At 37.7% G+C, this 123,694-nt stretch overlaps 2 protein-coding genes and 1 long non-coding RNA gene across 5 annotated transcripts in view; 1 reads left to right on the top strand and 2 right to left on the bottom strand.

The window, feature by feature from the left end:
• The first annotated feature begins 6,909 nt into the window (after positions 1 to 6,909).
• Positions 6,910 to 87,766, top strand: il16 (interleukin 16). 3 transcript variants are annotated; one of them, XM_030130207.1, is made up of 25 exons: positions 6,910 to 7,028; positions 23,662 to 23,938; positions 26,099 to 26,372; positions 32,049 to 32,188; positions 34,563 to 34,680; positions 39,956 to 40,078; positions 40,275 to 40,380; positions 44,234 to 44,382; positions 45,130 to 45,240; positions 45,480 to 45,594; positions 46,422 to 46,495; positions 51,376 to 51,631; positions 53,396 to 53,513; positions 60,434 to 60,566; positions 66,520 to 66,607; positions 68,028 to 68,251; positions 68,769 to 68,906; positions 71,605 to 71,701; positions 75,989 to 77,055; positions 78,190 to 78,320; positions 81,431 to 81,596; positions 83,872 to 83,973; positions 85,303 to 85,534; positions 87,186 to 87,314; positions 87,398 to 87,766. In XM_030130207.1, exons 1-25 carry the CDS (start codon positions 7,016 to 7,018, stop codon positions 87,550 to 87,552), a joined length of 4,536 nt encoding a protein of 1,511 aa, XP_029986067.1. In that variant the 5' UTR covers positions 6,910 to 7,015; the 3' UTR covers positions 87,553 to 87,766. The 3 variants fall into 3 exon arrangements, with proteins under 3 accessions (XP_029986067.1, XP_029986072.1, XP_029986061.1); XM_030130212.1 differs by having other exon boundaries at positions 44,231 to 44,382; positions 71,608 to 71,701; XM_030130201.1 differs by having other exon boundaries at positions 44,231 to 44,382.
• On the bottom strand, positions 52,431 to 64,826 carry LOC115416445 (uncharacterized). Its single transcript, XR_003934980.1, has 3 exons — positions 64,742 to 64,826; positions 57,169 to 57,172; positions 52,431 to 52,440 (listed from the first exon to the last, which is right to left on the bottom strand). It is a non-coding gene; the product is annotated as an uncharacterized LOC115416445 (long non-coding RNA).
• A 21,610-nt stretch (positions 87,767 to 109,376) lies between the features above and the next one.
• The window catches only part of stard5 (StAR related lipid transfer domain containing 5), a 14,640-nt gene continuing 322 nt past the window's right edge, over positions 109,377 to 123,694 (bottom strand). Inside the window, exons 1-6 of the mRNA XM_030160665.1 lie at positions 123,467 to 123,694; positions 119,081 to 119,130; positions 115,918 to 116,050; positions 114,473 to 114,590; positions 111,418 to 111,511; positions 109,377 to 110,033 (exon numbers count right to left, since the gene is read on the bottom strand). The exon at positions 123,467 to 123,694 is cut by the window's right edge and continues 322 nt beyond it. Coding sequence (XP_030016525.1) covers positions 109,883 to 110,033; positions 111,418 to 111,511; positions 114,473 to 114,590; positions 115,918 to 116,050; positions 119,081 to 119,130; positions 123,467 to 123,556 — 636 coding nt within the window. The 5' untranslated portion in view covers positions 123,557 to 123,694 and the 3' untranslated portion in view covers positions 109,377 to 109,882. The remainder of the gene's footprint in view (positions 110,034 to 111,417; positions 111,512 to 114,472; positions 114,591 to 115,917; positions 116,051 to 119,080; positions 119,131 to 123,466) is intronic.

Genomic DNA, 123,694 nt, shown 5'->3' with positions numbered 1-123,694 from the left:
TTTATTTTCAAATAACTCAAAGAGGGTTAGGGCAGGGCTCAGGCAAAACAACAAAAAATCTTCTTCTAAGTCAAAACTAAATTTCCCATTTAAAACAAATTCAAGAAATAAAATACATTAAACTAACCTAAACTCCCTAAACCAAAAACAGGAGAAAAGGTGGAAACAAAAGAGCCGCCCTCCCATCCCAGAAACTTGGACCGTGTCACAAACAAAATGCTTTAAAATAAATACATATAAACATAAATAAACATAAAATATAACCCAAAGTCATACATTTGTGTATTTGTAGATCCACCGTCATCTGTAAATGATAAACTGAGACATAATGTTGTTAAAATTTCACTTAGTTTTCTTAAGAAATTTCTGTTTTTTCATGTTATTCACATTATTTAAAGGATAGTTTGTAGATGTAAACATTTTCATCGCATAATTTTACTTTTTTCGCTCTAAAACATAGAGGAAAGTTTGAAGTTGACTTTATTTACATATTAAATTGTTATTATTTCACTGGTCCGGCCCACTTCAGATCAAATTTGGCTGAATGTGGCCCCTGAACTAACATGAGTTTGACAGCCCTGATTTAAACTCAGGTCAGTTAATCAGCTCTAGGGTTGGGGTTTTTTGTGGACTGGATCACTGGTTGGAACTGGATTTGATTCCTCATTCCTCATTAGTCCTAGTGTCTGCTGTGCCGAGGTAACCCCCCAACACCAGAAGGCATGGAAGTACTCACCCATCGAACATACATGTAAATAACTCAGGTAAAATACAGTTTTGTTGTCTGTTCATGGTCATCAGATACGACTCATTTGGGTGTTCAGAGGCTCTGTAGTTACCATGGAAACACAGTCATCTTCTACAACATTGATTCACCAGTAAAACCCATGGAGTTGGATCAATGACAGTGGTTGTAGATGCTTGTTTTTAGTTCAATTAATGATATATTTTTCTAAAAATGCACTTTTCCTTCTGTTTTCTCTGTGTTTACATAATAAGCTCTAAATTTACTCTGAACTTTTATGTGTACCTGCGTAACTACTGATTTAAATACAGGAAAATGTCTGATTTTCAGTGAGAAATACAAAATATAAAGAATAATTTTATAATAAACCATTGAGGAAAGCTTATATATAGAATAAAATTAATTTGGAAGGCGCCACAACATGATTTATGGTCTTTAAGGTTTTTCACAACATTTTAGCTTCTCATGATATGACCCATTTGGACGTTCAGAGACTCCATAGTTACCGTGGAAACACCATCATCTTCTTTATCATTGATTCACCAGTAAAACCCATGGAGTTGGATCAATGACAGTGGTTGTAGATGCTTGTTTTAAGTTCAATTAATGATATATTTTTCTAAAAATGCATTTTTCCTTCAGTTTTCTCTGTTTTTATAAAAGAGCCTTTAAATTTACTCAGAACTTTTATGTGTATCTGTGTGATTAGTGAATCAAATACAGGGAAATGTCTGATTTTCAATGAGAAATACAAAATACAGAAGATAATATTATAATAAACCATTTAGAAAAGCTTAAATGTTGAATAAAATAAAGTTGGAAAGTGCCACAACATGATTTATGGTCTTTCAGGTTTTTCACAACATTTGAGCTTCTCATGATGTGACTCGTTTGGACATTCAGAGGCTCCGTAGTTACCATGGAAACGCTGTCATCTTCTACAACATTGATTCACCAGTAAAACTCATGGAGTTGAATCAATGACAGTGGATGTAGATTGTTTTTATTTTCTGTTAATCATATATTTCACTGAAAAGTTCAGTTTTTTTCTCAAGTTTTGCAAGTTTTCAGTTTTGAATCACATTTGAATTTACCCTGTGCTTTTATGAACATAAATGATCAATAAATATAGGAAAATATCAGCTTTTCACTGAAACTGCAAATTACACAGGATAATATTAGAAAACATGGTGATAATTCACTCAATCACAAGGTTAAATGTGGAGAAAAACTGATTTGAACGTCACCACAAAAATAGTTCCAGGTCTTTAAGGGTTAAAGTTACTGTTATAATAACTGTGGAAAAAGTGTGGAAGAGTTAAATATTACTGTTACATGAATTATTAATAAATTCCATTTTTTTTCCATAAATGTTTTTAGACCATCTCTGCCTCTAATTAGCCCAAGTATATTTTTTAAAACCGTGATTCCACTGAGGCAGGAGAAATGTTACATGTTAGAAAGCATTTATCTGTACTTTATATTATACTATAGTTTATATGGGAAGTTTTCACAGAGGCAGAATATAAAAGTCTGAAATGATTTAGTAATTTCACTGTACAAAATAGACAGACCACTTGTTTTTACTTTAGTGTTCCTATTTTATGCTACTATATACATGACATTTCAGGGGCAAATCTTATAATTTTCACTCCCCTACATTTATCGAATGGCTGCATTCACTTGTTATTTATTACAATAGAGAAAATAAATGTTTATGAAGCATTATTCAGCGGTACCTCTAGAATACACAGTTATATTCCTACATAATAATCTAAGAAGAGCTGTCACATTAAAATGCACAGACAGTCCATAGAGTATTTTACAGTAAATATTCTGTAATAACAACAGGATGGGTACTTTTATTTTAGGTGATGATACTTTCACTTAAGGTACTTTTTCAGTCCAGTAGTAGAATTATTTGCCATTGTGGTTGTTTTTATTTATTTATTTATTTATTTATTTTTAACTTATGCAGCTCTGTAATAGTTCTCTTGGATTATAACAGACACTACAGACTGGGACCGCTGTGCATCGTCTACTGCAGTGACCCAGGAAAGCCACTAGAGGGAGGCAAAAAACAGACGATGGCACTGTTCAGACATTCATCCAAATGTGTCTTTTAAAAGAGAGAGAGAGAGAGAGAGAGAGAGAGAGAGAGAGAGAGAGAGAGAGAGAGAATGTAAAAGAATTGTGTATTTTAGTTTTTATTGTCTTTCTGAAAATATCCCAACTTTTCTTGAAATGCAATACTAATTATTGTCTGACTTATACCCTCCTGAGCCCAGCCATGCATTTTTGTCTTTTATAGGGGGCAAGAGTTTCACAGCTTTAATTAAAAAAGAAAAAAAAAACAAAACAGTTCACTGCAAACAACATTCCATAGAGAATAATAATAAAAAAAAAAATGTATCTGGTAAAAAAAACCCTGTTGCAATATGTCGTTTCAAATCAAGGCAATTATTTAATATAAAAAAAAAAAAAAAAAACTAGAAGCACTCGGAGAGCGCAGACCTCTACCAAGGCTGATCAGTGGCCCCCCCCGTGGGCCCCCCCACCCCCGATCACCACCAAAATTTAATCATTTCTTCCTTATCCCATTTCCAACAAACCCTGAAAATTTCATCCAAATCTGTCCTTAACTTTTTGAGTTATGTTGCACACTAACGGACAGACAAACAAACAGACAGACAAACAAACAAACAAACAAACCCTGGCAAAAACATAACCTCCTTGGCGGAGGTAAAGAGCCAAAACTTTTACTGTTCTGGGTTTCAGGGGGATATAACGCCACTAAATGTCATTAATTGTATATAGTCAGGTACAGACTAGGGATGTAACGATTACCGGTATAATGATAAACTGTGGTAAAATTGCAGACAGTTAGTATTACCGTTAAAATTCTAATTATCATGATAACCATGTTTGATTACCGCACTTTTAGGGGAAAAAACCCAATGTGAAGATTTGCTTTTATGTCAAATATTTGAATATAGTTTTAATTTATTACAATTTTGATTTTATATACCTAATATTTGGAACTAATATTCACTTTTAAAGTCTTTGAAAAGGTTCGTTAAGCATCTTTGTGTCATTTATGCAATAAATTATATATATTTTTAAACCAGATTTTATATATTTTTTGTGTGTTTTTTGTCCTTTTGTGTCGATATTGTAGGTTAAATTGAAAAAGTAATAGACAGATGAGATAGATGATGTTGTGCTGAACAAAAAAGATACCAAACATGGGTATAGTAAACCTTTCTATATATAGTTTATAAAGGCAAAATCAGAAGTACTGAAAAACAGCCAAAATAGGCTCTGACCACTAAGGGTTAATACTTGAATGTTTCTGCCAACAGAAAGTACATTGTGCCAATAATTTTATTTTATTTTATTTTATTTTATTTTATTTTATTTTATTTTATTTTATTTTATTTTATTTTATTTTATTCAAATAGAACTTGCTTAAACTATTTCAGTGTGTGTATAAGTACTTTTTGAACATTTGAGCATAATTTCAATAATACCGTGATAATAATGATAAGTGTGATAATTTTGGTCACAATAACCGTGAAATGAAATTTTCATATCGTTACATCCCTAATACAGACAATGTGGACTGGTGACATATGGAGTATTTGCAGACCTTTGACTTTCTCCTCCTCGTTGTAGTAGTTTTTACTGGAGTCTGGGACATGTCTGTATAATCCAACACCTGTGTGTGTGCAGATCTGCTGTTTAGTTAAAACGTGTGTCTTGAAAAGGACCAGAAACCAACAGTGACTTAAGTCTGTCAGCGCTAAATGTTGCGTAACTGTGGAAATTTCACAGAGAACAGAATACAAACTTCACATCTTAGTTGATGTCTATACTTGTACATGAACTGTCACTCAGCTGTAGGACTTACTTTGTCCAACTGGTGAACTACAGCCACTAATGGTGTTATTTTAGCAGTTTTTTTTTTTTTTGGCAGATGTGATGCAGGGTTTTCCTGAGGTTTCCAGAGGGATTAGGTGCTGTCTGACTTCAGGGTGGCGGTGCTTAAAGAGTTTGCACTTATTCATGGGAAGTTATTTTTAGTCTTTTTACCTGTTTTTTTTTAAAGCATTATCCAGCCATGTTTGTGGAAACTTCGACCACATACTGTACTTTTAGTCAAGGTCTTTTCATATTCATGCCAGTGTTTACCAGCAAGAACGCGAACGAGTGATGTACTGATGTTGGCTGTTTTATGTCTTGTTTCTGTCACCTGCCTAGGGACTGCAGACAAAAAGTAGTTATTTTTACTAATTCTGGCATATTTACATAGGTGTATTTTTTATACAGCAATGTTAATAAATGTGTACGGTCCCTATTAAATAAAGTAATAAAATAAAAAAAATAAATTAAAAAACAAAACCATATAGTTATTCATCAACTAGACCTTTATGATGATCTCCATTCTGATTTCACTTTTATGCCCAAACCTTCCAAAGGAAGAGAAAGTCTAATATGACATACCATAGTTTATCTAACAGTAGTGTCTTTCTTGTTTTGTCATTTAGGTTCTTCTGGGGCAAAAGCAAATCCAGGTTTCTCATACACCTGTATCAAAGGCTGGCAGCTGCTATCATCAGAATGTCTCTAAAACATGGTAATTTTTCTCATTATTTATTTATTTATTTATTTTATACAGGGTGGGGAAGCAAAATTTAAAATGAACATTTAGTTGTTTTTTTCTCAGCAGGCACTACGTCAATTGTTTTGAAACCAAACATATATTGATGTCATAATCATACCTAACACTATTATCCATACCTTTTCAGAAACTTTTGCCCATATGAGTAATCAGGAAAGCAAACGTCAAAGAGTGTGTGATTTGCTGAATTCACTCGTCACACCAAAGGAGATTTCAAAAATAGCTGGAGTGTCCATAAAGACTGTTTATAATGGAAAGAAGAGAATGACTATGAGCAAAACTATTACGAGAAAGTCTGGAAGATACTATTAAAGAAGAACGGGAGAAGTTGTCACCCGAATATTTGAGGAACACTTGCGCAAGTTCCAGGAAGCGTGTGAAGGCAGTTATTGAGAAAGAAGGAGGACACATAGAATAAAAACATTTTCTATTATGTCAATTTTCTTGTGGCAAATAAATTCTCATGACTTTCAATAAACTAATTGGTCATACACTGTCTTTCAATCCCTGCCTCAAAATATTGTAAATTTTTACTTCCCCACCCTGTATATTATCATTATTTCTCATGACATGAATACACATATAAGATAAGTTAGTTTTATGCATGTTAGTGTTATGTGTAATTGACTCTAACAGTGGGTAGTTTTGTACACTGTTGTTGTAGAAGAGGAAACTTTCCAGAACGCAGAAGGGAGTTGTAGTTTTTTGCTGGAAAACTCACTCTTACATAGCAATCAGTGAACCGACTGTTGATTTTAATACGTGTATGATCTCTAGTATGAATGAGTTACATCACAATGAAGTCATGTAATTCAATTTATTGCAAAAAAAAAAAGATTATCCCTGTAGGGAAATTCAGTATTTTGCATTTAGTCGACAGCTCCAACCACACAGTTAAAGCTTCACTGGGAAAAAGGTGGAGTCTGAGAATAGCCCACATTTAAAGTTCCACTATATCCTGAACCACATACCAAGCCCCATAAAGGCCTCACCTCTCACCAGAGTGGTTCAACCCCAACCCCCCCCCCCCCCCCCCCCCCCCCCCACCACCACCACCACCTAGATCTGTATATGTACCGAACCGCCCAGTTCAAACAGCTCTGACCCAGACTGAACAACAGATTCACACAGATGAGGAGTGTGTGTTTATGGGTAAACTGCAGCAGCCCACAGTGAATCTATTCATCCCACGGCAGCGCACATACCCACTCACACAGTGGGCACACACACTCTCAGAGGCCTGTAAAAGACTAAACCAGTGTGTGATATAAAGTAGGTGTGAGGTCAGGCCCAGGCAGTGCGCTGGGTTTTCCTCTGCTGGGCTGGATCTCAGGAAAGGGGCAGTGATTTTGGGGGAGCTGTGCCTTAACTGAGACGCAGTTGTGTTTTCCAGACAGTAAAGAGGAGGAGGAGGAAGAGGAGGAGGAAGAGGAGGAGGAGGAGGAGGAGGAGGAGGAGGAGAGGTACAGCCACATTACCCCAGATGAATCACAGTGAGTCCGTTCCCTGGACCATGTGTCAGGCTCTGAGCTGATGTTCTGTGTGGATTTGCGCCTCTGGATACCGTTTGCACCTAGTTGGAACGCAACATGATCGACTACGGTGAGTTATTATATTATTTCCACAAACTGCAAACACATGTGGCTGTGCGTATTCGTCCTCTCCATTCTTTTGTGACCGGTGCTTTAACCCATAAAAACCCAAACAACCACCGCCGACCAAAACCATCTGTTGATCCACGAAACCCTATAAATATATGTGAATATTTGGTGTAAAATACAGTTTGTCGTCTGTTCACGGTTATCACATATGACCCATGTGGACGTTCAGAGGCTCCATAGTTACCATGGAAACACCGTCATCTTCTACAACATCAATTCACCTGTAAAACGCATGGAGTTGGATCAATGACAGCGGATGGAGACACTGGGTTTATGTTCAATAGTAAATAAAATGTAGGAAAAATAATGTAAAATTTACAAACTAATAAATAAAAAGGAAAAAAATAAACCAAAAAATAACTGAAACTAAGAAAAAATAATAAAATAAGCAACAAAATGAAGAAAAAACAGACAAAACAATAAGTAACACAAACAAAATAACCCATAAAATGGATGAAATGGAAAAAAAAAAAAAAAAACATGGAGTTGGATCAATGACTGAATGGACACACTGGGTTTATGTTCAGTTAATGAGAGATTTTACTGAAAAAGTCACTTTTTCTTGAGTTTTCTCTGTTTCTGATATAACTGAATTTACTCTGAGCTTTTATGAACATCTACAGGATCAGTGAATTACATATAGGAAATTACCGTATTGTTTTGTTTTTTCTCATGCAAAATACAGAGGATAATATTGTAGTAAATGGTGATAAATCACTTAAGGACGGTTAAATAGAGAGAAAAATTCATTCAGGAACTGCCACAAAAGCACCACTGGGTCTTTATGGGTTAAATGACCAGAGGGATTATATGACAGCGGTGAAAGTGGACATAAAAATGCTGCTTTTGAAGCTCTGATTACCCTCTGAGTATTCTAATGATCGCAATTAGCTGCAGAATTATGCACTTGTTGACTGGAGGACTGTGTGTGTGTGTGTGTGTGTGTGTGCTGCACAAGAAAACACACATTACATAACATTGTCCATTCCAAGACGACCTTTAAAGTACAAAATAGAGCAGAGAGGCCAGTGATGAATGGGCATGGCTTCCTCTCTGGTCTCCCAACACTCGCTCATATCCCATAAACCCACAGGGCGACAGCAGCCAGATAGTGGGATACTGTTACTGTGTACTTTTACTCAAGTACAAATTTGGAAAACTTTATACTTCTACTTTAAACTTCACTGCACCTCAGAGGTAAATATTGTACTTTTTCCTGACGCTTCAGTTACTTTTCAGATGCAGTTTTCCGTCTGAGTACTGAGGGTTTATTAGGTTTTAAAATACTTCGTAACCCTGTAAAACCTGACCCATTAAAAACTAACCACAAAATTATGATGTTTTGGAATTTAAATGTTTAGTAGCCCTTTTAACATAATCCAGTCAAAAAGATTGGCCATATCATTTTGTTTATAATGTATTTTTTGTATCACATTCAATACATTGGGCGTTTTTGGCAACTTTTTGCTCACATTACCTTTAACCCCTAAAGACCCAGGGCTACTTTTATGTCAGTTCCCAAATGAATTTTTCTCTGCTTCTACCTTTTCTTAACTGATTTATCACCAATTTTTAAATAATATTCTCCTCTGATTTTGCCTTTTTTTAGTGTAAATCATGTATTTTCCTATATTTAATTCACATATCATGTAGATGTTCATGAAAACTCAGAGTAAATTCAAAGTTAATTCTGTCAAAATAGAGAAAACTGAAGAAAAAGTGACTTTTTCAGCAAAAATATGAATAACTTAACATAAACCCAGTGTGTCCATCCACTGTCATTGATCTAACTCCATGGGTTTTACTGGTGAATCAGTGTTATAGAAGATGACAGTGTTTCCATGGTAACTACAGAGCCTCTGAACATCCAAATGGGTCATATCGGATGACCATGAAAAGACGACAAACTGTATTTTATACCAATTATTGACATGGACTGAGAGGATTAATAGATCAGGTATTAAACAGTTTAGATCAGGTTTGTGTCACTGGTGGCTGTTTGGGTCTTTATGGGTTCAAATAAAAATAACTTTTACCAATAATATTTTCAAAATATAGAATGTTTGAGGTGTTTTTTTTTTTTTTTTTTACATAAAACTTTTAACAGTTTTTTTTTTTTTTTTTTTATTTTCCTTGAATGCTACCATAATTTCAATATTTTTCAGTGTTTCTCAATTTTCAACCAAATAACAATATAAATGTTCATCTTAACGCAACTTTTTGAAAATGACCAAAGACTTTCCTATGAAAACGTGTGTTGGATGATTTAATGTTAGCGGCCATATTGAAAAGGACAAAAAAAAAAGCCTTTCCTCTGACTGCAGTGGGATGATCATCCACCAGGGGGCAGAAAACATGTATCGGGTCAGAGGCTCCATAGTTACCGTGGAAACACTGCCATCTTCTACAACATTGATTCACCAGTAAAACCCGAGGAATTGGATCAATGACAGCGGATGGACACTCTGGGTTCATGTTCAGTTATTCATATTTTTGCTGAAAAAGAAACTTTTTCCTCAGTTTTCTCTGTTTTGATTACTTATAATGGGTGAAAATATATGCGAGGGGTGGGGTTTGTTGAGCGTGGCACTACTTATTGATATTTTTGCTGTACAAGTCACTTTTTCTGCATTTTTTGGCCTGTTTTGATATAATAACCTTTGAATTTACTCTGAGTTTTCATGAGCATCTAAATTAAATATAGGAAAATACATGATGTACAATGAAAAAATGCAAAATACAGAGGATAACATAATAATAAATGTATTTATTTATTTATTTATTTATTTTTCCCATAGTAAAAAAAAACATACACATAAGTACATGTTGGTTAAAAATTGTGATGGATGGTTACCAAAAACCCTCAAAGGCTTAACAGGTGGCAACCACCAGATTTGAAGAATTATTAACAACTGCAATTAAAAATATAGGAAAATATTTGCAAGTTGCACAAAAGTACATTTTCACCAAATAAAATTCCACGATATACCAAGCTTAGAAATGTGGACTGAAGAAAGGTTAAATGGAGAGAAAAATGAATTTGGGAACTGCTGTGGAAGTATTTCTGGGTCTTTAAGGGTTAAAGTCCCAGACCCGAATACTTTGTCCATCACTTACAAACACGTGGTTGTACTCAGCACGGTGCTGTCATTCCACACTGAAACGACAGAAGCTTCAGCTGAACTTGCCTCCAGAGTGTGAGATCATTTACAGATGAAGAATTCACCGTCACCTCCAGGTTCAATCTGAAAACGTCTTCGTGTGATTGAGTCGTCGCGTGACTGGAAGTTTTCCCTCCAGGTGGCTCTCTTAAGTCGCCTGCTGTCGGTCGTCCAGCTCTGTTTCTGGCCTGGAAAAACCCCCAGAGAAAAGTCCAAACAACACACACGTTGTTCAGCCGCTCGGCCGCCCCGCCCTCTGCTTTCCCTCAATCGGGTTCTGTCAGACCTCGCCAACGCTACAGGCTACAAGTATGGCTTCTGTGAGGACGCACTCACACACACATATGAATATGCAGATACACACACATGTGTTTATTCAGCCTCTATCATAAACATTAATTTCAACAGGACCCGGACCCCCACCGTCCCCCCATTTTTTCCCTCCTCATCCAAGTTTTGGTCCTAAACAGTGTTTCTGCTGTGAGTCATTACATCAATAGAGTGTGTGTCAGAGGAAACTTGGACGCACTCCCTTCTTTTTCTGACATCACAGGAGGCGGTCAGCATCTTCAGGGCTTCGAAACAAGTGCTTTTTATGAGGTTGGGCTTTGTACATACGACACACAGATGCATGAGGAAGGGGTTTAAAGAGGAACTATGCAACATTTTACCGGTTTGGTTCTTCTTTGCTGTTTTTGGAAGATTTTTCTCTATGGAGCTCCCCCTACAGTTTTAAAGTATATATTCACTGTCGTAAAACCCACATCTGACCCTCCCCCTCCCAACATGGGTTAGGGCATCATTCATAAAATGAGTCCATAAACAAGTAAACACTGTAACAAGAATGTGCTAAAACTGGACCCAGGCAGACTCTGGTCTTGGTCCTGGTTTGGTCACTCACTCTTTTCTTCTTCCTCCATCCTCTGACCACGCCCACCTCTTCCTTTTCTCTGCCATGGTAAACGCCTGTGAAATGAAGGCGTGGCTTGTGTTTATATCTTGGGGTCGGTACCTGGCTGTGTTTGTGTCGTAGTGCCGTAAACCCTGACGTTTTTTAAAATTTTATTTATTCAACCTTTATTTCACCAGGAAAGAGATTAAGAACCTCTTTTACAAGGGAGTCCTGGCCAAGATAGACAGCAGTAAATACAACACAGTTAGTGGATTACACAGTTAAAACACATAGAACAGACACATTCGACAATAAACAGTTAATAAAAATAACATTTACAAGCAGATTAAGCCACAGACGAGATCTAGGACCACCGGGACAGTGTCAGAGAACTGGCAAGTGGTGTATTCGACCCTAGAGATGCTAGTGGGAAGGAGGAGAGCCTCCATTCAACCCCCAACCAGATGTTTAACCATCACTATCACCGGGGGCGGATCTAGAAAAATATTAATGGGGTGGCAAGAGGGGGGCAGTCAAATTTTGAGTGGGGACAACATATGGCAGAAGTCTATGTACTGAATTAGTGTAAGAAATAGACAGACAGAAGAATATAACTTCCACTCAGGTGCTTTCCATTCACAAGACAGTATATATAACTTAAAACATGTTTCCCAGTGTGGACATGCAGTGTGTACATAATATATCAGGCCAATGGCTCCTATTTTTATTGAACAAATGCAGACAGAGTCCAAAGTGACCTCAGGAAAACCAACATCTTACATTTTCCTGATCAGTCAAACTCATATGCAAGACAGGTTGTATTGGGAATAAGTGACCACACATTGTGAACTCACTGAAGGAGATAAAAGCATTCCACAAAAATAACAATGCTATTTTGACCATGTTGGGACACAAACAGTTTTACAACTTAACCCATAAAGACCCAAACATCCATCATCGACCTAAACCATCTACTGATGTAACTGCTTAATACCTGGTGATCCACTAATCCTATCTATACATGTCAATAATTGGTGTAAAATACAGTTATTCATCTTTTCATGGTATTTCAAGGTATTGCTCTAATGTTATTTATCCACAAATGTTATGCATAATCAGCAGCTACTCTAACGTTAGCTAGTGTTCAGTCCAAATACCAAATACACAGGGTTAATACAGGGTTAGGGTTATGCAAATATACAAATAATGTAACATAAAAGGTAGAACAGCTTTTCTCACCTTATGCGCTGTTTTTCTTCCTCTGCTTAATATTAATAATGGATTCTATTTCTCTAGCACTTTTCAAGGTACCCAAAGCACTTTACATTATTGATCCTTTATTCATTCACTCTCACATTCATACAAACTACGTTTGTATCCACAGCTGCCCTGGGGCAGGCTGACAGAAGCGTGTCGCCAAACTGCCCCTCCCTCCCACCACCACTGAACATTCATAGGCATCAGGGGTGGTTTCTCATATGGGCGAAGTGGGAAATCATCCAAGGTGGTATTTCATGAGGGGCCCCGCACCAAAAGCTCTTAAAAAAACATTGAGTCCATCTATCACGGTGTGCCAAGGAATTGGCACAATAGCACATGGCCCCCTAGGCCCCGGCCTAGGGGTTCACCAGGGCGAACATAATGTGCTCAACTTTTGTCCCCTCCCAGCTCCCTAGCACACACGTCAGTCAAAAACTAAGATTCACAATATTTATTATTACTACTTTTGTTTTAACAACTAAGGAAGGGTTAGGGGAGGGAGCGGCTAAAACAACAAACAAAATATCTGTAGAGTTTAAACTAACTTACCTAACCAAAATAAATGCAAGAAATAAAATACAGAAAACTTACCTAACTATCTAACCAAAAACAGGAGAAAATGGGAAAACAAAAGAGCCGACCTCCCCTACCAGAAAAAGGTTCGATTTAACAAAAACTATTTACAAATACAAACAATCGGAGTTTTCCACGAGCACGAAGACTGACGGTCACACACACGAACACAGGGTTGGGAGCTGACAGGAGGCAAGAGCGAGCGAGGACAGAAGTTCCAGGGCCATTTTTAAAGGGCTGGGCAATCATGATCCACCAATCAGCAACCTGCAATAGACAGACACAAAAGGGCACAGCACACCTACAGGACGGGGGAGAGCACACACACTAAACAGAAAACACATACATATACATATAAATAGATAAATTATGACCCAGGGTCATAACACACAATAATATTATATTACAGAAATAGCCCATGTTTTGGTCATATTCCAATCAGATCTGTAAAAAATTCAAATTCCAACTTGATGTCATTGATACTGATTTATTATATTAATCCACTTCCTATCTCTTATAATGGGAAAATTTTCAAAGTGGCACCAAATCCAGAATTGGATCTGGATCCAAATAATTTCTCTAACGTTTGTTGACATCATCATAAAGAAGCTGTATGCCAAGTTTGAAGTCAATCGGAATTGTAGTTTTGGAGAAGAAGACAATTGAAGTTTTTGTAACGGACAACAGACGATGACAGACGCCGCCGCCAGAGGCCGCATGACAACAATAGCTTACAGCCTATCGGCCGGTAAGCTAAAAACAGCTTTTTTCATTATTTATAGGTTATTATGATAGTATTTTACTGGTCACTTAAGATTGAATTGGCCTAAAATGATTTTAACATCCTTGACTGTAAATATCTTCAGTATAATTTTTGCATTTCACAAATTTATCCCACAGGCCAAACTGGATCCTTTGGCGGGCCGGTTATGGCCCCTGGGCCGCATGTTTGTCACCTGTGCTCTAGACTCTATGTATTTTAGTGGATTTGTGTTCTGGATGATTCTGGTTGTATCGGTGTTTGCTTGTTTCTGAACAAATTTTATGAACGATGCCTGTATGCTTACTAGCTAGTGCAGATGTTAGCATGCTCGCTAGTAATCCTGGTTGTTTGTGTCACGCTGGTGTATGTTTGTTTCGTTTACTAGATCATCCTTTGTTTACCTCAGGAGTGTGTTTTTACTACTAGACAGAATTTAATCAGTTGAATCTATCCAATTCAATCCAATCCAACTTTATTTGTAAAGCACTTTAGAACAACCGCAGTGGACCAAAGTGCTGTGCTGTAGAATAAATAAAACCCAAATAAAAGTATAAAATACAAGAATAGCTTAATTATGGGAAAAACGGAAATTTTAGTGAACAATGCCTACTTGTATAGAATTTTAATAACTGCTGGCAAAAAGGCTGTGACCAGGCACTGGCTCCAACAGTGAACCACCTAATCTGGAAAAATGGGTAGATATTGTGAATGAAATTTACCAGATGGAAAGACTAACCTTCTCCCTTCGGACAAATGAACAAATTTTCAAATCTATGGTCAAAGTGGATATTTTTTGTTTACACTTACCAAACACAATCTGCTGGAACCTTAAATGTACAAGAAATGACAATATAATGACAATGTATCTGGAATTGTCTTGTTTTTTTTGTGTATTTAATTAATTCTACTTTTTATATTTTATTTATTTATTTTTTCTTTTTTTCTTTAGAGAGAGGAGGTCAAAGTCTCTTGGTCTTTTGTATGTTTTCTTTATGTAACAATGCATCCATTGTTCACTGTTCAATTGTTTTGTTTATTAACAAGAAAAAAAAAGAAAAACTGAAATGTTGAGAATGGAAAGATTGGTCATTGGTCACATACTTGTTAAGTGACCACAATGTAATTTAAATGTATGGTGAATTTTTCTCAATATTTCTAAATAAAAATCTGTCAAAAAAAAAAAATAAAAAAAAAATACAAGAATAGATTAAAAAACATGAAAAGGGGGTGGGGGTACTACTCATCTCCCTTTTTTAGTTTAAGCTTCTGTTTTCTGTTTTGTTTTGTTTTTTCTTTTCTTTTTTTTTTTTTTCTTTCGGAAAACTGGAAAATTGGACATATGCTTGTATCTGTGCTGAGAGGATGCGTGTACTGAAAATGTGTCCTCATAAAAAAATTTAAAAAAACAAAACACAAAAAGCCACACAATTTTTCTAGTTTTTGTCAGATGTATGTAGTTCATTATATGACCCATGTCTTGAAGGATTACCTTTTTGTCACCAGCTTCATTGAAAACAAATGCACATGGTCGGAGGGGGCGGAGTTAGGGGTGGGATTTACCACAGTGAATTTGTGCCTCCAAACTATAGGGGGAGCTCCACTGAGAAAAATGATACAAAAACAGCAAAGAAGAACCAAAACGGTCAAATCTAGCATTGTTCCTCTTTAAAACAGTCCTAGTGCTAAACATTCTGAAGACAGTGGCTCCTGTGGATGTCAGGCGTCCCCACTGTGCTGGCTGACGTCCATTTGGAAAGTGTGGGCCTGTGAAAAAGAAACAAGAGGGAGATGGAGTCTGTGGGCCTCGAAGGCCTCCAGCACAAAGATCCATGTCTGTTTCCTGTCTATCTGGCCAACACGACAAGCAGACTAATGCTCCATAATTGTTAACACACTTCCAGGATCAGAACGACTGATTCACTAGAAAAGAAAGTCTTTCTTTTGTACTCACCAACTGGAAAGAAGGGAATTAGCACTGATTTGTTTATTGCGTTGTTTAGCTCTTCATAGAGTACCAACAAATACAGCACTTTATTTAATAATAGTTTCACTGTGGTGTTTACTCATGACTTTGCAATTTCTTCTTTTGTTTCTTAAAGTGAACTGATGCCACACACTTCATCTCATACTAAAGCAGTCCTTTTTAACCCTTTATCGACTGACGTGTATTTACAAACTACCTTTTAACAAACAAATGTGAATAACACAAACACATATGAACAGCTTAGTGCAATTTTAACAATATTCTGCCTATTACTGAGTGTTTTGTGTATTTGTGGATCCACTGTGATCTGTACGTTGTGTTAATAATAAGCTGAGGGGTAATATTGTAGAAATTGTTATTTTACTTCCAAATTCCAAACTCCAAAATTTAGCAATATTATGAATGTTACCAAATGTTTGTGTAACACTGTGCATAATGCACATGTATAAATGATAAACTGAGGCATAATATTGTTAAAATTGCACTTACTTAATTCTTTTTTGTAATGGGTAGTTTATGTACATATTTTCATAATTTAACCCATAAAGACCCAGAGTTACTTTTGTGTCAATTCTCAAATACATTTTTTTTATCTCTATTTAATCTTTCTTAAGTAATTTATCACCATTTATTATTATATAATCCTTTGTATTTTGCAATTTTAAGTGTATATCAGGTATTTTCCTGTATTTAATTCACTGATCATACAGATGTTCATTAAAACTCAGATTAAAGTTGAGGGTTTTTATATCAGAAACAGAGAAAACTGAGGAAAAAATGACTTTTTCAGCAAAGATATCATAAACTGAATGTAAAAATAAGCATCTCCATCCACTGTCATTGATCCAACTCCATGGTTTTTACTGGTGAATCAAAGCTGTAGAAGATGACGGTGTTTCCACGGTAACTACGGAGCCTCTGAACGTCCAAATGGGTCATATCTGATGACCATGAAAAGATGAAGAACTGTATTTTACACCAATTATTTACATGTATTGATAGGATTGATGGCTGGATAGGTATTAAACGTTTTAGATCAGTAGATGGTTTCGTTCACCGGTGGCTGCTTGGGTCTTTATGGGTTAATAGGTTTTTTTTGTACTGAAACAAAGAGGAAATTTTTTGTCATTATTTATAGGTTATTCTATTATTATTTTACTGGTCCGACCCACTTGAGATCAAATTGAACTGAATGCGGAACCTGAACTAAAATGAGTTTGACACTCCTGCTGTAAGACATGTTTAAGTCTGTCCCACCAATGAAGTTTTTCAGAATAACTTCCATCACCGTAACCTTTACAGTGTCCGGGTTATGGAGGCCCTGGATGGATGTTGAAGGCCTTCTCCACCCGCTCTAGTGGAACACCCTCAGTAGTCATGCACACAGAACACAAGAATAGAACTCAAACCTAAAAATACACTTCCAGATGCATGTGAGATGTAGCAGGATTCATTCAGACACAAACGTATATGATGCACATGTGATCCACCTCCACATGATTACAGACGTGTCTTTGTTGGATTTGTCCTGACTCAACCCTCAGACATGGAAATGTGTGAATATCAAGCTTCTAATGGAGGAGAGCCTATATTTATGTTCTGAAAATGATGAAACTCAACTATAACTCTAGAAAACCTGATCTGAAGCTGGAAACGTTGTCATTGATGAGGTTACCAATGAGGAGCTGACACTGAGGACGCTGTGAGAGGAAACAGTCAGATATTGATGCCCATCTTCAGGCCTGATGGTCCAGGGTTAAAGAGCCTCCTCTGCTCTGCAATGTGTTTATGGTGAATGTGAGAGGCCATGCAGAGCAGCGTAATGCATCTGAGGGTCTTCCTATAGTGCTCTCTGGAGTGTGAAGCCTTAGAGTGTATAGACCATCATTCACTAATGGGCCATACACACTGGAGAATGTGTGTGTGTACGTAATCTGAGCTAAGGGCGAGTTATGGTTACTGGATCATGAGCAGAGAGCCTTCGTCCTCTAGGTTTGCTATGATGTTGAATATTTTCAACAGTTTTTAGCAAGCTATTGTCGTCGTGCAGCGTCCGTCGGCGTCTGTCGTCCGTTACAAAAATTTCAATCGTCTTCTTCTCCGAAACTACAATTCCCATTGACTTCAAACTTGGTATACAGCTTCTTTATGATGATGTCAACAAAAGTTATTGAAATTATTTGGATCCGGATCTGATTCTGGATTTGGTGCCACTTTGAAAAATGTCCCCATTATAAGAGATAGGAAGTGGATTGATGCAATAACTCAGTAAATATAAATGATATCCAGTGTAAATTTCTACAGTCCAGCCATGATGGGGAGATGACCATAACATAATGGCCACATGCTGATCAGGATCTTCTTCTGGATCCGGGAATTTATGGAAAATTTAACATGGGCTCTTATGGGGAAAACATTTCAATCGTCTTCTCCGAAACTACAGTTCTGATTGACTTCAAACTTGGTATACAGCTTCTGTATGATGATGTCAGCACAAGGTATTGAAATTATTTTGATCCGTACCTGATTCTGGATTTGGTGCGACTTTGAAAAATTTTCCCATTCTAAGAGATAGGAAGTGGATTGAATCATTAAGTATCAATGACATCAAGTTGGAATTTGAATATTTTACAAATCTGATCGGAATAAGATCTAAACATGGGATATTTCTGTAATATAATAAATACACAGAACTGGGTGATAATAAATGGCATCTGGATACATTTCCCAAAGCTTTTAATTTGGCCGGTAAGCTACAGGGCCATTGGTCCTATTTTTATTTTTAGTTTGTCTAGAGATGGAGTCAAATACAAGAACAGTGTTGGGAAAAAATGTGGGTCTTTCCCTCAAAAAAAAAAAAAAAAAGAAAAAGAAAAGATATTCCTCATAAGAAGGTCTTATACAGGGTGTATATATATATAAAAAAAAACTATACATTTTGAAAAATTACCACCAGTAATAACCCTAACCCTAACTTGGCCTGTCCTCAGTGACATTTTCAGGCCTAAACAAGTTGAATTCACTTTGAAAGGCAGGAACAGCTGCCATGGGTAAAGAAATGAAATGGACATGGTGGCCAAAGTGTTAATGCTGTAACCTGGCAATTTTGTGGAAAACAATATGGATGCCCATTGGCCCCTCCCATGATCTTTGATTGGATTTAAATCCCACCGCTACTTCGCACAAACCAGTTTTAACTTGGATTGCGCAATTTGCCCCTGCTCACTTATGCATGAAAACCTGGGTCCGTAAATTTAGACAAATATCCACCAATTCCCTACCTACCAACATCCAGAAAAGAAAATCCCAAAAATGATCAAATGCGGAACTGGGCATAATTTTTCAAAACGTATATATTTTTTTGATACACCCTGTGTTGTACTATTATATTACAAACTCCCACCAGCAGGGGGTGGTCACACACCAGAAACAACAACAGTGCTTTTAGCTTTTATCGCTTCGTAAATCTCTAAAGTTGTTTCTAAATAGTTCTCATCCCATCTCATCGGGTCACTTGCTGATATTTTGGTCAGAGGCCCTGTGGTGTTAGTTTTCCTCACCATTTGAGACCAGCAGATTGACACACTACTCCCCCTAGTGGACACACAAATCCCCTGGCCTGTAGCTGGAAATAAATTCAGTTCATATCTGTTCAATCCAAACTACAGAGTTATTATTCTAGAACACTCTAATGAGAATTTAGGTCATTTTTTATATTTGAAAGTCGAGATATTATATATTTCCCCTTGAAATGGTTTTGTGAGATCTTTCTTTCTTTCTTTCTTTCTTTCTTTCTTTCTTTCTTTCTTTCTTTCTTTCTTTCATGATGTTAGGCATGTCATTCAAAATGCTTTACAGGCACAAGTTATAAGTTATAAAATTGAATAAATAAAAGTAGACAGACAATTTAAAGCCATAATTTATAAGATACATTACTGTGGAATAAAAATAGATTCCTTTCAACACAATTGAGAAAAAACAAAAACAAAACAGCTACACATTGGGCAAATCTTTCTTTATTGAGGTACTGCTAACAGTGACTACATGTAGCTAAATATTAACTCCCAAAATTCCCTTTTATTGACCCATAAAGACCCAGCGCTACTTTTGTTGCAGTTCTCAAATTAATTTTTCTCTATATTTAATCTTTCTTCAGTGATTTATCATTGTTCAGTATAATATTATGCTCAGTATTTTGCATTTTAAAGTGAAAATTAGGTATTTTCCTGTATTTAATGTACTGTGATCATGTTGATGATCATAAAAGCTCAAATTGAAGTTGAGGGTTATTATATCAGAAACAGAGAAAACTGCAGAATATGTGACTTTTACGGTAAAATACATATTTAGCTGATCATAAACCAATCATCTCTAAACACTGTCATTAATCCAATTCCATGGATTTTACTAGTGAATCAGTCTTGCAGAAGATGACAGTGTTTCCATGGTAACTATGGAGCCTCTCAACGTCCAAATAGGTCATATCTGATGACCATGAGAAGATGAAGAACTGTATTTTATACCAATTATTGACATGTATTGATAGAATTAATGGATTAACAGGTATTAAACAGTTTACATCAGGAGGTGACTTTGGTCGCCAGTGGTTGTTTGGGTCTTTATGGGTTAACACAGACTGAAATCATAAAAAATGATTTTAGTCAAAACGTGTCTGATTTGACCCTAATTTACCACATACATATACAGTAAAGTATGAAGATGACAGATGCTGCAAAAGGCTTGACTTTATAAGGTCAGAAGTCATGCCACAGTAGATCATTTTAAAGGACTTTGACATGGATTTTTTGCATGTTTTATCTGACATATGTTTGGACCAGAACCATGGTCTGACAGAAGGCAAATAAAATCTGAAACTGATTTGCATTAATGCTGTTATTACCATGATGCTTTTTTTTTTGTTGGTGAGTGAGTATTATTTAGCACCTCTGCTAGTTTTAATTAGAGTTGATCTGTTACTACGAGGAAAGTCTTGATTTATAAAAGCTGAAAGAGGCAGGAAGAAAGAACACTGGGCTTCAAATAGGATTAACAAACCCATTGTTTATTAAAGGTCTTATATTATACAAAGACATTTTGTGACATTTCAGTTCATGAATCGTTGACATTTAAGGTTTTCCTGCTATTCAGTTTTCAACTTATACTTGCATTGAACATTGTAGTTTTAATTACCCTCGGCCACACTGGCCGCAGGGTATTGTCATCAGTTGGTCATCCCTCCGTCCGTCCATCCAAAAACTTTGCCATGCAGTAATAAGTCAGGCCACTAGGGGCAGACCCCCACACAGTTGGCTGCCGTCTGTCGTATACATTCCGCAGATATCTCCCCGTACTTGGACTGGACTCAATGCATTCCCAAATTGGACGTGACAGTGCACAGCATGGTTAAGAAAAAAAGAGTGACTGAATGAAAATGCCTCTGTAAAGCATCACTTGGAATCATTTGGAAAAACGAACACTGGAATCTCCACTTCCGGTCCAGCTTCACTGCGGCTGCGGGTGAGAAAAATGGAACTAAACAAGAATAACTGTCACCAATATTTATCTGAAGCCTGTGAAAATGAACCTAATGCTAATGCGAATGTTAATAATGCAATGTTAGAGTCCAGCCCGGCTTTGGGTATAGGCCACACAGGGAGCTGCCTAGGGCACCATCCACTGGAAGGGGCGACAAATTACAGACAAAAAAAAAAAAAAAAAAAAAAAAGATGAATGAGAATATCTGTATAATAAACTTGAAACACTTCCTTGACATGTTTTCTCTTAAATAAATAATAATCAAGCCTCAACATGACAAATATTTATTCCACATTTCCCACTTTGTGGTTTCTGTCGTTCACATTTATTTCTTATTCACTATTAAAGCCATGACACCAACTCACATGATCTGAAACATGATAAGTATCTAAACAGTTTAAATTATTTCTCATTGTATATTTATTTCTCTTAGACTTATTTCTCTTATACTTATGGTTCATTTTCATTAATTCTTTACCTCTGTATGTACTGTTATAGATAAATCTTGGATTCCTTTATAAATCTATTGTACAAACCAATTCCAATATTAATTCACAGTGTCAAACATTTTACATATTGCAAATTAACATATCAGTGACAATCAATATTTTGAAGATTTTCATAAGTCAGGCCGAGGGTTTTAAAGAGTGAGCACATTATGTTTATTTAGTTTTGTTGGCTTTTGATTTTACTGAAATTTATATTCTATTTTACTATCTTATTCTAGTTTTTGTAATTTTATATTCGCTCTATTCTTAATTCTGTAGTACTGGTGTTTTATTAATATTGTTGAACTGACTGCAGTAGTAGTAGTAATAATAATAATAATAATAATAATAATAATAATAATAATAGCTTTATTTGTATAGCACCTTTAAAAGCAAAGTTCACAAAGTGCTTTGACAGAGGGCAAAACAGCAGGATACAAGAAGCAAGTAAAAACACTAAAACAGAAGCAACACAATAAGAGAGATGTGTACAACAAATGCAAAAAATATGGAAGTTCGAATAAATTAAGTGAATCGGAGTAAAGAGGGCAGGGATAACGTAACATAATGCTGTTAAATCAATGCAAAAAATGAAGAAATGAGATAAAACAACATCATGTATGAGAATATAAATTAATTATCAAACAGGATAAAAATCAAATTTAAAAAATTAAAATTAAAAATTAAAAAGGGACAGACATAACATAAAAGCAAGTCTATAAAAATGTGTTTTAAGAAGTAATTTAAAAGATGTCATTGATTCAGCAAGCCTTATCTCCTCGAGCAGGCCGTTCCAAAGTCGAGGGGCCCTGATGGAAGTACAATGATAATAAATTCTATTCTATTCTATTCTATTCTATTCTATTCTATTCTATTCTATTCTATTCTATTATGATGGTATTTTACTGATCTGACCCACTTTACAGGGTGGGGAAGCAAAATTTACAAAATTTTGAGGCAGGGATTGAAAGACAGTGTATGACCAATTAGTTTATTGAAAGTCATGAGAATTTATTTGTCACAAGAAAATTGACATAATAGAAAATGTTTTTATTCTATGTGTCCTCCTTCTTTCTCAATAACTGCCTTCACACGCTTCCTGAAACTTGTGCAAGTGTTCCTCAAATATTCGGGTGACAACTTCTCCCATTCTTCTTTAATAGTATCTTCCAGACTTTCTCGTAATAGTTTTGCTCATAGTCATTCTCTTCTTTCCATTATAAACAGTCTTTATGGACACTCCAACTATTTTTGAAATCTCCTTTGGTGTGACGAGTGCATTCAGCAAATCACACACTCTTTGACGTTTGCTTTCCTGATTACTCATATGGGCAAAAGTTTCTGAAAAGGTATGGATAATAGTGTTAGGTATGATTATGACATCAATATATGTTTGGTTTCAAAACAATTGACGTAGTGCCTGCTGAGAAAAAACAACTAAATGTTCATTGTAAATTTTGCTTCCCCACCCTGTAGATCTCGTTGGTCTGAATGTGGAACCTGAACTAAAATGATTGTTAATATCTTCAGTGTAATTTTTGTATTTCATAAATTCAACCCTGGGGCCAGACTGGACCCTGTGGGGGGCCGGTTTTGGCTCACGGGCCCTATGTTGGACACCTGTGGTCTGTTTGCTCCTACCTGTACTTATAGTTTCCATTAACTGTAATAACCCTGGTCCTTGTCCTGTGTTTATATGCAGTATTCATGTGTTTCTGTCAACAGTCTGATTAAGTAGAAGTCATGAGAGCGGAGGAAAGCTTTGCTGTTTTTTTTTTTTTTTTTTTTTCTGGTCAGGAAAAGAAAAGCTCTTTTATCTCAGCTGGCCTCCACTATCGCCTCAGCAGTTTCTCAGAACACTCACACACATACAGCTGCAGTCAGACTGTCCTAACTGAATTTTCTAATTGCCCTCCAGAGCGTCCCTGTCCATTAGGCTTCGGGCCGGCTGGGAGGGGCCCGCTGGTGCCGGAGCTCCCGACGCACACACACACGCACACACACGCGCTGACCGCCATGCCTCAGAGATACTCCCACCAGAGGAGGAAGGCCAGCACGGCGGCCGCTCGGAGGATGGAGCGGAGACGCAGGGATCAGGGCAAGAGCAGCAGCAGCAACAACAACAACAACACAAGCGGACAAAACCACAACCACAACCACAACCAGCGCTCCAAGAAGCTGGCCATGCTCTCCAGGTACCGGCAGCACGCACACACATCAACACTTACAGTTATCTGTATCGGACAAAACAGCACTGAAGTATTTCACTGCACATTCTGCAGAAACGCCTGATCTAAACAAGGCTTGCATTTATATATTTATCCATAAGGTCTTTTAGAATCATAAAACATGCTATTTGTTCAGAATATTTGTAGAATATTTGTCTTTATCTCCTTATTAGTAAATCCTAGTTGCTTTACGTGCACTTCAAAGTCATTTTAATTTATTTAATATTAACGAGACACAGTTTGCAGCCACACACATGCAGGTTAATACAGTTTTATCTAAAAACGTCAACACAGTCCCATAATAACCTCTGATGGAGTTAAGTTAACTTTAGTTTTAAGATAATTTTACTCATATTATGTACTTTGTCTTAGCTTTGACTATATATGACTTGATGTTGTGCTCAGAATATGTGTCATACCATTTATTTCCAGAGGTTAATAACATTTTTAAAGATATTTTTTTCTTATTTCAAGAAAACTTAGTAAAGGTAATTATCTTAATGGACTGGCAGGTGAATTCTCTTATTTCTGATCTGTATTTTCTAAAATCAAGTCTTTATTGTATTCATTTTTAGATTATTGCTTAGGTTTATTCTGTTGTACTGTAGGTTTAGATCAATTATTGTGGAAGCAGTTTATAATCTATAACATGTTTGTCAGATGTATGTTTTAGTATTGCCTTTACATGCTCCTTTTTGAATGTTTGACCTTGTTTTATATAATTCTTTCGTCGTTTGATTTTACAGCAATATTCAAAATAAATAAATAAATAAACAAAGAAACATCTATATTCCTGCTATATTTCATGTCATACATAATGCTGTTTAGTGGTGTAATGTAGTTAAATACTTACACTCAAGTGTTGTAAGTAAAGATATCATTATGTTATGATGCATTTAAATCTAATGAGGTCTACGTTCTGTATTTTGTTGACTTGTAAACTAATATAATATTAAATGGTTTCAACAAAAATTATATTCACGGAAACATCTTGTCAATAACATCATATTCTCCTTAATTATGTTATTATTTAACATAATGACTGCTTCAGTTTCTGATTCATTAGAATTAAATGACAAAAACAATAATGTCCACCATTAGATATAATATAAATAAAACTTACTTTATACATTACTGCATCTGTAAATTTCTACCATATATGTCACATCAGATTACAGATTTTCATCAGTAATAGTGTTAAAAAAACAATTTATGATCAATACATGGCTGTAGATTAAACTACCAACAGTTTATAAAGTGGTTCAAATGGAATTAACCTTAAACAAGTATTATAATAAATACAAAATACACATGAATACAGCAACAAAATGTATAAAAAACAAAACAAAAATGATAGTAAAATGCTAACAATGAACACTTTGACTTGTTATACTTTTATACTGATCTTATGAACTTTTATACATTTAATAATGTTTTTATTGTATTTCATTTACTTATTTTATTTTATTTAATTTTATTGTCAATGCACTTGAGCTCTAAGAACTAGAGTTTGTACCTGAGCTAATGTGCTTATTGCTAATGCGCTAATTGCTAATGCTAATGCTAACTGCTTACGCTAATGCTAGGTGCTGTGTGTATTAGGATGGAAAAAATGTTCCATACTGACATTATAAAGTTAACTGACCTTTAACCTTTTATGTTATTTCTTTTATGTATCATTTTAGATACTGAACTTTTCCTTATTTTATTTTATCTTATTTTATTTTTTATTTTATTTTATTTCTTATGTCTGTTCACTTAACCAGGCTACTGATGAAGATCTAGAGTAGAGACCTGAGCTATTCTTTTCTTTTCTTTTCTTTTCTTTTATTTCTTGTATCCGTGCACTTGACCAGGCTACTGATGAAGATCTAGAGTTGGTACCTGAGCTAATGTGCTAATTGCTAATGCTAAATGCTAATGCTAAGTGCTGTGTGTATTAGGATGGGAAAAATGTTCCCTGTGGACATAATATTGACTTTTAACCGTTTAGATGTTTCTTTTATGTATCATTTTTGGATACTGAACTTTTCCTTTGCACTATTTGTACCTTTAATGAAGTTAATCAGGATACGTCTTCCACCACTAATATCCGCTCCTTCACTTTGGTATTCTGTCTCTGTCCAGGTCGCTGATCCTTTGTCATTCTAAGACAAACGATGACCTCCCCAGTCCAGAAGACAGACACACTAGGGACACCTCCGATGGATTCAGACAGTGGGATTCAGACTGGAGGACGGACCTGAGTGGCACTGGTCAAACTGGGAACAGGGATGTAGAGAACGGACACTGGAGGAACAATCAGCCATCGGCCCCGGACAAACAAAAAACTCAGACAGCCAATCCGAACACATCACTCAGGGAGAACAAGAGGAGCATTAGGAGGACTTTCAGCATTAAGGTACGACCGCAGAACTTTACACATCATCTCTGACCTCATTCAGTGTATTTGGATAGTCGACAGAACAGCCCAAAGAGGTCTGATACAATGAGGCTGTTATAGAAGGATTGGCCCATATTTAGATAGAGACACAGGAGTAGGAAAGTCAGTTATTTGAGCTTGTGGTGGTGCCAGATAAGGACTGTCCTATTCCCAAATGAAAAGGGTAAACTACTTACATAAGCAAAGCATAAAAGAAATAATAAGTGGTAAGAAAAAGAATAAGAAACATAAAAAAGTCATCTGGTAGGTCAGATGTTAGGCTGCAAAATGGCAGAACTTGCCCAAAATCAAACTCAACTCCAGTGAATACAGAACTGTATAAAAATCCCAGTCCAATGTTATATTTGTTGGTTTATTAAAGTTTAAATTTCCATGTAACTGGCGGTCAGCGCTCATTACATTAAGGGCGGAGTGTTCTGTCTGTCCCCTGCATACATTACGTGCATAATTCTGTCCGTTTTCCGGGAGTTTGCGGATGCGTACACGGACGGACAAAACAGAGCGGTACCATCAGGAACAGTGGAGGCAGTGTTGAGATTTGAACAGAATATTTTCCATAAATAGATAATAATTTCAAAGAGCAACTGTGTGAGTTAGTGAAAAACTACTGACATATTTATGACAACTACCCTTCTGAGTATTAGCAATAGTATCCACATTAGTAAAACCTCCTCTGTCGACGCCATGTTGGTTATTACTGTGTTTCTTCTGCTCAAAAAACTTTACTCTTCTTCTTGGTATGTGGCCAATATATTAATTAAGAGCAGCGCCCTCTGGTGGATTGACTGAGAAACACTCATTCCAACGTACAGGACACATGGAAGTATGAAGGCAGGGACGCATGATGACAACGTTAGAAATGGACGTAAAGCGAATATAAATGAGCCTTTAATGTAACTGGGAGCTGATGGAGAACCTTACTCGGAACCGGATCCAAGGTCTGTTTAAGTCAAACAGGCTCTGCTGTGTGGACAGCCGTGGCTGTGGCCGTGGGTTGGAGCATGGCTTGGTTCCAAGTTCTGTAAAGAAAACTGGTTCTGTTTACAGATCGTCGAATTGGGTTCTAGAACAGAACCAACTTGATTCTGCCAGATAATAATAAATGGTGTTGTTTAAGTTGAAATAGACACAGTACGGTGGTACTTCACAATGGCTCCATTGTAGTGAATGATGTGATGTCTGTCCATCACCACTAATATTGCTTCCTGTCTGGACCAGGTCTGGACACGCCTCTCATCTAGCCACGCCCCCACGTCAAAAAGAGGCCAGAATGTTTTGTAACCGCAGAAAAGTTTTTGTAAATGCAGACAAAGGTTTGTAAAAGCAAACAACAGGTTTGTAGGAGTGAAATAAGTTTTGTAGGTGCATTTTTAAAAAGAAATATATATTTTTGCTTTACAAAACTTCACTTGTGCTTACTATGCTTCACATATGTGTGCAGTTTTATCTAGCCTCATCTTGACACTATACATATCGTTAGCCTCATGGCATAATTGCCTAAGTCATATTTTCGGCCAAATTGTGATTTCTGCATAAAGTTAATCAGCAGTATCAGGAAAGTAGTTACATAGATTTCACAACGTGTCCAAAAATATGACCTAGGCAGTTATGCTCTGAGGCTAACGGTGTGTTTTAATGCACACGCTGCTGTGGACTCATATTTACCACCTCCCTGTCATCAGTGCACTCCTACACTTCTGTTCACTCTTACATAATTCTATGTAAAGCCTGATATTTGTTTTTTTATATCAAGTACATTGTGTGCAGTGTGGTGAGAGTTTTTTAAAAGTAATGATGATCACATGCGTTGGTAGAATGAGAGCAGTTGGTGGCCTGAATGCCAAACATTCAGACAAAGACACAGATGACTGTTGTGTTTCTAGAACTCACAGCACATTCCACTGATGTCGAACAGGGTTAGAGATGCGTCCACTGGGGTTCTGTCAGACTGACAGGTATAGTATGAGTAAAACTATGGATGTAGTTGTGCAGATTAATATAAAAATAGAATCATGGATTTGATATGTGTGTTTATAAATTTATACAATTCTTTTCTGATTTTAAATATTCCTCCTACCCAGTATATGCACTGGGAGCAGAGCTGTGCAGGATGATATAATCAGCAGAAATATTAACATTCTGAGTTGGTAAAGTACATATTTGGACATTAGTATTTGAGTGCAGAGCCTGGGATGATGATAAACCTCAACAAACAACTTAATAAACTAAAGTCAGCCATTTGAAGACTTTATTTAAAGTCATTTGCAGCATAAACTTTGACTCTCCTGTTGAACAGTGAGATGTTCCAGTGATTGATCATTTGCAGATACAGCCATAGGTAACAGGAAAGTAATAAACTGATAAACGGGTCAATTATTCAAACTTACCTCACGATTTAGTCTGAATTAAGAATTGTGTAATCAATGATGATGAGCAGGTGAGTCATCAGGTGGAACTGCCTCATAAATATGTGAATGAACTGAACTGTTGCTCATCTCTGAACTATTACTGAGCAGAACAAACCTTTCATTTTATTAATTAACTGATTTGTGAATGAATTTTTGATTATTTGAAAAAATATATATTAAACATTCGCCTTTCCTTCTTTCTTCTTCTGGTTTATAACATGTTACAGATATCAATATAGTTCCTATTGATCACTGGTAGAAGTCATATATATGGACTTTGACTGAATGAGTTGAGTTCTCCTCCAGTGAAAGTCCCGCCCACTTCTATTGTTAGATTGATGTGCATCCAGACCACAAGACTGGAACATAGAACAGAAAATTCAAGTTGTTATTGATTCAGATAGAACATGACGCTGATGTACAGGGACACTGGAACTATTTTAGCTCATAAAAGTGTTTTATTCCACTGTTTGACTGCTTTTTCTGTCTCTTTCCATTGAATCGGCTGCTCTGACTTCCTTGTTTATTGACCAGAGAGACTAAATTATTAATTTATTTAACCTTTATTCAACCAGGAAACACACATGTAACTTTAAGATCTCATTTTATGAGTGTCCTGGTCAAGACACGCTTGTAAAAGTCATTACTAATGATCAACTAATTACTGCAGTAATGAAAGAGTGTTTACTAGTGTCGATCCTGTCAGTGAGGAATGACTGATGATGAAGGCCTTCACTGTACATTTACAGGTATCTATGAAATATTCAACACATAATGGAAAGGATTTATTAATATCACAGTAGCTCCTGTTAGCTATTTTATTATTATTATTATTATTATTATTATTATTATTATTATTACTTAGTCTTATGGTGTTACTCTGATTTTAACTTTTTACCTCCACCAGGAGGTGTTGTGATCGCTTTGCTTTGTGTGTTTGCGTGTGTGTGTTTTTGTTTGTTTGTTAGCAAGATAACTCAAAAAGTTATTGACGGATTTTCATGAAATTTTCAGGAAATGTTGATACTGGCACAAGAAAGAAATGATTGAATTTTGGTGGTGATCGGGGGTGGGGGGTGGGGCACGGGCGTCCACTGATCTGCCTTGGTGGAGGTCTGCGCTCTCCGAGTGCTTTTCTTATTCTTAATTAGTTTTACTGGAATTGTATTTATTTAGAATTGTTTTTGTTTAATTTATCGAATTTGTTTTTGCTGTGCTGTTACTCTTTTTTCTTTTTTTTAAATTTAATTTTTATTTTTACTTACAAAATCACAACAACAACAAGAAACTACAAATCACCAGAAATTAAAAAACAGTAGGTAAAAACAAAAAAAAAAAAAACCTAACAAAAAAAACGATAGCCACAAAGGAAAAACGAAGAAAACAAAAAACTGATAGATGGGAATAGACAAGTACCAAGACAATCGACAAAAACTACGAGGAAAAAAAAAATGACAATAGACAAATATAGACAAATATACATATATGTGTATATATATTTACACACACACACACACACACACACACACACACACACACACACACACACACACACACATATATGTTAGAACACAATAGACAGAAAACAGAGACTAGACAGAAAAAAAAACTTACTCTTTTATTGTTGTTGTGTTGTAAAGCACTTTGATTGAAAGAGCTATATGAATATATTTACTATTATTATTATTATTATTATTATTATTATTATGCTTTCCATGCATATTATTTAAAATATTTGTTTGTCACTTGTTTCTGTTGTGTGATATATTGAACATACTTACTACTAACACATAGAAGTAAATCATACAGATCAGCTGATTAAAGAGTCATCTTGTTTTATTATTCTATAAATAGACGAACCAAACAATCAAGCCTGTGTTTCTATGGAAGTGGAGGTTTTACAACAGGCTTCTTTATGGCTTCATGGATTAAAGCTCAGGTTTCTAAACGGCACTGATGTCAGCAGTAACTTAATGGAGCAGTGGTTTTCCTCTGGGGCTAATTCATGTCAGGTCGGACGTCCATTCATCTAAATCAACCAGAGTTATTCATCTGCCGCATTCACACTGAATCTGAACACTGGATTATGAATAACTGACCACATCACAAAAAGACCATCTGAAGAACAGAAATCTAAATGTATTTATTTAATCACATAGTGAGTATTGGAGCAATTGTAGGTCTAATTCTAAGAGAATGATCAAAAGATTAACATGTAGACTTTATGAGGAAAAACTACAAAAAAACAGACAAATAAAAGCATACTCATTTTGTGATGTGGAAAAGCCATTTTATTCAAATCATAGGAGGGTGTTGGAGAGCAACTTTATTTTATTTTATTTTATTTTATTTTACTTCATTTTACTTTATTTTATTTTAAGGCAGGAAAATATTTTATAGATTAAAACCGTATATTTACAAGAAAAAAAAACTTTATAATATTCTGTGATATTATTAAATTGGAAATTTGTGAAAACATGAATTTTTCTGGGAAAAAAAAGGTTAAAGTCACAATATGTTCACATGATGATGAATATTGGAAAAGAAGGGTGTAATATTTCTAGACTGAAATGCGAAATTATGAGAAATAACTCAGATAATGTCTCAGATTAAAGATGTAGGTTTATGAGAAAAAAGATCACAGAATTTCAAATGAAAAATTGTGATATTTTATGATATAAAGTTAGAAATTTCCAACAAAAAAAAACACTGATTGTGTGAATCTTAATTCTCCACAGTGGGGATACTTTAGGATTTTTCTTTTTTTTTTTGTTAATCTATCGTGACTCTAATTCACATTTATAATTTAAAGTAAATACTTATCACTTACTGTTTATATATTGATTATTATAACACAGGACCTTAGATCAGATCAGACTTACTTCATCTTAAATTTACTCCAAACACTAAATACCAGAACATGCACCTATAAAACCTTAAATTCTTTTAGATAAGATGAGATGAGATGAGATAAGATACTTTATTGTTATTATACAAAATGTACAATGAAATTTAGGTGCACTGTCAGGATTCGGACTCATCAATAGTAATAGTATTAAATAGTAATAATAACTATAAAAATATATAATAAAACAAAATGTGCCTCACTCATATACCAACATCCATTCATTCTTTTCCCTTGTTTGCCCCCCCCCCACTGCCTGATAAGCTCATAAGTCCTTCTTTCTTCACAGAGGTTCACTTAAGTGTGTGTTTGTCGTCATAGGAGAGCAGTATCTGGAGGATGTGTGTAGCCACGCCGCCCTGTGAGGATTTGTGTGGACCACAAATGTCCGATAACGGCGTCCAGACAGAGGACAAAGAGGCCAAAGTGGAGTCGGGGAGGAAGGGAGCGGATGTGCTCAGGTAAAAAACAGTAATAAATACACTTAGAGGGTAATGGGAATGCTGGGTCACATGACCAGGAGCTCATATCCCTAAAGGCTGTGATATAGCACTAAACTGTCACTGATGCATGTAACAAAATCTGAAATATGGACATCTAATATATCAAAAAGGTAAATGGAAAGCACTTTTCAACTGTTTGCTAACAAAATTAATATGAACATGGTCAAAAGTAGTTGTATAGTATCTATAGATGCCACTAGACGTCGTTCAACCTCAATAAAGTTAGGTGGAACTTTATTATCCACAAAGTAGAACAGTGACTAATTAACATTGTCTCAGGTTCAACACAAAGAAACAGGTGATACTAATATTAACATTAATTATCTGACATTATTTATCACTTGTAGTGCAGTTTATTTCTACCTTCTCCTACTGATTTCTAATGTGAATTAAACAGCACATCTGTGACAAATGTACTATAGATATTATTGAAATTACATATATACATATGCATATACACATACACATACATACATATCTACATATACATCTACATGTGCATTTACACATACATATACACATACAGTATACATATACATATATACATTTGCATATACACATACATATACATATATACATCTACATATGCACACACACACACACACCTATATATATATATATATATATATATATATATATATATATATATATATATATATATATATATATATATATATATATATATATATACATACATACACACACACACACACACACACATACAGTATACATGTACATATACATATATACATATACAGTATACATATACAAATACACATACATATATACATATACACCTACAGTATACATATACATTTACACATACACATACATATATACATATACACGTACAGTATACATGTACATATACACATACATATATACATATACAGTACATATACACATATACACATACATCTATACATATACATCTACATATGCATATACATATACACATACATATACGACATGACTGAACTTGGGGTACGTTCAGATAGCAGGTCTTAATGCACAATTCCGGTTTTTCTGATTTGTGTTCTTGTTCATATTACACATTAAATGTGTCCTCTATCAGTTTTGAGTATGAACTGAATGTGACCCTGAAGGGACCTGCATGTGCAAAAGAGGTGCTGATGTAATATGTGACTACGAACACGCACTGTGTTTATGGAAGTAACACTCCTGGGACACAAAATTGTGACGTTTGTCGCATTTCAGTGATATAAAGGTCGGATAAATGCGACCTGGCCATTCAGATTGAAGTCGCATTGCAAAATATCAGATACTTATCGGATTTAGGACCACACATGAAAGTGGTCTGGGTCAAATTAGTGCTGTTCAAACTGTCTGTAACAGATCGAATACAGGTCACATATGGGCAAAACTAGAAGCACTCGGAGAGCGCAGACCTCCGCCAAGGCTGATCAGTGCCCCCGCCCCCCCCCACCCCCCCCCCACCCCCCCGTGGGCCCCCCCACCCCCGATCACCACCAAAATTTAATCATTTCTTCCTTATCTCATTTCCAACAAACCCTGAAAATTTCATCAAAATCTGTCCATAACTTTTTGAGTTATGTTGCACACTAACGGACAGACAAACAAACAGACAGACAAACAAACCCTGGCAAAAACATAACCTCCTTGGCGGAGGTAAAAATCAGATTTGGGCTATGTTTACCTGCAGTCTGAATGTAGCCTTAGACATCAGAGCATTTCACTTAGAGCTGCAGTTTCATTTGTTATACTCAGTCATGTATATTCATTTTATGTCATTCGTTTCAAGTAAAAATCTTAACTTTTCACCATCTATTATTGAATGGTTGTGTATTTACCTGTAAAGACCCTGCCCTCTGCCTGTATTTTCTATTTTCCTCTTGTTTTTCTGTGTTCAGGATGTCGAACTTAGAGCATTGAGTTTATATATTCAGTCATTTTCTGCATATGCAGCAGAACATAAAAACAAAACAACTGTAGTTGAATCTGCCCTGCTCTTTAACTCAGAGGGAAACATGTCAGTACAGACTGAGGAGCTTAGTCGTACCTTTCAGAGAATATTCTTCTGTATTCTATTGTACATCCAGGGCCGTGCAAAACACAACAGTCACAGGAGTTAATGTGATTCTTTCTGTGTTCCACAAAATTTGACGCCGGTCGATATGAAGCATCTCTGGATCAGGTAAAAGACCATCAGTAGAACGACGGTAATTACCCAAAAACACAGTCATTTCCCATGAGCCGGGACAGAATGAGGCTGACAGTGCACTGATCGTCGATGCCGTCAGATGTTTGGCTATGCTTACTTTTCGTCCGTCTTGCTGTGTTTTCTCTTCAGGGGCTGCAGCTTCCTGAACCCAGACAGACTGGCTCCCTTTAACGGACAGTGTCTGAACGGCGGGGCTTGGATGGAGGTGGAGGGGATGAGGAGTGTTCACATTAAAGCCTACTGTGAGGTAATGACACATGTAGCATTTGTCCTCAATTATTTAAGAAACCACCGGAGCTATTGTACTGTCATAAGGGTTCAGCAAAGAGAAAAAAAAGGGAAATTTCTGTTTTTGCGTATGATTGGAACTTATTCAGGACAGTTTCTACAGTAACTATTCATACAGGGCTTTAACCTGTCCTGGAATATTGTGTGTGAATCCTTTTCCTTGTCTACGCTAATATGAATATTTTCTGCTGACCTTGATCTACTGCAGATCATACACTGATAAATACACTTAGAAGGGAACAGGAACACTGCATCCAGGCCTGGGTCACATGACCAATATCTCATATCCCTTAAAGATGTGATATAGCACCTTTTTAATGACTAAATACCGTAGTTTATTTTACATTAGGCAATGGTTACTGCTACAGTCCTGTGGCACAAAATATGGGTTTGTCTACTGCCACAGACCAATCAAATGTTATCATTTGTACTAGAACCAATCACAGATACTGTTCCATGAACTTATTCTCCTCTTGTTGCCACAGTACTGTGGTCATATATGGTGTATACTTCAGTTCATTCTTTTGTGCATTTTTCTACCACAGTACTGTGGCAACTGATGGAAGAAATGACAAATTAGTAATAGTGTATATTATAGAATAGGAATTATTGTTCTAAATACTCTATATGTTGTTTTGTGGTGTTCTTTGCTCTGGAGGCTTTAGAAGGTGGGCGGAGCTACATGTTAGATGCAGCAGTGTGCCATGTGACTTCTCAGTTCATTATATCAATGTCGGATTTACCTACCGGCCCACAAAACATGTAGTATAACAGGAAGAATATGGGTAAAATGACACTTCTCATAAGACATTATAGGTTGTTAATATTTGTTTGGATTATTCACATTTTGTGTGAAAGGATAGTTTGTAAATGTCAATATTTTTTCATGGAATTTCACTTTTTACACTAAAACAGAGAAATTTGGAGTTGTCATTATTTATAGGTTATTCTGTTATTATTTTACTGGTCTGACCCGCTTTAGATCATATTGGTCTGTATATGGAACCTGAACTAAAATGATTTAAATACCACTGATTGTTAATATCTTCAGTGTAATTTTTGCATTTCACAAATTCATCCCAGGGGCCGGATTGGATCCTTTGGCAGGCCGGTTTTGGCCCATGGGCCGTATGCTTGACAACTGTGATCTACATGATCACTGAATTAAATATAGGAAAATGCCTATTTATACACCTAAAACTGCCAAATACAGAGCATAATTCAAGGATTCAAGGATTTTTATTGTCTTACCAGCACACATTTACATTAGATGGCACGAAATTCAGTACTCGATGTTAGAACCAGTGACACAAGTCTTGGACCCAAATGCACAACCAACAGACAGGAATAAAGTTAAGGAGTGTTTATTAAACACGGACAAAATTAACAGTTCACAAAAAGGTTTCGTTAAGGAGTCTTCGCAGGTCAGACTGTGTGAATTCGTCACGGCGCCCGAGACCAGCAAGGGAAACTCTCTGCCCAGGTCGGGAACACACGAGGGTAACCCGACTAGGAGGAAACAGGAGAGTCAAGGGACAGACCAGGTCATACACAGAGGATCCAGAAAACAGGCAACGGTACATGGGGATAAAGCAAAGCACTAACCGTGAGTCCAGGCAAAAGTCGAAAACCAGTGAGGCAGAATCAGGCAGAGGTACAGGATCAGGCAGGCTCAGAAGACGAGGAACAAACCGGGTCAGGAACGAACAGACAGGCAGACGAACAGGTTCAGAGAAACGCTGGTAAGTATACACAACACAAGGAAGGAATACGAACTGGCACAGGACAGGGGAAAACACAGGGCTTATATACACAGAAGGGAGGGAAGACAATGAGACACAGGTGGAACAAATCAGGGCGGAGACAGGTAATCAACACAGGTGAAACAATCAGGGAGAGGAAGCAAAGACACCAGACATGACACAAGAGGAGGATTAACAAAATAAAACAGGAAATGACACACAAGACAGACAAAACATACAAGAGTCCAAGTACTGATATGACACTCGAGGTCTCATATTTTAGCCCAATACGATCTGTATATAAACAATATGTTCATAAAAGACTTAATAATAATAATAATAATAATAATAATAATAATAATAATAATAATAATAATAATAATAATGATAGAGTAAGTAGTGATAATCTAAGAAAGATTAGAGATGTAGAGAAAAAATCATTTGGGAACTGCCAAAAAAGTAGCACTGGGTCTTTATGGGTTAAATGAAAAGAAATACAGATGAGTAAAGACCTGAATGATTCTCACATTCACAGCCAGTACAGATTCTATATAATATCCATTAATGCTTCAGCCAGTGAAACAGCAGAGAACGTCGACATCTCTTTTCTAACTCTGTTTGTGTGTGTGTGTGGGAATGACATTTTCTCAGGCTGCCATCACATTCCCAGTCGTCCTACACACACCAACACACAAGACTCAATGAAAACCAGAACAACATCCAACGTTTCTATGATTTATGGGTTTTTTTCTGGGACATCATCGAATCTGGGAAGGGTTTTTGAGAATATGATCCAGTCTGACATCAGTGAAGAAAGTCAGATCAAAGCGTGTGGACTCTCTTTTAGACAGTTATATAATTCTACATCAGGTTTTTGAGCTTTCCTTCTGGCCGGTGTTACACCTTACCTTCCTGCCAAGTCTATTTGAGTCACTTTCAAGAGGCTGTGGAAACCTGAGGAGCAGAGTGAAGGAGAAGAAGAAGTAGTAGTGCAGTAGGAAAGAATGTATGACATGTGACGACAGGGCTCAGCTGATCCTCTTCTCAACACTGTCTCCCTTTGATTTATTTTTTTCATTTATTTATTTTTTTATCATAATACTTTCCTGGAAGCAGTGAAGTGCCTCTGTTCACGTGGCTCCCAACAATGATTCATAAGAACACAGAGGACAAATACACCAGTTACCATGAGAAATCTGACATTATAGAAATATGACTCAGTTCTAATGTGCATCTGCCAACAATGACTTTACATGCACTGAGTTTATTTTACAACTTTCATTGTAGGTTCTGTTTTTATTTCAGTTAAAAAAAATGTTTGACTTTTTTTTTTCTCCACAATTTTTCACCTTAGTTGCTCTTTCAAAGGTGTTCTATGCAATACTGATTTTCCAAAACCACATACCAAAACACACTTAGGACCAATCAACACTATGCATCACCTCTGTTTTCTGTACAACGGCTGAACTACAAATCTGTTTGGAATAGGGATGTAAACAATTAATCGACTACCAATTAATTGTCGATAAGAATTTGCTCGATTCAATTATTAATTGTCAGTTAATTGCCCTTTTCCATGGCAGGATTTGTGGTATCAACAGTAGGGGGCGCCACTGCCCAAACTAGGCTTCATCGCTGAAGTTGAATAATATCGCAGCTGGTATAGTCGGTCGTCAAACTGGATCATGGCATTGAAAAATCTTATTTCAAGAAATCTTACTAAGATAATTTTCACTTGTTCCATTGGTAGATTTTTTTTTGCCAGAATTGAGCAAAAAAATCTACCAATGGAACAAGTGAAAATTATCTTAGTAAGATTTCTTGAAATAAGATTTTCCAGATCTATTGTCTAAAAATCAGTTCTTATATCTCACTAAAAAGTTACTCTTTATGTGATTATGTCATAATTTAAGTGTGATGAGATATTTGGACTAGAAATGAAAAGAATACACTTGGTAAGATTTAGATTTTTTCCAGTGTAGGAGCAGCTCTTTATGTTACAAAGTTTGGTAGATGTGCCAAGACTCTGTGATATATGAACACTGAAGGCTTCAGGTTTCCACTTAAACCCCTCACAATGTTAGATCTCATTTTCTACACTAAAAAGAAATACAAAACTGTGATGTAATAATAAATGAAGCACATTTATGGTTCAGCCTTAGGTCAATGCATACTTCTTTACAGGCTCCAAGCTGTCTGTTCAACCATTATCCTAAAAAACTATGTTTGTGTCGATAAATTCCATTCTTTCACGTAGTATTCAGCTGCTTATGCCACTGCTGGAACAAAACTACACATTAGTTTGATCTGATGGGTTATCACCATTGACCATATTGATCAGATTCCAGATGTTTTTAACAGGGTTTAGTTCTATTCTAGGGCTGTCAAAATTATCGTGTTAACGCAGATTAATCCAACATCATGATTAATCTGATTAAAAATTTTAATGCAATTAACCCATCTGTAGCAGAATGACTCTGAATGTTTCTGGAAATGCCTTTGGTTCAGTTTGTCCCAGTAGAGTTAGCGTTAACGCACATGAACAAATGGGCAGTTGATCCGGTAGTGACAGGCAGCAGAACCAACCCACAAAGATGGAAGACACGAAACAGCACGTTGGCGCTCTGGATGGTAATATGAGGACAAAAAAACCCAAGACAGAACATTTGTTTCAAGTTGTTTTGTTGAAACTGTTGAAGGTGTTTAACCCTTTATAGGTCACTCATTGAAATACTCTGAAATTCAAAATTTCAACCTTAGTGTGTTATTGGACATCATCATCTCCCTCCTCTTGCCATAAAACATCTGAGCAGCACTTGCTAAAAAGTAAACATGTGCAATAAAATGACAGTTATATTCTTATAAACTGAAAAAAAAATCACTCATATTCACTATTTACAGCTTCAGCATGTCTATAAAATCTCTCTGAATCACTGTATAATGTTATAAAACCAACATGGTTCTGGACCTCACGGAGGCACGGGATTGGCCCCACATTTAATGTCTGAGAAAATTACCAAAAATAGTCACTTGCCTGATAAAGGGTTAATAAACTCCTTAAGTGCACATATGTTCTCTTCTTTCTTGAGTCTCTTCGCTCATGCATAATGAAACAAGATTAATATAGATTAAAAATGAATTATATTTAATCATGAAATATGGCTCATTTAATCAAAATTAATCCACAGCAACCCTTTGATTAATCTGATGTAAAACTCTAATCATTTGACAGCACTATTCTATACATTTGGAGGGGCTCCCCTCTTTTTTCCAGAGCTTTATAAACTAGTCTGCACCCCTGCATTATCATATTGTATGAGTTCAGGACAGAGAAAACCATGTGGACTAATATACAGCACAGCAGGAGTTATTACATACATCTGACATTATATTAAAGGTCCATTGTACCATGGGGTTCCTGCTTTGTACTGATCCCACCATCAGCTACTGGGTCACATAAGGACCTCAGTGTGTCTCTGTTGTCTACTGTAGGACGTCTCCACATGTGAAGACTCATATTCTCATAGTCTGAACACCAGCCCGCACACTTCTGAGGCTCTGTCTCTGCCAGGATACACAGATGAAGAGCTACTGGCCAACAACAACCACCTCAAGGTAAACCAGGAGCGCTATAGTTTCACTCTTCAGTCTGTCTCAACAATATCCTCATGTGTCTGAAATTAGTTTGTGTATGTGTATATATATATATATATATATATATATATATATATATATATATATATATATATATATATATATATATATATATATATATGTATGTATATATGTGTGTGTGTGTGTGTGTGTGCAGTTGCCAATCCCAGAGGTGAATGAGGAAAGAAGCTGGGAGACTGAGAAAACAGAGCCAAGCCCACCAGGACAGACGGACAATAACAGGACACGTTCCAGTTCAACCAGTATGTATCACCCAGTCACCACTAACAGCCATCTAGAATTTACTAACAGCCACTAGTCCGTCCCTGCTCAATGTTACGAGGTTATGACACGACACAAATTTTTCAAGCAATGCCCATGAATTACGACTGATTCTGCGCATTTATCCAGCCCCTGCTGCTTTTCTCCAAATTTGACCATCATTGTAGTGGGCCTCAACAGTGTCTTATGTGCAAAAACGGCTGAGGTGAAGTCTTTGTGTCAGTGTAAAATATAACACACAGACACACATATAAATTATATATTATATATATGTGTGTGTGTGTATATATATATATATATATATATATATATATATATATATACATATCATGTCTGGAGTTTAAAATTATTTAGGAATATTGAATTGAAATAGTAGATATGTTTTTGTTGTTGATTTTTTTGTTTTTAATGGTGTGAATGCTCGATGTTGTACATATTTAATTTAATATAAGCAGTGTATCAGGTGAAAAGGATAGGCAAAAAAATAAGCTTTTGGTTCTACTCTATTCCTTTTTGGTTTTTATGTTTATTATAATTATTGTACTAAGTGTAAAGATTAATGTACAAACCAAACATAAATTCATTCATTCATTCATTCATTTATTCACATATAAAAATGCATCATTGTCTGTGTCTGAATTTGAGGTCCAAAAACATCTTACTCCTTTGATTCACTTCTTCATTTACCAGTAAAGTAAATATTAGATTGTCATCCTGAACCTTTCTGCTGTGGTTACATGGAGGCCAGTGCAGAACACCAGCATTTCCCTTCTAAAGAAACACCTCAAATCTTTGCGTCATTTTTCACATTTTTCTTTAGAAAAGCTACAATGAAATTAGGATTTTTTTGTTGTTGCAGCGAGCATAAAAAACAACTGGTGGATTCCTGGAGGGACTGCATAATGTGTGTTTCACAGTGTCAGGTTTGCGTTAAAAGGCAGATGTTGTGTTCTGTCAGTGCAAAGGCAGTTAAAGCTTTTAACATGTGCAATGAGATGATGGATAGAGAGAGGGGCTGAAGGGAAAATTAGTCCTAATATGTTTATTGCCCTCAAGGATGTGTGAAGATGGATTGTATTTCCTGTTTATCATGTTTGAGCTCATTTCCTAATTATGAGAAACGCTGACACCGGCACAGTTTTAGAGATTAAATTAAATGTGTTGCATATGGTCCTCTATGTTCATGACTATATGAAGGTAATAGTTCATTTATGATTGGCATATGCAGTTCAAGGAGTCCAGAAACCAGTAGGCATCCAGGTCTGAACAGGCTGGAAGTGGACCCAGGCCAGATCTGTGGAGGTGGTGGAGTTACGATTAAGGCCCAGGGTTCTTGGGGGGGCTGTTGCAGCAGAACAAGCAGTCATCAGCTTTGTCTTGGCCACCAGAGTTGAAGATGCTTGAGGTGGGAAAATGCACAGCAGTGAAAGATCACATGACCTAACATCTGGCAACCAGACTGCCATGGTATCAGGTTTGTGGTAGAAGCAGTATATGACACCTTACCCAGCCCAGCTGTTCTGACGGCTGCAGGAGGCGTCCCTAAAGGCCCTGGGAGATGGTCACAACCATTGGCAACATGAACAGGTCCTCCAGGTGATAGGTGGTAGCCATCAGTAACACTATGGACCACCAGGGACCACCACAGCCCGACAAAACTTGGAGAGAAGCCTGGTCCAGAAACCGGTCCAACAGTAGGTCTCCTCACTGGCAGTGACTGGTGTTTGTGGGAGTGGGTCTGTGAAAGCAGCCACAGTTCCCAGCTGAAATAACACCAGCACAGTTAAGGTTCCACAAGATCATTGTTTTTCAATCCACCAAGCCACCAATCATTCTGGAGTTAAGAACGCCACGAAAAGAGTAGACGAAGGAGCCAATGGAAAGGCTGGAGGACCCAGTGGAGCCGGTGGAGGTGGGGTGGATGGAGGGGCTGGGATTAGAGAGAGTTCACTTTACTGGACATTAAAGAGCAGGTGAAGAGAAGAGCCATCCAAACACCAACTGAAGCTGCAAATAGAAACACTCATGGCTTTGGTTTAAAGGGTGCCTGTACTGGTCATACGTACGACAGTAACTGTACTTTGAGTTTTATTTATAAACAAGAGGCGCAGCTTCAGGAAAAAATTGCCATAAATGCACCACACTGGACATTTTATTACAGAGGCAGAACCTATGGGGAGCAGCCACTGCTGGCCAGAAGTCATGTACCATCTTTGAGTCCAGGTGATCGAGTGCAAGTAAACAAGCAGCGGTCAGTGAGACAGATAGAGTGGAAAGCACGTGTTCAGGAAACAAACTATGGCAAGTAATTTAGAGGATATGGGTGTAAATGGTTACCTATTTGATCATCTTAGACTGGTGTCTGCTGCACGGGGTCAGTGACCAGTCCATGTCAGCCCAGGTAATGGGACAATACAATGTTACTGTATCAGTACTGGTACTGGAACAGCCCGTGAAGGAGGAAACATGTCTCCGATCACGTCTGACTGATGGAGCAGTGACATAGTACTGGCATGTGCTTGACAACAGGTTATAACCTAAGTTACCTGAAGAACCGCTAGTATTACATGTGATCTTTTGAAATAGCTAACAATGAAAATTCACTACAGGTACCCTTTAATAAGACACATCCATGGATGAATGTAGCTGTTATTCAGACTGGGGTCTGATCAACCCTCAGAGACAGTACCAGATATCGAAAAACCCTCACCCTGATTTTCACACGCATTATTTATATTCAGATTTTTTTCCCCCAAATCTATGTGCATCATTACTTATCATCGATCTGCAACTTTGAAGCACAAATATCATGTATGTAAATATATTTTATGCATCTGTCTGTTTGAACAATATTATTGAATGATTATATTAAAATATTATTTTAGAACAAACTGTTTTTAATATAATAAAACCATCTTAAACCTATATTCAGATGAACATAAAATACTATATGATAATTACTTTTAAAAGGCTCATGTTTATCTAAACCCACTTTTCTTCGTCTTTGGTTCATGTCTTTGTGTATTTGGACCCTAATAGTTCATACAGTTTGAATTTGAACCCTCCGGGTGCTGCAAAGTTATCTTCATACTAATTTTGGCAAAAATCCAGTGGATTTGTACAACCTGTTTGAATTCCTTCTTAATTTGTTACGTTTTATAACTAGTTGCGTCTCTACATTTGCACATATAAGGTCTAGGACGAACATTTCTCCAGCATTTCTCCAGAATTGTTTGTCAGCAGCAGCGGTTGTAGTCCAGACTGAAAATATGGTCAGACTTGGAGCCCATTACCTAAAATGTTCAGTTGTTGGTTGAACGGGACAGAGCAGCACAGCCAATAACCTGGAGGGGGCGGGGCCTGAAGTGGCTCATGCGCATTTAAAGGGCCAGTGCTCCAAACCACCTTTCTGGTGTCATTACTCAGAAATAGGGTTGAAGATGGACCTGTGGAGTTGAATGAATGAAGAATTCAGACCCAAACAGAGCATTTACAGTTTATGGAGACCACCGGGAAATGTTGGAAAATGAAGAATTCCATTTAAAAAAGCAATATATCACTCCTTTAAGACATTAATGTGTCCTCAGATTGTACATGATTTTTAAAGATTTTCCAGTTCTCAGTGTGTGTCAGTAAAGTAAATGGAAATGAATCATACTAAATACTTTTGGTAAAATCGTATATGTTTTGGGGTTGTTCTGCAGTCATGTGTCATGTATAATCTTCTGGGTCAGTATTTTACTGGTCCCGGAGGATTTTATTTGGCTTTTATTTCTGCTGAAACTCATTCTAACTCAGATTCTTTTGCTGTAATGTCACTGTGTTCATAAGCAGGCGTTCACCCCTATTGGATTGGGGATCTGGAGACCATCATCATGAAGACCCCAGAACTGTACGCTCCTCATCCTCATGGGAACAATGGCTTATATGGAAACAGGAAGTCTCTGTCCCAGCAGCTGGAGTTTCTTCACACCGCAACACAGGTATCTGAGGGCAGTCACTGAACCCATTTACATGACCCTAAGAATCTGAGAACTGTTAGTATCAGATATTTGGAATAATCAGATCTGAGGTGTGTACATACGCTTCAAAAATGTGATAATCGTAAACCCTGGTTTAAGATAAAAATAAGATAAGATAAGACAAGACAAGATAAGATAAGACAAGAAAGGTTAAATAGAGAGATAAATTAATTTGGGAACCGTCACTAAATTAGCACTGGGTCTTTATGGGTTAAAATGTCCAGTTAACATATGAAGGTACATGTTTTTGGACAGTAGATGTGGAGTACATGCAGACTACACACGGAAATGCCATCACACTGCCCCAGCCTTTACCTTTAAATCAGTTACCATTTAAGTAAATTATTTCTGGCATGCACTTAAATGTGAATATTCCACATTTTCCACATTTGATCCTTTAAATTATAAGTAAAGTGCTGAAACAATCGGTGACCTCACAGCTAGTTTCCATCCAAAAGTTGGACATTATGCAGTTTTCATTAGTGTAATGTGGAAACCTGTAGTAATCCTGCTCTGAAAATTGATTTAACAGCATTGGAGGTGCTTTCTTTACAGCAGTTCAACTTTAGAGAAATGACTGTTAATATTATGCGGAGTCACTGTACGTTCTTGCAGCAGCATTTGTGTGATTGTTCAGAACAGATCTATAGTAATTGTTAATTAATGGAACTAACCTGTGTTCTTTGGTGTGTTTTGTATCTTTTCCAGCCTGTGCACCGTCCCTCCCGTTCCCTCAGTTCTGCTCAGCTGGTTCACTCCTGCAGCAACGTGCAGGCTTTTATCATCTGTAATATTGTCCTGATGAAGGGACATGGCAAGGTGAGAGTTTGGGAATAACAGCAGATATTCACACATTCACACTCATGTAACAGATTATAAAACGCAAACACAAACATAGACGGGCTTTGTTCTGTTTATATATCAAATGGAGATTGATTTTCTGAGTAATACAGTATATGTACTCTCCAAAACATCTTTAATCATAATTAGATTGTGGTTATTCCAGTCATAATTTTTAAGTCTGGGTTCATGTTTCTTGTTTCCTCCGCCGTCTGCAGGGTCTGGGCTTCAGTATAGTGGGTGGACAGGACAGCATGTACGGACCAATGGGCATCTACGTGAAGACCATTTTCCCAGGAGGAGCTGCAGCTGCTGATGGACGACTGCAGGAAGGTAAGAGACACCAAAAAACTCTGTTTAACCAGTGTCAGTACAAATAAAACTGACTGAGCACTGAAATAAGTAATTGTACTATTAGTGATTTGCTTTGCTCTTATCAAACACAGGAGTAGAAACAGCTAAACTTTGTTCTAATTATAGTATGTATATTTACATCAGGATAATTACAACATCAGTGGGAAAAAAGCATTCATTTTACTTATACAGGGTGTATCAGAAAAAAATAGACCCTCAGAAAAAACAACATAAAACCAAAGTGTGAAGACATTTTGAAAATCTGCTCATATATGTTTATTGACCATGTAATTCTCCTTTGATTGACACCAGTGTCCTGGGTCAGTTTTCATGCTTCAGTTAACAACGCCAATTTAAATTGTGCAAAATAAAAATCTTTTGCACGTGGACGTGTAAGGGTTAACATGAGATCTGTTGCCATGGATGACAAGTTCCATTGGTCTTTTACTTGCATACATAAAACAAGACAAAATAATTACATGTTAACCCCCTGAATGCCTTATTTAGTCCAAACAAGTCAAACTTCAATTCCTCTCTTTGTCTTTTTCTGTTCTTCCGCCTGTTTTGACCCTAAAACACACAAAAAACAAAACCGCTGAAGAAAAGGAACACAAGCACATACTCACAGCAGCTTTAATGAACCTGAAACAGATGCAGATTCACAGCAGAACCTTTACCTGGAATCAGGGCTCAGGGGTTAAAGGGTTAATGCACAAACAGTCTTTAAATTGTGATCCTTTTCCACAGTGGGGGGATACTTTAGAATGTGAAGGTAAGCATACAGTTGTGTTTGTGTGTCTGTGCAGGTGATGAGATACTGGAGCTCAATGGAGAATCCTTACATGGTCTGACTCATGATGAAGCCCTGAACAAGTTCAAAGTAAGTCAAAGTAACTCCAGAACAGTTTATTTTTCTTTTACTTGTCTTGTCCAGCATCTCAACAGCAGAATTGTAGTCTGGCTCCTTTTGGTGCTGAACAAATTTGCTTTGCCAAGGATAACTTCATAAAGTATATGAAGCTCCCCTTTCCCCTATTCTACTGTGTTTATTATGAGTTTTGTTGAACCACATTTCGATGCTGGACCTGACATGGGGGGTTGGGGAGTGAAGGGGAGAGAGCAAGAGAGAAGAAGGTGGCGAAGACCCTCACAAGAAAGTATCAACAATACAAGCAGTAACAACCATGGTGATAATTATAATGGTAATAATAACTACAACCAGAACTGAGTAAAACTGGAAAGAAGAGAGGAAAAACAAAAACAAAACTACAAAAAAAAACATAAGACCTATTAAATGATGGATATAAGAAAAGAAAGCATGAACAAAATATCGTATACCACATTCACCCAAATAATACCTGTAACAAATAATACGTGTAACAAATAATACCAGTAACAGATAATACCAGTAACAGATAATACCAGTGTTAGGACTGTGAGTACGATGTCTGGACCCAAAAGCATGACCAGCAGACAAAAATACAATATAGTTGTGTTTATTAAACACAGCCAGGGAATACAGTTCACATAAAAAGGTTTCGGGTGAGTCCTCAGTGAATTGTCCTCGCCATGACGTCCGAATCCAAATGAGGAAACCCACGGCCCGGGTCGGGAGCACACGAGGGGAACCCGACTAGGAAAAAACAGAGGAGCGTCAGGGGACGGACCAGGTCATACACAGGGAGACTAGCAGACAGGCAACAGTACATAAGGGAATAGGCAGAATCACATACCATAAATCCAGGCAAAAAGGTTAAACACAGGAGTAGCTGGAGAGGCTGAAGTACAGACAGGGGGTCAGGTAAAACTCAGGAGTCGAGGAACAATCCGGGTCGAGATCAAACAGGCAGGCAAACAAACAGGATCCGAAGAAAACGCTGGTAAGTAGACACACCAAAAGGAGGAATACAAACTGGCACAGGACAGGGGAAAACACAGGGCATATATACACAGAAGGGAGGGAGGACAATGAGACCCAGGTGGAACAAATCAGGGCGGGGACAGGTAATCAACACAGGTGACACAATCAGGGAAGGGAAGCAAAGACACCAGACATGACACAAGAGGAGAACTTAACAAAATAAAACAGGAAATAACAGACAAGACAGACAAAACAAGCAAGAGTCCGGGGACTGATATGACAACCAGTAACAAATAATACCAGTGACAGATAATACCAGTAACAAATAATACCAGTACAGATAATACCTGTAACAAATAATACCATTAACAGATAATACCAGTAACAAATCCACACATCAGTTGTTCACATTAACCTGCTGTGACAGAGTGAACAGGGCAAAGAGAATGAGGTCTGCTGGTTGGTCGGACCTTGGGGCCCTCTTGGTCGGTCCCTGATCCTTGGAGGGAGTGTGGTTGCGGTTGCGGTTGCTTGCCTGTGTTCTTCACCTTATTCTCCAGAACAGTTTAAAGGGGTTTCAACTTTAGGATGTGTCCACGCTGACAGAAAACAGTGGTGGATCCACTGTTTTAACTTAATTGTCATTTCAAAATACCTCAGTGCAGCAAAATTTGGTTTTACATTCTGTGAGGTGCTCAGGTGAAATAGAAACATCAATTATACAGTCAAGAAGAAACATATAAGTATAAAACAGTCAAGTAAAAAGACACACACACACACACACACACACACACACACACACACACACACATACAACAAAAGAGTCCTTAGTCAAATGTGCAGAATATACAGGTGACAGTAATGTCTATGGAGTTACAGCAGTTACATTATAAAGTGATGTAAGTGATTATATGTTCTGGTTCAGAGCAACCACAGTATATGTATATACCAGAAGTGACATGTGTTTGTGCAATAAATACAAGTAAAATGGTTGGCATTTTGACTTCAGTCAGGGAGGGAGTTGTATGTTTAGTTTAGGAAAACCAAATGCAAACACCACTTTAGTATGTTTACATAAAAAACTATGAAAATCAATCAGCAGACTCATAAAACCTACATGAGTGTGTACATAAAGTCTGCATTAACGATATAAATGTTATACAGTAATGTAACTATAAGGTAAACTCTTCTTTCCCTGCATTAGGATACCGTTAAATGACACTTTTTACATAGACTTGAGTTCACTGTGAACTCCGTCAGACAGTTTTATATAGTTTGTGCCTTTGATGAGGGTTAACTCATACAGTTGTGGAAAAAATTATTAGACCACCCTTGTTTTCTTCAGTTTCTTGTTCATTTTAATGCCTGGTCCAACTAAATGTACATTTGTTTGGACAAATATAATGATACCAATAAAAATAACTCATAGTAATTTAATTTCAGAGCTGATATCTATCCATTTAACATGTTTTCTTGATAATAACCAAAATCACTTCAGTTCTTACATCAATATCTGTGTCATTGTACTGACAAAAACAGTGCTTTTAGACATTCTATGTTTTCTTTTCTGTCTGTTTTAGTCACATGACACTCACAGGAGTTGGTACTTGATTGTATAACCATTGTTTTTGATGACTTTTGATGGTCTAATAATTATTTCCGTGACTATTTGGTGAGGTTTTGGAGCAATGAAGGTATCACTGTTTGATGTGTTCTCCTGCAAAAAATTTAAAGTTTTGTTCAGTTTAAAACAAAGAAATTATTGTAGGCCTTTGCATTTAGACCATTTTTATCTCACTGGTCAATATGAGCTACGAGCTATTGTAAAGGAGCTGTGTCCATCGTTGTTGTTGCTATTGTCATTGTTGTTGTCATTGTTGTCTTTGTTGGCAATTTCTTCAAACATCTTCTCCAACAAAACTACTGATCAGATTCATTTCAAATTTTATCTGTATCTTCCTTGGGACAATGTCTACAAAGTGTGTTCACAGTTTTCAGAAATTTAGATGTTTCAATTTTTGGCGAATTTTAATTAAAAATGTTCCTTTCCTTCTAATGGTCCATATTTTGATGGTTTATAACATGTAAATGGTTATAGATATCAATATAGTTCCTGTTGATCACTGATAGAAGTCATATATGGACTGTCATTTGGGTCCATGACCTCTGACCTTCAGTGACCTTGAAGGGTCAAACACAAAGTCACCAATGTCTAGATTTCAACAATGTTCTTCTCTGAAACTACTGGTCGGATTCATTTCAAATTTCATCCACAAAGTTTGCTCACAGTTTACAGAAATTTAGATTTTTGAATTTTTGGCTAATTTTTAAAAAGATGTGTCTTTACTTAATAATAATAATGTGCCGTATTTTGATCACTTGAAATGGTTACAGATATCAGTCTAGTTCCTATTGATCACTGATAGAAGTCATATTTGGACTGTGATTGAATTAGTTGAGTTCTCCTCCAGTGAAAGTCCCGCCCACTTCTATTATTAGATTGATCTGCATCCAGACCACAGGACTGGAACATAAACTCAAGGTCACCAGTGACCAGAAATCTAGAGATTTCAACAATCTTCTTCTCTGAAACTACTGGTCCGATTCATTTTAAATTTTATTTGTATTGGACAATGTCTACAAAGTTTGCTCACAGTTTACAGAAATTTAGATATTTGAATTTTTTACGATTTTTTTAAATATTAAAAATGTGTCGGTACTTAATAATAATAATGGGTCATATTTTGATCACTTGAAATGGTTAGAGATATCAATATACACTGAACAAAAAATATGAACGCACCACTTTTGTTTTTGCTCCCATTTTTCATGAGCTGAACTCAAAGATCTAAAACTTTTTCTGTGTACACACAAGGTTTATTTCTCTCAAATATTGTTCACAAATCTGTCTAAATTTGTGTTAGTGAACACTTCTTCTTTGCTGAGATAATCCATCCACCTCACAGGTGTGGCATATCAAGATGCTGATTAGACAGCATGATTTTTGCACAGGTGTGCCTTAGGCTGGCCACAATAAAAGGCCACTCTAAAATGTGCAGTTTTATCACACAGTACAATACCACAGATGTCACAAGTTTTGAGGGAATATGCAATTGGCATGCTGACTTCAGGAATCTCCACCAGAGCTTTTGCCTGTGAATTGAATGTTCATTTCTCTACCATAAGCCATCTCCAAAGCTGTTTCAGAGAATTCATGAAGAAGACTGTGCGAGGAAAATGGTGGTCACACCAAATACTGACTGGTTTTCTGACCCCCCTGGACCACCCAATACAGTAAAAGTGCACATTTTAGAGTGGCCTTTTATTGTGGCCAGCCTAAGTCACACCTGTGCAATAATCCTGCTGTCTAATCAGCATCTTGATATGCCACACCTGTGAGGTGGATGGATTATCTCAGCAAAGGACAAAGGAGAAGTGCTCACTAACACAGATTTAGACAAATTTATGAACAATATTTGAGAGAAATAGGCCTTTTGTGTACATAGAAAAAGTTTTAGATCTTTGAGTTCAGCTCATGAAAAATGGGAGCAAAAACAAAAGTGGTGCGTTTATATGTTTGTTCAGTGTAGTTCCTATTGATCACTGATAGAAGTCTTATATGGACTACGATTGGATGAGTTGAGTTCTCCTCCAGTGAAAGTCCCGTCCATTTCTATAGTTAGTTTGATGTGCATCCAGACCACAGGACTGGAATATAGAACAGAACCTGAAAACCTCACACATTCAACTTGGGATTGATTCACAGAGAACATGACGCTGACACACAGGGACACTGGAACTATTTTTATCAGATATTAACTAAAACAGTGAATCAATATGGAATGAAATCGTTTTGCATATGTGTGGCCTTCTGTGTAAAGTGGAATATCCTTGTGCAGCAAATCAAGAAGGGCCTGCTGACCCTGGTGGTGCGGACCAGTCTCCGGGTAGGGGCCCTGTGTGGACAGGCTCAGGTGGCCCAGCTGTGCCGGTCCCGTTCGCTCAGCTCCACCACAGGCATGGCCCGGGTCAGCGCCGACATCAGCGACTACAACTACCTGAGCAACACCTGCAACAACACACTGAGCGTCCCAGACCAGTGTCCCACCGCCAAACCCAGGGACCGCATCATGATGGAGATCACCCTGCACAAAGGTCAGACTCATGAAAACACAAAGAATTACAGCACAGGTGTCAAACATGCGGCCCGGGGGCCAAATCCGGCCCGCCAAATGGTCCAATCTGGCCCGCAGGATGAATGTGTGAAATGCAACAATTACACTAAAGATATTAGCAATCAGTGGTGTCAAAATCATTTTATTTCAGGTTTCACATACAGACACATACAATCCAATTAGATTTTAAGTGGGTCAGACCAGTAAAATATTATCATAATAGCCTATAAATAATGACAACCCCAAATTTTCTCTTTATTTTTTGGTGTAAAAAGTAAAATTACATGAAAATGTTTACATTACCGAAATATACGTTTACAAAAAATGTGAATAACCTGAACAAAAATGAAGAAACAGAAATGTCTTAAGAAAAGTAAACGCAATTTTACCAATATTCTGTCTGTCACTAAATGTTTTGTGCAATTGTAATGCACATGTGTAAATGATAAACTGATAAACATAGGCAGAATATTGTTAAAATTGCACTTGTTTTTCTTAAGACAATTCAAGTTCATGTTATTCAGATTTTTAAGGAAACTTTGTAGATGTAAACCTAATCATTATATAATTTTAATTTTTTCACTTATTATTTTACTGGTCCGGCCCACTTGAGATCAAATTTACCTGAATATGGCCCCTGAACTAAAATGAGTTTGACACCCCTGAATTACAGCATCGTTTTTTTTTTTAACCCTTCGCACTGAGACACTATTAGGTTTTAATCTGTGGTCTTTTACCACTGTGTATTGTGTCTTATTGTTTTATGCATATTTACGGTATTTGACTAAACTGTTTCTATCTTATTATTTAATCATCCTTTTCGATGTAAAGCACCTTGGTCTTCTTCATGTTGTTGTAAAATGCTATATAAAAGCTTTGATTGATTGATTGATTCATAGTTAGTGACCGTCCTATAAGTCTGCACCTGATGGGTCCACCATCCACCCTCTGCTCCTGAATGCAAGGTTTTCACTATTTGCAGAATTAATTGCATATATTAGATTTAATACAAACAGTAATAAATGACAAAACACTAAATAAAAACAAATATGAACTGAAAAGCTCCAAACAGATGCTCCACCTTATCACACTGACCCTTTTTACTATTTAACCCATGAAGACCCGGTGCTACTTTTGTGCCAGTTCCCAAATGAATTTTTCTCTAGATTTAACGTTTCTTAAATGATGTATTACCATTTTTTTTTTTTTTTTTTTTTTTTACAATATTATCCTCTGTAGACTGCAAAAATCAAAATCTTACCAAGTATAGTTTGCTCATTTCTAGTCCAAATATCTCATCACACTTAAAGTAAGACATAATCACCTAAAGAGGAACTTTTCAGTGAGATGTAAGAACTGATTTTGGACTAGAAATGAGAAAAATACACTTAGTAAGATTTAGATTTTTGCTGTGTATTTTGCATTTTTTCCTGTGAAAATCATGTATTTTCCTGTATTTAATTCCTTGATTATGTAGATGTTCATGGAAGCTCTCATTAAAGTTGAGGGTTATTATGTTCAAAACAGTGCTTTTAGACATTCCATGTTTTCTTTTCCGTCTGTTTTAGTCACATGATACACACAGGAGTTAGTGCTGATTGCATAACCATTGTTTTTCATGACTTTGGATGGTCTAATAATTTTTTCTACAACCATAAATGTTATGTGTGTAGTGACTTTTGTCCATTTCCAAATGTTAAATGACTGGTCCGACAGTATGTTAAATATGTGTGTGCTGTTCCAGAGACTGGTGTTGGTCTGGGTATTGGACTGTGCTGTGTCCCCTCTGCTGACGGATGTCCTGGGATCTACATCCACACCCTGTCTCCTGGATCTGTGGCGCACATGGACGGTAGACTCCGGTAAGGATACGGGGTTGGATGATAGACATGGAACGTATGTTGTTCATGCTTGACAGAATAATCACAGGTCTCCGTCATGTAGGCCATTCCAGAGCTCCTTTCTTCGTCTTCTTAAACCAAATACAGCTGGAAAACAGGCATCTTAGTTTGAATTTTATGCTCATTCTCTTTTCATGCCATTCATAAATGCCAGTTTGTTTTGTTTGTTTTAATTTCGTAGTTAAATTATCCTTTTTTTTTTATTATTATTATTATTTTTTGTTTTTACACATCTTAAATTCTCTTGGCATTCAGTGTGGATGGCAAAGTAAATGATTTTCATTGTAAGGAAACCTGTTTTTTTTGTTTTACTGTAAACATGACAATAAAACACTTTGAATCTTTGACTCTTATAGAACATGATGCATTACTGTAAATAAAGCAGCGAACAGAGCTATAAAGTAGAACAATGTTAAACACATGGAAGCCTTTATTTACCTTTATTTATAAAACTCACCTGTGTAGAAGAAACGCTGCCATTTCAGCATCAAACTCCATTCATTTCATTTCGAACTGTGTCCAGTGGAGAAAACGTAGGGTTACTTGCGTAATCCCTGGTTCTTTGATAACAGAGTGAGGTGTTTCACTATGGGAAGCGCTTTAGGCGTGACCATCAACTACGGAAGCTCCAATGACATCACGTCTGTCAATGACAGACAGGTCGAGCCGTGCTTGGGGACCCGTCCCCTTCTATTACCACGGTCGACCCTTCCCTCCTAAATCATTTAAGCCGGTTTCTTCCGTGCCAGCAAGGAGGGAAATGTTGGTGAAACACCTCACTCTGTTATCAAAGAACCAGGGATTACGCAAGTAACCCTACGTTCTTTTTCTAACTTCGCTCGGTGTTTCACTATGGGAGATATAGCCCACTCCCGAATTGCAACCGCTCCCTGACGCCGTGACCCTACACGACTTCATGAGAGACCTTTACGCTAGACCGTCAGTACCTGCCTCCAGCACTGCATGAGACAGTGACGGATGAACGACATCAAGTCTATAAAAGCGCACAAACGTGTGAGGCGTAGCCCAACTTGCCGCTGTGCAAATGTCCTGAACTGACACTCCTCTAAATAAGGCCCACGATGAGGCCATGCTTCTGGTAGAGTGGGCTCTCACTCCCAGAGGTGGCTGAGAGCCCTTACACCTGTAAGCAATAGAAATGGCTTCCACAATCCAGTGTGACAGCCTTTGACGAGATAGTGGCCTGCCCTTATGAGGGGTGGCCCAGGAAACAAACAACTGATTGGTTCTCCTGAACCCCGCAGTTCTATCAACATACACCCCCAGAGCCCGCACAGGGCATAGGGTGTGAAGGCGTTCATCCTCCTCTGAGGAGAATGGTGGAGGGTGAAAAGCTAACAGCTCTAAAGTAGGACATCTATATGATGGCTCCATTACTTTTGGTACAAATGCTGGATTAGGCCGAAGGCATGCTTTAGCACGCCCAGGAGCCAACTGCAAACAGGAGGGGTGGACCGACAAAGCCTGTAGGTCACTCACCCGCTTCGCAGTGGTCAGAGCCAGAAGCAAAGCAGTTTTCACTGAAAGAAATCTTAACCCCACCACCTCAATGGGTTCAAATGGGTGGTGTGAAAGGGCGTCCAGAACCAACAACAGGTCCCACAAAGGCACCAGCGGCCTGGACACTGGGAGCTTACGGCGGGCCCCCTTCATGAAGCGACATACCAACGGATGTTGCCCCGCCGACTTCTCACCAAAACCTACATGACAAGCTGAAATTGCTGCCAAATAGACCTTAATTGTGGAAAAAGCTCTTCCTTTATCCAACAACTCCTGCAGAAAACAAAGCACCTCCGCCACAGAACACTGGAAAGGGATAGTGCCCCTATTATTGCACCACTCCTCAAAAACCCGCCACTTACCACTGTAAAGTGAGCGGGTGGAGGAGGCTCTGGCATTCTGAATAGTGTCAACTACTTCAGGGGGCAGGCCTGCAGCATTCAAGTTCCACCTCTCACGGGCCAGGCCCACAGAGAGAGGCGGTCTGGGTGAGGATGAAAAATCTCGCCCCGCGCCTGGGAAAGAAGACCCCTGCGTATGGGGAGCGGCCATGGCTCGTCCACCAGAAGCTGCATTATCTCTGCTATCCAGTGTTTGGATGGCCACCGAGGAGCAACCAAAATTAGTGACAGCCTCTGCTCCCGCACTCTGGCCAGAGTCGGAGAGATCAGGCTGAGTGGCGGAAAAGCATAAAGAAGGACATTCGGCCAGGGGTGGGCCAGAGCGTCCACGCCTAGCGGTGCGCTCACATCTGACAGGGAGAAGAACAGTGGGCAGTGAGTGTCTTCTTGAGAGGCGAAGAGATCTACGTCTGCCTGGCCGTATCTCTGCCAAATCTGTTGCACCACCTGTGGGTGAAGCCTCCACTCCCTGTACAGTGGGTTCCCCCTGGACAATATGTCCGCTCCCCTGTTCAGAATCCCTGCTACATGGGTCGCTCGGCGGGACAGGAACCGTGTACTGCCCCACACAATTATCCTCTGAGCCAGCTTCTGCAGCTTCAGAGAGCGAGTGCCCCCCTGACGGTTGATATAAGCTACCACAGTGGTGTTGTCTGTTTTCACCAACACATGACGCCCCTGTAGATGAGGCAAAAAATGCCTGAGTGCTAAAAACACTGCCTGCATTTCCAACACATTTATGTGGAGCCGAGCCATCCGTCGGGACCACACGCCATTGGCCGTTCTGCCCAACAGCGTCGCGCCCCATCCCGACAGGGAAGCGTCCGTTGTCATGGTTACCCTGGACGACACCGTTCCCAGAGGTACGCCTGACGTCAGCACTTCCGGGTCTCTCCACGCCTGGAGAGCCGCGACACAGTGCGCCGTTATTTTCACTCTGCGGTACAGATGACGCTGAGAGCAGAGGCGCAGAGACGCCGTCCATCTCTGAAAATCCCTCATCATAAGCAGCCCTAATTGCACCACAGATATAACCGACGCCATGAGTCCGAGAAGTCGGAGGCACAGTCTGAATGTCACCACTTTCCCTAGTTGAAAAAGTGTGAGACACTGTCTGAAAGCCGTCTCCCTCCCCTCTGACAGCCTGACGCGGTAAGTGAGGGAGTTTATCCTGAGCCCCAGGTACTCCGTACTCTGTGCCGGCTCCAGGCGACTCTTTACCTCGTTTATACTGAAACCGAGGTCCCTGAGGTGATTTAACACCGTAACAGAATCTTTGACCGCCTGCTCCCGTGAGTGGGAGCATATGAGATAATCGTCTATGTATGAAAATATTCTGATGCCGCTGTTCCTTAATGGAAACAGCGCTGCCTCCACACACTTGCTGAACACCCTCGGAGCTAAAGAAAGACCGAATGGGATTGTCTGGAACTCGTAGGCTGCTCCTCGATAGGCAAACCTGAGATATTTCCTGTGTGCTGGATAAATGGCAATGTGAAAATACGCGTCTGCTAAATCGATTGTCACGAACCAATCGTTTTGACGGATCGAACTGCAGAGCACTTTGTGTGTCAGCATTCTGAACTTGTATTTCCGTAAGTGTTTGTTTAACATACGGAGGTCTAAAATGGGCCTCAGGGATGAGCCGCCCTTCTTTGGAATGAGGAAGTAACGGGAATAAAAACCCTGATGACTTTCCTAGCTCGGGACTGGTCTGATTGCGTGTTTGTTTAATAACGACACAATCTCCTTGTCCAAGACCCGAGCTGAAGCTCCGTTTGCTACAGAAGTTAACACGCCGCCGAATTTGGGTGGCCTGGTAGCAAACTGCAGTCTGTAACCCCTGGCAACAGTTGACAACACCCATGGAGGAGCTGCGCATGCCCGCCACCGTTCCACTCGTGGAGCCAGCGGACCCAAAACGTCGCACGTGAGTGACGTCATCCATCCGCGACGAATAGGGTTGTTGCCCGTCGGAGGAGTTTTGGCTCCCCCTATCGGGAACGGCCGGCCACCGCACTGTTCTCTTTTCTCTTTTATGAACATTTTTTTGTTCATTAATTGAGGGGAGCATTCTGCCCTTGGCAACATGCCTGGATGCAGGGATGCATTCTTTAATTTTTCTTTTTCCCCTGAGAGAGAACAAAGAGACTGATGGTACTGTAAAGTGTTTGGCGGCACTAACAGAGACCCTGGAACCATGTGGTGACACTTCGTAAGTGCTTGGTGACACTGTGTAACCTGCCCCTGCGTCTCCACTCCCTGAATCTGTGGGGAGAGAGACTGAAGGAGGGCTCCTGAAGAACAGGGAACTATAGGAGCCTCCAAACTTAGTATTAAGGGGCTGAATCCCTCCCGCCGTCTTTTTAACGGTGGAGAGAAAGGCTGTGCTAGGTTGCACGCTTCTTCTTCCCCTCGCCGGGGTGAGAAGATGGCCTATTCCTCGCTGCCACGGCTGCAAAGGACTGTTTTCCCCATGGCTTTGGGTTCTCAGCCTTAGACTGGTAGCCTGTCTGCTGTGCTGGCCCCGGCTTATGCCCCCTGGGGCCGCTATGTTTTCCCCTCATAGCTGCTGCTGCAAAGCCAGCACTGGGGGGCTGAGATGGACGTGGTTGGGGTTTACGTGGCAAGCAGAGGTCAAAAGCTTCTCCCTCCTGTTTCCTGCGGGTGCTTGTTTCCCTCATCTTCTCCAATGCAGGGCCAAAGAGACCCTTGGTGGGGTCATATGCTGCATCCATGATCTCAGCTTTCTGAGAATCACCCAGACCAGACAGATTCAGCCACAGGGCTCTCTCACCTGTGACTGCTAGCCCCATAACACGGCCACAACCCTGAACTGCTCCCCTAGAGGAGCGTAGGAGAAGGTCATTCACCACACATATCTCATCCCAGAGGATGGGGTTCGGAGCCTGAGAATCCAGCTGACGACCCATCTCCTCCAGTATCTCAGCCTGGTATGCAGACAGCAGTGTGACAGCGTTGAGGGAGCACACTGACTGCGCTGCATATTTGTACATCCTCTGGTAAATCGATGCGGTGAGGCGATCTGATTTACTGGGCAGAGAAATACTAGAAGATGCTGAGAGTGATTTCCGATTGGGGTGGAGGTGGTGAGCCACTGAAGGCTCCACAGCTGGGGGTTCGGCCAGCCCCAGCTCACTCATCCCCTGGACCTCCAGCTTAGAACAGCCCTTGGTAGGCAGTTTGCTCTTGAAGGGGCTGGGCCAGTACCGACTCATTTCTTTCATACAAGCAGGTACTGCTGGAAGAAGCTGTTTGGGTGGAGGCTGGGCTGGCGGGAGCCTCTTACCATCATACAGGTCCCACTCCATCCCCTCAGCACCCTGGGCTGCTGGCCAGGGAATTCCCAGCTTGGCTGCAGCCCTTTTGCAGACCTCGTACAAGTTGCCGTCCATGGGTGAAACCACCTCAGTAGCACTTGAAGGTCTGGACTGCTGGGGTGGGAAAGGAGAGTCATCCTCCTCTTCTTCCTCCATATCCCCCATGTCGAGGAGGTCAGAGTTAGCATCACACTCTGCGTCCTCATCACCCAGTAGCCCTTGATCTAAACCTTCGAACAGCGGGGTCATAACTGGGGATTCTGCGTCCATCATGTCTGCCCAGCTCAGCGGAGCTCGCGCCTGATGGACGTCAGCCTGAGAAGTCGGGGCCGCCAGGCAGGGGTCCTGACTGTTGGCTACCGCTACTCTCAGCCTCCTTTCCAAAATTTTCTCCGGCATTGAAGCGCAGTGAGAACAGCATAGTGGGTCTGCTAGCGAAGCTTGGGCGTGCTTAGGGCCCATGCACGCTATGCACATTGGATGAGGGTCCCTGCCCGAGATGGTGGCACCGCATGACGCGGGACACGGGCGGGATACAGCCTCTTTAGCCTTCGGCTCCGACCCTTTGGCGGGGGTAGCGGCCGTAGACATACTTTGGAAAGGGGGGGTAAATATAAGACTCGGCTCATAACGACACGTAGCACCTGTCCAAGCTAGAGCTAATAGCGCAGCTATAGCCTAGCAATAGCAATGTTATGAGTTAGCTCGTCGTAACACGTTAGCTAAGCTCAGAGTAATAAGTTCGGATAACAACCTAATGTTACCCAAACCGGTAAAATTCAACTCGCCTTGACGCGTTAGTCTGGTACCTCGTGTGAAGTACTTACTCAGCACGATCCGGACTAAAATGGAAACTGCGTTCGGCAACGTACTCCTTGACGGAACGTTTGAGAACTGTTAAGCAGCTAGCCAAAAGCCTGGAACGTGTTGACGGAGCAATGTAGGTTCTCACGGAAGAAAGCGAGAATGATTTAGGAGGGAAGGGTCGACCATGGTAATAGAAGGGGGCGGGTCCCCAAGCACGGCTCGACCTGTCTGTCATTGACAGACGTGATGTCATTGGAGCTTCCGTAGTTGATGGTCACGCCTAAAGCGCTTCCCATAGTGAAACACCGAGCGAAGTTAGAAAAAGAACAACAGTGATTCTAACTTTAATCACTGACTCACTTTCACCAGCTGTAAAAGTTGTTTCTTAATGGTTCTCATCCCATCTGGTCTTTTTCTGATGCTTTGGACATGTTCATGTGCTTTGTATTCCCATAATGACTTTGAAAAGTGAGTAGCTTTAGCAAAAATAAAACGGTAAATGTATACAGATGTTATCATCAAGTCATGCATTTATAAGAAATGTGGGAAATAAGATAGAATGAAGAAATTAAGGTTTGACATAGAAACATATAAGCACATATTTACACATTAAAACACATTTAAACACAAAATAAAACCAAGGAAATGGGTGAAAACACGTCAGACCTTTTACAAGTATAATATTTGTGTTTCTCACTTTGACACTTTTCCTGTGTTCTCACACTCATGTTTCTTTTGCTGACTCTCCTTTTTTTTCCCCTTTCTTTCCACTTTTCCTGACCCCCCCACCCCCACCCCTCCCTACCTTTAGGTGTGGGGATGAGATCATGGAGATCAACGACACTGTGGTTTATAACATGGCGCTGAATGACGTCTACACCGTTCTGAGTCAGTGTACACCGGGTCCGGTCCAGATCATCATCAGTCGTCACCCTGATCCAAAGGTATGCCCCACACACACACACACCCACCAGCACTAACACTACATTTAATACCTTCACAGGCAGATTTATGGCCTTAAACAGCAAATCCTGTGTTGGCTCGGTGTTCATGTTACCTCATGGGTTCAAGTGTGGGTCTGTGGTGTTAGAACAGAGTAACTCTGACTCTGTGTTCAGAGCAGGTCGCTGACTCTTTGGCCATTTCTCAATATGCGTTCTTGTTTGTTCTTTTGTTCTTGCGATCTCGTGAAACATCATCAGTCCCTGTCCATGTACTCAATATCGGATGGAATCCCTGAATGTTGCTCTTGTCTGCTAGCTTGAACCAAGGATGCACTGGTTGGTGACTTGTGTAGACTTGGCTGGAAAATATCCCATGTAGGGCTGTAAGATTATGGCCAAAAATACAATCCCGATTTTTTCCTCTGAAACAAAATTTTCAATTTTCAATTTTTTTTTTTTTAGCCAATGTGTTTTTTGATTTTGTTTGTGTTTTGAAAACAGTACACAATAACATCTTATGAACATAGTGGTTCAAAGGCAAGAGTCTGAGTACACAAGAGTCCATTTGCAAGGTCGAAGAAAAAAAAGAAACATTCATGCATGTAAAATAAATACGTGGATATGCAGAGGGTGGAGCTATTTCTCTCCAGGTTCATTCATTAGGTGTGATAAATCATTATTCTCAAGATATTGTGTAAAGGGTACCCACACTTTATGAAACAAGTGCTGTTTACCTTTAAGTACAAAAAAAAGTAATTCTTTCCAGAGGTTGACAGAGAGCCAGTTCTCTGAAAAATTTTTGATTTCAATTTCTGGATAAAACTATAAAAGACAACAGAAGTTGGCATGTCGTTTTCATGTGCAGCCCACAATGAAACACACTGCTCCCACTCTGGTGTGTGATGATGTTTGAGGAGCTGAAATAAATCGATTGTGCCACTGTCTTTGACTGATACCACCTTCAGGTTGAGTTTGCAGTGAGGAATAGTTTGGTCTTCAGCAGAAACGCTGAAGCCGTTCCAAGTCTACACAACTGACTCGCTCCTGTTATTTTTAGCCACAAACTTCTCACTCTCCTTAACAAACACCATTTGTGAACTGGTGTGAGGAAACCAAAGACTGTGGAGACCGCTCTCACAGTTAGGAGGTGGAGCCTATGGTAGCCCAGAGGAGGAGCCTACGGTAGCAGGGAGGAGGAGCCTACGGTAGCAGGGAGGAGGAGCCTACGGTAGCCCAGAGGAGGAGCCTATGGTAGCAGGGAGGAGGAGTCTATGGTAGCCCAGAGGCGCGCGGCCCGGTGATACAAGACATACCCTTTTTTAAACGTCGTCCTAATTAGATAATCCGATTTAGATTTAAAATGGACTATTAATCATGCCGCCCTAATCCCATGATGCGTTTCGTGCAACTTGGCTTCTGTGACACTTAATTCAGAAATGTTTTATTGAGTCGATGACATCACCAGATGATGTCATACAATGTTAGAACACAAGCCAGAGGCAGAATAACGAGAAAATACATCTGTATTGTAATGATTTGGGATTCAATATGATTTGTTTATCCACTTTTGAAGAATTTACAAAATGTATATAAATATAAATGACATGTAAATTGTACAAATGTATTGAAATTAAATCAGTGATGTATTGCGGTGGATTGTGGGAATACAGCAGAACCAGGGAGGAAAGTTCACAAGTACGAGCCATTCAGTAACAAACTGGTGTTATTAGGAAGTCCATTATCTGGGTCCGTTCTTCCCAAGACAGTACTCATTTAGTTTGGATCTGTGAACAAACTTGATATTAAAAAACGGCCTTTGACATTATGTTTTCTACACAAAATGACGACAAGCATGATAACAAAGACAGAATTATGGCTTTTTCTGTTGTACTTCTGTGCAGAGATGTGCGTCAATGTGCCAGTGTTTCCAGGTTTTACATGAAAAGAGGTGCCTTTGTACAGAGAGTGTTGCTTCAAGGGTTGTTGGTGCTATTTTTGTTTGTTTTTGTAGAGTCTGTCAGCTCTAAATGTGTTACTGTTCATTCACTTTAACCAACTGCAGCAACCTGGCCGAGGGGAAACCCTGGCCAACGTGAAAAAATAGATCCCCCTCCTCTGCAGCGTCCAAGAAGCACAAGTAACAGGAGTTTAGAGGCTTATAGGAGTTTATTCAGGCTTCAAGGTGTGTTATAGGCGAAAATAACAAATAAAAACCTAAAATTCACAAACATAAAACAGATGACACAACAAAACAATGTGCATAATGTGATTTATGTGTAATAAGTCATAAAATAATCCTCTGTTGCTGCAATAATAATGCAACATGTATTCAATATTTATCAAACATGTCAAACTCATTTTAGTTCAAGGGCCACATCCAGCCCAGTTTGATTTTAACTGGGCCGGAACCAGGAAAATAATAACATAAATAAAGCTATAAATAATGACAACTGATTTTTTTTTGTCTTTGTTTTAATGCAATAAAGTGAAATTACATTACAGAAATGTTTATATTTACAAACCATCCTTTCTAAAAACAAAATGAGTCACCTGAACAACCACAAACAATCTGAAATAAGTTTATTTTTTATCAATATTCTGCCTCAGTTTATCATTTTCACATGTGTATTACAACTCACAGATCAGAGTGAAGCTACAAAAGCCAAAAACATTCACTAACAGGCAGAATATTTTTTGTAAATGTACACAATTTCATGCAATTTTGCTTTTTTTTTTTTTTTTTTTTTAAATATATACTGTATATGTATGCTATTATTTTACTGGTCAAGCCCACTTGAGATCCACTTGGGCTTTTTGTGGCACCTGAACTAAAATGAGTTTGATTGTTAATATCTTTAGTGTAATTTTTACACTTTTTAAATATTCATTTTTATTTTCACTTACAAAATCACAACAACAAGAAACTACAAGTCACTAGAAATAAAGAAAAAAAAAAAACAATAGGCAAAAACCAAAACAAAAAAAGACAATAGCCATAAAGGAAAAACAAAAAAACACAGATAGATAGATAGACAGACAGATAGATAGATAGATAGATAGATAGATAGATAGATAGATAGATAGATAGATAGATAGATAGATAGATAGATAGATAGATAGATAGATAGATAGATAGATAGATAGATAGATAGATAGATAGATAGATAGAATTTTTACACTTTGCAAATTCACCCCAGGGGCCAGATTAAACCCCTTTGGTGGTCCAGTTTTGGCCCCCAGGCCGTATGTTTGACCCCCCTGCTCTGAATGATTAAAATCTTATGAAAAATGTTATATTATTTAACTTTATGTTGGATTAATGAAGCCCCCATGGCCTAAAGACAAGTCCACATATAGACAAATCTAAACAAATAGACTGGAACTGGCTGCACGATGTTTCAGTATTTCTGTAAAGAGCCAGTTGTTCAGTTATTATACAATAGTTTAGATTTAGTATGAGACATTTGGGGGGGTTAAATTCCATTATAGCAGTGTGTGGTGCATTTTCTCCTTGGCAGAGGTAAAAGTGTTTAAATTACTGGTTAAATATACTTTGGCAGCTGTTCTCTGTGTGTGGGAAAACACTGTACAGCAAGGAGTGGTGGGAAACGGAGGTGAATGGATGCATTCAAACAGACCTGATCCAGAATCTACAGCCATCCTCCATGTTTGAGTTCAGTGACACTTGGCTGTGCAGAAATAAGACAGATACTCTGATGAGAACGTTCAGACTTTAGCCTTTTTTTAACCTGTTAACTCATAAAGTAAAACAATCAGACCTGTATCAGATTTAGGTCCAGGTATGGAAGTGGTCCAAGCAGAACAATGTGAGTCACATGTTGTTCACAGCCAAGTCAAACACAAATGAACAAAAGTATGTGGACATGTTGAATCCAGGTGTTTCTTTTCTAACAGGGGTCTGAGATACAAAACAATAATGACTAATGTCAGAATACAGTTTTAAATTGAGATAAATATCATTGCATTAGTTAGTTTGGGTTAAATTATCTTTGTTTCCAAAATGCCTTAGAGGTGGTTTTTACTTAACACTTTACTCAACATTGATTTAGTTTTTTTTTTTTTTTTTTTTTTTTTTTTTTAAATCCATGACTATGATTTTAATTGTTCTACCTCTAAATTTCTAATATATTTCTCATGATCTTACTGTAAATAACTAACCGTCTACTTTCTTAACATCTCACTGAGGAAGAAAAATCTACCATTAAATTTTAAAGGAAATATTGATGTTTTTATGTCAAATCCTTATAAACAGTGTAATGGTCAGAGAACGGAAACTGAACCCAATTGCAAGACCCGGAGAGACGTAAAAGTTCAGTGTTTATTCAATACAATATCAACTGACTAGTCACTGATAATATAAATAAGCAGATCCTTGAAGACACTGAGTCCCGGACTCTTCACTGGATCCGGAGACAGGACCGGAGATTGGACCTCACAGCCCGGACCAGTAACACGCATCGGTATCCCGGCTAGGGGAAAGCAAAGGACAGTCAGTATTTGAACCAGGTCATACACGGAGAGGCAAACGGAAAGGCAACAGGACATTAGGAACAGGCAGGCTCACATACCAGTTAATCAGGTGAAAGGTTGAACACACATGGAATAGTTGGAGGCAGAGGCACAGACAAGGGTCGGGCAAAAAGGAGGAGTCAGTAAAGGCAATCCAGGTCAAAAACCAGGCAAACAGACAGGATCCAAAAACACTGGTAAGTGTGACACAAGGAGATTACGAACTGGCACAGGACAAAGGGAAACACAGGGCTTAAATACACAAGAGGGAGGGAAGAAAACGAGACACAGGTGTAACAAATCAGGGCGGGGAAAGGTAATCACACAGGTGGGGAAAATTAGGAACAGGAAGCAAAAACACCAGACATGACACATGAGGAGGACTTCACAAAATAAAACAGGAAATGACAGACAAGACAGACAAAACCAGACTAACGTCTGGGAGCTGGTGTGACAAACAGGACATCTCACAGCTGTAGACATGATGTGTCCCAATATTTATGTCCATATAGTTTAGAAACATCAATATTTCCTATAAGTTTAATGGTAAATTTTTCTTCCTCAGTCAGATGTGATGAAAGTAGATGGTTAGTTGTGGTAGAAAAATATTTACAGTCAGAGCAGGAAAAATATTCTAGAAATTTAGGGGAAGAACATAAAGAAAAAAACGAAAAACAAAGTCAGTGTTGAGAGAAATTAAGTCAAAATCATTTCTGAGGCATTTTAGAAACAAAGATAACAATTCAAAGCAAACTAACCAATGCAATGATATTTATCCCATAATATAAAACTATATTCTGACATTAGTCATTATTGTTTTGGATCCCAGACCCCTGTTAGAAAAGAAACACCTGGATTCAAAGTGTCCACATAATTTGTGGATGAGTTAGGCAGTTATGATATGAAGATGACGATATGAGTAAAGTCTGTTTTCAGACTCTTCAGTGTGAATGTAGATAACGTCAGTGTCTCAGTACTTCTGCGAGATCCCCTCCTGAACTACAGTCTTGCCTTTAAGGAGTACAAACACTACTTTTTATTTAAAGTTTTTTTTTTCCAGTTCTTTTCTAAACGTTTCCCTCAGTATCAACACTATTGACTCTACTGGTCAACCTAGGCCCTATTCAGTACAGTACATTTAACATCAAACTAGTATGGTTATTTTTATTCTTATCTCAGATTTTATTATGTGCATTATTTATTTATGGATATTTATGTATTTTTATACTGACTATTTTATTCTGTCGGAAAGTGTTTTACCTGTGTGTGTGTGTTTTTTTTAATTGAGACAAATTCATTGTTATTTTGTGTTTGCGTACATCTAGGATATAAATGTTTAAATGGCAAATAAAGAATCTGAATCTGAATCTGAATCTGAATCTGAATCTGAACCCATCACCTTGTCCTTCTGTTTTTGTATCAGGTGTCAGAGCAGCAGCTGAACGATGCCATCGCTCAGGCCGTGGAAAACAGCAAACTGAGAAAGGACAAAAGCCAGTGGAGTATTGATGGTAAAATATTGACTTATTTATTGTGTTTCCATGCATTTGAATGCTTTTTGGTTCTTCTGTTCTTCCAGATGTTAATAATGATTCAAGATTCAATTCAAGATTTTTTTTTCTTAATTCAAGCAAAAAAATCTGCCAATGGAACAAGTGAAAATTATCTTGGTAAGATTTCTTGAAATAAGATTTTCCAGATCTATTGTCTAAAAATCAGTTTTTATGTCTCACTGAAAAGTTACTCTTTAGGTGATTCTGTTGTATTTTAAGTGTGACGAGATATTTGGACTAGAAATGAGAAAAATACACTTGGTAAGATTTAGATTTTTGCAGTGTGTCGTTTTCACCACTGGACACAGTTTCATATACAAATGTTTAGGGTTTAACTCATGAATCCTGAGTCGTACAACTCAAACCACTACTGAACAATAACTCCCTTCACTGCCGCTCATTATGTACAAATATAATAACACTACGACATAACTATGCATCTATTTACACAATATAAAGTGCAATTATTATAATAAAACTTGCAATAATCTGTTTACATTTCAGTTATTTCTCCTCTTCTATGTTTACTATTATTATTATCATCTGCACTTTGCTCTGTGGTTTTCTATTCTCTGTTTTTCTTTATTTTCTATTTTAAATGTGTGTGTATTTTTAAATGTTCATATCATTTCATCATCAGTCAAATTTTGTTCATCAAACCAGTGTTGAATAACAAACAATCTTGATTCTTCTTATTGTTGTTGGTATGTAATTATTATATTGTAAGTTGACAGTTAACTGTTACCCATGGTAACACCACCAGGAATGTACTTTATTTTTATTTTCCACACACCTTTTGGTTATTTAATGTAAATACTATCGAATGAGTTTATTCTAATTTGGTATCGGCCTATTTTGTTCAATGTTCTGGCTTTAAGTCTAAGGAGAGGAGTGAGTATTTAAAACGTTATTATGTTAAGTTGTTTGATGATGAGAATGCGGGTGGGATTAAATAAGTTTTTCTTCTTCCCGCTCCTTTTCGAGTGTAAATTAATGATTCTGGAATTTTGAACTTGCGTGTTTTCTGTAAATACTCGAAATTAACAAATAAATGAAATGAATTAATCTTCAGTTGAGAAAAATAAAGCTTTGAGTCTGAATCCCTATTAAAAAGTTGTGTTGAAACTTGTAAAATAGCACCATCTGTTGGTCAAATGTCACATGCTGCCTGATTGGCCCTTGAGCAAGGCATTCAACCCCCTCCCATTAGCTCCCTGGGCACCTGAGGGTCAAAAACAGGCTCAGTTCTGTTGTGTTCATGTCTGTATTTACAATATCTACCGTTGAATAATAAAAATTCTTCTTCTTAACTCCATCGAACTGTATTTGAGTAACATTAATATATAATTTGAACCTGTTTGTTGTGCTTTGTGTTCAGGTGTGCGTAAACCAGAGTCGTGCTCCTACAGGCGTCAGAGATGTGAGCGCTGTGTGGACCGGAGCTTCAGTCAGCTGACCGTCAGAAGAGCCCAGAAGACCATGACCCGGTCCTGCAGCGACAACACCAGCAGCCACGAACACAACCGCTGCCTCAACATCCACAACCTGCACAACACACACCACCACGCATCGGCCCGCGTCCACAGCCTGGACACGCCCAAGGTGGGGTTCTGCAGAAGGGGGCGGGGTCACAACGGAACACAGGGTCAACCAGCTGTTCCTGCTGAGGCTAATACTAAATACAGTGGCAGAAAAAATGATTAGACCATCAAAAGTCATCAGAAACAATGGTTATGCAATTCTGTCCTAACTCCTGTGTGTATCATGTGACTCAAACAGACAGAAAAGAAAACATGGAATGTCTAAAAGCACTGTTTTTGTCAGTACAATGCCATAGATATTGATGTAAGAACTGAAGGGATTTTGGTTCTTATCAAGAAAACATGTTAAATGGATAGATATCAGCTCTGAAATTAAACTATGAGCTATTTTTGTTGTTTTCATTTTATTTGTTCAAACAAATGGACCTTTAGTTGGAGCAGGCATTAAAATGAACAAGAAAATGAAGAAAACAAGGGGTGGTCTAATAATTTTTTCCGCGACTGTACATATATTAAATGATTAGTGTGTTCACAGGACTACTGTCATACGAAGTGAGTTCTGCTTCTTTGTTTTGTAGTCGATGACAGAGACGTGGTCCGACAACAGATTATCAGTTCCTGTGTATCCAGATGAAGACTATAACATCCCCTATAACTGTCCAGCCGCCACTAAGTCCAGTCAACAGGTCCAAGATCCAGGTTTTAGAGGAAACAAGGTACCACGTCCAGTCATTTATTCATTCATTAGGATAATAAAACATAATATAGAACACTGTACTCAAAGGTTAATCCGCTGCCTTAATTAATCCTCCTTATATACGAGGGCTGTTCAATAAGTTCATGGCCTCACCCAGAAATACTGGTTGTTATAATACAGGATGTTACATTCTTTCGTGATGGGATAGTGATGCTTGAACATCGATGGACCAAGTGCATTGCTGTAAATGGAGATTATGTTGAAAAATAAAATATAAATTATCAGTCTGTGTTGTTCTGTTCTGGGTGAGGCCATGAACTTATTGAACGGCCCTCGTACATGAGTCATAAATTATTATAACCTTCATTTAACCAGAATAAAGCTCATTGAGATTTAAAATCTCTTATTAAAGAGTGTTTTGGCCAAGACAGCAGCAGAAGTTACGCAAAATAGAAATCACAGCCATACGTCCACACTAAAAATATACAGTAAAAAATACACATAAAACACAATAAAAGTCAGTACTAAAATCATACATAAAACACTAAATAAGAACATACATACAAAACATCACCATTATTTTAAAAGGTACTAAAAGTATAACAATGTTCCTTAAAAGCATCTCAAACCCAATTCAATCAATTAGAAAAGCATCTACATCCACATTTATCCTTTTCCCATTTGTTTAAAATGACTTTGGATATATTCAAACAGACCAGCTCCTTTAGTTTAATGTCCTTCTGTAGGTTGTTCCAGGCAGTGGGAGCAGAAAATTTCAAAGCTTTCTTTCCCAGTTTTGTTCTGACTTTTGGAACTCGTAAAGATAACAGATCCTGGGACCGGAGACTGTAAATATTTAAGTAATTTCAACAGATGTCGACCAGCAAGTAGGATGGAAGCAGAGATAAAATACACTTATAGATAAAAGAATACCAGTAAATGCAGCAGACTAAAGGTTTAACATAAGTGACAGTAAGAGGGGAAGTCCCGCCTCTTCCAGTTCTGCCCCATTAGACTTAATCTGGAACTAAAGTGTCTTACAGTCAGTGGTGAGACCTGACCAAGACGGCAGCGATACACTCACATAAATGCAGGTTACATTAACCAACACACAGAAAAAACGTTTACAACTAGTCGAAACATAAATACAGGTAAGGGCCAAGAATTATATAACCGATATAACCCTGGATTGATTGTCTCTTGACAAAATCTTATTGATATATTGAACTATATATTTATATATTTCATGTAAAATCAAATTCTATTTGTACTGAAACCCTTTACACACAATATACAGGATCATTGATATTCACCTGTACTAATATACAGTCTGGTAAGGCAACCTAACAGTCCAACTGAAGAACAGGCTGGCCAACATGCACAAAACAGCAATGAAGATTATAGGTATGACAGAATATTAATCCATAGATAATCTGTACCAGTTGGTCATGAAACAAGCAACAAAAATCTCTTCAGACCCGACTCATCCATTGTCCTCCGAATACGAACTTCTTCCATCAGGAAGAAGATTTCGTATGCCAAAGTGCAAAACCAACCGCCTCAAATTATAATTTGTCTCAACGTCCATTAAACTGCAGAGCAATGTTAAGAACTAGTGCAATAGAGCAACATGCAACAAACACACAGCACTTTAGCACCTAGCACTTTTTTTTTTTTATCTCCCTGCACTTTAGACGTCTATATGTTCTGTGTTGTGATTGTCCATTGTAGTCCATGTCTGTTTTATATGACAGACTAACTGTCATCGTAATTATGTGTCCATGTGATGATGTTTTTTATCTTGTCTTGTGAAGCAATGATACGTAGCACTGTGCCCAAGATGAATTTCCCTCAGGGGACAATACAATTTATTTTACTTTTTTTACTTACTTTAATATGGTAGTTCTCTGTGTTCTTTTATTTTTGTGTTTAATTTAGTTTTAGTCGTACTCATCACCTTCTTCATGACACTTTTGTGATTAATGTAACCAATTAAACACTCAGTTGAAATTTGACACCAGTCCATCTAAGGCTTTTATATTTGTCTAAGTACTAATTGTGTTTTTTTTTCTGTAATTAAAACATCTGAAACTAACCCGCTGTCTGTCTTTACCTGTAGTTCTTCTGCAGTATATACAAGGCCTTACAAAAGCTCCTGAGGTTTCTCTTAAGGAATGTGAATGTATGTGAATGTGGTGAGGTGATGTGTTCAGTGCTTTTCTAAAGCATGACGGCTGCTTTTGGATGTGTGTAATTTGTCAGTCTACCCTAACCCTAACCCTAACCCTAACCCTAACCCCAGTGGCATCACAGTGTAAGGTCTGTTACAGTCTATGCAAACATTTAATAAACGAGTAATGAACCACAAATAATTCATTACGTCAGGGCCTTTGCACTCTGCAGAGACACTGATGTTGAAATGTATTCACTCTCCTTTGCATGTAGTGTTGTTTTACTTGCAATTGTTGAATAAATAAGTAGTTTAAATTCACAATATGCTGCTGACAGTTTTCTCTATTGTAATTGTGCATGCATTAAACCTTGCAGTGTGTGTTCTTGTGCATGTTTTTGCCCATTACCCTTCAGTAATAACTATCAGAATGGAACAGTAACAGTGTGAACTGGAGTCTGAGCGGAAACACGGTGCAGTTTTTACACCTCGCTGTGGTTTCGTAGCTAGAGAAGTTTATGTGACACAATACTTCCTGTTTGTGTAGCAGGAAGGGGAAGAAATGCGAGAAGAGTCCGAGGGGAGCAGAAAAGATCTCAGTCATCCAGACGCCGCTGCCTTCACCCAGGACCGACTCCACACAGGTAAGACACGACCGGTGGGATTCACTTCACACTGATGCACCTGAATGCACCTGAACGCACCATCAGCGTCACCACATGGGAATCAGCCAGAGAGCAGAGCAGACACTGGTGTTTAGGCCTGTGATAGTTGAGTTCCTTATTTTATTTGAAACTAATTTTAATGTGTCACAAGATAAATTCAATCTGCAAATGTGGATGTTTTTATAAATTGAGGTGCAGAAATAATTTATTAAAGTTGCATGAATTCAACAACACAAAAGGATGTTTTTACTGTTTAATGCTCAACATGCATTGAAAATTTCAGACACCACACCCAGTGCATATAGAGAAGGGAGGGGCACAGATTTAGAAAAGACAGTTGTGACAGAAGCCACTAAAAGTCTCCACCACAGTCTAAAAGGAAGTGTTTTCTCCTTTCACTGTGATTGTCAAGTGTCTGTGCAGATGTTTGACACCTTCACAATGTTGGAGATTCATCTGCAGCAGGTGCACTGGAAAAAAACATCTAAATCTGACCAAGTGTATTTTTCTCATTTCGAGTCCAAATATCTCGTCACACTTAAAATAAGACAGAATCACCTAAAGAGTAACTTTTCAGTGAGATATAAGAACAGATTTTTAGACAATAGATCTGGAAAAATTTGATTTCAAGAAATCTTACCAAGATCATTTTCACTTGTTTCATTGGCAGATTTTGTTTGGTTGAATTTTTTAAAAAATCTTGAATTAAGCAAAAAAAAAATCTTGAATTGAGCAACAAAAAATATTGAACTGAGCAAAAAATAATCTTCAATTAAGCAAAAAAAAAAAATACTGAATTACGCAAAAACACATCTTGAATTGAACAAAAAAGAATTTGAATTGAGCAAAAAAAAGGTCTTGAATTAAGCAAAAAAAAAAAAATCTTGAATTATGCAAAAACAAATCTTGAATTGAGCAAAAAAAAATTAATCTTGAATTGAGCAAAAAAATAAAAAGTCTTGAATTGAGCAAAAAAAATCTGCCAATAGAACAGATTTTCCAGATCTATTGTCTAAAAATCTGTTCTTATATCTCACTGAAAAGTTACTCTTCAGGTGATTCTGTCTTATTTTAAGTGTGATGAGATATTTGGACTAGAAATGAGAAAAATACACGTGGTAAGATTTAGATTTTTGCAGTGGGGACAATATGTCAGAGCTCATGGAAAATCTAAAATATTCAAGCTTTACACCTACAAGTGAAATTTGTGACCACAAAAATACTTCACTGACTTCAGGCAGGGTTGTTATTTCCAAATTCAAGTTCTATTGGTGAAAATGGTTATCTGGTGTCCAACATTTTAAGTTATAAAATGAGTAATAACTGCAGGTTTAACAAGGGATTCAGTGAAATCACATATGAAATGAAATATTAGTTTTGATTTATGGAAAAAACTGAACGTGTGTTTTTATTCTAGAAACTACAAACATGTTTTCCATATTGCAAAGACAAGGATTATTAACCTTTTCTTGCAGGAACTTAATCATGCAAAATAAAAGATCATGTTTATTTTTGAGCAGCTCACAAGTGAGCTTTAACTCAGGAAGTGTCACTGACAGTAAAACATTTTAGGAACCATATATGGAAGAATGAAGAAACTCAGAACAAAATGCAAGAACCCAGAGATGAGTTTAATGTCCAGTGAATTCATGAACACCTGAACATGGTTTGGAGACTTTTGTGGTGCAAGAATGTTTGCTTTATCACACATGTATATATATGTCGAGGCCCAAAACAGAATCTGGCCCGATTCAGAATCGGGCCGGCCCAGAATGGAATTCTATTCTAGGCCGGCCTAGAATGGAATCCTGCTGCTATAATGTTATTTTTATACCATGTTTAATGCAAATGATCTAAATTATTACAAAAATCAATACATGGAATTTGCAAATATGTGAAAAAAAATGAAACAAACAACATTTTAATTGTAAACTATAATACACTTTATTTACAAATAGAACCTAGTGGTACTCCCCACCAATATATGGTACAGTGAAATCGACTGAAATTGACAATAGTTACTCAAGGTATGTAAGACTGAAAATGTAAAATTATGACAAATTATGGAATTATGGATCATTTGCATAAAACATGGTATAAAAATAACATTATAGCAGCAGGATTCCATTCTAGGCCGATCTAGAATAGAATTCCATTCTGGGCCGGCCCGATTCTGAATCGGGCCAGATTCCGTTTTGGGCCTCGACATATACACATGCAGATGATGGTGCCTGCAGATGCTACTAAGGTTAGTTCAGTGGTTTCCAACCTTTTTTGTCTCCTGACCCCATTTTAACATCACATATTTCTGGTGAACCCAGACATTCAAAAGGGAGACTTTTTTTTTTTTTTGTTGCTAAAATTAATTTGTTTTTGATCATGTAATAGTTTTCTATACTATGTTTCAAATACAGGTTAATTTTAGAGGACATTTAGTCTATATAATGTATATTATTGTGGACGGAGGCAGAAAAGCCAGGTGTAGATTACTGCACAAAGGGAGAATTTGTCAGTCCAGCTTGGATTTACAAGGCTGACAATTAATACTGAACAAACAAGAACTCAAACCATGAATTATGAAAGAGCTGCAGCATCTGAAACTGACCACAATGAACATTTGACAGATAAACAGAACCACAGTGCTGCAGTTTCAGACTCAGTTTGTCGAGTATGGATTGTGATTGTTTCTGTCAACTCACCATAGATTTTTCATTAGTAAGTTTATTTCTAGTTTTTTCAATTACTAGAAATTTCAGGTGACCCCATTTGAATTCCAGATGACCCTACGTGGGGTCCCGACCCAGAGACTGAAAAACACTGGGTTAGATATTTGGAACAAACAGCGAAATGATTTTAAAATAATTCTTGTTCCTTTACTTTTGATTCTAATATGTATTCACTGTGGCATCATTTCAATATGTTTAGAGTTTTACACTTTGTCAGAACATACATTTTCTGTCATCTTTTCTTTTCTTTTCTTTTCTTTTCTTTTCTGGAACAGGGTCAGTCTGGACTCATGACCTTTTTCCTTTGAAACACAGTCTAATCTTTTTCTCTACAAACTGATGGTTGTTTAAGAAAAGATAAGCTCCTCACTGCTTCAGTTAAAGGGTTAAAGAACTTTATAACTGAAGCGTATGAATCACTGAGACAATCTGAGCTATTTGATGAGGTAAATCCAAAGGGCCAAGTGTTTTTTCCTTGTTTTTGGCCAGACTGTGCATATTCCAGATTGAAAAAAGGTGGATAGAACCATCATCAGACTGACAGGATTTTATGGTCATTCTTGTGCCTTTACTTTGGATTCTAACATTCATTCACTGTGGCATCAGTTCAATATACTTTGTCCCAACATTTATTTCTATCATTTATGGACACATAACATTGTGAATCTGGGCCTAACCAACTGAATCCACCTCAGATCATAGCACTGCCCCCACAGGCTTGTACTGTAGGCACTAAGCATGATGGGTAATCACTTCATCTGCCTCTCTGGGTGGTTTTTCTCTGCACTTGCTGCTGTTAACTGTGGCATTTCCCCAAAGTGGGATAAATAAAGTCTTATCTTATCTTATCTTATCTTATCTTATCTTATCTTATCTTATCTTATCTTATCTTATCTTATCTTATCTTATCTTATCTTATCTTAACTCATCTTTTTCTTTTCTTTTCATATCTTATCTTAACTCATTCTTTTCTTTTCTTTCCTTTCCTTTCCTTTCCTTGTCTCACCCTAATGGACCATCACTCTAGAACAGGGTCAGTCTGGACTCATCAGACCACATGACCTTTATCCATTGATCCATTTTTTCTTTTTTTTTTGTCTTGTTTTATCTTATCTTATCTTATCTTATCTTATCTTATCTTATCTTATCTTATCTTATCTTATCTTATCTTATCTTATCTTATCTTATCTTATCTAACATTATCTTATCTTTTCTTTTTCTTTTCTTTTTTCGTCTGGACTCATGACCTTTTTCCTTTGAAACACAGTCTAATCTTTATTTTCTCTACAAACTGATGGTTGTTTAAGAAAAGATAAGCTCCTCACTGCTTCACTTAAAGGGTTAAAGAACTTTACAACTGAAGCGTATGAATCACTGAGACAATCTGAGCTATTTGATGAGGTAAATCTAAAGGGCCAAGTGTTTTTTTCTTTGTTTTTGGCCAGACTGTGCATATTCCAAATTGAAAAAAGGTGGAAAGAACCATCATCATCCTCATCATCAGACTGACTGACTCCTCTGTTTTCTGTTGTGTTTTCAGTCGATCCGTCGGTCGTTTCCCTCTCACAGCCCAAGAGAGCAGCTCTGAGGAGGCAGGGTCGTATCGAGCAGCTGACTCAGGAGCCTCTGCAGGACCCCTGGGTTCGCCTTTCAGACTCCTCCTCTACAGACCCACCTGAGGACCTCCACCACTTCTTGTCAGATAGCGTCCACATCCACAGCAGACCTGTAGCCATGCAAGAAGAAGAGAACGGACCCGAGCTGAACGGAACCACCTCCAATGGAACCACAGAGCCTCATACTGATCTGGCTCCTGAAAACAAAACCGACACCTCTTCGGGGTCCAAGAAGGGGCCTCCGGTGGCACCCAAACCTGCCTGGTTTCGCCAGAGTCTGAGAAAAATCCGAGATGAGCAGGACCAGAAGAAGCCGGCTAAACCTGCAGAGCGTACACCTGTAGCAGGATCCGGCAGAAGCTTTGTGGTCCGATGTGCCTCGTCTTCAGCCAACCTGTCAATCAAACAAAAGATCCACTCGTTTGAGACTTTTTCAGGTGCAGAGAGTCAGGACAGCGGGGGCAGCAGGAGGCCAGCAGGTCCTTCAGCCTCTGGACCTCCGGCTGAAAAGGAGTTTATGCATCAGCCTGAAAGAAGTTGGAAGAGCAAAGAGGAATCCCCCAAAGAGGTCCAGGAAAACCAGCCTGCTTCACCCTTGCCCAGAGTCGCAGCGTCTAGCCCAACAGCAGACACATCCGTAGAAGAAGACCCTCCCTCCGCAGACGTCACACCTTCAGGGGACTCTACAACGGATCCGGACTCAGAGGTGAAGGATTCGCCTTCAGCTCCGGTCCATGTTGACATCACCCTCACACCGTCTACCACAGAGTCAGGGTTAGATGGAGGAGGTCTGAACAGGTCTGCAGAGTCCACGGTCCAACCTTCTGCTGGTCTGAGCTCTGTCAGATCCAATGGAGCTGGAGAGGAAAGTCCACCAGAGGGAACTGAGGAACAGGACCAGGGAAAACCATTGGAGTCCGACCCAGAGACTAACACCAACAAAGGACTGGAGGGAGAGGGTTTTGGGAAGATCCTTGCCTTCAGTAATCAGGTACCGTCACATAGTTTATTATGTCCAAATGAACCGAAGAATAAAGGTTTTTATTTATGAGTTTTAGCTGCACATTCTTCTCATTCTGAAGTGAAATAAGCTAAAGATGAAAATAGATGTGTTTTACAAGGTTCTATGTATGTCACACCTAGACGTTCAGTGGTGTTCACCAGACTTTTTTAGGCAAAAGGTTCTGTTCTATGTTCCAGTCCTGTGGTCTGGATTGTAGATCAATCAAACAATAGAAGTGGGCGGGACTTTCACTGGAGGAGAACTCAACTCATTCAATCAAAGTCCATGTATGACTTCTATCAGTGATCAGTAGGAACTATATTGATATCTGGAACAATTTACAAGTTGTAAGTAACTAAAATATGGACCATTATAAGTAAAGACAAATGTTTAATATTTTTTAAAAAATTGTCAAAAATTCAAAAAGTAAAATTTATCAAAACTGTGAGCAAAATTTGTAGATATTGTCCCAAGGAAGATGCAAAAAATAATATTGAAATGAATCTGACCAGTAGTTTCAGAGAAGATTGTTGAAATATGGACGTTGGTGACTTTCAGTTTGGCTGTTCAAGGTCACTCAAGGTCAAAGGTCATGGCACCAAATCAAAGTCCATATATGACTTCCTATCAGTGATCAATAGTAACTGTACTGATATCTGTAACCATTCACATGTTATAAACCAGTGTTTCTCAATGTTTTTTGAAAAAGCCCCACTAACGGCATCATGAGCCTACTGCCGCCCCCCCAAGCAGAAAAAAATTTGAGACTAGAGGGGTGGTGGGTGGGGGGGTACGTAATTCTAAAAGTAACACGACGTACCTGTATATGGAGGATGTGGTGGGTTATAGAACTGTAGATATAAACCTCCTCTCACCTTATCAGACTACCTGCTGCCCCTCCAAAAGAAATTTGCCACCAGGGGGAGGACACAACAGTGATGTACAACACTAGTCACTAACGCACCTGAACGCAAGCATGACGATGTCGCTTGTGGCCCCATCCATGTGCTTGTCCCCCCACCCACCCCCACCCACCCCCACCCACAAGAGTGTCCACACCCCCTGGTTGAGAACCACTGTTATAAACCATCATTTCTCTGTTCTACCTGGTCTTTCTTGCAGGTTTCTCATGCGTTGATGCGATCCTTCCCTCATGGAAACTCTCGGTCCACGAACCCTCAGGACGACCCTGCTGGAGAGGCCGCTGAGTCTCAGGAGTCTGACCTGGACAGTGACAGAGGATTCTCTGTCAGGTGATGATTTCACACACATTTTAGGACGTTTATAGATAGATAGACACCCAAAGTTCACAGGTTTACCAGACCCCAAAAGAGCAGATGTGCTGATCAAACCCACTTACATACAGAGTGTCCATAAAGCTGTGTTTTTCAACCTTGGGGTCGGGACCCCACATGGGGTCGCCTGGAATTCATATGGGGTCGCCTGAAATTTCTAATAATGGATTTTTTTAAAAAAAGTAAATAAATTACGAATAAAAAAAACATTTTTTAATGATTCAATATATATTTCATTATAATTAACACACCACACATTTTTCCTAACAAAAATCAAGTTCAAATAAAATGCAGGATATAACATCTAAGAGGACATATCTTGATTGACCCAATCATGTAACCACATGCGTTACTGCGCTTCAACCTGCCCGGACCCAGTCGAAACTGGACCGAACAGAGGATGGAAAGATTTCTTCACCTGTCTGGCCCCGCTAAGACATCTCCAAGACAAAAATGTCTCCGTTTTGAACGTCTAGGGTCGCCAGAAATTTGTGATGTTAAAATGGGGTCATGAGCCAAAAAAGGTTGGAACCACTGCCAGAAAGTCTGTTTACAATTTAACTAATTTATTACAAAAACAACTGAATCGACAATATGTGGAAATTGTAACAAAATGAAAAATAGATGTTGTAGTATTTTTTTCTTCCTCATTTAATCCACCTCTATGTGGGACCATTAGACGGTCCTGGGTTTGTTTCCATGTTGTCTGTATCAGAACCTCATCAGTGGTGTCAGTGACATCAGTGAGCTTTGTCTTCCATCTAACATATCTTTAACTTAACTCCACTGACATAAACCCAGGGCAGTGATACCAGGTGAACCAGGTGTCCAGGGAACTGGACCATCCATGTGGAAATGTTGGATGTAGAACCCACCAACAGGCAGAACCCAATGTGGTGGTGCACCATCTACATGGAAAAGGATTTTTGGTTGAAGGTCATCCAGTTGTGGTGCCACATATTCAGTCAAAAGGTCAAAGGTCAACATGGGCCAAAAATGGACCAATGATTCAACTGCACATGATCCCACAATGTGATTAAAAGCATCGAGTGCATAGAACAAATCTGATTCAAATATCTCATCAGTTGCTTTTGTAATAAATTATTTAAATTGTACAGACTTTGTGGACACCCTGTACATCTCTCCTCACACATGAACCACTCTGTCCACTCTGACGCCCTATTTAACCTCCAAAAGTTTCCCAGCTCTCCGACTGTCACACCAGTGACGCTGCTGCCAGCCCTTGAAACCCCTTCCACCACCAGCATCCACCTACAAACTTCAGGAGGAATTATTTATCCATCACTCCCCACTTACCTGTATGTTAAATGTCTATGGGTAGTGATGATTGTGGAGCGTAGACGCCAAACTCTAAATGTGTCTCATTACTGTGATAAATATACTAACGTGACCAGACTGATGGAACTACAGGTCACTTTACAGCTCGGTCTCAGAAAATACTGGGTCATCGCTCCAAAATAAAATCTACTACAGAAAAGTTCCCTGACTAAAGAACAGCTAAAATGTTCCGCTTTTGTCACCCAGACAAAAGAAAAGTAAAACGGTCAGATACGTTCAGTTTACAGGAATCCTCATCATCTGAAATCTGGAGTTATGAAAATTATTATTATAATTTTTTTTTTTTGTGAAGCCACAAAATCTGATTAGTTCATGACTGCATCAAAGGGAATATTTGTACAAAAAATTAAAATATTTACTTCAACGTTTTCCTGAGACCAAGGAAAGTAAAAGTTTTGGCTTTTTTTTTTTTTTTTTTTTTTTTTACATAAAATATTTGTCTTGATTGGGAACAGCATGATGCAACAGTTTTTTTCAGATACATTTATTTAATGGAATGTCCTTTTTTAAACTCTCGTCTCCTTCAGAGGACAAAAACACATTACTGGGACTCAAAAGGATATTGTTTTCATAAAATGAGCCGATCTTCACCTTCAGCCACTAACATATTTTCACTTCATCCTTTCATGGGAGTGAACACTTGATGACGTCAGACTGTTCCTCATATAAATGAATCAACATTTATCAGATGTGAACACATCGGAAAAAAAAAAGAAACTACTTTTCACTCTCATCTCCTACAATAAACTGCTCTGGACTCTATGACTGTTATTGATATTTTATTTAATTTTAAATTCCTTCTTAAAACCCACCTGTTCTCCTTGGCCTTTTAACACTTGTGCAATATTGACATTTTGTTTCTGTTTCTATATTTTAACTTGTTTTATTTATTTATTTTTATTTGATTTTAATGTTTTTTAATGCTTTTATTAATTTTTATTGTGCTTTTAGTCTTCTGTACAGCACTTTGGTCCACTGTGGTTGTTTTAAAGTGCTTTATAAATAAGGTTGGATTGGATTGGATTATGCTTCATTTAGGGTTTGTTGAAAAAATGATAAAAAATAACACTTTCCACAAACATGAATACCATATAGCAGTTAGAACGCACAATAAGAACATGACCTAAAATGACATGCAGGTGAAATAAGGTTTTTGTTTTGTTTTTTTATTTTATCCCATTATTAATACATGTTTAGCTAGAATAAAATGTTTTTGCGTAATTTGAACCTGGCTTTTCTTCTGTCTCAGTCTTTCATTCTACCTTTTCCAGCTTCCATAAAAAAGGTTTCTTCATAATACGTCATAAGTAAAACTAAATAAAAACTGAACCAAAACTATTCAACACTTCAATACTAAACAGAATCAAACAAAAGCTGATTTCACATAAAACTGTTGAACACTGAAGTTATGTCGTTTTTTTTTTTTAAATATCACATATCAATAGGCTCTTTTTGCTCATTATTTCCTGATTATTACATAGAAACCTGAAACTCGTTAAATGTAAAATAAACCTTTCACCTCATTAGTCCAGAGAGAAGACGTGGTGTGTCTGATCTGTGTTCAGACGGAAACCCATTCATGTTGTGTGGAGCGTTTCCTTCTGCTTTTACTGAACTTTAATGCAGAGCAGATGGTGAACACAGCTCACTGCACAGCGGTTCACACACTCACATCCTCATCTCTTGGGTCTCTTCTGGTTTTTATGCAGCTTGGCCAAACTGAGGGAGGTCACCATCCGACGGGGGGAGGGAAGCAGCGACGACGAGGCGACGCTCACTTCTGCTTCTGCTCAGTCCGTCATCTCAGTCATCCCCTCGCAGGAAATACAGGAGATGATCCAGGAAGTAGAAGCTCTGGACGAGGAGACGCTGAAGGTAGAAAAAGTCCCACAGTTTAAAACCCTCAAAGACCTGAGCAACAAACGGACACTAAAAGCAACTAAAATTTAATTAATTTCAAAGTTCAGAGGGTGCGCACTATTAGGAAAAGAAAAAAACTGAGGGAGGAGCACAAGGAATGTTCAAACATAAGCCAATTCAAAAACATGTTTTTCACAGATATAGGGATGAGGGTTATTAACTGTCACCATATGTTCACTGTTGTTTATGTATATATTTATTTCTTTGAGTTATTTATTATTTTTTCGTCAGCACAACTAAGAAACACATAGATAAAAGATTATATGCATGTATGTGTACTTGTATGTTGTGGGAATATGTATAAACATATGTATGTGTATATAAATGAATGAGTGTGTGTGTGTGTGTAGAATAGAATAGAATAGAATAGAATAGAATAGAATAGAATAGAATAGAATAGAATAGAATGCCTATATTGTCATTATACATATGTACAACGAAATTATAAGAGACAACTCTCTGGTGGTACGTAGTGCAAACAGTTTAAAAGAAAAGAAAAACAAAAAAGAAAGTGTAAATATATATACAGTATAAAAGCAGGCATGTCACCAACCAAGAAACAGTAGAGATAACTACATATTGCACTTTGACCCTGGCTGAACACTATGGACATATGTTAAATATATGTCCTTTTGAGGTATTGTCATTGCAGTGTGTGTGTGTGTGTGTGTGTGTGAATAGATATATAAATATAATAGAGTAATGTAAAAGGAATAGAGACATATATATTAATAATATTTTATGGAGAGGGGGTGGGATTAAATAAGTTGCACTTCTTCCCACAACTTTTCTGGTAAACGTAAATGGAACTATTGTGCTGTTCTTCTGTCTAAGATTGTTATGATTGTTGATATTTGTATTATTATGCATGTTTTGCTTGTTTGCATAGATGTTAAATTTCATTGCATGTTCGGAATAAATCACTAAATCACAATCACAAAAAATGTTTGACAAATGGGCATGGTCAAGGGTGTGACAGATGGACCGCCCACTACTTTTTGATTCATAACTGTTGAACCAGACAAGTTTAAGACAAATATTCCACATAATTGTAAAGGTCTAAATGCCATCTGAAACAGACTCAAAGGGCAACATTTAGTTTCAAATGTTTTTAAATGAAAAATATCCAAAACTACTGCGTCAAAGATGGACAAAAAATTAATGTGTATTTTTTGCAAGAATTCCAAAGTTCTCCAAAGTGAAGTTCCTCTGACATTTTCATCCTCAAATGTATTCAGTGTAAACCTTAAACCCTCTATTTTACAACCCAGTAATTGGTTATAGAGGAAAAAAATATTTGATCAAACCTAAATAGAAAGAGTTTAGAAAAATGTCAGCATCACAGATGGACAACACAAGTAAATATCAAATTAAACTTTTTTTTTTTCAATTACCAATATCATATACATTTATTTACAATATTTACAGCATACAAATAATATTAACATTATATTAAATGTATTTTGCATAGATATATGCATTTATTAATTTTAAACACTGTGTTTTCATCATTCAGGACATAATTCAGGTGTCAAACTCATTTTGGTTCATGGGCCACATTTGGCCCAGTGTCACCTCCAGTGGGCCAGACCAGTAAAATAATGACCTATAAATAATAATCCAATTTTTTTTCTCCATGCTTTAGTATGAAAGTTAAATTACATAATGAAAAACCTGAAATATCTTTTAAAAAAAAAAATACATGCAATTTCAACAATTACGTGGGCTTATTAAAAACAAAACTCACAGATCACAATGGATCCACAAATGCAGAGCACATTTATTAACAGGTATAATATTGTTAAAATTGCACTACTTTTTGTTATTTGTTCATTTTATTCACATTTTATTATGACAGGATAGTTTATGTAAATATTTTCATAATGTAATTAAAATTTTTTCACATTAAACTAAGGAGAACATTTGGAGTTCTTTAAAGGTTCTTATAATATTATTTTACTTTATCATATTTAGTTGTATGTAGCCGCTGAACAACCTTGACAGTTAATATTTTTGCACTTTGCAAATCCATCCCAGGGGCCGGATTTGACCATTCAGCGGACCGGTTTTGAGCCGCGGGCCTTATGTTTGACACCCCTGGCATAATTCATCACTGTTAAAATAATTTTAGTGTAGATGATCTTTAGCTTCTCATGCCTCCATAATAATAATAAGCGTAATCATATGATAAAGTAGTGTTAATAAAATGCTGTCAATTCTGTCTCCATAGCAACTGGTGGACATTCATGTTGTCATCCTGCACAAAGAGGAGGGGGCGGGGCTAGGGTTCACCATCGCCGGAGGGTCCGACTTGGAAAACAAAGCTCCGACAGTAAGGAGGACACATCCACATCCAAAACAGATGGAAGATCTAGTCTAAGGAACGACACTGTGTTTAAAGCTAATTAGCATCAACATAACCTCTACAGAACTAATGCTGCCTTCATGTGCTATGGGAATTATGGGAAATACTAGTTATGAACTCAAAAATTGCACGATTGGACTTTTCCACTGGAGAATTCAGAAACAATTTTGATCCATGAGCTGCCGAAATGAAAATAACCTTTGACCTTTTCAACATGGTGGAGAACAACAATGGAAAAATAAAACGGAAAATAAATAAATAAATAAAAATAAAAATGGCTGTATCAGATGAATGAACACATCTAAAACTGTTTTACCCAAGTAGCAGGTCACCATAAACTGTGTGTCAGCCATTATTCATTTCACTAAGACAACAAAAACACCTGAACACAACACACTTGTAATTTCAAATTCACAAGTGGAAAGGGTAATTTTCCCGACAGCATCTGAAGGCAGCATTTGTCTAAACCACAGGGAACGTGTTCTCCAAAGGTTCACAGTTTCAGTCAAAGGTTTCTTACACTTACCACTAGATGGAGACCAGTTACTGAGTTTCATCCACTGTGTTTGAATTAGAAACATCTGACGTGTGTCGAATAAAACCTGGAATAAAACATCAGACAGTCAGTGCAATAAACCTCATATTGTCTGAACAAAAGGGTTAAAGACACGCTAAATGCAAAGGGAGGTCACATTAAATACACTATATGGACAAAAGTATGTGGACATGTTGAATTTAGATGATTCTTTTCTATTATGTCATAATATAGTTTTATATTTGGATAAATATTGCATTGGTTAGTTTGGTTTAAATTGTTATCTTTGCTTCCAAAATGCCTCAGAGATGGTTTGGACTGAATTTCTCTCAATGTTTTATCCATGACTATGATTTTAAATGTTTGTCCTCTAAATTTCTAAAATATTTTTCTGGCTCTAGCTGTAAATATCTAACCATCTACTTTCATCACATCTCACTGAGGAAGAAAAATCTACCATTAAACTGTAACGAAATATAAGACATTTTTATGTCAGATCATCATGAACAGGACATGTTACAGCTGTAGACATGATGTGTCCCAATACTTTTGTCCACATAGTGTATTACCACTTTGGTTTATAGAAGCTGTTTTGAACCTGAAACTTTATTTTTTCCTGCTGTTCATACTTCACATATATCAGATTGGAGCTAAATACAGAGACAAGTGGACATTAGACCTTTACTGAACCACCAAACCTGATGTTGGACCAGGTCCTGCCCAGTCCTCTGTGTAATGTGTCCATTGTGTCCTGGTCTCAGGTCCACAGGGTGTTTCCCAGCGGCCTGGCGGCTCAGGAGGGAACCATCCACAAAGGAGACCAGGTGTTGTCTATAAATGGACAGACGCTGAGCGGCGCCACGCACGCCGACGCCACCGCCGCCCTGCGTCAGGCCCGGACGCTCAACCTGGCCGTGGTGGTCGTCTGTAAGAGAGGAGGCGAGGAGGAGAAAGAGGGCGGAGTCTGGCGGAGCGAAGAGTCCAGTTCTGCAGGTACTAGAAAAACGCACGACACGACATAACTGCATTCTTTATGAAGCTGTTAAAACCATTTATGGATATGAATGTTTATGCATCATGAGGCAGGGTGTTTGTCTAAACCCACTTTTCTTAGTCTGTGGTTCATTTCCTTGTGTATTTGGACCCTAATAGTTCATACAGTTTGAATTTGAACCCTCCAGGTGCTGCAAAATTATCTTTATATTCATTTGGGTAAAAATCCAGGACATTTCTACAGCCTGTTTGAATTCCTGCTTAATTTGTCACATTTTGTAACTAGTTCCGTCTCCACATTTGCACATATAAGGTCCAGACTTCAGACGAACATTTCTCCAGTATTTCCGCAAAACTGTTTGTCAGCAGTAGTGGTTGTAGTCCATACTGAAAATATGTCCAAACTTGGAGCCCATTACCTTAAATGTTCAGTTGTTGGTCGAGCGGGACAGAGCAGCACAGCCGACAACCTGGAGGGGGCGGGGCCTGAAGTGGCTCAAGTGCATTTAAAGGGCCAGCGCTCCAAACTACCTTTCTGGTGTCATTACTCAGAAATAGGGTTGAAGATGGACCTGTGGAGTTGAATTAAGGAAGAATTCAGACCCAAGCAGAGCATTTACAGTTTATGGAGACCAGGGGAATGTTGGAAAATGAAGAATAACATTTAAAAAAGACAAATGTCACTCCTTTAACAGGAGCAGAACTCAGTCTCCCAGTCTCTGATCTTTTTATTTCAGTTTAGTTGTAGTTTTTCCAATGCATCAGTAGTTTTACTTTCACTCACACTTCTTTTAGTTTCATTTTAATGAAGACTGAGTATTTCCTTTTAGTTTAACTTTTGTAGATTAACTGAAACTAGAAAAACTGGGATAAAGAGAGCACAACATCAAATATGTCTTTCAGCACCCAAGCAGAGCATTTACAGTTTATGTAGACCACAGGGAAATGTTTGAAAATGAAGAATTTCATTAAAAAAAAAAAAAAAAAAAGCAGAATATCACTCCTTTAAAAAGTATGGAATTCTGAAATTCTGTTTTCCAGACTTTTCAAAGTCGTAATAAAAAAATGGAAAAAAGTTCCTCATAGTTGAATTTTAGAGTATGTTCAAAGATCTTGTAAAATCAGAAATACATGAGGAAACATAAAAAACTTGATCTGCTTTCACTAACTGGAATGATTCTAGTCAAACTTGTTTGTGTGGTATCTGTGCATGTTTGTGATTTTCATGTTTTGAAAATTTTTCTGTTACTAAAACATAATTTACTGCGAATTCTGAATTAATTCATTCATACATGTGTTAAAATCAACTTTTCTACTATGCACAACATGTACAATCTCAACCAAAAAAGTAGGAACGCGAGTATAAAAGTACATAAAATCAAGGTCTGGGGGAAAAATATAGCAGTTTTGAAAAAGTCTGGAATTTTTATTTGGAACAAGAGTAAACACCCTGTAAGAGGTCCAGGTATGAAAAGGTAAAGATGGTTTAGTTTCAGTGTTATTTGCATCATCAGTCTGAGGTCCTTTAACAGAAAACTGGTCCAATATTGGTTCATTAGTTTGTTTTTGAGGCAGAGGTCACATGATGCTCATAGAACATATCTGATGAAATCACTGGTCGCTGAGGTTTTCTTCCTGTCGTGTTCTTCAGTGGAGGAACAGGGGGATGTGCTGACCATCACCCTGGAGAAAGGAGGAGGAGGGGTGGGGTTCTCTCTGGAGGGAGGAAAAGGCTCCATCCACGGGGACAGACCGTTAGTCATCAACAGGATCTTCACAGGTACGTTCTGGGTGTCGCACTGATCAGCAGGGTTAAAGGTGGATGTACAGTTGTGTGAAGTTAAACGGACGTGTCGCCTGCAGGGGGAGCAGCTGAGCAGAGCGGTCTGCAGTCTGGAGACGAGCTGCTGCAGGTCCAGGGGGTGGTTCTGCAGGACATGACCCGCTTCGAGGCCTGGAACATGATCAAGGCTTTACCTGAAGGAGTCGTCACCACCGCCATCAGGAGGAGGCGCTAGGGAGATGCAGCTGCGGGGGGTGGGGCTAACTTCAAGTACTGAGGCCCAGACACCAAACAGACAGAAGAACAGCACAGCATTTTTAGTCTTTTAATGAACATGTCATGGAAATCAGGTACCAGTCAGTCAGTGTTTAAGGAATATGTTCAAAGTATTTATGTTGATGTTCCATTTGTGACCAGATGCAAAGGTTTATTAAACTTCAGTTCACCCACACTTTGTCTTTTGTCTTTGTTGATGTCTTCCATGGAGTTTCATGTCTGGGTTGTTTTATTTCTCTCAGCTGCAGAAGGAACCAGGCCTTTATTTATGATTTATATATTATATTTATTGAATTTCCTCTTTTAAATCAGTAGAAATAGTTCTATTTAGTATGAAACCTCATTTTGATCCATTCCCATATGTGATGTTCAAGATGCTGCAATTTAACCCTTAACCCAAAAGGACCCAGTGTGACATCTGTGTCAGTTCCCAAATGAAGTTTTATCAATATTTAACTGTACTTAAGTGGTTTATCACAATTTATTGTAATATTATCTTCAGTGTTTTGTGGTTTTTCAGTGAAAATCAGGTATTTTCCAACATTTAATTTACTGGCCATGTAGATGTTCGTAAAAGCTTAGAGTAAACTTGAAGATTATTACATCGGAAACAGAGAAAACTGTAGAAAAAGTGTCTTTTTCAGTCCAATCTGTCATTAACTGAACATAAACCCAGTGTGTCCATCCACTGTCATTGATCCAGCTCCATGGGTTTTACTGGTGAATCAATGTTGTAGAACAGGGGCGTCAAACTCATGTTCTTCCGGGGGCCACATTCAGCCCAAATGAATCTGAAGTGGGCCAGACCAGTAAAATAATAGCATGATAGCCAATAAATAATGATAACTCCAAATTGTTTTAGTGCAAAAAATAACATTCAGTTATGCCAGTATTGACATTTACAAACTATCCAAACAAAATGGATGTGAATAACGTGAAAAAAATGGAATTTGTTAAGAAATATAAGTACAATTGTATCAGTAGGCCTCGACTTATCATTTATACATATGCATTACAGATCACATCTACAAAGGCACAAAACCTTTACTAACAGGCAAAATATTGTTAAAATTGCACTTAATTTTCTTTAGACATTTCAGGTTGTTCATAGTTGTTCAGGTTATTCACATTTTATTATTAAAGGATAGTTTGTTAATGTAAACATTTTCATAATTTAATGTTTTTTTGCACAAAATCAAAGAGAGAAAATTGGTGTTGTCATTATTTATAGGTTATTATGATATTATTTTTAAGTTTGATGCCTTTACTTGCACTTAGGAAATTCATCCCATGGGCTGGATTGGAACCTTTGGCCCCTAGGCCGCATGTTTGACACGTGTTGTAGAAGATGATGGTGTTTCCATGGTAACTATGGAGCCTCTGAACATCCAAATGGGTCATATCTGATGAACATGAAAAGATGAAGAACTGTATTTTACACCAGTTACTTCATGGATTAGTGGATCAACAGATATTAGACAGTTTAACCCTTTCATGCACACTGGTCACTACAGTGGACAGCTGTTCAAAAGTGTTCTCTTGTATATTCATGAATTTTGTTGTTTTAGTTCCATTTTAGCCAACACAGTGGACGCTTATGCATCAGCCCATACACTGCAATTCATACCATTACTGTAACTTTGCTGTTCCAGGTAAACCTGATCTGCAGTACGATGTTTGAGGGTAAAAAAAACCTACTAATTGTTATTAGACTGTAATTAACAGGGTTTTTTTTTTTTTTTTTTTTGCATATTATCTCCATGCAGGTATGTTAAAATGTGAGAAAACATCAGATTAGCAGCATTAAAAATGTTTTTATTTCATAGTTTTCACACAGTATATCAGTAAATACATGTTTGTTTGGTTCTAAAACTAAATGCATGGCGTCCACCTGAGCGGACATTTTTGTAACTCCATAAAAATAGGCAACAAAAATCAATAGAATTATTATTTTAATGCCTGAGGAGGGATAAAAACACTCAGGAAAAAAATCATGCTTAAGGTTCACATTATTCATGCATGAAAGGGTTAAATCAGTAGATGATTTTGGCAGATGCAGGTTTGGGTCTTTATGAGTTAAACACATGAACAGTGACCAAAAGCATGTACTGATCTGAAATATTTAATAACTTTTCAACCACTAATCCTGTCAGTACATGTAAATAATTACGGTAAAATACAGTTTCTCAGCTTTTCAGTGGTGGTGTCATTTGGACGTTCAGATACTTTGTACTGAACGTGGAAACACTGACGTCTTCTGCAACATTAATTCAATAAAACCCATGTAGTTTGACAAGTGTTTGCAGTTGGAGACACTTGTTTATGTTCAGATATTTTGCTATAAAGTCACCTTTTATTCCACTTTCTGCTTTTTTATATAATAACCTTTGAATTTACTCTGAGATTCTATGAACATCTACATGATCTGTAAATTAAATATAGGAAACAGACCTGATTTACACTGAAAATGGGATAAAATGGGAACAAATCTGAGAACCAAGTTAGCTGGAGGTTACCACAAAAATACTTCTACTACTACTCATGTGAGTCACTTAACTCATCAGGAACAACTGATTTGAACTAATGTGAAGCAGCTGCTTCCACATGTCCAGTCTATGGCTCAGACAATCTCCAAACAGTTCATTCTGACTCAGTTCAGGCATAAATGAGCACAAATCTGAAGATGAAACACTGAAGCACTATGTTGTAGACGGAGCCACTGGAAGAAACTGAGTCTGGCTTCCACCAGCTCTAACGTATGTCCCAAAAAAAAATTACAATCTCTGGTAACTTTCAAACTAATTAAACAACCTAAATGCTATTTCAGGATATGAAACTGTAACTTGTTACCTATATCTTGCAGAAAACCCAATTTAATTTGATTCAGTGGTTACAGAGAAATGTGGATCTGTGTAAACCATGTCACGGGTTGTTGTTTTTTTCTACAGTTAGATGACCATCAGGTTGAGGGCAGGTCTGCCAGGGAAAAATTTAGTTTTGTCAAGTGTTAAGATTAATTAATGTGATAAGTTGAGCGTTATTATCATTTTTGTTTTAACCAAGAACCAGTTTTTTTAGTTTTTAAGGGAAGAGTTCAGTGTAAATATGTAAATATTCATGATCATCTTGATGAAAAAAGAAAACAGAAAAGCCAAAAAGGAGGAAGAGCTCAGTCCAGTCTTCCATGAGTTCATAATTTAATATCTTTCTTTAATCATTCATTTTCGCACCTTACCCACATTTGCAAAACTCAGAAATCAGCTTCCTTTTTGATGTAATTCATTATTCATTTCATTAGTTTTTCAAAATAGATATTTTTGTGCAAGAACACAATAAAAAACTTCATATTTGTACGACATGAAAACAATGGACAACACGTCTCCTTACAAAACTTGGAGGAAAGGGACTTCTGACATGCTTTTTACAAAGATCCACATTTCTCCATGAACACTGAAGTAAATTAAATGGGGTTTTCTGCAAGATGGAGGAAATAAGTGATAGTTTCACGCCCTGAAATTGCATTTTGATTGATTCACTATTTTTAAACTTATCATTGCAGAAAGTCCGATTGTAATTTTTTGGGGGGGACATACGGTATCTGTAAAGTGTCATGACATAAGTTTTGCTGTGATTTGGCGCTATAAAAATAAATTTGAACCCTACTGGAATGTCTGTAAAATTATCATGTTTTTTAAAATAACAGTTTACACGACAGCGCTCATATTCACAAAGGTTCATAGAGCAAAGAGGTTCCTGGTGAGGACATGTAGAGGAAAGGTTTTAGAAATGAAAAAAAAAGTCACGTGTTGAGGTTAGTTTAGATAAAATAAAGACATTTTCAAGCAGGAAGAAGAGGGCAATGGTATCTGGACTGTAGTCAAAATTTCTTAGAATAAAGTTATAAGTAAGTAAGTAAATAAACAAATAAAAATAATGTTGTGGTATTGCCAATATTACAAGTTAAAGAAGTCCGACAAACAAAAAAGTATTTCTTTTTCTTTCTTTTTGGACAATATGTTAAAAAAAATTTAGACTTTAATGAACCCAAACTGGGAAATTGTAGTGATGAGTAAAGAATATAATTCTGTATGAATTAAGTGGTAAATTAATGACAGTAAACCCCAAAAAGCTAAGCAGGGGGGTTTCCTCTCCCTCTTCTTTATTTTTTAACAGTGGCTGCAAACATTATTTGTGCATTTCCTCCTCCCTCCGGATGTGAATTACCTCTCATGGCTTACAGGCTATAATAATACATATTAAATTAAATGTAAAATTAAATAAATAAATAAGAATGAACTTCCTTATATTCTATCGCTAATCTTTGTTGTTTTTAAATACTCGAACAGATACTTAATGACTTTATCTCCTGATGATTTGCTTAGAATATCTTTTACGTTGAAAGTTTCTCCTATCCCCTATTTTGTCTTCATACTAGCAGCAGGGGGGGTTTCTTGTACAGCCCCAATTTAAAGAAAAAAAAAAAAAAGAGAAAGAGATTTCGTGTAAAATGTAAATTAAAAAAGAATGCAATGAATCTCATTTAAAAAAAACAAAAACCATCCCCCTCTGAAAGATCACATGCTTCCTTTGTTTGATTGGACTGCTGCTACAGTTGTTCTTTTTCTTTCTGCCTTTTGTTTGGTTCATCTCTGAAACTGCTGACCCCGGCACAACCCCTGCCCTTTTATGGTGTTCAGTGGGTGTGGCCACAGATGCTCATCACCTGGTCTCACCTGCTCCAAACGAGACTGAACCTTCACACCTGAGTCAGAGCAGATCTGGACGGTAAGAACGTTTGGTTCATCTGGACTTGATGCAAAATCTCATGAATTAATCTGTTTATTCTCAGAGAATATACAAGTCCATGGACTCTGTTCAGACTTTTAAAAAAACACCTTAAGACACTATTGTTCACGCAGGCGTTTTAAATCCAACTGACTCAGGGCTGCTACAAACCGACTGCACTTTAAGTGTTTATCACATTTTAATTGTATTTTAATTGCACGTTAAAACTGTGTATTATTCTGTATTTTTAATAGCTTTTAACTGTATCTGCACTGTAAAGCACTTTGTTACCCAGTCTGTGAAAAGTGCTCTATGAATAATACTTAAGTTTTTTTTACCCCTCAAAAATGTACTTCTTTATATTCATAAAGAAAAAAGTCCCACATGGCTTTATGGGAATTTGACTTTTAGATATTGTATAAAAGAGCTCCTAAGGTGGAAAAGCGTAGACAGAAGTGGTTCTGAAGCAAAGAAAAAAGAGGTTATAGGAAATTAAAACTAAAACTCAATCTAGCGGTGGTTTAAAAAAAAAAAACAACAATAATGAACTAGACAAACAATTCTTAAGTGAAATGAAAAATAAAAGTGTTGGAGCCATTTATATTATTTATAAATTTGTTGGCTAATGGACAATCAAAATAAGGCCAATGGTCATATTGATTAATGAATTATAATTGATTTCATATTGTTTTCAGCCGCTCACGCCCTCCTCCTGGTCGGACCGTCCTCCTCCTGTGATTAGGGAGAGAGGACAGCTGGTTCTGCCTGTCATGTTGAAGGAGCGAGACAGTTTATCTACCGCTAAATATACACCAAATACGCCATATCTGCTAAAGATAGTAAAGATAGCTAAAGAGAATATTTCTGTTGGTGAAAATAAATTTGGATCATTTTGAATATAGAAATATCTCCGTGAGTGCTTATTAAGGAATTTAGTGAGTCATAGACCTCCTCCTCAGACTACTCTATTTTTATTTTTAACCTTTTTCTTTTTGAATGCAAGAGTAGCCATAACAAAAACAATTATCAACGCAGTACAGACAAATCAACATAAAATTGCAGGTCATATCAGTTTGGTTTTTTTAAATCCCTAATATCATTCATTATTTCATCCAGTTTATGTGACTCATGCTTTCCTCATAACACCTGAAAGTCTCTAAAATGCACTAAAACTGTTTTTCTTGTCAATAAAAACACATTAAAATTAAGGATGCACTCAAAGTGAACTGATGTGAAATCAGTTCACTTTCAGTTTTGTTGCTGAAAAAAAAAACCCAAAAAAAAAACAGACAAAGCCTTTTGCAGAACATTAGTTTTTTTGCTTGGTTTTTAATGCTGGTAAAGTTACAAAACTCATCGGGTGCAGAACAGTACAAAGTCCATGTCATGTTCCATTGCTTGTAAAACTTCACATGATGAGTAGCAGCAGTCGCTTCAGTATGAGGAAAAAAAAACACAACAAAAGACAAAGTGTCTGAAGTGATTGTTGCACCACATGTTTTCAAAACAGCACAGGAGACACCGAAGTCAAACACAAAACAGTTCATTCTGGATCTGGATCTAAAGGGGTCAGTGGGGGTGAACGTGCCGGCGTTTCCGTGCTCTCTGTCCGTCTGCTGTCGATCAACGTTCACAAAGTTCAGAACATACGACTGGTAGATCAATACCGAACCACATTCAGACGAGTTCAGACCATGAACATTTAGTATTTGGTACCAACAGGGCCGTATTAATACATGAGCTTGATGGGGACCCCCCCCCCCCCATAGGGGTCCCATGCTAATCTGTGTATGTTAACCCTTCAATGACCCCTGTATCATATATGACACACACCCTTACTTCACTAATTGGTCATTTAAGTTATTTTCTGCTTTTTTTCCCAATATTTAAATGTTGTTGTTTTTTTTAAATTTTGTACATGAGTTCTTCCATTAATTTTATACAGATTTGTTATATTTTGTACTAAAATTTTTCCACTAATTTTTATGTAGACTATCTTATTTTGTACTGGAATTTCTCAGTCATTTAATGTAGATTTTATTATTTTGTACTAAAAATTTGTAATTATTTTAGAGATTTTTTAAAAATTTCGTACAAAAAATTTTCATTTTTTACTCTTTTAAAAAATCTTTTTTCACACATTTGTTTTATTTTGTACTCAAATTTTTCTATTTTTATATAGATCATTTTATTTTGTACTAGAATTTCTCAATCATTTTATGTAGATTTTATCTTTTTGCACTCAAATTTTTCAATACTTTACAGATTTAAATTTTTTTGTACCAGTTTTTTCAAACAATTGATCATTTCTACTTAAACAGTATATTTGAAGTAAGTTTGGTAACTAACATATGTTTAATTGACCTAATCTAAACTATTAAATTATTTTTATGAAAACAATCATAATTGCATTAAATATCAAATAAAATGCCCATAAAATAAATATTTTAGATTTTATTATCCATTTATATTTTTATTCCTGTGTTTGTCATAGGGGCCCCAGGACACTGTTCTGCTCAGTGGCCCATAATGCTGTTAAGACGGCCCTGGGTACCATGGCAACCGACTGGACTGAGCTGATGAGTAGCATTAACTGGGTCTAATGCTGCCTTCATGTGCTATGGGAATTATGGTAAAAACTAGCTACAAATTCAAAAACGGCACATGAATGCCTCCTCACTTTGTATTTTCTGCTGGAGAACTCAGAAAAAATTTGATCCACGAGCTGCCGAAATTAAAATAACCTTTGACCTTTTCAACATGGCGGAAAGCAACGAGGAATTCAATGATAAACAATGTTTTTAATAACGTACTGCTACTATTAACTGATGATTTTGGACATTTACAGCGCACACAATTTGAAAAAAAAAACCCAAGTTATATATTAGATGAATGAACACATCCAAAACCATCTTATTCAAGTAGCAGGTCATGATATATTGTGTTTCAGCCACTTGAACACAACACACTTATCATTTCAAATTCACTAGTGGGAATGATCATCTTCCCAACAGCACTTGAAGGCAGCATTAATCTGGACTGAACGTTGCTGGTGACACGTCTGATCTACATTTGATTGTTTGTCTTTTTCAGTCCAATCAGTAACATCTGACCAGACGAGGGCTGATGTTTTCACCTCATATTATTTTCTGGATCAAGTTCTGCTGCATTTTCAGAATCCTCGAAGACTCTTCTAAAAAGATACTCAACAAAAATTACAACTATTTTAAGTCTAGAACCAGGTTAAAATGAATAAAGGACAGAATATTCCTAACAGGGTTCCTACACATTTTCTTACACAATTCCAGGTTTTACCCACAAGAGAAAACAAGTGATTCCAGCGTTCAGGAAATTCAACCATTAACCCTGAGGGGTCCACGGTCACGGCCCCGTAATTGAATCACATGATACTTGTCAGAAGTCGGTCACGTAGACCACTGGGGACAATTGCATTCGAAAGTGCGGATTTGAAACACTCTCCCACTTTTTATATGATGTTGGTAGAGAAAATACAACCGGAGATATGACAGTTTGAAACTGGAGCAAAAAGACCAGAGAAAACGCCCTTGTTTTTTGCTTTTGTTTTTATGTCAGATATTTGAGTATAGTCATGATTTATTACAATTTTGATTTTACGTACCTAATAGTTGGAACCAATATTCACTGTTAAAGTCCCTGAAAAGGTTCATTAAGCATCTTTGTGTTATTTATATCAATTTTTCAAATCAGATTTTATGTTGTGTATTTTTCGTCCTTTTGTGTTGCTATAGTAGGTTAAAGTGAAAAAATAATAGACAGATGAGATAGATGAAGCTGTGCTGAAAAAAAAAAAAAGATACCAAACATGAGTATAATAAACATTTCTTTATATAGTATATAAAGGCAAAATCAAAAGTAGAGAAACGGCTAAAATAGGCTCAGACCACTAAGGGTTAACTACAGGTGTTTCTCAGTATACGTTCATGTCTGTTCTCGTCAAACATCATCAGCTGAGGCCAAAGTACTGTTCCATTTAAAAGTTCGCACAAACCAAATTCGGATATTGTTCTTGTCTGGTCCATAAAAAACCAAGGATGCACCGGTTGGTAGTAGCATTTCGTGCTACTTGCATTCCTAGGAAGTCCATTCTCTCGGACCGTTCATACCAAGACTGGACTTGCAGAGTTCGCAAGTTTGAACTCGGCAAACTTGATACTGAGAAAGGTCTTAACTGTTGCTGGAGTTCTGGCCTGTTTCACACTCTATCTAAAATCTCCTACTTTGTTCTTATATTTTCATGCTTTTTCCAAAACCTATGTTCCAGATCAACGTGCGAGGATCCAAAGTGAAGCCGATGTGGATTCATCTTAACGTACAATACCACTGATGGACACTAGATTTCACCTCTGAGAAAATTCTGGCTTCCCCACTACAGGTATCGGCTCAATTTGCCTCAGTTTTGGCACCAGTGTGATGTGTTGTCACTATAGCGACGTTTGTTTTAATTTCCCAGTTATTTAAGTTTTCTTTTTATGTTTATACATCTTAAAGGTTGGATAGGAGAGTAGGATCCTGGAAATACGGTTCGAGCAAGCTACCTTTGGAAAATACACAATTCAAAAGTCCAAACCCCTTTCTTCAGACTTCCTCCTGAAGCCACACCTCCAGAATAAAGTATTGTACTCACAGAGGGGGGGGGGGGGGGCAAATGGCAGTTGAGTTTGATAGACATATCTTCATTTAATCGTTTCGATGGGCCGGTTAAAATGATTGGATGGTGTTTTTTCAGTCCTGTCCATTCCACAGGTGACTAACACTTTTTATTTTTGTGTTAGAGCATTTAATTAATTAGTTGTAATCGGGGTGTGAAGGGGATTTTAAACAATATAGTAAAAAATGCTCCAGGAAATCATCTCCTACCCCACCTTTAAATTCTCTCGGACAGCAAAGTAAGGTTTTTATTGTAACCTGTTTCTTTACTGTACACAAGACAAAATGCTCTGAATCTTTGTAACATAAATTCTAGCTATTGTAACATCATTGTCAGTACGACTGTTACTATAAACAGCGCAACTTAAAAATTTAAGCTCTAATACCTGAAATAGAATTATTATTGTATTTCAAAGGGTTCTTCAGTGAGATATAGTTCTTTATGGTCAAATGTGTGATCAATTTCTGAAAGTAGAGCCAACATAAAAATGAACTCTTATGTTTTTTGTTTTTCTGATGGACTGTTGGGATCAGTTAGTGTCCATTGTCTGTCCATAAACACTTTTTCAAGAATCATCTTCTCTGAAACCATCAGTCAGACTTGATATTTGTTGTGGAACATCTTTGGGGTAAGGTCTACCAAGTTTGTTCAAAGAATTGGGAAATACCGTTTTTTGACTTTTTATGAATTTTTAAAAAATTTTTCAAATCCCCATTGGTTTATAATGGGACAAATTTCAAAGTGCCATAACTTGAAAACAGTTGAAGATGTTGATTTAATTACTATTGGCAAAAGATAGGAAGTCACATATGGGCTTTTGTTTGGTGCCATGACCTTTGACCTTGAAAGGTTAAACCCAAGGTCATCTATGTCCAGATTTCTAGAAACTTCTTCTCCAAAATGGTCTGCCAGAATCAACTGAAATTCATAGCAGAGGTTCCTTGGGGTAAGGTCGACCAAGTTTGTTCAAAGAATTGAGAAATATTGATTTTTGAAAAAATTTTTTAAATGAATTTTTACATTTTTCAAATCCCCATTGGTTTATAATGGGACACATTTCAAAGTGCTATAACTTAAACCGTTGAAGATATTGATGTAATTACTATTGGTAATAGATGGGAAGTCACATATGGACTATCATTTGGTGCCATGACCTTTGACCTTGAAAGGTCAAACGAATGTCAATGAATGTGTTTAAATATGCCGTTGGATAACAGGACCCTTGGTTATATTTTTTAACTCACAAAATTGCTTCATTGAGACCACGAAATAAAACAGATGAGTCTCAGAATCATTAGGTTTTAGAAAATGAAAGAACTAGCCTGACTTCTAATGTTAATGTTTAATGTCAGAAGATAGTCTGGAAAAACAAGTACTTTTAGTTTCTATATCCTCTTTTTTTTTCTTCCCATATGTCCACACCTGGAATCAAATCAAATATTAAATTTCTCTGTAGTGTGTAGGAACCCAGTCTCTGAAAGATTAAAAGAATCTCTGAGGTGTCTCTGAAAATACATCAAACAGCTGATAAGTCTTTTTGAATGAACTTGTCCAAATAAAACTGAAGGCGTTGTAAATACCACAGTCCAGTGCAGTTCTGGTTTACTCCGTTTCTTTGCTGTGACTCAGCAGCTAAATGTACACACACGCAATCTGACATAAAACAACACAACAGGACACACATGCCTTTAGATCCACACAACGATTAGATCTCAAGCTAAATGACCTGAAATGATGGAATGCAGTTCAGGAGTCTGTTGTGGGTGTTACTGGCAGCATTAGGACACAAAAGGAGTTCAAACATGGCTTCCCATACACTGTGACTCTGGAGGAAGTGTGGATCAGCTGATATTTACAACAGCAGCCGTCCATTCACCTGTTAGCATGCTAACACAGGATAACAGCTAGGGATGGGAATCGAGAACCAGCTCTTTTTGAGAACCGGATCCCAGTAGCTCGATTCCTTAGAATTGTTTGCTTGCCTGCTTAATGATTCTGCTTATCGATTCCGCCTTCGTTGTGCATGCATGATGACGTCACACGTACGCGGCATTGTTTTGGTCAGAGCGTAGCAACCATGGCGTTGAGGCAGAAATGGTCTAAAAAGATGACACCAGGTCCAAACAGACGACACCAGGTCCACTGGAAACACTGTCAAAGCTTCCATTTGTTCAAAAGGGTGGAATCCCTCCAGTCTGCTCAAACATTTGTCCACAGTGTGTGATTCATTTACAGGAATGTCATGTATTTGCGTTTTTCTTGTATTTGAATGTCATGTACTTAGCGATGCTTGTGAATGTAGCGGCAGAGTGAATGCCAAGCCCAGTTCCGGTGTGGGCAACAAACGTCGTACCACCTCAAATACAAGTTTCCGAAGGTAGGGGAAAGGAAATGAGGAGCACAACACGAGATGAGCCGAGTTGAACCGGTTCCAATGTGGCAATAGAGGAATTAGTAAAGCATCTTTAGTTTCACTTTCACTGTAGCCCCCCCCCCCCACCCCCCCCACCCCAAACCGGGCCTGGTGTCATCTGTTATTATTTGTATATAGTGTATATGTTATATTTTCTGTGCAGATGGAAAAATAAGACAGTTAATGCAAACACACCCGTTTGTACTCTTTTATTCCCTCACTCAATGAGAATTGATAAGAGAATCGATAAGGAATCGAATCGATAAAGAATCGGATTGATAAGCAAAATCGATAATGGAATCAGAATCGTTAAATTCTTATTGATTCCCATCCCTACTAACAGCTAACAAGGTGAATGAATGAATGAATGAATGAATGACTGTAGTTACCTCCTCCACAGTGATCTACGGTGTGAGTTACAATAATACAAGTACAGTACGGAACCACTGTGCAGGTGGTGATTTCTCTTCAAGAGGATTCTGGCAGTTGTTTAATCATCGATAACAGTATGCATATATAGTCTTTAGTAGTATTTTACACTAAAAAGTCTACGCTATTAAACAGAAGTGATGCAAGCTTTGATTTTAAATCAGTATATACTGCTGGATACTGGAATAACTCTCAATGATTATGTTTACATGCACAAAATATTCCACTTCATTTACTTTTTCTGTAACAAGGGGAAATTATAGAGTGTTAGATGTTCCATTCAAATATAATAAAAAGTGGCAATCCACTGAATTCACTCAGTATTCTGTATGTGCAAAAAAATCCACACAAAACCAGATTACCACCATATCCCTGTCCACACCAAGATATACAGTTGCGGAAAAAATTATTAGACCACCCCATGTTTTCTTCAGTTTCTTGTTCATTTTAATGCCTGCTCCAACTAAAAGGTCCATTTGTTTGGACAAATATAATGATACCAACAAAAATGTCTCATAGTAGTTTAATTTCAGAGCTGATATCTATGCATTTAACATGTTTTCTTGATAATAACCCAAATCACTTCAGTTCTTACATCAATATCTGTGTCATTGTACTGGCAAAAACAGTGCTTTTAGACATTCCATGTTTTCTTTTCTGTTGGTTTTAGTCACATGACACACACAGGAGTTAGTACCAAGGTTATGATAGTGTTGGATTTTTCATTATAGTTTAGTTTTATTTTGTTCTGACTTTTTTTTTTCTCTAATTCAGTTTGTTTTAATTCGTTTTTAAAGCAGGTTTGCTAGTTTTTATTAGTTTTCATTGTTTTCTAAATGCTTATTTGTAGTTTTTTCATATCTTTTCTCTTCCTCGCTGTCGTATTTAAATAAATCTCAGACAGGACTCTGCTGCTTTCTCCCAACTTTAGTCTCCATGTTTCCAGGTAGAGTGGGGACGAGAAGATGACTCTAAACGAAAAGTGATAAGAAGTGACGGACCACGATGTGTCATACGGTGCCACTAGCTAAAATTGTTCGAGCAAATTAACTTGATTTCATATCAATCCAATATTGACAAAGATGAAAACAAAGGGAATTTTATCCAGAACTTTTATGTTTTAGTTAGTTTTGAAAGTACAGAATACAATTTCAGTTAGTTATCATTTTTCCTTTTAATTATAGTTTTTATTTATTTCAGTTAATGAAAATGTTTTTTCAATTCTAGTTTTCATCATTTCGTTAGTTTTCGTTCACGATAATAACCTTGGTTAGTACTTGATTGCATAACCATTGTTTTTGATGGTCTAATAATTTTTTCCATGACTGTATATTTTTATTTATTTCTCCAATTACAAAAAATATCTTTCCATGACAACACAAAATTGACTCCAAACTGGTCCAAACCATATTTGCTGCTGTTCCACCTGAAAATGCTCCATTCAGAAAAAACCAGCAGATTCAAAATTTCCAAATACAAAATGTTGTTTATGTGACATCTATACATATTCAGACAACTGGTGGAATATTAATGTCCATATAAACATACTCACTGTCTAACCTAAGTTTAAGTCTTTATATTAAAAAATGTGATTAAATAATACAAATAAAGGCAGGTTATTGAGAATATTGACATTTGTGTGAAGGTTGACACGGCACTAATCAAGTTCAGTGAGAATAAAAGGAGGGTCTCCTCTGATCAGGACCGGACCCTCCCATCATCACGCCCACTTCAAGTTCTACTAGTACATTTCACTTTCCTTTCCCACACAGAGGGTGAGTTACTGTGAGGTAGATGCATGAATAAAACTGGACCAGGGGCCTGGATCCCAGAGCAGGACCGAGGGGTTTGTGGAATGACGTCATGTTCGACTCAAATCACAGTTGTTTCTTTCATTTTCTTTTGGTCATGTCATTTTTAGCCTGTATTATATTATTAAATTCATATTGTGAAAAATAAGGTTTTCGGTCCGTGTATATTTTGGTAATTGGATTTTCTTTTCAGAAACAAAAGAAAAACTAGTAGTTAATTGATTTTGCTTTGAAATAAAATAATTGAAATTGAAATTCAAGGTGTTTTTCTTTTTCAGTGTCAAAACAAATAAACCAAATTTAAAAAATGGATGGAATTTGTTTTCTCTTTCTAATAACAAAAAAGAAAGTTACTTCCTCACAGAAATGGAAAAACAGACCAAAAATGCCTGTTTTTTTCATTTTCTGAGACCGGATATTGTTATTTTCAAGGAAAGAGCGCTAATTCCTCAGTCACAAAGATTCTTACAAACGATGGCTTTCTACGAATCTTCCAGTTTGTATGAAATCAGGAGTTCGTATACATTTGTGGAGGGAGCATGTCTACGATATCCAGATTTCGTACAAGCCCATTGTTCGTAAGAATCTTTGTGACCTAGGCATTAGTGCAGAAAATGAAAAAAAAACAAAAACTGTCATTTTTGGTCCGTTTTTCCATTCGTCAGGTAGTAACTTCCTCTTTTGTTATTAGAAAGAGAAAATGAAAATCAATCCATTTTTTAATTCAGTTTATCCGTTTTGACACTGAAAAAGAAAAAAGCCTTGAAATTTAATTTTAATTCTATTTTAAAGCAAAAATCATTAAACCACTAGTTTTTCTTTTGTTTCTGAAAAGAAAATCCAATTACCAACAGATACACTGACCGTTTTCAATCACAGCCTGTTTCATTATAAATAGGTTTTGGGGATGTAAAAGGAATGCTCAGGTATCAAAATGTAAAAACCCACAGGCGTCTACATAAGGGTGTCAATGGTACTGACAGGAAAGGGGCGTGGCCAGCAGCAGGAGTTCATCTGCATTTAAAGAAACAGATGCTGAACCCTGATTGGAACATGGTGGTGTGATACTGTTTACTATGACTGTGGTGGATTTTAAGTCATGTAACAGACGGAGACCTGGGGTTGGTTTAACCTGCTGTTTGATTCAAGTCCCTGGATTTAATACAACCATGTGTTTCATTATGTAAAACAAAAAAAGGATTCTTCGTATAAATGTAAAGGAGGAAAATGTGTTTTGATAGATAAATGTAAACAGAAGTCAGAATAATGTCACTGACTCTAACAAAAGTATGAGGTTTTTATGACTTTGATGGGATATTTTCTTCCATGGTGGTTTTGTTGCTCAGTGGTTACAGATTATGAGGCTCAAACCTGGTTTTAGATTTTCAGAGGTGGTTTGTCTGAGGAACAACATGTTACTGTTACTATATGTGATGCATATCAGCTGATTAACATGAGCCTGTTTACATTCACACTAATACTCTGATCATTATCTGATTTCTGGAGTTGTCTGATTATTACTGATCATGTAAACAGTATAATCTGATCTGTTTTATCAGATAACAGTATTTGATAAATTGTAAAATGTCTGAAAACCCCTTCTGAGCAGCATTGTAGTGTTCCCCAGAGAAGTGGGTATACTCTCAATTTTTTGCCTTCTTTTTTTAAGTAGTCCAGAAAAACGCCCTGTTTTAGAAACAGTAACATGTAAGACTACGGTATTTAATTTACCTAAAAATCCATCAGTAGTATTTGCTCACTAACACAAATGATCATGACTTAATCAGGAGCAGTTTGTAGGTTTTACTGGTCACACAAGCAGCTGCATGAATGTCTAATGACTCATTCTGAAACCACCTTAAAACTTTCCTCAGAATTACGTATTTCACGAAAGTATTTTATCTCAATACATGTTACTCGACAAATTTATGGTCATTAGATAACAATATATTTATTTGCAGCATTTTTTTAGACTTATCCAAAGCTTTTGATAGTCAATCATAATATATTTCCAAAATTACATAAGTATGGTTTTCATGGAACTGCTTTTAAATGGTTGCAAAATTATATTAATAGATCTCACTACGTTTGTATTAATGGTTGTAATTCGAACAGGTTAGGTATACATTGTGGAGTTCCTCAGGGCTACATAGTAGGCCCATTGTTATTTTTAGTTTATATAAATGATTTGTGTACAGTTTCTTATGCTCTTACCCCGATAATGTTTGCAGATGATACCACTTTATATGACAAATGGTTCAAGAGTAACAAGCTAGCTTCGAATATCAAAAAAACTAACTGTATGATTTTTAGTGGTAACAAACCATTTTCAGCTAGTGCTAAGCTCAAGGATGTTTATTCTGCCTTTCTCATTCGCATTTCCAATAATTGCACATCTATGTAAATACCATTTAAATTTATACTTTTAAGAATGCTTAATTCTACCTGCCTTCCCTTGCACTGGTGTGTTGTTTGTTGCTGCTGTCAACTGCAAAATTTCCCCATCATGGGATCTATAAAGTCTTATCTTTCAACAAGACGTGCAGTGACCTGTCAATCAACTGGGGTGGCACTGGAACTGAGGTGTCCAATCAGGTTCCAGAGGTGGCCAGCGCTAGCTAACAATTGTTTCCTTGGCATGACCCACCCTACTCTGCCTCTGATTGGCTCATCAGTCCTCATGCCTAAAGTTAACCGATCAAATCAGTGAAGGCACCGAGTTCTAGCCAATTAGAGGCAGAGTAGGGCGGGACACTGCTTCAGCATCCTAGGGGGAAAAATGGACAATTTGGCTGCAGATACTAGTGAATCGGGGGGGGGGGGTTAGAAGTGGTTATACGCAATGTTGACGGAAAAATAAGCAGACTAGTGGACTACACCAGTGCTTTTGAGCCCCGCTGAGCCTTGAGGATCAGACAAATAATGCGATGTCCCTTATTGTATCACATGTCATGACGTTCTTATTTGTTTTGTGGCGTCTCAACTACATATATGTTTACAAGTGTCTTATCTAAACCAGATGTCCCATGAGCCACCTCTGTGACAACTGAGCAAACTCTGTTCGTTTAGGAAGAATCCAAGCTGGAGTTGTGAGATCTTACTGATAAGCTACTGTCACAAACTTTGACCTTCGCTCTGTAAGTTAAATGTATGATGGGTTGTGTTTATGAGGGAGGAAACAGAAGGGAAATGTACTTGGAAAAAGGGAAGACAGTTGTGTGTTTCACATCATCAGTCCGACTAAAGGCCTTTTGGAAAAGGAAGCTGCGTTTTCAACCACTCACCTGTACTTTAACTCATCACGTTACAGTTGAAGGGCTGGGAAACGTCAAAACAGGATCACGATAAAACACTACGTACAGATCTAGCAGCCTCTCACACATGGGAAATAAATAAACAAGTGTGTAACCTGCAAAGCACCACATGCAGGCAGAACTTCCATTTTGTCAGTAAATCTCAGCTGTTCAGCAAAGACTATCGACATATTAAAGCAGTTGCATTCACATACACCTCGTAAATACAGGTACTTATCCTCTTGGGCTGTAGGATTGGGTGAAAATATCAAATTGTGGTTATTATGGACAATATTGCAATTTGTTTTTGAGCGACATTTATGAATTTGCATATTCTTCTAACGTTTCCCTTAAACCAGCATTTACGATGTTACGTAATGTTTCAGTCAAAACTTCATAATGTACTGACTTTCATTTTGTGTTTTCTATAAATATCACATTCAGCAACACAGACCGGACCTTCAGTTGTAGATTTATGACTATAGAATTGCATATGCTGACATAATTTAGCCCATAAAGACCCGAACATCCACCGTCGACCAAAACCATCTACTGGTATAAACTATTTAACCCTTTCATGGATGAATTATAAAATCAATCTAAAAAAAACCTACATACTTTTTTTCATTACTCAAAATTAGGTTAAAGTTGAAATGCACTTAGAATTTTTTATTTTTTTTAAATATGGTTTTATGAAGAAGATATTTAACCTCCCGAGACCCAGGAAAGTACGTGTTTTGGCTTTTTTAAATTAAATAATTGTCTATATTGGAAACATCACGATGCAACAGTTTTTTCAGATGCATTTTTGAATTTTTTTTATGGAATGTCCTTTGTGGTTGACAGTTTTTTTTGGTTTGTTTTTTTTTTTTTTGTATAAAGCTGTGAAACTCTTGTCCACAAATGCATACAGAAAACCCATAGCTGGGTCTTAGGAGGTTAACTTTATGAGATCACAGATCCGTCCAAATTCTACAACTAAGATGATCCTTTTTTTCATTGTGTTGTGTAAGGTCTATAGAGACTACCCCCATGTGGTTTGGAGAATATTGCCTTTAGAACCCTTTGAAAAGTGAACTAAACGGTGTCCAGAAATGTGGACATCATGCATGAAAGGGTTAATACCTGTTGATCCAATAATCCTATCAATACATGTAAATAATTGATGTAAAATACAGTTATTCATCTTTTCATGGTCATCAGATATGACCCATTTGGACGTTCAGAGGCTCCATAGTTACCATGGAAACATCGTCAACACCGTCAACATTGATTCACCAGTAAAATCCATAATGTTGGATCAATAACAGTGGATGGACGATTGGGTTTATGTTCAGTTAATGAGAGATTTTGCTGAAAAAGTCACTTTTTCTTCAGTTTTCTCTGTTTCTGATAGAATCACATTTGAATTTATTCTGAGCTTTTATGAACATCTACATGATCAGTGAATTAAATATAGAAAAATACCTAGTTTTCAATGAAGAATTGCAAAATAAAGAGGATAATATTACAATAAACGGCGATAAAGCACTTAAAAAAAGGGTAAATATAGAGAAAAATTCATTTGCGAACTGCCACAAAAATAGTACTGGGTCTTTGTGGGTTAAATTATTAAAAGTATCTTTATTTCCCTGTGTTTAAATGCAAAGTACTAAAATGTAGCCCGTGTTAATATTCTAAACTTCAACTACTGACCCTTATTTCTTCAGTTATTATCAGATACGCGTGAAACTGGCAGATAATCATCAACATTGATCAATACAGGGAAAAATATCGTGACCATATTTTTTTTGCCCAGCCCTACTTCCATGTTTCAGTTGAATGTATCAGAGGCAGATAATGATGGTTTGCAGATGAGTGGAGATTATCAAATCACGTCATTTCAAGTACAACACAAACAACTAAATATGAGGTATGAGTCAGAGCGCCGGCCCAACAGCGACTGGAGCTCAGGGCCAATAAGGGTCATGCAACATGCATGTTCACAGACACACAGGAGTATGTTGGTACTGGAACAGGAGAGCAGCAGCGTCACGGCTCTCCTGAAATTATGTGCTTCTAACACATGTACAAATATAGGTTTTTATATACATGTAGTTTCAGTACGTAGATATGGGGCAGGTGTTCTGGAGTCTAAAAGCAGGTTCTGTTAAATACATGTCATTCATCAAAAGTTCACTGATCAGTAGGGGTCGACCAATGTTTGGAATGTGGTTTTATTTTGTCTGATTGTTGATAAAATTAGACTTAAAAGTGCATTATTTTTGTCTCTGTCTGAGTCCCACCCACAGCTTTAAAGCAGTTGTTATTGGTTATTATTAATAATCCCTCCAGTTTGATGTGAAAGTGCAAGAAATGTTTATGAAATACAGTTCTTAACAAATTTATTAGACCACCATTGTCATGAAGAGCTTTAATGCTACTCCTTCATTTTCAGTGAGTTCTCAATATTTTACCATTTTGAATAAGAACGACGGATTTCATTTATTTTTATTCCTAAATTTGTGCCAAGCATAATATTCAACCACCAAAACTCATTTTAACGATTTTGAATGAATTTACTTTTGGAATTCAAGTAAAAAAAATATAATTTACAATATATAAATATAGAGTTAAAATAAATTATAAGTGCCATATTTATTTTTCTCTTTATATTTCACTTTTCACTCATTCATTGTTTTTCACCTGTCTTTTTCTCTGCACTTGTTGTATGGTGCTGCTGTTGACAGTGAAATTTCCCCACGGTGGGAAAAATAGTTATATCTTCATTTGGCGTGTTAGTCCAAAAAAAAAGTGCTTTAGTATTTTTTTGTTTTCTTTGCAAAACAGCAAAGTTGAAAATTCATGGATAAAAATAATTATATTTTAGCATTAAAAAAAATAGTATTTCTCTTTAAGAGCTTCTACATCAATGTTTTTCAACCTTGGGGTCAGGACCCCACATGGAGTCGCCTGGAATTTCTCGTTATTGATTTAAAAAAAAAAAAATAAAAATAAAAATTACTAATAAAAAATCTGAGCTGACAGAGACAATCCCAATCCATAACAGACAAACTGTGAAGCCTGAGACTGAAGCACTGTGGTTCTGTTTATCTGTCAAATCTTCATTGTGGCTGGTTTCAGATGCTGCAGCTCTTTCATAATTCATAGTTTGAGTTCTTGTTTGTTCAGTATTAATTGTCAGCCTTGTAAATCCAAGCTGGACTGACTGTACATATCCTGACCAAGGAAAATCCAATTCTCCCTTTGTGCAGTAATCTACACCTGGCTTTTCTGAGTCCATCCACAATAATATACATTATATAGACTAAATGTCATCTAAAATTAAAATCTATTTGCAACATACAATTGCAAACTATTACATGGTCTAAACAAATTAATTTTAGCAAAAATAATGTCTGGGGTCGCCAGAAATTTGTGATGTTAAAATGGGGTCACGAGCCAAAAAAACACTGTTCTACATACTGGTGTATTAACCATTACAGAAACATAGAAGATGATTTTGGTCATTACCTGCTGTTATTTAGGGCAGCTGTGGCTTAAACCTACACTGGGTGGTGGTCTAATAAATTTGTTATGCACTATACTTCCTTTATTTGATTTAAGCATCGTGTTAAATACATTTCACTGACATTTGTGTGAGGCTTTAATTTTCCAAACCCAGATTTTCATTTTACTGCAATTGTAATAACGGGCTCTATGCACAGCTCCACTACTTCCTGAACTTAAGGGAGCTCCTTTATTTCCTGTCTTTCATTATTGGACACACTGACTAATCCAGGTGTGTCTGCTACTTGTTGTTGTGACTACTGTGGTCAGGAACATCCAGATTAATCAGTGTGTCCAATAATGAATGACAGGAAATAAAGGGGCTGCCTTAAGTTCAGGAAGCAGTGGGGCTGTGCATATGCTGCATTCCAGAGCGCTAGGAAATGGGAACTTTTCAACGTCCAACTCGGTAAAATGCATTGGAACGCCTGTCCAAGCTGGAGGTCCTTGTTGCAAAGTGGGGCCAGATCGAAGTTCCCCGACCTCACCACAAACTACAACAAGACGTCAACACAACAATGGCAGCGCATTGTGTGCAAGTTCGCAATGAAAAAAAACTTCACAATGTATAATTTGCTCATCCGTCATTTCATCTCGTTTGCGTATATAAGACCACTATAGTGTCGACAGTCCAAATGCCGCTTCAGTATCAAAGCAATAGGAGTTTAGATCTGCGCTCTCCATATCTGTTGTTTATGTTCGTGGATCACCTGGAATACTCTGAGGTGGGATGTATTTAACTCCAAGTGAGATATATTCTACCTCCCAGCACTTTGGAATGCAGCAATAGAGCCCATTGTACTTCTCCACCTGGGGCAGCAACTCTTTCCCAACCTGGAGGGTGCGCTCCACCCCCCTCTGGCAGAGAACCACGGCCTCAGACCTGGAGGTGGTTTTCATCCTGGTCACTTCCCGCCCATCTGTGAACCAGCCTAGTGTGAGCTGCAGGTTCATGGACCCAACAGGATCACATCACCTGGAAAAGGCAGAGATGTCATCCTGCGTTCTTTTTCATGAGGGGAAGACAGAGTGGCAGATCGACCGACTGGGAGGAGACCCTGAACGCACCAGAGGGGTTATGTCTCAGCTGACCGTATTCAGGGCATCGGCTCTGAATAAACACTTGTTCGACCCCTACTGTTCAGCGCTGCTCTTACAAGCGCATACTGACTCTGAAACATCACTGCTGTGCACCTGCAGTAGAAGGAATGTACATTAACAACAGAACTGTGTCTGTGACCGATAACCTCAGGTACTGATCGATGGCTGTGTGTGGAAATGGAATAAACATCAGGCCTGACTGAAGGTGGGTTCAGGTGTCAAAGGTCCTTGAGGGACTTGACGGCCTTGGTTAGGTTACTGTAGAACTCGGCCATGCTGGAGGGGAAGAAGGAGTCGACGACGGAGCGTGGGAGGAAGCCGCCCAGGTCTGTCTGGAAGAAGCTGAACACCTGGGTTTTGTTTGGCTCTCTGAAAACAGACCAGAGGAGTCAATAAAAACAGACCAGTCAGGACAGTGTGGTGCAGGTTGGATGGGTTTCCTGCAACGTCATATCATGACATCACACCACTTTAAATTGGCGTGTTATCTGTATGCATTATAAGCTTTCCGCTTGTATGTTCATGCCGCGTCAAATACCACGCAATTAGCGGTTACGGATATGTAAACCGGAGATCTTGGCGTAAATTGACACGCGATCAAATGGCATTGAATAACATGTGAAAGGGTGGGAATGCGTACGTATTAGGGATGCAAATTATCGATTAATCATTAGTTGGTTGACCTTATTGATCGATTAATGATTAATTGATAAGCGGCAATTTTCCTGAGAACCTGAATTTCTCTTTCGATAGGGTCTATAAGAATAAAAGCTAAATATTGTTTATATACTTCATGAAAAAATGCATGTCATATTCCTTACTGATTGATTTATTGAACCATCGGATACAGTACAGACAATGACATTTATGGAGGAGAACTAAAGAAATTCAACAGAGAAATTCAATAAAATAAATGGATCTGAAGATGGGCAGTTTAGAAGAAATGGGCATTTCTGACTCTGCATCACTGAAATGATGGAGCCAGGTGACCTGTGTCCCGGATCAGGATACTGACCCCACATTTGTGTGTGTATTTAGGGGGAGGTGTACCGCTCCCACAAACAGACGGGCTGGTCTGTGTTTGGCTCCACCATGTCCCTAAAGCCATTCTAACTCATCAACGCCATGATCCGGTTCAATGACCGGCAACAAATCAATCAAATTTTATTTATATAGTGCCAAATCATAGCAAAAGTTATCTCATGACACTTAACATATGAGTCAGTCGAAACCAGACTCTCAGCCAGGGGTGTCAAACTCTGGTCCTTGAGGGCTGGTATCCTGCATTTTTTTAGATATTTCCCTCTTCCATCACACCTGGAAGCCATTATATCATTATCAGGCTTCTGCAGAGCATGATGATGAGCTGATCATTAATTGAAGCAGGGGTGTTGGAAGAGGGACATATCCAAAACATGCAGGACACTGGCCCTCATGGACCGGAGTTTGACGCCCCTGCTCTAAGCCAATTTACAATTCCCAATAGAATCCTTCAGCCGTGGGGTTATTCAATGTCAGTAATGAAGCCTAGTTTGGGCAGTGGCACCCCCCACTGTCGACACCACAAATCCCGCCGTGGAAAAGAGCAATTAACCGACAATTAATAATTTAATCAAGCAAGTTCTTATCGATAATTAATTGATAGTCGATTAACTGTTTACATCCCTAGTACGTATAACATGCCAAATGCCATAAGAACTGGCGTGACATACAACGCGATTTCATAAGATCAGTCTATTTCCTGTGTTCTCACCCTGAGATGGGGACGCAGATGCATCCACAGGGGTGGTTGAATCCCCTCACGTAGCCAGACTGAGGAGGACACACTGGGTGACTCACATTAGTGGCTGTTGGACAGAAAACACACACAGTGCACATGCATCTATGAGCATTTTAAACATTACAATGATATGTACGAGCAGGTTCATCAGGATCATAATGGAAAGAAAGACCAAAACTAGCAGTAAAAAAAAAAATACTTTCATTAGTTGTGATACAAATCTAAAGTTTTTAAAAATGGGGGAAAAAAATACAAGACCAATGCAGCGAGTAAACTCCAGCTCATTTTCCTCTGAATAAAAATATCAATGATTCATATGTGCTGGAATAAAAGGCCTTTGCACAATATGGGTCCTGTCATAAAAACAAATGGTGCTGAAAGTCATTTGATGTCATGCTTTCTTTATCCCAGTTTTTCCAGCTTCAATGAATCTACAAAACTAAAATGAAAAACTCAATCTTCATTAAAACTAAACTAAAAGAAGTCACCTGTGAGTGAAAGTAAAACTACCGATGCATTGGAAAAACTACAACTAAACTGAAATAAAAAGAACAGAGACTGAGACTTTGAGTTCTGCTCCTGTTAAAGGAGTGATATTTGTCTTTTTTAAATGGAATTCTTCCTTTTCCCACATTTCCCTGTGGTCTCCATAAACTGTAAATGCTCTGCTTGGGTGTGAATTCTTCATTCATTCAACTTCACAGGTCCATCTTCAACCCTATTTCTGAGTAATGACACCAGAAAGGTGGTTTGGAGCACTGGCCCTTTAAATGCACATGAGCCACTTCAGGCCCCGCCCCCTCCAGGTTGTTGGTGCTCTGTCTCTTTCAACCAACTACTGAACATTTTAGGTAATGGGCTCCAAGTTTGGACATATTTTCAGTCTGGGATACAACCGCTGCTGCTGACAAACAATTATGGAGAAATACTGGAGAAATGTTCATCTGAAGTCTGGACCTTATATGTGCAAATGTGGAGACGGATCTAGTTATAGAAAGAACTAATTAAGAAGGAAATGAAACAGGTTGGAGAAATCCACTTTTTGCTGGGATGAATATAAAGATAGTTTTGCAGCAGCTGGAGGGTTCAAACTGTATGAACTATTAGGGTCCAAATACACAAATAAATGAACCACAGACTAAGAAAAGTGGGTTTAGACAACTATGAGCCCTTTTATGCTGCGTTTCCACTACGTGGTATCGGCTCGGTTCGACTCGACTCGGCCTTTTTGCGTTTCCATTGCACAAAAGGGCCTGGAATCTGGTACCCGGTACTAGATGTTGGTATCGCCTCCACTGAGGTTCCAAGACTGGGGACCAGATACTAAAACGTGACATGCAAACACTGCAGACCACTGATTGGTCAGTGTCGTCTCTGTGACCCACCGTTTTACAAAAAACAGATGTGGAAGTTTACAGTAAATATAGCGGTATGTTAATCCACATGATGACAACCTGCAAACTACATCATGGTTTGTTGAGGAGGTTCAGATGTAAAAATTCAGCGTGAGCTTGACGAGACAACACGAAACGAGTGAGTTTATCAGCAACTCTCTGAGCAGACAACACAGAAGTAACGCACCACATCGCCATGATGACCAGGTACTGTAAAGTCAGTAGTATCCTGTAATGGAAACGGTCATCAGGAATAGGACCTGGTACCAGAGCCGAGTTGAGCTGGTTCCACGTAATGGAAACGCGGTATAAGTCCCTGAGGTTCAAGGCCATTTAGTGTTTGATCACAGACACTTTGAGCCCTTTATGACCACTTTCCTTAAAGTGAACCTGTACTGGTCATGTTTATGACATTACCTATACTTTACATTTTACTCAGAAGCAAAAGACGCAAATTCAGTAAAAAAAAAAAATAAATACACCATAAGTGCACCACACTGGATCTTTTTATGGCATGAATTACAGGCGGGGGCAGAATCTATGGGAGCAGCCATTACCGGAAATAAGTGATGTGCCATTGTTGATTCAGGGTGGTCGTGTGTGAGTAAACAAGCAGCAGTCGGTGAGCACAATTGAGTGGAAAGCTTATGTTGGTGTTTGTGCAGTTGTAAGCTTCACACTGGGTGATAATGTGTCATCTTAGGCTAGGTTCACACAGCAAGTCTTAATGCACTATCGGATTTTTGGTGAAATCCGATTTTTTTTGTGTGTGTGTGTGCTCATTCATATTCCACATTAAATGCAACTTCTATCAGTTTCGAGTATGAACTGAATGCGACCCTGAAGTGACCCACATGCAGGAAAAAATGTTTTTCCCGCCACTCCTCCTCCTGGGACGCAGAATTGTGATGTTTGTTGCATTTCAGTGATGTAAAGGTTGGATAAATGCAACCTGGCCGTTCAGGCTAAAGTCGCATTGCAAAATATTGGCTGCGTATCAGATTTAGGACCACATATGAAAGTGGTCTGGGTAGATTAGTGCTGTTCAAACTGTAACAGATTGGATACAGGTCACATATGCACAAAAACTCTTCTCAACTCAGTAAATTGATTATATGTTAACCTCCTGAGACCCAGCAATGTATCTTTGCCCTCTGTAGGGGACAGAAATTTCACAGTTTTATTTAATTGAAAAACAAAATTTAATTAAATTAAAAAAAAAAAAAGCTGTCAAGGGCATTCCATGAAAAAATAAATAAATAAATCTGAAAAAAAAAAAAAAAAAAAAAAAAAAAAACTTGTAATGTGCTGTTTTTAATCAAGGCTATCAATTAATGTAAAAAAAACAACAAAACTTTTACTTTCCTGGATCTCAGGAGGATAATAAAGTCCAAACCCACAAACATTTACTACTGACCAACAATTTTTGTACCTAAATAATGGATTAATACATTTTTCTGTATTTTGAGCTGTAACGAACATCTGTCTTCATCTGTTCATGTAGAACATCCTCAGCTTTCATCCAAATCCCTCCTGCAGGTAAAAGGCCTTAATGCACATAACAGTGACTCTTATATTGTACAAAAGAAACCAAACCAAGCACAGAAAGAAGACAAGAATGACTCGTTACGCACCATTTGATGTAATGGTGCCATCTTCATATTGCTTAACTAAAATAACATCTACAAAGTCTCGTGGAGCTATGATGCCCATAGCTGCTGAGGGCGTGACTGTTCGGCAGATGGAGATGTCCTGCATAGAGTGGGAGACAAAAACAACTCAAAGACTGACTCGGACAAAAGCAAAAATGGACACCACCTGTGGCATCACATGGATTTAAAGCTGCACCAGGGAACACGTGTCCAGAAATGGACTGTGAATCAAATTCAGAAACTGAGGCAGATGTTTGTGAATCTGGGGGAATATTACAGATTAGACTAAACATGAATTTATAAAAATTCTGTTAACTCTGTTTTGCAAAGATGGTGATACATTTACATGGAAGCTACTTATATTTTACTGTTGGTCTCAGATGTTCAGATGACAAACATCACTAGAAACTGAACAGGAGGTCTAATATTAAAGCTGGACCAAATGTTCAGGAGCAACAACCACTAAGTTAACCATGAGGAAACTGGCTTTGGTGGTGCATCCTGTCAGTCAAATGTCCATTAATATTCATGTTAAAAGGCCACTAAGAATATTTATGGTATTGATTATGCAGCATTATACTGTTAAACCTGTTTTTGGGGATTCTTTAGAGCAACTCATTTTACTTCGGGGCCAAATGCAGCTCACTTTGATCTCAAATGGGCCAGACCAGTAAAAAAATATATAACCTATAAATAATAACCAAATATTTTGCTTGTTATAGTGGAAAAAATAAGTGTAATTTTAACAATGTTATTCCTCAACTTATCATTTATCAGATCTACAAAGGCTCAAAACATTTAGTAACAGGCAGAATATTGTTAAAATGCACTTAATTTTCTTAAGATAGTTCAGGTTCACATTTTATCATTAAAGGATAGTTTGTTAATGTAAATATTTGCATAATTTGATGTTATTTTTTGGCACTAAAACAAAGGAAAATTTGGAGTTGTCAGTTTTTATAATAATGTAATATTTTTTTTCATTTTCAATTTCATTATGCCTTATTATTATTATACTTTATAGGTTAATAAGTTATTATTTTACTTTCGATCATATTGGTCTGTATGTGGAACCTGAACTGAATCCAGCTCAACACCTTTGACTCTTAATGTCTTCAGTGTAATTTTTGTACTTGGCAAATTCATCCCATGGGCCGGTTTTGGCCCACGAACAAAGTAATAATCAGAGTTTTGGCATCATATTCTGTGTCTGAAGGAGAGGATGGACCCCGGTATCAATGTGAACTCCCCAGATTTCACTTCCAGTATGTTTTCAGTGCGATGTGAACAGACCTAGTGCAGCTTTAAAAAAACTGACACAATCTTTGATGAAAATCAGAAGAAAAGTGACCACTGTATGAAATGAAACCTGCATAACTCATAAAGAATGATCATGACAAAAAGCAGACTGAGAAAAGTTAACAAACCTCTGTGATTTGTTCCAAAAGCTCAAACTTTTTGACGTTGTTGTCCCACTTGACCCGGAGCCCGTTGGGGATGGGTTTCAGACACTCCCACACTTTGTCCAGGCTGCCGTTGACCACGCCCTCCCCTTTGTACCTGCACAAGAAGTCAGAGAACAGCACACGATGAAGGCAGGACTCCACTGGAAATGACATTCAGACTCTGGGACGGACTAATGAGTTAACTCTGATACATGTGTGAAGATACTATGACTGAAACCTGAAGGACTGCATTTTATCACTGAATATTCCAATAACAGGGATGTTTACAGGGTTTCCTGATGCAAAATATATACTGCAAAATTAAGAAGAGCTTGACAGGAGACCATTTTGTGGAAGAAAGTGGGATCGAAGATGCTTTTTATTCTTTCTGAACCCACATGCACAGTTATTAAATAATCACTATTATTTCAAATGACTGCATTATTATTGTTTTACATAACTGTGATCATTTCCATTCACCTGTAGAATCTATTAGTATTATTGAATATTTTATCAGTATTTCCACACTCATCAGTTGACAAGATCTTAATTTTGTACCTTGGTTGAATTTTCAGGAATGACTCGTGCATGTTTAAGTCAATTTTATGTCAAGATTTCAAAAAGCTGTTTCATTCAGTTATGTTGGAATATTGTGACTTTAGTGTTTAACTTTAAAGTGTTCATTTTTACCAACAAAAAGCGAAAGTGAAACATAAGTCATTTTACGTTTCACAATTCTATGACGATAAAAGATTTTTCTTCATAATTACACACACATAATTACATTTTTTATTAAATTTGCACAATGATGAAATAAAGTTAAAAGAACTGAAAAAATACCATTAATCACAAATTTGACTATTCTGACAGCACTGTCTGCATGAAGTCTTGCATGTTTCATCACTGACAAAAGGGTTCTTCCTACCATTATTAATTTTTATTTATTATTATTTTATTATTATTATTATTATTTCCTACCATTATAAGGTCTAGGTGTAGTGCCAGTGGTGGCTGGTCCACTGAGGGGGCAGAGGCAACAGTTTAACACACTAACTTTACTAAAAAATTGACCTTTAAATAATTGTTTTAATTATTATGATCTAAAACGCCCCTGTGTTCTATAGTTCATGTCAACATTTATTGAAGACATTTTAACTTCATTATAAGGTTTAAGGTAAAATGTCTTTAAAGAACGCCCACAGGGTACAGGTTTTGGCAGCTGTCACCAGTCAGTTATTTTTATTTCCTTGTCATTATGTGTCTTGTTCACGAGTGAGGGAAGGATGGAGCGTGAGATTGACAGACGGATCGGTGCAGCGTCTGCAGTGATGCAGTCACTGTACCGGTCGGTTGTGGTGAAGAAGGAGCTGAGCCGAGAGGCGAAGCTCTCGATTTACCAGTCAATCTACGTTCCTACCCTCACCTATGGTCATGAGCTTTGGGTCATGACCGAAAGGACAAGATCCCGGATACAAGCGGTCGAAATGAGTTTCCTCCGTCGGGTGGCTGGGCGCACCCTTAGGGATAGGGTGAGGAGCTCGGAGTAGAGCCGCTGCTCCTCCGCGTCGAGAGGGGCCAGCTGAGGTGGCTCGGGCATCTGTTTCAGATGCCTCCTGGACGCCTCCCTGGGGAGGTGTTCCGGGCATGTCCCACCAGGAGGAGACCTCGGGGAAGACCCAGTACACGTTGGAGAGACTATGTCTCTGGGCTGGCCTGGGAACGCCTCGGGGTCCCCCCGGAAGAGCTGGAGGAGGAGTCTGGGGAGAGGGAAGTCTGGGCATCCCTGCTTAGACTGTTACCCCCGCGACCCGGCCCCGGATAAAGCGGAAGAAAATGGATGGATGGATGGATGTCATTATGTGATTTCAGGGTTTCCACGGGGTTGACAAATGTCCTCAGGTATTGAAGTTTAGTCGTGTTCAGCCCAACTGTACTTCAGTTTAACCGGGTATGAGGCCAGACACCACAACAGAACAGCTGACTGGTGGTCAAGTGAGTATCTCATGGGTTTGCCACAGGGGAGGGGGGGGGGTGGGGGTGTGCCAGGTTAAGTAGTACAAGTAACAGGGTAGTTTTTAAATAAGTATTTCTCTATTTATGTGAACATTTTCTTGTGCACTTGAGTTTTTCAAAAAAAGACAAAATTGAAAGGAACACAAAATACTGATCCCCTTCACAAATATGATAAAGATAACATTAGAAAACAATGTGGAAAAAAGCTCCAAATATTAAACTGTGAATAATTACAAACCACCGACACATGATGGAATACACATAGTGACCAAGCCTTCGATACCCTTTAGAAAACCATGAAATAAGTTTAACTATATTCATCTGTTCATGAAATCCTCCATTAGACACATTACATTGTAATGTGTGTAATAAGTTTTTAATCTGTTTTTTCTTTTTCTTTTCATGCCTGTACTTTTTATTGCTTCCCCTGCCCCCCATAATACTTTTAATGTTTTATGTAGAGCACTTTGAATTGTCTTGTATATGAAATGTGTTATATAAATAAACCTGCCTTTCCTTAATGTATGTAATGATTACATACTTACCAGGGGGTTCCCTCATTTTCAGAGGTAGATACTGTCAGGGTTCAAGTTCACAGAAAACTTAACCACATAGATAAGGGGAAAAATAGAACTTTTCAATAAGAAAATTTCACATAATTTTGAACCGTTAGTTTTTTTACCATATCTGTGCAAAAATTGGAAACGTTACAACAAATAAAAATAACTAAATTTGCTAACATTTTTCCTAAACCATCCACTGGATTCTTGAAAAGATATTTGTTAGTTTTGATGCTTTCAACATTGAGTTTACGTTCATTTGGTTTAGGCAGTGTAAGTTTAGGCAAGTACTTTTGTGTACTTTTATACTGCTTATATCTAACTTTTATTTGATTATATCTTTTAACCTTTGTGCTTGTACTCTGACAGACCTCTGCAAAATAATTCCTATGTACCTGAATGTGTTCGTTCGGTCTGTCTGTCGTCATTTTTACCGTACAAACAGTATGGTTTTATCTTTATTTGTGTACAGTATCTTTTAATTACTGGTTATTCCTTGAACTTGTAGAGCAGCTCGGTGTTCTTGTTTGTGAAATCAAAATTTGTTAAAGAAAAAAAGAGTTTTTTCTCACACATTCCCGGGGAACTCAGTCGAGGGACGCCAAGATACAACCACGTCATTCTGCCAAAAACAAGGACAAGAATATCATGTTAGTCACAACGATGTAATGAAATAAGCCAGATTAGTCTCAGCCATGACCTGTGACTGAACCCATTATTGACATTTGTATGATTATCTGTATCAGTATTTTTATCATAAACATAACTTGTATTTGTTATCACTGAGCCTGTTTACATGACCATATAAATCCAATAACTGAGTAATCAGATAATTGTAATAATCAGATCTGATGCACTTACATGCACTTCAGAAATGCAATAATCAAAAACCCTGGTTTAGATGTTTCAGTTCATTGTTGGAGTTCTTTCAGAGTTCATACATTCATAGTGACGGTAGAATCAAACTTCCTGTTATTGTCTTCTGCTCTTGTTTGAATACTTCCCTTCTGTTTTCTACAGTTTTAACTGTTTTTAAACATATGCAAAAGAACTAAATAAATCAGAATAACCCGTATACATGCAGGAAGACATGGGTGTATTGGGGACAAATCCAGGTGTGTTAATCTGATTTCTTATAATCAGATTACTGCTGTTATCTGATAAAATAGATCAGATTATACTGTTTACATGATTAAGAATAATCTCCACAAACCAGATAATGATCAGAGTATTAGTGTGAATGTAAACAGGCTCACTCTCTTTCTTATTAAGGGTCTGAAAAGCACATGTCGGTCAATGCCTAAAATGAACAAATGACTGAATAACTCTAATCTGTAAACTATAAACTCATGTAACCATTATTTCTATGAATTGAGTTTTTCACTACAGATTTATCTCTACTGACACAAAGTCTGTAGACAGTTTTTAATGGTGATATGAGATACCAACCTAAGCTAACGTCACATTTACATAGAAGCTGCATTTCATCTATCTGCACTAAAATATAATATGTATCCTCTGTACCTCTGGGCCCCTAAAACCAGGGTCAGTGGGTCCGAGTCATCACCTGTACCTGTATATAACCCCTAAAGGGAAAGGACTGCAGCTCCAAAGACAAACCAATGGATAAGTTTCTTCAAGTGAAATAGATTTACACTTACACTGAAATCTATCTAAAAACATTAAGTCACTAAATTTAGTCTGGTTTAATTTCTACGGAAGAGGATTAGGGCCACTGTAGGAAAAAAAAAATTCAATTCCAATCTATTTTTTTTATTATTAATCTGAGAATAAAATCAGAATTTGGACTTTTTTCTCAGAATCCTGACTTTTTTTTCTCAGAATAGTAATATTAAGAAAAAAAATACTGGACCTTAATTTTTTTTTCCAGTGGCCCTAATTCTCTTCCATACATTTCTTTTACTTGGACTCCAATAAGTTTTATGGTCCATCTCTAAATCATTGCTCCATTCTCAAGATTTTAGGGTGAATAAAGTCTTTGATTGACAGCTCTCTCACCTGCTGAGTTGGCCTTTAGAAGCTTTAGTTTATTGACTATGGACTCCACAGCTGATGACAGGTTACATTAATAAGGCCGTCACAATGACGTTACACCAATGTTTGATGAAGTGTATCATTTTACTGTGTCAATAAGCTAATGTTTAGCATTAGCTCACACACTGCCCCAACGCTCCTCCAGCTCCACCCTTTGGTTTGAATATGGTCACATCTGGCGTCAATGAACCCACCATGACAACAGAAATAATACAAACAAGGCTTTAAAAACTGCTGTTCATAAACCACAGGGTCATATCACTGTTTATACATTCCTGCTGTACAGATGCATTTGACAAATGGTTTAGTTCTAGTTTTATTCTGTATATTCACTGATCAGCCACGACATTCTCATCACTGACAGGAGAAGCGTTAATAATACTGATTATTTCATTACAATGGTTCCTTTCACTGGGTTGGACATATGAGGAAGCACGTGAACATTCAGTTCTTGAAGTTGATGCATTGAAAGAAGTGAAATAAACAACATAAGGAACTGAGTGACTTTGACTAGGTCTATAACAGGGGTCGGCAACCCTGGTCCTAGAGAGCCACTATCCTGCATGTTTTAGATGCGTCCCTCTTCCAGCACACCTGCTGGTCATTATCAGGCTTCTGCAGAGCTTGATGATAGGCATATCATTTGTTTCAGGTGTGTTGGAAGAGGGATACATCTAAAACATGCAGGATAGTGGCTCTCTAGGACCAGGGTTGCCGACCCCTGGTCTATAATGTAACAGTAATGACTGGGTCAGAGCATCTCCAACTGGAGGTTCTGTTGGGTGTTCCTGGTCTGCAGTGGTTAGTAATGACCAAAAATACAAAAATAGACTGAGGAAGGATGTCCCAATCTCAGGACAATTGATCATCTGTGGGAGGTGTTGGATAATTAAGTCTGATCCCTCTCCATTCCAGACCTTCATGGATCTGTTGCTAACATCTTGGTCCAGATACCACACACACCTGCAGTGGTCTGGAGGAGTCTAGGCCTCTGGTCACAGCTGTTTTTGTGGAAAAATGGGAACCTACACAATATTAGACAGGTGGTAATACTGTTCTGCTCCCATAGATGCCGGATGGGTTGAGATCCAGTTCTTTTTAAAGATACTTTTGGTCAGTTTTAACCACTTTACATGTGAAATGAATTACAACATCTGCAGATCCTCAGACCCAGTGATTTGGACATCATAATGTCTCCATTGTTGTTTAGATCCATACTCTTGCCTATTTTGCTGTTTCTAACACATTAACTTCGAGGTCTACATGTCCACTTGCTGCCTAATAAATCCACCTAGTGACAGGTCCCATTGGAATAAGATAATGAACATTAGCACCATTCAACCTGTCAGTGGTTAGAATGTTATGTCTGATCATTGTATCCACTCTTCATCTCTTCATATGACTTATTCCATCTTTATTCTCCTTCTTCAGTTTAGTGGTCTAAGACGCTTCACTGGAATTTCTATTATCAGTGGTAAAATGTAACCAAGTACTGTAATTAAGTACAACTTTACTACTTGTACTTTACATGAGTATCTCTATTTATTGCTGTATTGTACTTCTATTATACTACATTTGTCTGACAGCCTCAGTTACTTTTTGCATATAATCACAAATAATGCTCAAATAGAATATGATGCATTTCTGCAGCTCAATCTGAAAAAAAGAGCAGGAGTGTCAAACATATGGCCCATGAGCCAAAACCGGCCCTCCAAAGGGTCCAAACTGGCCCACAGGATGAATCTGCAAAGTCCAAAGGGTCTTGACAAGTTGCATTTATCATAAAGTCAAATGTAAATACTTTTCAGTTCCAGATACCTATAACTAAATGCTTTGTGTATTTGTAGATCCACTGTGATCTGTAAATTGTAATACACATGTGTAAATGATAAACTGAGGAAGAATATTGTTAAATTACACTTATTTGTCTTGAATTACCAGTTATGGATATTCATATTCACTTTTTTTTAAAGAATAGTTTGTAAATGTAAAGAATTCTATTGTAATTTTACCTTTTTTTGCACTAAAACAAAGAGAAAAATTTGGTCTTAGAGTTATTATTATGCTATTATTGTCCTGGTCCAGCCTGTTTGAAGTCAACTTGGGCTGTATGTGGCCCCTGAACTAAAATGAGTTTGACACCCCTGATATAAAGTTTATTAACCCATAAAGACCCAAACATCCTCTGGTGACCAAAACCATCTACTGATCTAAATTGTCTAATATCTGTTGATCCACTAATCCTATCAACACATGTAAATAACTGGTGTAAAATACAGTTCTTCATCTTTTCATGGTCATCAGATATGACCCATTTGGACGTTCAGAGGCTCCGTAGTTACCATGGAAACACCGTCACCTTCTACAACATTGATTCAACAGTAAAACCCATGAAGTTGGATCAATGACAGTGGATGGAAGCACTTGGTTTTACGATCAGTTACTGATATCTTTGTTGTAAAAGTCACTTTTTCTTCAGTTTTCTCTGTTTCTGATACAACTCTCAACTTTAAATTTAGCTTTGTATGAAAATCTACATGATCAGTGAATTAAATATGGAAAAATACATGATCTGCACAGACACAACGAAAAATACAGAGTATAATAAATGATGATAAAATACTTAAGAAAGATTAATTTAACAGAAAAAAATCATTTGGGAACAACCACAAGAGTACCACTTTTATGAGTTAAATAAATCAAATGAGCTCAACATAATAAACATCACATGTGTTTTACAACCATTCTGCATATTAGTAAAAGACTGACAGTGTACAATTAGTACTTTTATCTAAAGTTTTTGATACTAGCTCTACTAAAGTGTGTGTGAGGAGTAAACTTCTAATCTTATACCATGTTCAAAGAATCCACAATTGAACAGGAAGTGATACTGTAGGACTTACTGATTTTTTGCAGACTTTCCAACCAGACTCGTCTCTTTTGTAGCCCATCAGACAGTCAGCCACTGTCTTTGCTTTCTGTTCATAATCCATGCTAGTTGGAATAAAGTGAATAAACTGAAAATGATCCAAAAAGGCTTCGTTGAAGAGCAGCTGGTGACGTGGTCGAGCCTGTTGACCCCTTAATTCGACATAAAATCACAGTTTTACCTTTAGCTAGAGGACGGTAGG

This window comes from Sphaeramia orbicularis, chromosome 3 (genome assembly GCF_902148855.1).
Source record: "Sphaeramia orbicularis chromosome 3, fSphaOr1.1, whole genome shotgun sequence".
Classification (NCBI taxonomy): Eukaryota; Metazoa; Chordata; class Actinopteri; order Kurtiformes; family Apogonidae; genus Sphaeramia; species Sphaeramia orbicularis.
Note: the sequence above shows the minus strand (reverse complement) of the source record. Positions and strands in the feature narration are given on the sequence as shown.

Bases quoted from the DNA above. Each gene is read 5' to 3' on its own strand.
- il16 (XM_030130201.1), top strand. The intron at 23,939-26,098 runs GTACCGGCAGCA...GTCTCTGTCCAG, and splicing joins AAGCTGGCCATGCTCTCCAG to GTCGCTGATCCTTTGTCATT. The intron at 83,974-85,302 runs GTAAGGAGGACA...TCCTGGTCTCAG, and splicing joins TGGAAAACAAAGCTCCGACA to GTCCACAGGGTGTTTCCCAG.